The 117706-nt window shown below is 36.7% G+C and overlaps 1 protein-coding gene across 1 annotated transcript; it reads right to left on the bottom strand.

Moving 5' to 3' along the window:
• Positions 1 to 14852: 14852 nt before the first annotated feature.
• Positions 14853 to 62358, bottom strand: LOC129283342 (proline-rich protein 5-like). The gene is made up of 8 exons (XM_064114041.1): positions 62048 to 62358; positions 29124 to 29204; positions 27964 to 28012; positions 25446 to 25503; positions 24526 to 24617; positions 23591 to 23666; positions 22518 to 22808; positions 14853 to 17766 (listed from the first exon to the last, which is right to left on the bottom strand). The coding sequence occupies exons 1-8, from the start codon at positions 62356 to 62358 to the stop codon at positions 17483 to 17485; spliced, it is 1242 nt and encodes a 413-aa protein (XP_063970111.1). The 3' UTR covers positions 14853 to 17482.
• Positions 62359 to 117706: the final 55348 nt, after the last annotated feature.

Below are 117706 nucleotides of genomic sequence, written 5' to 3'. Positions count from 1 at the left end.
AGGATATCCTCTTATGCGGTTTTCGCAGCGGGCACATCTTTTATTCTGGTATTTTACTGTTTTTCAATTTTCCCCCATTTTTCACATTTCCCAGCCACCATAACATGTTAATCCAGCGAAGATGAATCAATCATCTAATTATAAAACATTTAAAGTGAATGAAATCAGTGGATCAAAGTTGAAAGATACAAAGAAATCAATGAAATGACAGAAATGCCATCTGGAAAGGAAAAATGCTTATTTTATTCTCGAGGGCAGATTATATTCATCTTGCTCATAAAGGAATTTAGTACTTGATTTACCTTCCAGAAAAAAATGCGTCCCATCATGTGATTAATTTAAATGTTCCTATACATTTCCAGGGGCGGCGCCATAATATTTCGCGAGGGGGCGATAGAACCTAAATGTGACGTCACTTCATTCCTAATTATTGAGCCTTAGGAGTATTACAAAAACGATTCAGACTTCTCGTTTTAAGCTTTTCTTCCATTTACCTCTTGTTTTTTCCCCTTTTCAGTTTGAAAATCACGTGAGCGATCGTCTTCCCCCCCCCCCCCCCATGTGTAGCCACCTTTGCTTGAAAAAATGTCTGCATCAATAATGTTATAAAATATAGATACTCCGATTCATGCAATTCATTTTCGCTCTACTTTTCTCGAACTCGTACTGACCTCGCCAAAAAGGTATGAAATGACCACATGTTCTGCGCCATACATTACGTCGAAAGCATATAAAGAAACATTTTCACTTATCTCTAATAACCATTTGAAATGTTTGAATTGAAGCATAAAGTTGTTTTTCATGATCTTTATTTCCTTCAATAAACCTGAAAGTGCGTCATCCGAACCATTACATGAGCACTGAAATCTACAAACAACCAACAAATGACACCTGAAAACCTGTATGTAACAGTATATTTCTAAAAGCTTATTTTATATACATGACTTATGCATTTTTTTTTATCTATATCAACAATTTTTTTACAAAGTTCTGTTCTTGACAGAAATTCGTGGAAAATCGAGTTGCGATACAAATTGATGGAAGGTTCGTGTTATATTATAATTAAACTTGTTCCTACGTAATTATCGTTGTTTATGGAGCCGTATTTATGAGCAAATCGCCATTACCATTGCCATCATTTTACCCAATATCAGGTAGAAAGGGAACATGCATGTTTGCTGGATATATTTTTTTACCCCATATTGGGCTATTTCAATGCAACATTGCGTTAAATTTACCAAATATCTTTTTACCCAACCAACATGCATCTTCCCATTTGACCCAGTATTGGGTAAAGCTTTTTTTTTCTTAGAGTGAACCATTTATCATGATGGATTATACATTTAATCATTACTTCTTTAATTATAACTATATCGTAATAACAATAATAACTTTTGATGGAATTCTGGTATTAGAGAATTTTAGGGAATTTTCATTCACCTATGATATTCCTTTCATTCATCTAACAAACCCCCTCCTCTTATTAAAAAAAATGCTTAAAATAAATCGTACCACAGGGGTCTGGGTTGTGGGCGTGGGATATTCTGGAGATTACGAAAATAGATTTAAGAAACAATATACGTTTGTCAAAAATGTCACAAAGCACATCTCTGATTAGGGGTGGAAGGGGGGGGGGCGTGGTGTCGACAACCGCCAAATATGCGATCACTGGTTGCAAAATGTGGGTATTATCAATTCATGTTTGACAATAATTCGCTTCTCGTTTCAAATGTTCTGCCCAGAGTTTAAGCCGAATACTTTTGTATTGGTACATTTATACATGCATATTTCGTCCCCTCTCCCCCTATCTCACTCTATCTCTCTCTTTCTGTCTATCTATTTCCCTCACACTCTCCCTCCTCCCCTCCCTCCCTCCCTCCCTACCTCCTACTCTGGCTATGCACCCAACATGCCCAATACTTCCAATACTCGGCTGGACTAAAACCCCTTGCCCTATGGCTACGCCTCTGTCGGTCAGTAAATAGCTGGTGCATAATGTCAGTTCTAATTTCGTCAAATCACCGTCACGAAGTGGATCAAGATGGGCATATCTAACAAAAATATTGCATCGTTTGAAGACCCGCCGAGAAACAGTTGGGCCAATCATTTAACATCTCTTTCATCTCTTTGCATTTTCATTGTAATTTCTCGTTTTTTCTTCTTTCAACCGATTTTCAATCGCGTTTGGATGTCGTGTCAACATGTTTTTCTTGTCAACAAAGAAAAGAGGTCTACGTAGTTTGATTGACAGTTTTTTTCTTTTTAATCACTTTCTAAGTTTCATGGTATATCGCGCTCTTTTCGAAAGACAACGTGACGTTTCAATGTACACAAAGGCAGAAGACATTAAAATCAAAGGGAAATTAGGGAAGAATTGATTTGATTTATTCGGTTGTAAAAGTTCACTGCTAATTCAGTATCGCCATTTAGATCATGTAGATGTCGAGGATATTTAAGATGCCATGAGTTTAAAAAAGACTAGTACAAGAAATTAATTTCTCCATATCATGAGAGAAATGATTGTTCCAAGAATGCAAGAAAATGAAAGTCCAAGTTATCCTCAATATATATATGAAATACCAGTTTGGATAGGATATTTACCTATTCAATTCAAGCGTTGTTTTACACGTTTTAGCGAATTAAACTGTGCGACCTTTTACGAGTCTTTTATTGTATGCATTAACGCATCCTTCGCAAGCTCGGGGCGGATATTTCCAAAAGTAATCAGAAGCAATTTAAATAATAAGCAATGATCGAGGCGTGGTGCTATGTCAGTAGATTTAGTATATTTCATTGGGTATACTTGAATTCCAATTTATAAATTGCTCTAAAACAGTATGCGCCTAAATCGAATGGTCTATCAAGTTACGAGGTGTTACCGTTCCCGTAATGCAATGAGGCACTATAATGTTCAAAGGCAAAAACGCTGAAAGGAAACATAGCTATTTTATTCATCAACATGATCGATATGGCATGTATGGAGACCTTACCAGCACGTGATCAAACGGAGACACACGATGACAGCATTCCTGGCTTCCTTCCACAGATCATCGTCATCATGGCCGTTGACGACCACCGGGACATAATCGACAAGACATCCTCTTCAACGGCTTCTGTTCCCGTTGATCACCCTCTCACGGCATGTCATAGACATGGGGCCGATTGCACGAAAGGATTTTTCCAAGGACCGTTTTTCGTGCCGCCCATCTTTTATGATGCGCTGTATTCGGGATAATTTATTTTGATAAATAAAATTCATTAGCTAGCTTTTGAATATTTTTTTAATACAATTTCATGAGATATCGCATCATTTTATAAAGAAAGATTTTGTTTACTTTAACGGACAAATAAAATATTTTTGCAGTTAATTTATTAAGAATGCGTTTCACATGGCGCAACAGCGACACGAAAGGCGGTTCTTGCAAAGATCCTTTGGTGCAATCGGCCCCTGTGGGTGATAAGTCTATTGTTGATATGGGTCCTCTTGGCAATTAAAATCCATCGGATTTTTTTACGTCTTAGCAACACTTCATTAGATTTCACTGATACAGGCTGTAGTGTAGGGATACCATTATACGGTCAGATAAGAGGATGACTGATCCCAAGTTAGACACCCAATTAAATCTTATTATATGAACTTGTTTAATCACACCAGTGTTGAATTGTTAAATGTTGCTTTTTAGAGAATCCAGTACCATGTTATTATCTAAGACTTACGTTAGCAATGAATAGAATAATCGGAGTCCAGTTTGTTTACATCGCTTTTTGCGAAGTCTAATAAGCCTTTGCGGCGTTTGATTTTCTCAAGAACAACCTTAGTTCAAAGGGTCTATTGGACGTATTTATTCGGAAGCTCCATTCTGTTTATCTAATAACGAGCCACTCCGTCAATATCATTGAATACTTTTCTTATGAACTGAAAATACAATACTAGGTATGCGTGGCATCCAATCTGCGTACATCGTCCTTTATTTTTTTTTTTAGACCAGGGGAGCATTTCATGAAACAAGTAGTCAGTGATTTTCAGGGATTATATGTTATAGGATACTAATATCCTTGCATCTGATTGGCTGCAAGCAATTTTATCAGTGGACATCAATAGCAAGAAGCCTCATGAGACACTCCCCATAAGTCAAGATGAAAGGTATCCACACGAATTTCATATGTTGGTATAGATTGGTCAACTTCTTTATGAATGCTTGACAATAGGAGGTTTCTGCAACTACAACAGGGACAGATTCAAGAAAACATTAAATGTATTGAGAAAGCCCATCAAATGACAAAGAACAGCTAGAGGTTTTATCGTAAATTGGTGAACCGGAACAGCAGTTAATACCTCAATCACATTTACTCTACGGCAGCCGGATGCGACGAGTCGAAAACGGCCGTTCTATTCATTTTTATTCAAACCACCTACATTTAGCTATTAAAAAAAACTCGACTCGCCGTACGGCCATCGTAGACCAAATGTGACTGAGGTATTGGTCCTAAGTTTCGGAGCTGACGAAAAATTGCTAATAATAATGTCGTTTATCCAGGCTCCAGGACGAAACTGCTCTTTGATTCACCAATTTTTGACAAAAGACTATTTGGTTGTTCTTTGGCATGAAGGGCACTTTTCAATACATTTGATGTGTTCTTGAATCCGACATGCGTCGTGAAAGCGATCGAAAACTCCCTATTGTCTGACATGGTTATAAACGGCTTTAGACATGTTCAATGTATCCAGACAAATGGAGCGCGTCGTGGTCACGTGGTTCTGACTCTCGCCTTTCAAACAGAAGGTCGTGGATTCGAATCCTAGCCATGGTGTGTTTTCCTTCAGCAAGAAACTTATCCATGTGCGGCATTCGAGCCAGTTTAGGTGAATTGGTACCTGGCAGGATTAATTCCTTGCATGCACTGAGCGCCGGTGATGGTAGCTCGAGCTAAAGCCGGGTTAAAACTAGCAAGCGCTATGTATCAGGCAAAAAGCGCTACACAAATCCAGCTATTATTATTATCATTATTATTATCAAATGGATGTAGACCTGAATGCATCTGTATAGAAAAGGGTTTTGAAGAGAAAAATCCACTGAGTAATGTTGTTTTGTCAGGCAAGCCTCTTCCATATAACCAAAATGCGAATGTAATACCGCATCCCTTGGTCCCAAAGAGCGAAACTATTGATATAAAGTATTTGTAAGAATTACTTATCGTTTGGGCATTTTGGGAAAAAATGATCGTATTTCTATTATTATTTCAATCACAATGAACGGTTTGCAGTGCTTTAAAACAGCTAAACCGTAGGTGTTAGAATGCTCTCATTTGCAAATCTTATTTTTCACTTTTAAGCAGACATTCACATGACTTAAGTACACCATCAAAATATTTCTGTTGACAAAAATCCGTTTTGTAGAGTAGGCGCTAGAAAAGGTTATGCGGGCATTAAAGTCTTTTTCATATTCAAATCTGTAAGTTTCTAGCAGATGAGGGGAAAACAAAATAAAAGGTTTTGAGTATCATTTTTCTTGATTTTCTTTTGAATGCAAAGGTGAAGGCTAGAGGCGATTGAAGATTTACATGGCATTGGTAACACGATGACATATCTGAACAAACGCCTACTATCATGGAGCATTGTGGCCCATCGGATTAGTCTTCTGACTTTGAAACAGAGGGTCATGTATTCGAATCCCAGCCATGGCGTGTTTTCCTTCAGCAAGAAATTTATCCACATTGTGCTGCACTCATCCCAGGTGAGGTGAATGGGTACCCGGCAGGATTAATTCCTTGAGTGCATGAGCGCTGAAAGGCAGCTCGAGCTAAGGGACTAAAGCCGGGGTAATAATAATAATAACATCGCGCCTCGGAATAGAATATTTCTAGACAGATGGCGCTATATAGATACTTATTATTATTATCATTATTATGAAATACAATTCGGAAAGGAACAAAAAATCTTGAAACATAGATTTTATAAAGAAACTAATAAACATATTGAATACTTTTTTATCGATTAACACGTTTTAATGTTGCAATAATTTGCATTTGAAGAAAAATATTCAACGTATTTCATATTATCGTAACGTGTTGGAAGATACCCAATCTTAACCACACACACACACACACACACTGACACACGCACCCGCTCACTTCTTCACAAACACCCTCCAAATCGCCCACAAGCTCAGCTTCATTTTCTATATTTAGTGTCTCTTTGTTTTTCTACCCGGAGCGCAATACACTGCATGCCAACTAAAAACCAAACTCTAATTTTCCCCGTTCGGGGAATATTCCGATTCGTCATGTAAATCCTATGTTGTATTTTGAATATATGATTTCGAAGCCATTATCATTAAGTGAATAGAATTCAACTACTCGATTCTATTATGAAAAATATCTTGGGGGTTAATAAAAATGTTTGATACCCATGACTCATCAATGACCGGAATTGTAAAAAAAAAATAGTTTTCAATCTGTCTTCGTAAAAACTGAAATTGATATATGAAGATTTTGATTGCCTTTCCTACTCCTAACCTTCCAAAATTTAAACGAAATCAATTGACATTATTTTTTTTCTTATGTGATATCTCGGAAAATAATTCGGGGCACTCGCTATAATGACCCATTATTGTAAGCGTTTTGTTCACGCCATATACTAGAGCATGGTACACAAGGCTAAATTAAGAAACAAGCAAAACATATGAGCTTTTTTTTAAACATGTTTTTACATCTTTTATTTTAACCTTCTTTTTGTCATCGCATTTTTACTTCATAAATTTATATTTTTTTATCAATCGTAAAACTTTGCCTGGGGTGGAAAACACTGATGTGCCCCCCCCCCCAGACGTACCCTACCTCAACATATAGGCCAGTGATTGAGATAAATGCTTGGACATTGCCAGTTGAAATCTATTACATGCTTCTGGGCAAGCATCAGATGTTTCATTTTTAAGGTATTGATGATTTCACCATCCCTTTTAACATTAATGATGACATCCCGCGCCTTATAGATCGTGACGTCACCTGGCTTCTCAATGCCCGGTTTATAAAGGAGAAATTGTGGTAAGAATAACTTATTGTGTGCGGGGTGTGTGTGCGTAGGTTTAGGTGGGCATGTGATTGTATGACAGAGGGATACAGAAAGGAGGGCTGGTGTGTGAGAAAGAGTGGAGAGGGTGAGTATCTATGTAAAAGTAGGTATGTGAGTTGTGTGGTGTGATGTGCATTGTGGATGTGAAGCGGGAGTGAGTGGTGGGTGGGGATGTGGGTGTGTGTTTTTGAAAATGAAATCAAGCAATATCGTGCAATCGCGATTCTTTCTGTGCAACGTGGGTTAACAACTCACAGTTTATCACGTAGTGATTCTTTTGGCGTCACAAATTTCCAAATCACAAACCTTCTTCTACCTTTCTTGCGTTAAAGTCGCCCTTGCACACACTCTCACTTATATTATCACGCACATTCATGCCCACTCTCATTCTATCGTTATATCGCATATATCCTCGCGCTCACCTATTCACTCAAATCCCTCGTTTACAATCGCAACTCTCACACACACTCTCTGACTTCTATCCCCCACTTACCCACACGCATACATTCTAACTTATATCGCACATTTACCCTCACACACACACACACCCTAATTTCTTTCCCTCAAGTACCCAAACTTATACACTCTCACCTATATCGCACGTTTACCTTCATACACACTCTCACTTCTATCCCTCATTTAACCGCACACACACTGTCACTTATATCGCACATTTATTCTGACAAACACTCTGCCTTCTTTTTACCGTTCACCCTCACAAACTTCTTTCCATCGTTTACCCCCTTACACACTCTCACTTATACTGTACATTTACTCTCACACACACACACTCTCACGTTTACCTTCATTTACCCACTCACACACTCTCACTTATACTGTACAATTTACTCTCTCACACACACACACTCTCTCACTTTTACCTTCATTTACCGTGACACACACTCCCCTTACATTGCACATTGGCCCTCATCCACACTCTCGAACCCTAACACGAACACCCACGCACAATACCCATTTACACATCAACCTATAATCCGCCGCGACCTTTGATAAAAGCGCCACACAGATCACTCTACACACTGGAACTGGAATCTATTGACAGAGCAATGCTTCATCATCAAACCCTCTCTCAACTCTCCAACACGAATTTTATGAATGAAAATATCAATAATATCCGGAGGTGAACGACTCCATTTGGTAAGAAAATGACAAAAATAGATCAGTCACGTTGAAACTGGGTCATGTTTAACCAATAATGATTGGTTAATCAATCGGCTTGACGTTTGAAAGTGTTTACTACGCGCTTTTTAAATAGATTCCGACTGTCCTCTCATTATAATATTTGATAATCATTTTTATTATAATGAGATTGTTTTTATTTTAAATTAATAAACATATATAATATATATATATATATATATATATATATATATATATATATATATATATATATATATATACGAATTCACGAATTCACGAATCTTCCCTGAAGAAGGTAGATGTCTACCGAAAATTTGGAAAATGAATAAAAGAACTTGTTGGCATTGCAAAAATTGCATTACTCGTGAATTTGTTTCGCATTTCTGATATATATATATATATATATATATATATATATATATATATATATATATATATATATATATATATATATATATATTGTATTTAAAATGATTAGATTAGATTTTTGTCAAATTTAACAGATATTTCGAACTTAACAAAAGGATATAGTGCATGCAAGACTGTCTTGTGAATATCGAAACAATGAATGAATGAATTGAATTAAATAGTATTGAAGTTCTTCACCGAATGATCCTCCCCAAGATACGATGCAAGAGGGAAACGAATTGAATACCAATAGCATATATAAATGATGGTATCCCTTGTAAATATTTAGGATGCTCAATCTGATAGGAAAACTCAAACTAAACAAGAAATTGTGGCAACACTTCCATGAAATGCTGGGTTTTATCTTATCCTCCTCTCTCTTTCTCTCTCATACACATTATTCAAAATGCAAAGATAATCCACTCAGGTATTAATTAAAGTTCAAATTTCAATCAAAATCCCGCTCTTTTTTATTTTTTTTTTGCAGATTTGATTTTTGACACTTTCTAGCGTCAAGTTAAAAACCCTTATATTTGGTGAATCACTTAGTTCCTTTGAATCCCGTAAAATTTTCATCAAAGTTAAGCTCAATCAAAGCTATGGGCATGATATGAATACCAAGAGATGATTCCAACATTCTTTAACGTTTTACACTGCTTGACAAGTTTAGAATAGAACAGCTTTGAGCAGGAAAAAATAAAATCTATCATCCCAACGTTCTACTTTCTGGCGAACATGGCGCGGAACAGCTTGAATCAAGAGAGCAGGAGTCAGGAAAGCATATTAATATGTCTACCTCTCTACCTAGTCCAAACGATCCTGAGTCTATCAGCGTATCGTGTACTTCTCAAATACAGACAGCAAAAGGCATCATTCTGATGAAGTATTTGACACTACAATCAAACGGGAGTGCTCCAGACGCCACCAACCCATACTATATACAAGCAACCGACTAACAAGACGCAACAATTGGCAGACATACGATTGCAAAGTCACAAATTTCGAAGACATTCCTCTCCGAAACTGTTACATTTGATTAAATCATTTTCTCTAAAGAGAAATGTTCCAACTGCTTTTTGGGGTCAATGTGTCGCCGACCAGCACATCATTCTATCCTTGGAAAATGTTACCAAAGGAGGTTTGCATCAGTTGGGATGTAATCTCGGGAATACGTCATTAAATATACTAAATCAAAAGCACTTCTTAAACAGACTTTCATTAACACTATACGATGGTTGATTCCTGTGGAAGGTTCGGGCATTTACCATCCGATATTTTAAACTTTCGAGGGGATTCGAAAAACGTATCTCTTATATGTCACCATGGTTATCTTTATAGTTTTCTTGGATAGTTGTATCAAAAAATGTGCCAGTGTCTTATGTAGCATAGGATCGTGTAATAACTGAGAAACAGAGCTTAACTGAGAATAATCAAGACAAATGGACATTTGATAGTTCAAATGAATGAAATTTGAATTATATACATGCATATATAAATTATACATGTATGTATATTATTTTCATATCAGCCTTAATTCTACAGCCTGGGTAAATGTGCGGCATTGTGGAAGCACCCTGGGACTTTATTGGCGAAAATACCGGTAATAGAAAACAATCACGATTAATTTCAGAATAAGTGTATCACGCATTGGAAATATTTCGGCTAAGAATATTTCAAATTTTATAATATTGGAAGCATTTTAAATGAATGGCAACAAAAGAGTAATCAATATTTAAAAAATAATTCTTATGAGATTAATTAAAGTCTATACGATTTTGATTTAAAATTGAAGATTTCCCCTTTCTGCAATACACGAAAATTAGAAAGAAACGTTTTGTAAAGTTGAAGTGCCTATGTTCAGGATCTTGGAGGATTTGACCATATTTCATCGTCCCTGCCTCGTATCCGTCTAGTTTGTACGTCATTTTCATTCTCAAAAAAGCGGGTCGAGGCATTGTCACACAAAACTCAGTGATGCCTCGTTCAATTGATTCGTAGGATTGATCGCGTGTAATGATCAATGTAATTGATCGTAAGGATCAGCGCTATGATCAATCGTTGAGTTTTGTGATATAAAGCCCATGAACGATGACGCAGAGAGCGTTATGCCCCCTTGACCAGATGTGTTCACATCAAACCCAGTTCGAAGTGTCTAGCATTTATAATTACGACTGTGAAAGTTTTAACTTCATTCGTGTGGGTTTTACAGTGTTTTAAGGTTAAGTGGATTTCAATGTCTTTATTTGGTTAATTTTTAAATAATATTTTACTATTTTTTCCATTTTTAAAAGCCTATAATTTCAAAGAGATATTTTGACAAAAGGACAGAAAGAGATTTTTTTATATACTTGAAATCGTAAATACGGTTGGAATTAATGTATGCTACTAAGACGGTATGACGTCATCAGTATTCAAATATTTAAGATGGTAATAAACGAAATAAAACATAATCACATTTATAAGTTTAAACAAAATCATCGTCTTGTTTTCTTTCTCAAATTAAGAGCAATAATGTCGGAAACGTCACCAGAATATTGTAACAAATAAAAAAAAAATATTTAGCAACTTTAGAAAATTGATATTTTGAACGATGTTAAGGAAGAGAAATGATAACCGGTTTCTAGTGTAGGCAAACCTCATAAAGTTCGCTAAAGTGGGGTTGTAGACAAACGTTTTTTAATACTAACTTTAAGCAAACATCTCCAAGCTTTTGACTTTCCAAGAGCCGTCCTTAACGACTCGATCGTGGGAATACTGAACGGTGTTAGAATCCTTTTACCTCAAGAAGGCGCTCGTTTTAAAGGTAATGTGAAGATTCTTAGACTGAAAGGCTGATTCCTACAGTACCACTTTACGAACTCTTTAACTACTCAATTAAGAGTCTTGATGATAAAATCTTTGTATATATTTCCGGAGAAATACTTTCTATTTGGAACTGATCTTTTCAAGTCTTAGGTTTCCGGCTCAAGTCCTCCTTTAACAGATCGAGTTTTGAATATATAGAAACGAAAGAAGGGAAAGAATGGAATGTTTTACAAGATTATCATGATTATTTTAGAGTTAAAATGGGGAATATAAAAAGTTTGAAATCTTAGATAAACATACTAATATGTGACAAAATATGAGGAATAATCATGTTATAATAAATAATAATTGAGAAGGTGAGGGATAGTTTACAAGCGTCTTCATGAAAAAATGTTTCACATTAATTTCTTTTCTATTCATTTAAACATTTTGTTGTATAGAATTTTAATAAAAAATGGATGCTACGAGGCATGTCAATGAGAAATCCCCCTCACACGTGGTACTATACACTCTAAAAACAGAGAGCAAAAATTTACCCAATATTGGGTAAAAGAGGAACATGCATGTTTGCTGGGTAACTTTTTTCCTTCAATATTGGGCAAAATGCATGTTTGAAGGGTAGATTTCAACGCATCATTGCGTAAAATTGACAAAATATTTGGTATCTTTTTACCCAACAAACAGGCATATTTCCATTTTACCCAATATTTGGTAAACTTTATCAGTGTAGCAATCTCCCATTTAATATCTACACCCCATTTCTTCATTATCTTCATCTACCCATCTCTCCAACACGCCATCCAGACCTCTCACTCTCTATCTTAATTGCCCCAAATACACCTGATACACATTTAGAAAATCGTCAAATTAAAAGGTCGGGTTTACTTTCATCTTAATCAAGTCTTTGTTTAGGTGGAGATAGATATTTCTTTTACAATTATCCCTTAATTAGCGTTTATTAAACTGTTTTATTCGTGGCTATAAATGTCATGACTGTGTCTAATGCATTCCTTCTTTTTCGTTTATACTTTGACTTTAACTACCCCCTTTGTCAGGTAAAATGTTGGTCAATCGTGTTATTGTCTGGTAGAATTAACCCACCCCTGCTTCAAAATGTCACCCTTTATTGGTGGCAGCATTAATCATCTGTACATTAATGAAACAGTGTTGGGTATTAAACAAAAAAAGGTATTCTGTGACTACCTTGCACTGCACTATCATACGTACACGACGGACGGTTGGGGAGTCTTCGTCTGCAGGCACAGACCCTGATTGATCAACAAATGGGTATCCACGCAAAGACTAGCACATAGTACAAAATCTGCTGTTTCCTGAGCGAGAGGGCCTTCAGTGTACAAGACATTATAGGCTGCACATTCAGACCCTGAACTCGAGTGAAGGGTTTGCATGGCAGACGAGGGGAGTCTTTCCCTGGGGCATTTGTGTGCAGTATTATCGTAATAAACTTTCATTTCACCTTGCAAATCGTCGCGCAAGACTCATTGTAATACTCATAATTTGATTAAATGTATTTTTAGCGTCAACCTTGTCAATATCATCACCATCATCATCATAATCATCACCATCATCATCATAATCGCCATCATCATCATCATCACCACCACCACCACCATCATCATCATCATAATAATCGCCATCATCATCATCACCATCATCATCACCATCATCATCATAATCGCCATCATCATCATCACCATCAATATCATCACCATCATTATCGCCATCATCTTCATCGTCATCATCATCATCACCATCATCATCATCCCATCATCGTCATCACCATCATCATCATCATCACCATCATCATCGTCAATCACCATCATCACCATCATCATCAACATTAGTATGGTCGACGTCTTCGTCCTCATCTATCTTATCCTTATCATTTACGTCACCACCAGTGCCACCACAACCATTGACATACCATCCCAGGACGCATTATGAATAACCATATCTTACCTTCCCTCTACCTCACCGATTTACAACAATACTTTTGCATTCGAAATAAATAAACGATTTATAAAATGATAATTGATAACCTTTATTTTCAACCTAAAACATGTGGGTATTCTGACAGGATTGATTCTACACTCTTAAACAAATGTCGGGCAACATACTGTCCACACAGCACTTGGTTAAAAATTCATCCAACTCTGGGTAGTTTTCAACCAATACTGTGTAGTTATCAGCCAAAGCACACATTATTGGTTTAAATCTACACAGAATTGGATAAAGTTTTAACCAATTGCTGTGTGGACAGTATGTTGCCCAACATTTTTAAGAGTCAGTGTAGAATCAACCCTGTCAGAATACCCACATGTTTTAGCACCTTATTTACATATAGTTGAATGTTTAACTGACCTTGTATTTTTCTTTTCTTAGGAAACTATTTGATATTCATGTGTATTAATTTTTATCAAATAGTGAAATTGAAAGTGTGAAATTGTCCTTTTAATTTTCAAGTAAAATTTTCTGGGAATGTATGTGATATCTATGTCTATTTATCAAGTAAAATTGTCTGGGAATGTATGTGATATCTATTTTGTCAAATTTACCACTTTGAAGAATAAGGCAAGATAGGTTTGTCAACGATGGCCAAAGCACGGAGGAAAGTTGATATTTGTGAGTTCAAACTAATGCCAGTGTTTTACACCATAGCCTTATTTGGATTTGAGTTCACTTTCACAGTTTCATATGCTTTAAACATGAACCCCGGGAATATCAAATTAACCAAAAAAAATCACGACTATCTCTTTGTATCGATACATTAAAGCCAGCATGTTTTAGAGGATGTTAATTATTTGACTGAGTTAATCAACTATTTGATAAAGTGTTTTATCACTTATTAGACATGTTACAACAGATGATATCATATTTATCATACTAGCGAAGCTTATTGAGTAACGCTTTCATTTCACTTTATCTACTAGGATATTAGCCTTTGGTGTTTATAACAATTAACTGTAATATAGAATACCCTATTATAATGTAATGATGTATGAATATAAACATATTGTGATGGAGTCACTATTTTTTGTATTGCATATAAGGGAATTTATTTTACAGAGCCATTTGGCCTAATTATAGTTTCCCTTTGTTTCATTTTCAACTGCTAAATGTTGTATGTTTTACCCTTTCTCTTTGAATGACATGCTTTGTAATGACAATAATTTCTTTAAATGTATTTTTATTTGTATCAATTTGTATATAATTGCATTATATTATATTGTAATGACCTGTTTTTTATGTGAATGTGAAATAAATGATCAAACAAACAAACAAACTTTTTTTCATGAATTAATTTGAAAAAAAAAATACAATTATCACATCAGACCCAACCACACGCTAGACCACCATAAAAATACAAGTAGATGATAAAATTAAATATGTTTTATGTCATTTTCTTTCAAGAGCATTTTATTTTCTTGGAATACTTTCATATATTTTCGATGTCGTAGACATAATCAGATAAAAGCGAAATACATCATAAATATATACACATATATCTTTCTTTGCTATAGTTAATAGGTCATCTCTGTACATAGATCATCAAGCATTTCATACATAGCAATAATAATTATCTAAAAACTGCATTTTGTTACATCATCAAGATGTTCAGCTCATAAAAATGCAAGACACCTTGCAAAAACACCGGTGCTGATTTTAACATCAGTCAGATATCCATCATGACCACACTGAAAAAGTGGGCAAACACCACATATCCGTAACTTTAAACAATACCAAGGACTGTTTTTATAACACCAGCTTGATTCTTAAAAGGTGTTGTGGCAACAACTTCTCGATTGATCTAGTGTTTAATCAACACCGGTGCTTTTGCAGTGTAATCACGACATACAGTAAGTATATTCAATGCAATAGATATACGCTTTGTATCATTTAAGAATTTGGCATCATAAAATCGAAGAGTTGCATAATTTTTTTTGCAGGTAAATTAAATAATATTTTGGGCGATTATAATTTAACATGTAAATCCACGATTAATAAAACTCGCACAAGTTGTAATTAATTTAGGGAAAATGATAGATGTTACTATAACCAGTATTGAGTGGGAGATTTGGAACATGACACAAATCAAAAGCCCATTATTATTAATTAAAAATGTCAAATGCATGATACTCTGCTTTCAGTAAGAGATACCTCAACCCCCATGTTAAACTTTTAATGGACTTATTTTATAATAATGTAGACATAAAATGGAACCTAGATACAGGGACACTCTATCCGACATGGCCCGTACAGCATTGAATAATAATAAATAGGACGTGTCTGCCAAACCGATTTAAATACAAAGAGGAGGACCAAAGAGCAGACTTAAATACCATTTGGAATTCAAAAATTGTCGAGAACATCCAGTATATAGAAGAAAGAAAATATATTAATTAGCCAACTGATTACTGTATTATCTATTTTTTAATGAAAATTATACATGGATTATCCAGCCCTGCAGTGGGGTAAAGGAAAATTCACTGGTGTAAATCTGGGCGGTGAACTTGTTCGGGGGGGGGGTGATCTATTGTTTTACTCCTACTTGAATAGCATGACGTCACGGATTTACGCCAATTGGTAAATTACTGTATTATCCCGATAATTTTTCATTCCATGATCAGGTGTAGGTTTCGCTACCTCATAATGTTTTCTTTGTGTAATTACTCAATTATTGTTGTTACTTCTTTACAAACTATTAATTACAACAAAATTTGAATGAAAAACAAGTACATGTATATCTGAGATTAAAACATCTGGATTGTTTTAAAGCTTTTAAAAGTCACGTATACTATAAAATCACGTCTTTATCAACACGACTTTCATTAGACCCAGGTGGAATAAATTAAATTGTACATGTAATAATCATGAATAGAAAAAAAAAAATTATACAATATTACTCGTGTTGGCCCTTTTGTTCGATCAATGATAATGTTCGCTTTGTAATAATATACAATTGAGAAACGATAACTTAGGAAAGACATAAAGCAAAAAAAAAGTGGATGTATCAGCTCTAAAAGGACAAAGGAATGGATAATTTATTTCTTTAGGTTTCAGAAAAACGTCAATCAAAAAGAAATATCTTTATTTCATTCATTATCATGAACGTCAACAAGCTCATTAACAAAACAGTTCATATCAAATCAAATCGCATTTTGAATTATTGGATTATGGTCAGAAGACGTTTTGCTTCCCGTGTTCAGTTTATTAAACGACTTTATTGCATGATAAAACTGCTTTAATTGTCTTTACAAGGATTATTTTACGGCTTAAACATTTAGAAACTCAGCAATACTGCATTCCCCATGCCAATGTGGAACCAAGCAGAAATTACTTATTAATATGTTTAGAACGACATTTCATAAAAAATAGCCATGATAGAAACACTACTATAAAAACATAACGACAGAGGGCGCTATTATAGCTAACATTGAGTAGCATCTAATGAATCGGCTTGAATAAAGAAGCACTTACAAGAATGGTGTAAATGTCCAGTAATGAAAAATAAAACAAGTGGTAAAGCAGCGAGATAGTACGCCTAATGAAACTAGCGGGTCCTAAATCTGAAATATGTGACGTCATTATAGGAACGTGAGCCAAACAGAAAAAAAGCCTCTCCACCATGATTAAAATGATATTGTTATAAAAGTCAGAACCAATGTATCCAACCAATACAAATGAATTACCAGGTATGGAAAAATGTGATCGCAATACTCCGCAAACAGTTTGTTAGTATAAGAATCACAATTAGTACAGGGCCGGTGTGGTTTAATGAGTTATAGAAAGGTTAACTGAAGAGGGGAAAGGGGAATAAATTTTATTTCATGATTACCCTTGAATTTGGTCCGTTTTTTACAATATGTATATAGTAATGCTTACTTCAATGCATTTGTTTTATCCATGGTTAAGGTATACCAATTATAATCTACCTTCCATTAGAAGCGTTAAAGCACAGCTTCTATCATCAATAAGTGGTACATGGAAGCAAATATGTTTAAAGGTACACTGTCGTTATCTCCTCCCGTCGAATTCAATTTCCGATTTGGATCGTCTTCTCTCCCGAAACGATCCGACAAAACCCGAACGCTCGACTTCCTCCAGCGTCTCCAACGAGCTCAGCACGAGGGCGCTGCTTCTCCTCTGGACGTGGCCAAGTTGTAGTTTCCGCACAGCCCCATGCTCACGTGCGTAGGCCGACGGCGAGGACGGCGTTGATCCACCCGACGTGTTTGCGAGGTAATCCATGCTGGACGGCTGTATTTGGAGGCTAAGCCTTTGCAAAGATCGTTGCCGGTCTGAATTTGTATGTATATATGTATATATGCATATATGCGTTTCGGGAAGGGGTTTTCAATAGTTTGTTATGGTGCATGGAGTTGGGATGGGTGTGGATTTTATTTTCGAAAAGAATGAATCGAATAAAGAAATGCGTTTTTGACGGTAGGTGTGGGTTAATTTGAATTCCAATGGAGAACCGGAAGTGGAAGTGCATGGGCATGATGGGAATGGAATGGTGCTTAGGAGTGATAATGAGTAGTTATATGGAATAATGCCATGCACGCAGGCAAGTATATGCGAAATATTTAGAAAGCACAAAAGCAGAAAAATCATGAGATCATGTGAGTGCATTGATCATGTGCAAATAAAAAACAGGAATATAATAGATATATATATAACAATAAAATGTACACATAGAGAAAGAAAATTACAATACAGGAGAGGACGTATTCACTTGAAAAAAATCACAATTTTACGTCAATGACGAAGTTGAAAAGGAAAGGGGAAACATGTTGATTTTTTTTATGTATAGTGATTAGACGAACGAAATTAAGACAGGATATTTTACAGCTAAGCAAAATTGGCACAAAAAAGGGAAAATAAATAACCAAAATGGTAAGTAGTTTTCAAAAAAATTATCAGAAAATACAATTTTTTGTTGTTTCCATTGAAGAATACAAATGATATAAAGGATGATCGTTTATTAATATTTTATATTGAATGCATTTTAGAGTTATTACAGAAAATTTGTAACAAAGAGAATGCAAATAGAAATGAAAAGTTAAAAGTTCACAAATCGATAAGAACCATTTCGTGGAAAATGAGAAATTCTTGACACATTTTTGAGTCAACAGAAATTACCATAATATTTCAATGGAATCGATATTGGTCATTTATGCGCAAAAGACAATGAAATTTATTTTTTAGATGTATATGCACAGGTTTTGAAAGCGAACATAAGTGTTACAAAAATATTGCATAGCAGTGTCAAATTGCAAACAAAACATTAATTTTACACAGTGAGTAAATAGATTACAGTATTGCGGAAGCAAATGGATATTTTTCCCAGATGAATTTGAATATTCAACATGGCGTATGAACAATGGGAAATTGACCGATAATGAATGAAAAAAATATTTCAGTTTGGGAGGGGTGAATAAAAGGGAAGAAATAAGAATATTAATTAAGTGAGTTTATGTTGATAACCTCCAGGCAAATTCTGGACTTTTGGTACATATCTATACACAATCATGCATTTTTGTTGTTAGTTATTATAATGGTGTGGGGGAAACAAAAATAAATACAAAAGAAAGCATAATTAAAAACGTGGTAAATCAATCAAACAAAAAATACGACTGTGATATTGCAAATTAAAGAATGGTGTAGAATCTTCGGCTTTGGGGTAATGGGATCGACGTTTAACATTGTGACAAGTGATGATACGTGCAATGAGAAATGACGGTGAACCAGTCTCGTGGAATGCGCGTCGTTCTCGGTTTTTAAAATTTAAAACTTATTAGTCAAAGGTATCGCTTAGACCAAAGTATAGCGATTAAGGTTTTGGGCGAACGGTTACCTGCACAACCAAAAAGCTAAGCATAGTTATAAACAATCTTTGTAATAGAGTTACTCTGGAATATAAAGACTTTAAAGTGAAGTCGCGCCTTGGCTATAAAATACTTTTTGTAAAAAAATACTTTGGTTATGGAATACAAATGCACCACATTCATTCCAGGCAACGTAATTGTCCTTTTTTTTTTGCAACTTTTCACGTTTTCCTCCACCAATAAGCAGATAAGAAAAGCAAGCAAAAGAATAAAGCTTCTGATTGTAATACTAATCTAATTTCAGCCATTGCTATTTGCCTTTGCAGATTTGATCATTTCGTTATCTAATTCAGGCATCGATTCAGATGGGTGATCGGGAGTATCGTCCGAAAAGCGCATGCGCATGAACTTTCGTCTGACGTTGTTAATCCGAAAGCTGAATCTGGACCTGCGCAGAAAGGCTAAGCTCGGCGACGCGAATGCGCGCGGGACATACCCTGGAGCTACTGCGCAGAAATGGTGACGACATCGAACACAATGGATCACCACGTGACAACATTGGACCAATGAAATGGGACATGCAAATCGGTAAGTAATGACGTCACATGGTGGTGACAGGAAGGAATGAGAGTTTGTGTCACGGATGTGTGGATTTGGGAGAGGAATGGAACGAAAAGACAAAATCGGGAAACGTGTTAAAATTTTGGGATCGAAATGAAAAACAAATTCTCAGCAAATCAAACGCGTTTTGACTATAGCGGAATGTGAGACGGTTATTTTTATCAACCACTACCGTAAACTAAGTAACATAAGACACGGGGTGTCTAAATAAAGAAAAAGCTTGACACTCGGCTTTACGATATATATATCTAGTGAGGAGACGGTCCTTATAAACAGTGCTTCAAGGTAGAAAATCAGGTACTACGTTATAAAATCTACTTGACAAGAACGGTGAGGTCTGCTAAATCTACAATGGATTTTAAGCAAACGGGTTTGGAAGATTTTACAATACAATTATGGAAGGAAATAATGGGAATATAATACAGATGATATGACAACATAGCAATATATTCATCAAAAGACTCATCGGGCCTGGAACAACGAGGAAAATATTCGTTTTATATAGCCATTATTTTGTACGATTTCTCCATTAATAACCGTAACAAAAATGGCATCTATTGTCATCATGTTATTTAATTTTCGTGATGATAGTTTTTAGAAGCCATTAATTGCTGATTTAACATCAATTATAATGTTCTTAAAGCGGTGGCAATGGCGTGCTCAATATATAATTTGTTTACATGATTCATCATGACGACGGAAATCTTTTAATTTGAAAATTAATGTTGGACCTTCATGGTTGCTTATTGAATAGTATTGGCATCACAATAGACACTGCATTCCAACTAGCAACCGTAAATACGGCAAAGGACATTTTCGTGAATTTCGTCTGTTTGCCAGAATGAATTGTGGCTGTTCCAGACCCGTAAAACTATGTTTTAAAACAATGCAAGATAAAATTTCAATTTAAAACTTATATAATCAACTAAACCACTAAAACGCCAACCAACAAACTTCTTATATTTATTTATCATAATGTTCATAAAATCAGTTCTAATATTAAAAAAAAATGCAACGGAAATATTACCACGGAGGTCTGCAGGCATGTTGTAATACTAACTATTTAACCCCGTTCAAAGGAAAATAGAAAAAAATACCCCCACAGCATTGATTGCTCTAACCCGAGGTTGATTTGAAAATAATTATATTTCAAAAATACATATAGGCCTTTAAACCGGAAAGGATGATATGAGTATATGATTTACCGAATCACCGTTTGGACATTAAGATTATAGTTCTCATGAGAAATGAGAAAAGAAGACTAATATAACAACTAGGATTAATCTGGAGTTTAATATAATAAATTATAATCACTAACTTTCATTTTTACACATGACCATGCATGATTTCTCCCTCTACCCCTACAGTCATGAAACCTATAATATTTTGGCACTGGTCTTAATGATTTAATAAAGTTTCAAATAATATGGTCATCCATTGCACATCTTATAAATCGTCTTTGAGATAGACAGAAAGTGAAAACAGTTTCGAATATAGTCGTTTTTTGCACATCCTACATGAATATTCTTCATTGAAAGAATGAAAGGGAAATAATTTATCATATAAATGAACACAGGCACGGGTTTTACCCAAAGCAACAAGGCACTTTGTTCAAGCTCGTTGTTTTTTTTTTTTGAAAAAAAAAATCGAATACGGTTGTCTTATGTACATCCTTCGTTAATCTTATTTTTAGAAAGACTGAAAAGTGAAAATAATTCATCCTAGAAAACACCCAAATACACACTTTGCTTCAACCACTTGTTTTAGTCTGACCTTTGAGTAAAATTGAATGACGGTTGTTTAGCTTCTGTAAACGCGTGACTATATAGAATGATAATTTACTAGCATATTTTGCAACTTTTTCAAGACAAAAAGCGGTGTATAGACGAAAAGTTGTTCCCACGAACATTATCGTTTGATATAAAGGTCTTCGATTCAAATAACCATTTCTTTCCAAATACAACATAAACGTTCTATCACACAGAAACAGGGTTGATAAACAAAATTGTTCTCCCACTTTCTAGATATTAAGCCAACCTACTACAAACGTCAAATTTATAAGTTCTTTGCAAAATGTTTCCAGCCCTATCATCAAAGTGACGGTCTTTACCAAACCAAGTTTGTTTTAATAAGAGGGTGGCGTCTTTAGATGGAATATTCTGAAAAGTTGAATGATCATATCTTAAATGGAAAAAGTAGTGTTTGGATGGTACATTCCGCAAATTTGAAAATGGAAGACTTGTCTGACGATGGTATTCTATAAATTCAAAATGGAAGACGTGTAGTCAGCTACTGATCATGCTGATTGAAATTCTTTCTCCATTATTTTGGTCGCTCCAGGGAGGGGCACGAGACGGCCCTCGTCCATAGGATGCTTAACATATTCTAATTCGATTGGGGTCATATCCGCCCCCTCCCCCGGGATATCCGCCCATGCATCTGATAGAGTCTCTATTATCTTTCGGTTATTTGAAAGGCCTTTGGTCATAACCCACTATCAACATGATCAACTTGAATCAACAGTGCCTGTAACGTTATCCCTCCTGTTCGGAGAAGTCCTAGACTGTCTTTGTGCTTCAACTTCCGGGGAACATACTGACCGTATTTACGTCCTTGGGCGCCGCTACTTCCGGTCCCTGAGGTGCTCTGACTGTCATCTTTGGCATTGGGGTCACGGGCAGGGACGGCCGGATCGTCTTCACCCATCCGTAGGAACAGCCCCTTGGAACCGAGGAACGGGCACACCACCTTGGCGAGGAGAACTTCGAGTTGGACGTACTCTTCGGATGGCGTGGTGGCGTAGGAGCCTCCGTCATGGACCGCGTGTAGGTTCAGCAACATCTGGGTGATCTCTGGAGGGATCTCACTCTCGTTGCACGATGATAGCGCCTCTGCCAATGGCAACAAATATCAAAAATGAAAATAGTTAACCTACTTGTTTCCTTATTTCTTGTAACTAGTTATTCGTAAGAAGGAAATACTGTCATCCTTTTGGCCAGAGTTCTCAATCTAACACTTCAAATTGATATGTCTCCACTATTTCTGAAGGTGAACCTTACGGGTCACTATTCTTCTACGAAGATGACGTCTCTGCCAATGTCAATATTCCCTACAAATATCAAAAACTTAGAAAAAGTGAAGATATACAGATGGCTTAATCCCTCGATTTCTTTTTTGCAACTGTAATTGTTCCAGAAAAGGAATATGGTCATTCTTTTAAAACAGGTTCTATAGGCAAATCATAAATGTGGTAAGTCATCAGTGTTTGCGAATTTTCATATCGGGACACTGTCAGGATGTAAACAGAATAAGAAGTGCATGTCAATGTGGATCATCCAAGCATATCCGTATTCTTCATTCGGTAACTGGAATCCATCATTTCGAGTGAATAATCAAAACAACTTTTTTTTGTCTAATGAAGTACATTTCACTTTCGCGAAACGGGTAAGAAAATGATTTCTTTTTAATGGAAATTAAAAACGGTGACGACACCTAAGGCCCATTTCATAAAGAGTTCCAACTGTTGTAACTTTGCCATTATGGCAACTACCATCATGACCATGGTAACCTTGATGTTGATTGGCTGCTGAGCCATGTTGCCATGGTAGTTGCCATAATGTCAAAGTTACAACAGTAAGTACTTCATGAAATGGGCCCCAGGTCTTGAACTTACTCGCTAACGGCAGCTGAAGAACTACATGATCACGAAACCCTAGTAAAGACAACTGGTACATCGTCAGTCCTTTGGTCTGAAAGTATAGGAAAACATGACAATCAGATGGAAACAGTTTTAAAAATCAGTCAGTCGTGTAGAAAGTACTTGAAATACATCCAGCTTTATGTTCGGTCGCCATATTCCTTAAATACTCCTCAAATTACAGTTCTATTTCACTTACTAATCTATGTGTCTACTTATTCACCCATATATTTTGGAAAGTATTTCGTTGTTATTACACTGCAAAAACTCCGGTGTTGATTTAACACCAGCCCGGAATCTATATCTGTCCACACCAGAGCAGTATTGAATTAACACCAGTTTGGAATCAAACCGATGCTGTTTTAATACTAATTGGTGTTGTATAAACACATATCTGGTGTTAGACCAAAACCAAACTGGTGTTGTTTAACACTTCTCTGGTGTGGACATATATAGATTCCGGGCTGGTGTTAAATCAACACCGGAGTTTTTTCAGTGTTTTGTTGTTAATTGGGGGTGTTTGGCATTCATTCAGCACAAAGAATATTTACCCAATCTACGTTCATTTCGTTTGCTGTATTGAGTCTGTTTATTAACACATATACATTTTAACAGAAGACATTATAGGTTTGGCACCGATGAACGACCTTCCACTTTGAATTAAATTATCTTCTCTGCCTATCTTTTATTCAAATTTACCATAGAAACGATTCTACAAGAACATTATCAAAATACGGGATAAAAGGAAGAAGTCCATAGCTTGTTACATCAATCTTCACTTACCCTATCCAATAATTAACCTACAAATGATATTAAATGTATTATTTTTCACAACCATAAGACCCCCCCATCCAATAAAAATTCACTTTGTTAACACGTTTATAGCAGGGCATGACTGCATTTTCGAATACCTGGACTGGATAAAATATCGCCCTCAGCGTTGGGAGTATCTCAGTGAAGAAATAGTTCCAGAGCTCAGCGAGACTGGTAAGTAGTCCCCGCCCTAAATGCAATACAATAGAAATATTCATTAACATTTACACAAAAATATGTCAATTTTGACAGATGTTTTATAAGCTTCATCACATATATTCTTACTTTTTAGCTCGAGCATATAATTAAAACAAGTTGACAACAAATAGCAAAATTAGATACCTAGACTTTCTTTGCTCAGAAAAAAAATGGCAGCTGATCTTATTCATTTAAATCCACCAGTGATAGAGCGCCATAATTGAACATCAGAAAGGGGTCTGGACAAGGCAAGCAGCCATTTTGTTTCTATAGGGTTAGAGACACATGACATGATTGTAGTTGACTGTACAATAGTTGTAATGAAGCTTGCTGGGTTTTTTCGAATTCGAAAAAACATACTTCAAGCAATTAACATAAAAATTATATTTATGTTCGTCTCCGATTTGTTTTAATCACGGAAAGGTGCTTATTATAAAACTGATATGCATACTAATGCGTATAAGTATAAAATATTATATTTTGACATCCAGAAGGTTTAGACTTTTTCAAATCTATATTTATGCTAATTGTTTTTATTCATTAAATAAATTCCTGAGATGTATATTGAAATAGATTGTGATCAGGGACCAATCTAAAGTTGCATTGGAGTTTACAATCTAATAGATTTAGCATTCCGTCGTATTCGATTAGAAATTTTGGATTGTTCCCTGACCACAATCTATTTAGATTGACTTTCAATCTACGGCGTTTAGACAGAATTCATTCACCACATATGGGTAGGATAGACATTCTTCATTGGTCCAGACTGCCTTTAAATAACTAATTTGACAGAAATAATGGAATTACTGTATGCCCTTACCTTCATCATTGTCAAGCGAGTCATAAAGGCTTTTCATTCCTCTTTGTAACAGATTTTTCTGTGGAAGAAAGAATATGAAGATAATTATATACAAATCTATCAACAAGTCGAAAGGCATTTTTATCGGCAACACGGATGGCATTTATCGCGACTGTTAAATGATAGTTATGTATCAATTATCATATCAATTTTTATTCCATTTTCGTATGTAGCTATATGAAAGAGGTCATTCCACGTATTTTGCATTCCTTTTTTATACGAATATAATATAGTAATCTTTAAAGGTCAAGTCCACCCTAGAAAATTGTTGATTTGAATCAATAGAGAAAATTCAAACAAACATAACGCTGCAAATTTCATCAAAATCGGATGTAAAATAAGAAAGTTATGACATTTTTAAGTTTCGCTTATTTTTCACAAAACAGTTCAATGCACAACTCAGCGATATGCAATTAGAGAGTCGATGATGTCCATCACTCACTATTTCTTTAGTTTGTTATTGTTTGAATAATATAATATTTCAATTTTTACAGATTTGACAATAATGACCAACTTAACTTAACCATAAACTGTTAAAATAATGGTAATTCCACATGTTCAGGGAGAAATAAAACTTTGTTTCACTTGACAAGGAGGAGAAAATTAGAATATTTCATATTTCATATAATAAAATACAAAAGAAATAGTAAGTCGGTGACGTCATCAGTCTGCCAATTTGCATACCGACCAGGATGTGCATATAACTGTTTTGTGAAATTAAGCGAAACTTAAACTTGAAATGTCATAACTTTCTTATTTCAAATCGAATTTTAATGAAATTTTGAGTGTTTTGCTGGTTGGATTTTTCTCCTTTTTTTCAAATCAACTTTTTGTTGGGGTGGACTTGTCCTTTAAAAAGGGATAGAAATTTGTTAACTCTTTGCATGCTGAATTAGTTTTGGGGGAATAATAATAACAATTGTTATTTCAATCCAATATCTCCATATTACATAATTGATAATTATGATGATTATATTGATGATATACAAGAATTATTGCCTTTTATTAGCTTTTCTAATTTGAAGGTAAGAGAGAAAACTAAGTATTACGATTGTCGAATTTAATTGTACGAATGTACAAGATTGCAACATCAGCGCGCAAAGGGTTCAAATTGAGCATGACTCGTGTTTTATTATCGAAATATTATGTAGAAGCGTTAGTAGGTAAATGTCTTCTGGTAAGACTAATAAATGTCATAGATTTTTCAACAAGCCTTCTGAATAGTTTTAACGGATTTATAAAGTATCAAAATACTCATATCATATTCAAATATCAAGAACCCCAAAAAATAATTGATATATATCTATGTCACAAATTACTTTCAACTCCATTAATGCGATATATAATTCACTTACACTCAGAACTCCTTTATGTAAATTGATCCGTTATAATGAAAATCATTGTGTAATTTGATCTATTATAATGAATATATTTGCGTAACCTATGTATTGGATGCTCATCATTAAAGGAGAATGAAACTCTTGCAGCAAGTTAGCTTTTGTGAAAGCAGAAAAATCAAAGAATAAGATCAACAAAAGTTTGAGTAAAATAGGACTAGCAATAGAAGAGTTATGAGCATTTGAATGTCGAGATCACTAATGCTATGGAGATCCTCCCATTGGCAATGCGACCAAGATCTATGATGTCACAGATGAACAACTCTCCCCTTTTGGACACTGAAAATATACCCCAAAACATCTCTTTTTGCTCATTCTAATCATATGACAAACGATTTATCAATGATATAATGTTGTGAAACCTCTGTACTTGTCCTCTCATAAAGAGAACACCTCACTTTGTGATAGACTCTATAAAAGTGAGAATATAAGTGAAATAAGTACTAAAGTAATGAGGGAGTTGTACGTGTGTGACATCATAGATCTTGGTCACATTGCCAACGAGAGGATCTACATGGCATTAGTGATCTCAATATTAAAATGCTCATAACTTTCTTATTATTCATTCAATCTTCCTCAAACTTTCAACAATATGTTTCTTTGATTTTTCTCTTTGATATGGATTCAGCTGGTTTCAAGGGTTTCATTCTCCTTTAAAAGAAAAATCTATGTACTCTTTGTATGTCTTCGTATTTTCTTTTACTACGTAAACATGTACATTTCAGCCACTGGCTGCCAATCATGTATTGCAAATAAACCATCACTATTGTATTATATTCTGTTCTATGCTATTTTATATTCTAATTCCACAGTCCTTTTCGACATCATTGTCAGTTTGTTCATTTTTAATCAAAATGGAAAATATTAGGTTCCTATTGCTTTAATGGGAGGATTAATTTTATCTATTTCCAAGTCTGATTAATTTCAAAACGAATAAAAACCAGCACTAATACCCGTAGAAACATGATAAAGGGAATTCCTCTAGAAACCCTGCACAAAAACTGATTTTGATGAACCTATCGTCCGGAAGGTTAAGCAAAAGACGGTGTATAATTGAAACTCATGGCATCCGATTTACTTACCTTGTAATATTCTGATATGAATGACCCGATTTCTGATTTGATTGCAACTCTGGAATGGAAGGAATATATGCATACACAAAAAAGAAACAATTCCATAACTTCACGTCAGGGAAAACTATTTGCTTTATTATTAGCTTATTCGTGAGGGAATGATGACACAATCTAACACATATATTTTGCCTTTTTTAAAGACTCCAATACTAACAGAAATGAACTTTACTCTTACAACTGATATTTTGTATATGAAATCGAGTTGAATAGTAATTTTGTTATTTTGTACTCTCTATACTATACTCTGGAAAAAAAACAACAGATAAATAGGTCAGCTTGGTGCAATATTTGTCTAAGTCATATCTTTTATAGTCACATTGGACGAGAACGGATTCATTTCTTACTAGAATAAACCTAAAAATTAAAAAAATCAGTTGATCCCAACTTACTGCTGATCTATTCATCTCAACTACAATAAACTAGTTTAGTTTTAAAGAAAACCTAGAAATAAAACGTCCTTGCCATTTGGCACTTTATTACTAAATGAGCATCATCTTCGAAGTATTATTGCAATTAGAAATGCAAAGGAACGTTTGCAAGCAAAAGCCTAGAATCTGGTGGCCGTTTCATAAAGCTGTTCGTAAGTTAAAAACGACTTTACGAACGACTGGTGATCCTTTCTTGTGGCAAATTCATTGGCGATGGATTAGCGCATAAGAAAGGATCACCAGTCGTTCTTAAAGTCGCTCTTAACTTACGAACAGCTTTATGAAACGACCCCAGGTCCCTAATAACACTCTTCTCAGATTGAGATGAGGGATTAGTCCTGATGGAGTGAGATTTCAATCTATCAAGAGTTATTTTGTTTAACCTTTTTTGGAGTGATATTGCGCATCCTTTTACACTTTCATTCAAAATCGGATTTAAAAAAATTACTCGTGAAAGAACGAAATCGTGAATTTCTATCTTTCTTGGAGTGAAAGTGTGCACCTTTTTCACAATTTCACTCCAAAAAAGGTAAAAATTCATTCTTGAAATCTCACTCAATCAGGACTGGTCCCTAATTTCACTCTGAGAGGAGTATGATTCGGGACCAGAATAGCTCCTTTGCATTTAGAGAGGAGAACAAAAAAAGTTTAAGTTGAATTAAAAAATTCAAAAATTCTTACTTGACCATCTTGTTCAGTTCATATAGTTCACCGGGTTGCAATCTTCGTTTGTTGAATACTGATAATACTTTACTCTGGACTCTGTAAAACAAAGAAAACAATAAAAACAACAACATGATGTACGTATGACATTACATGAGGATCGGACATACAGCACCGTGTGAACACAAATATAGTAAATTATATTGTACTAGTGGGGGACTCTGGTTTCCTATTCACAGAATGGCGTGAGAATTCTTTACATTTTCATAATTGCAGAGAAGCTGTTGATTATTTAGCATAGTAGATGCATTTCCATAATAATAGACTCTAAATCATGATTTGATGCTACTCATGTATGGGATTGAACTGTATTGTATTTATTTAACAACGGTATAACTCACATTCAGTCAGAACAGACTGCTTCCCAGCGAGTCCATGACATTAAATAAAATAGGTAAATATGGTAAAAGTTGGACAACACGAACATCATTGCATATAAACACATACAATAAATCATACATTTTAAAAAATTAAATAAACAAATATAAATAAGAAAAACTACAAAAAACCACATTGCAAAGAGAAATCGTAAAAAAATTATATTTGTTTGGGGGTTTTCAAGACTTATTACATTGATAATTACGAAGAAAACAATTACGTTTGTATACTCTTCTGTATATAGGTATAAAGGACAACCTGCGTCATGTTGGAGAGTGTGGCGCCATGTTGGCAATGGTAGTTTTGGTACCCAATAATATAGGCCATGATCTGGTGACAACTATCATGATTATTGGATAGCGCCATCTCGAGAAAACCGGTTTTTTTTTTAAGAAAGTGCCACCAAATTTTTTTTCTCTCTTTAACGCAGACTATTAATGTTTTTTCACTGTAAAAGATCCGTAAAATTCTACACGCGTAAACAGTATGTAAGTGCATAGACAGTGTGTTTGCCTTGTCGTTTTTCTCTCAGGACAGTCTGTACATTCCCAATGTTAATTTTGGAAGACGGCTGCCCTCTCTTGTCAGACTTTGTATAGTGATAGAGTTGATGCATTCTCTCGAACGGGGATAGACGCTGGTTTTGACAACTTTCTAAATTTATTTAGGCCTCACAGTCACACCAAAATATGGCACATAACCGTCATATTTCGGCTACCATGGCCGTTATAATTTATGTAACCATGGTAACATCTTCCTGTGTGTGGTCCGTATAGAAATCTGTAAAATTTATGTTTTCAACTCACTTCGCGGATACCGTAGGGGAAATGTGACTGCAGCATAAACTGCACCGGACCGATCAGCATAATAAAGTTATTTTCAATAACATATCATCGGTCGGTTTGGAGTTGATATCGTTGGTTGTGACTGTAGCTCCTGATTGACCCTTTTCTATTGCATGGCTAACTCAGCTGGATACAAGACGGACTAACTACATCAAAATTGGCCAGGAATTGCAGGCATGCTGTAGACAACTATGATACAAGTTTCGGGGTCTAGCTGATGGTGTTGTGTTGTTTCATGAACAGAAACTGTAAAGGCGGATCTAATTTCACAACGAATTGCAAATTAGTTGTCATTCAACTGATGCAATCATTGCAAAACAGCTCAAACAACTGTTGCTATATATAAATATCACGAGAAGATGTAGTTATGAATGCCCTTGAACATGTTTTCAATGTCAAACAATTTGCACCGTTTTGAAACAGAACATTTCTAGCCCACTGCTAAATTAATGCAATCTGTCAAGACTTAATCCCGATTATTTAATGGAGTGATCATTATAAACATAGAAATATGCTTACGTGAACATTATTATAAAAATCAAAGGATTTGGGCTTAATTAAATAAAATCAGCAATGCTGAACCAGTGCAATTCACAAACACGTGAGTGTCACAGAACGCCAGAGGATGAAACGAGGGCATACACACACACACACACCCTCCTTCACCCACCCACACACATATCCCCTAGAAAAATACGTCAATTTTATGTTTCGATTATCTTCATACAATATCTCCATAGAAAATGCAAAATCATCATGTCTGTGCAATGAAAATATTCTCTCCTTTTTTTACCTTTTAGAGGCGTAATGTTGTTTGTTTATTATTTAGTTATGTGTTTGTTTATTTATCTATCAGTCTACTTATTCATTTATTATTTTTATTCTTTACCTTATTTTCGAGGATTGGGGTAACACAAGGAAGCCATATCAAATATAAAACAAGCAAGTAACCATGGAAAATGGATCGTGCAATGTCATTTCAAGTCCAATCGTTCATTTTCTTTTCTGTCGAGGTCAGGTGTTCATGATGAGAATATGAATAAAATATGCAATCATGACTAACATTCACAAACACCTAACACAGCAAGATGAATGATTGATAGATTCTCATCAAGTTCTCCCTGTGTGAAAGAAAAGAACTCATTACCAAAAAAGTTGGCAAATGGTAAATACAAGGGTATACAAATAAATAATTATACCCCTTTCATAAACCCAATAAAACACAATTATGCGGCTAATAGCAGCATAATTTGGTCGTAAAATCAGAGGAGGACAAGAGTTATCCGCATTATTCTGATGCTGCTATTATCCGCATAATAGCGGCATCGGGACAAGATTTTGAGTTTATGAACGTATTTCCAAATAATGCGGATAATTGCCATGGTGCGGTCACAAGGTCACCCTTTTCCAACACAACCGCATTGGAGGGGGCGTGTCCAGTTGTCATGACGATTATCCGCCTTTTTCAGGACGGGCGCTCGTAAAAATAATTTATGGAGTTTGTGAACGCAATTTTTATTGAATTATCCGCATTACTCTTAGGCGGCTAATTGGAGGATATGTTTTATTGGGTTTATGAAAGGGGTATTAGTTGCATAGCATATTTACCGCAATACAAGTATAATAAATATATTTGATGCCATCTCTATTTCTTTTACATCATTTCAACCGACAATTATTTAAAAAGTTATCACCTGAACACAAATATCATTTTAAATATTTAAACCCTTTTTGAAAAACCATATTTTAGCCTGCATGTTTTTCGTTTATTCTAGTTCATATCTATCCCTCTTCTTCAAATCCTATTGGGTGATTTTTTTTAAATACATTGCGTCGACATTCTACTACACAAATTAATATTTTAGCTCTCGCCTCGGTTTGTAATGCTTAGAAAATTGTCATGATGGATCCCTGGATATTGATAGGGATTACTGGTAATGGTTTATAGCTTTTCAGTATCTACTTTCCATTACACAAGGTCGTCGCCACTCGAGAAGAAGGGGTCGACAGCCCCTTATTGTATCCCAAGTAATAAGAGTAATATATAAAACAGAAAGAGAGAGATAGAAAGGAAGAAAAATTGAAGAAGTTGTATCAAAAGGAAAAGGTCTGACCATCTAAGTCTAAAATTCTACTATTATTTGATTGGAATATAAAGAAACATGGCGTTACCTTCCGGATACTATTGTCACCCCATCCCCTTGCGTTTCCATAGGCCTGGTTATACATTTCGTCACGGTTAATGTCTGCTTTCAGATATCTTGTTCACTTCCTATTTTCCATTGATAATGTGTATTTTCCTTGTCTTTCTCTCCAGTCAAGTGCTATATTTTATCTAGACAAACGCCTGTCTGTTCAGATATCTAAATTTTTGTATGTTTAAACTACACACATACACACACACACAAACAAAAAATTGAAGCGCGAGTGTCGTGTCTAAGACAAGAAAAAAAAAAACAATAATTTTTAAACTTTTTTAAAATTATTATTCTGGTCCAAAGTGCGTACAAATACAAATGCAAAAATAAATACAAATACAAATGTATTAGTGCACTTTGTTTTATCTTGATCTATTACCCCATCACGTTTTTTTTTTCCTTTTTTAATCTTATCTATTCCCCCGTCATTCTTCAATCCATCATCCTCTCTCTTTCCTCCTCCTTTATCAGTTTATCAACTCACATTTTCCAAAAGTGTAACCATGGTAACCCCTCTCCTATCAACCAATCACCTTCTCCTCCTGTTCATCCTTCTTCTGTTCCTCCTCCTCCCCTTCCCCTTCTCCTCCTCCTCCTCCCCTCCTCCTCGTTCCCTTCTTCTCCTCCTCCTCCTCCCCTCCTCCTCCTCACCACCCTCCTCCTGCCAATTCTTTCACCGTGTATACCTTACACACTTCTCACTGCATAAGGTAACTCTAGGCAATGGTTAGTGCTTTGATACGGCCTGGTTGTCTCGGTGAATTGTGCATAATTCATGCTGGGAAAACATCCCTTTCCACCATCGACCCTTTAGCTTACACGATCTCACGTCACCGGGGAATAGCCGTTGTATACCACGGATATTAGACATCACTATCGCACCAAGGCAGTTGAATTAAATCTGTAGCCGCGATCTGTTTTTATCGTAACCATCTCCCAGCAAGAAGGTTTGATTTGAAATGGATTTCCCAAATGCACCAAAGCATTTAATTTGATTTTTAAGAAAAAATTGAAGAAAATACGTACGATTACAATCACTCTGGGAGATTAATAGTGCATAATACGAGACCAGTGGGCATATTCATAAAAAAAATCGCCAAACATATATAGCTACAATTGTACTTTTAAAATGCAATCTAACTAATTAAAACAACACAAAACAAAACAACAACAAAACTGGTTTGAACCCAGAACAGACCGTATTTGTTCTCAATCATGTCATGAAAAACCTATACGCGGCGTGTCATTAAAACAAAACAAAACAAAACAACAACAAAAACTGGTTTGAGCCCAGAACATACCGTATTTGTTCTCAATCATGTCATGAAAAACCTATACGCGGCGTGCGTTCTTTCACGCGCTTCTTAAGAATATTGTCACCTCCTCCCGTTGGCTTCGTTTCTACCAACATATTTCTACCCTTTCTGTCCACCCCCCCCCCCCTCTTTGTTTCCCATATTCTCCTTGTTTTCCCCACTGCAATATCCATTAAAGGACGGGGTATGTCATCCCACTGTATATACACCAGTTTATTGGAGCAACTTTAAACACAGTCGATGACTTTCCATAAATCTCTTCATCCAGAGCGCATCTAAGCAGAGCGCGACTTCGCTTCTTATCCATCATGTCCATCAATTAGAATTTTCCTACTTAAACTTGATATGATATGGTATAGTCATGTGATATAATCTGCGGCCGACTGCACGAAAGGATCTTTGCAAGAACCGTCTTTCGTGTCGCCCATTTATTATGATGCGCCATGTGAAACGCATTTTAACTTAATTACCTGCAAACATACTTTATTCATCCGTTAAACATGTTAAAGTAAACAAAATCTTTGTTTATAAAATGATGTGATATATCATAAATTTTAAACAAATTGATTTAAATGCTAGCTAACAAATTATATTTGTTTATCATACATTTCAGATATATCCCGCATACAGCGCATCATAAAAGATGGGCGACACGAAAAACGGTCCTTGGAAAGACCCTATCGTGCAATCGGCCCCATGGTCCCGTCTCGCAAAGAGTTGTGATTGATCCAATCAACCTCATCCACATGGAAATCCATCAGTGTCATCATTTTCCTACCAAAAAATTGCACTATGTACTTTGTAAACAAAGAGAAAACACACTGCATAATGTGTAAGTATACATCATAATTATCTTTAAAAAAATGATTTTTAACAAAATGAAAAACATGCATTTCAGATGTTGGCGTTGCTGGCTTTCCATAGCCGTGAGAGTTGTGGTTCATCAAATCAATCGTAACTCTTTTTAAGACGGAGCTCTGGTATTACTAGGGTCATGTTTCAATAATCGCAACTGTTTTTACGCTACTGAAATCTGAACATTCACTGTATCTGATAGGCTAATACCTATTTGTCATAATTGTATGTATATATCTTTTTAGCTTTTGGAAAGCCTTTCATCGGTATCAGATTTATCTAAACATATTGAATTTATTTTTATTAAACTTTGTACATGACATAACTCATAATAAGCTTGGGGTTCTTTTTTTCATGCCATTTTTCAAAATTGTCTACAGGACAAATTATAACTAATTCTAAAATCGAGGGAACAACTTTCCACGAAATCGTGTTGAAGAGTCAATTATTTCTACATTAATGTACGTTGGGAAAGCGAGGTAATACTCTTCACACCTACGCTTCACACACGCCCACACACACGCACACACCCCCCACACTCAACCCCTCTGCCACCCATACACGCACACACCCCAAACCTCGACTCCTCGACAGCGCACACACACAAGCACACCAATCCCCACCCTCAACTCCTACCGCTATTTAATACACACGCAAAAACACCCCAAACTTCACCTCCTCGACAGCCCACACACACAAGCACACCAATCCCAACTTAACTCCTACCGCTATTTAATACACACGCAAAAACACCCCAAACCTCACCTCCTCGACAGCGCACACACACAAGCACACCAATCCCCACCCTCAACTCATACCGCTATTTAATACACACGCACACACCCCCAAACCTTACCTCCTCGACAGCGCACACACACAAGCACACCAATCCCCACCCTCAACTCCTACCGCTATTTAATACACACGCAAAAACACCCCAAACTTCACCTCCTCGACAGCCCACACACACAAGCACACCAATCCCAACTTAACTCCTACCGCTATAAAATACACACGCAAAAACACCCCAAACCTCACCTCCTCGACAGCCCACACACACAAGCACACCAATCCCCACCCTCAACTCCTACCGCTATTTAATACACACGCACACACACCCCAGACCTCACCTCCTCGACAGCCCCCCCCCCCCACACACACACACCTATTCCAACCCTCACCTACGCACGCACGTGCGCACACACTCTCACACGCAAACACACACACACACACACCCTACCCTCGATTATTCACATACACACACACGCGAACCCTCACCCACTCACACGTATCCTATCGCTACGTTCGAGCTCAAATAATATACAGATTGTCAGAGGATATGGCAGACATATTTTAATGTTTGACAGCACAGTATATTACCGCTGATCCATCAGAAGGAGATTTATTATTGCTAGCATGGATTCAGGAGTTTCAAGGGCTGGCTTCTATCACGCAATCATTTCCTAAGCAAAACGACCTAGGAAATCCACGCATAGCATATGTCATAGAAATAATATTATTGCATGTTTGGAAAAGGGTGACTTTGAAATCGTATGTTAAGAAGATTTGTTATTAGATTATTTTTTAATTTGTTACATAAATGGTCTATTCATTCCACTCAATGTAACATCTTCTCCCAGTCAATAATCTGAAATAGTTTATGTTATTTTAGTGTAATTCGTCTAGTGTTTGTATGGATTATACAGATTATTCAACATGCCTTTTGAGAAAATGCTTGAGCTCAAGGCTAGCAAAAAAATAAATAGAAAGCTTTTATTATTTTAATTCGATTGTCCCTGTATATAGATAATCCCCATGTATTGTCGTTTATTTGTTTGGTTTGGGGTTTAAACATTTATTGAAAATCTATGTTAAGCTATAGACCTCATTATACTGCAAGAAATTAATAAATACGAAACCATTGGAGATAATGAATTACTATGCGAAATCCACATATTAATGATTTTACATCAGTTTATGAAAAAAATCAATTTATCCATAGATTACAAGAGGTAACAATGACCTAGAAAGTATCTGTCCCCGATCAATTCCCTCCTGGACTTTTAAAAGCAGAGCACTTTAAGGAAACAATGTAATTGCATGTCGCACAACCGGGACTTTGCTTCAATTGTATCCATCCCTTTAAAAGTAAAGTAAAATTGCCAAAGGCTATGCTTTCACTAAAGTGCTATCTCTGTTTCGGCAGGGAAGATGGACACTATCAAGTAATTCGCGGACCTTGGGGGAATCGGTTGGGAAAAAAGACTTTCTTATTAAGACGGTTTTCACCATGGCGGCTTGTTCAATGTTAACCAGTAGTAGATGTAAACGTGTTAGAGGAGCACCACATTATCTTAGAAGTTTTGTTCTAACAATTTCCAGTGTTTTACCTATCTATCTGTATTTCATCTATCTATTTATCTATCTATCTTTCTATCTATCTATCTATCTTTCTATCTTTCTTTCTTTCTTTATATCTATCTATCTATCTATCTATCTATTTATCTACATGTCTATCTATTAATTTATATACAGGTATCTATCTATACGTAGGCCTAAATATATTAATCAATCTATCCACCTATCTATCTATCTATCCACCTGCCTATCTATCTATCTATCTATCTATATATCTATTCACCCATCCTTCAATCTATCTATCTATCCATCCATCCATCCATCCATCCATCTATCTGTCTATCTTCCTTTTTTTTCTATCTATCTACATGTCATCTATCAATTTATATACAGGTACACTGTAAGAAATGAAGTGCTAATTTAGCACTTACAGTGCTTGTATAGTGACTGTACAAGCACTATACAAGAACTGTAAGTGCTACATTAGCACTTCATTTTTTTACAGTGTATCTATCTATATGTAGGCCTAAATCTATCTATCCATCTATCCACCTATCTATCTATCCACCTGCCTATCTATCTATCTATCCACCCATCCTTCTATCTAAATATGTATCTATCTATGCCAGCTGCCGCACATCCTGCCGCACGCGACCCAGGTGAAGTGAATGCAGGAATAGCTTACTGAATGCACTTATCTCCTTCCATCTTGAACAATATGTTGGTTGATATTGCCCAATAATCTTCTCATTGTGTATATAACTTCATGGTTTATGAAGAACTAGACAAAACATTTTCAATACACATTCTCTGACTCAATGAAAGCTCCTCAAAAGGGGGCATTTTGAAATGTATTCGCAGTATCTAGTTTCCGACATGTTCTAACGTAACCCCCAAATAAAAAATAGAATAAATAAATAAATAAATGAATAGATAAATAAATAAATAAATATATATATAAAAATTAACAAATAATAATAAAAAAAATTAATAAAAATATCATGTCCAACCTGCGAGTACCAAAATGTATGAAACACGGAGCTTAAGCCTATGAAAACATGACTGGTAACTCCGATTCTACTCCACAAACGAATGAAGATTAATATATGCGGTGCAAGACATTACCCAGCCGGATGTAAGTAGTCGGAATTGCAAAACAGTTTATAGAAAACCTTGGGGGAAACATCTGCCATGCCAAGTCTTGCGTGATGCGATGCCAAACATATCCAGGTAATTACCTGTTTCGAGAAATCCCCTTCATATTAAATCCAACGAACGTTTTTTCTGGTTCTTTTCTTGTAAATTAATCCCCCCCCCCCTTGATCTAGATTAGATGTGAACCAAGTATTACAGCATTCCGACTGCAGGCGAGGATAAAAGCCTACTATAAATACCACAATGTGAATAACAGCATATAAGTTGTCAATTCGTGTTAAATACCCCCTACATAATTTAATTAAGTATTCCAATTTCGTAACGCCCCCCCCCCAATAGACCGTATTTGTTTTCAATAATCTCATGAAAAACTATACACGGCGTGTGCCAATTAATGTTTTTTTTCAGAAGACGATAACAAAAAATTAGCAGACTTTGGGTCAGAACATCAAACGACAAATAAAATATGCATGGGTATGAAAACAATTGGTTGGAAAATATCAACTAAATTTGAAAGCATAAAACAACTAATCGTATCATATCAAATTCTATATATCACTATATTCATAGATTTTTGTCGTGATATTAAATGCGCTGCACCGTAAAAAAAATACAAGCAAAAGACATGATAAAGGCTCAAAGTTATCTCACAGTATTTCATTTCTACGGGTTCGAAGCAAGTGCGCGGAAATAGGATTAGCAGAAAATGTTCAGTGTATATCTGCCTACCCCCTCCCCCTCCCCCATTCTAAATTGCAATACTTTCAGGCCAAAAATAATGGTCGACAATACTCGATATTCTCACATATCAAATGCGCAACAACTATTAGTATGAAATCACGTCAATGACCTACATGCCTTCACTATAAAACTAAGCCAAATGCAGAAGGTCACTTCATGACTTTATAATATTCAGACGCAGAGGACGAAGCAGCTTTCAGATGACAGGCTTGGCATTTCGATATCTATCGATCATAACTCCTCGCATAAACTCAAATATTTACTCGGTCATCACTCCTCGCCGTCCTTTGAATTTTGATCGTTCCGCGTTGTCTGCATAAGTTTTGCTAACCTGTGAATATTCTTCCCATACGTGATTAAGTTAAGCTCTGCAGTGATTTGGAATTGTAGACGAATTTAAAAGATAAAAATTTATTTCATTGGGTTATCTAAAGATACATCTTTCACAAATATCATTGAGGACACCCCCCCCCCCCCAACAAAAAAAGGCTTTCACTACAAAATGAAGAAGGTGAATCTGGCTTAAATTCTGCTATTTAGCATACCTAACAGATTTCCAGGGGGCTGCCTTTGGTGAATAATAAAAACAGCACTCCAAGGCAACTCTTTGGGTACTTCAGCCTCCCCAGCACCCCCGCTTCCCAGGGCCATGGTGAGGATGTATGGTATACACGTAAATTGGTGCCCTATTGTTCAGCCGTTACTTTTAAAACTCCAGATGGGAAAAGACAGTTCGATACATGTATATACAGGACCAGATGCATTCGGCAAAACAATTCGGATTTTTTTTTTTCATTTAATCACAATCAACGCTGAAATGTGGGTTCCACATCCTTCTCCCCCTCTTTTTCTGAATTCCATATCTGCATTTGATGTGCATGAATGTCTGCAAATCATAATATCGGAGCTTGCAGACGCTACATATCGATATAGACTATGCCGCCGTGACGTACATGATTATACGAGCGACAATTACCTCCAATTAAAAAGCATATACAGTCTATCATCAATCATCATTATCTGTCCGATCGGAAACATGACAGAAAAATAGAGGCAATCGTTGATGAGTTTGAAGAAATTATGACCGTGCTTGTAGACATCAAGTTATTGTTATGACGAGGCCTTATTTATACATGTGTAAGTTGTGCGATATATTCATTTCTCATTATAGGTCTACTAGTTGGAGGATAATGATTATCATATTGAGATTATCATGATGATAGCAGCAAAAATCTAAATATTGACGATAATGACACGACGACGATGATGATGATGATAATAATAATAATAATGATGATGATTGATGATGACGATGATTGGTGATCGTGATGATGAGGAGTATTAGAAAAAGTATGGTGATGATGAGGAGTATTAGAAAAAGTATGGTGATGACGATGATGATGATGATAATGATGATTATGATGATGATGATGATATTTTTATTAACCGTTTTTGGTCTATATATTTTGCTTAACAAAACAATATTCAAAGTATTATTCTTATTATTAAAATAAACGCACAACGATATCCTTGCCGTCGACAGATTATTAAACCAGGGAGTTCTTACGAATTATGTACTACATTGGTTGTTAGCATCCTTGTCTCTCCCGTTGATCCCTCATCGTTCGTCTTCTAGCAATCCTTGTCTCCCCCTCTCCATTCTCTATGGCAATGTGCATCTACTAACAGCTTTTATCAGCGTCTCTTATCTTGGTAACCTCGGTTGCCCCCTTTAAGATTTATATTCCCTGAATTTCAGACGTCGTGCAATCGTTACGGCCATGGGCGGAAATCCCAGGGGGGACAGGGGGGACGTGTCCCCCCTACTCAAAATAGTAGGGGGGACACAATATCAAATGTCCCCCCTACTATTTTTGGTCTTTTATGATGGTAAGAAATACATCATTCTAAATCGAAATAAAACATGTATTTGGGGACGAGATGACCTTACTTTTGGGATGATATCCTTTTTTTTTGCTTGTCAAATTTTCCCGCCCCTTGTCCCCTTAGGCGGACCAGGGGGGCGAGGGGCCCGCCCCCCCCCCCTCTTCTTGGCGGAGCAAAAAAAGAAAAAGGGAAAGAAGGAAGGAATAAAGGAGGGAAAAGAGAGGAGAAAAAGAAGAGAAGGACGACGAGTGCATAAAATAAGATTAGGGGAAGACTTGGAAAATAAAAAGAATCTTTCGTGCCACTATATAAAATTTCCGCTCGCGCTTCGCGCTCGCATTGCCTGTTAGTTGATTTACATATCTTGTTCAATATGGAGCTCGAATGTCAAGTTTGGAAGTCAATATACAAAACGTATTCCACCTCGGAAATCGAACTTTCATTATTTTGTGTGATTTACAAATTGATTTTTTTAAAGTGCTCTGTAAAAATGTCAGTTTTATGGTCTGAATATTAACATTTGCTGCTTGCGCTGCGCGCTCGCAAATTTTGATTTATCAGGTACCTATTATTTCGTATATTTCATAAAGTTTTCAAAATAGCCCTTTGCAGGTCTGATTGTGAAGACGTATCAGCTAGCGCGCTGCACGCTCGCATTTTGATTGGCGAGTTATATATGTTTCAATATTGATTATACAACAAACTACTTAAAATCCCCTTTTCATGACAGTTTATTAAAAATTTTCGCTCGCGATTTGCGCTCGCATTAATGGTTGAAAATATATTAACTGATGCATCTTATTCATAATTACAAAAGTGAAATGTTCAGTTTTTATGCCATAATATCATCACATTTTGCGCCCTCATTAGGCATTAATAAATATGATATTAATTTAATAATCCAATTGTCCCTTTTGTTTCATCTCGCTTAGCAAGAGGAATAGGAAGATAGTCATCATTTTCATATGATGACATGTCGTATGGATGTCCCGGTCCTATGTCAAAACTCAGAGTAATAATTAAAAATATCAACTCTTTTTTAAGTGCAATCCATATCCACCTTACAATTTTTCTACAAAGTGCTTGAAATATAAAGCTGAAATTTACTCTTTTTTCAGATCAGAATATCAAAGTTTCCTGATTTTCATGATTAAAGATGTATTTAGAATGCCTATGTTTATTCAGATACTCAACTTGTTCTCTATTTAAATCATTATCCAGTTTCAGATCACAATATCAAAATTTTTCTGCTCGCGCTTTGTGCTCGCATTATTAATGTAGGAAGACCGCATATTACTCATCCTTTTCATGATTTACAAAACATGAACAGAGTGGCCCATTTTTAGGTCTAAATCTCGATTTTTTTTTCTGCTTGCGCTTCGCGCTCGCATCAATTATTAAATTATATAGCTATCCTGTTCACGATTACAAAAACTGATTTAAATTTTCCATTCTTTTTTTAGAAAGTTCAAAATTTTTCAGCTCGCGCTTCGCGCTCTCATTTTTTGATTGTTGAAATATGTAACGCCTTCATGGCTAAGTGCAAGCAGTCCTTAACATTTACCTTTTCAACAGGTACCAGTTCAAAATGTATATAAAAATTTTCTGCTCGCGTTTTGAGCTCGCATTATTAATACTCATCCTTTTCATGATTTACAAAACATGAATAGAGTGTCTCGTTCAGTAAATATTATAGGACTAAATCTCGAAATTTTCCGCTCGCGCTTCGCGCTCGCATCAATTGTTTACTTGTATACCTATTCTGCTTTAGTTACAAAAAGTGCTTAGAATTTCCATTCTTTAGGTCAAAATGTCAAAAAAATTAGCTCGCACTTCGTGCTCGCATTATTTGATTGTTAAATGCTACTTTAACAGGTATCTTTTCCATCAGTTCATTTCTGCTCGCGCTTTGCGTTCGTAGTAATTATTAAGTTGCATACACATCTTTTTCAGAATAACAAACATTGCCCAGAATGTTCAAATTTTAGGAAAAAATACATAAAATTTCTAAAAAATTAGCTCGCGCTTCGCGCTCGCATCATATAAATAAGGATTATGATATTATATATCAATTTATGAGAATAAAGCTAAGAAGTGACTAATGAGGACTACCCCTTCAAAGAAACAAAAACAAATCATCTTCGAGCTGCCGATCGGGGAAAATATGGCTGAAACAAATTTCCGCCCCCCCCCCCTATTGGCGAAGGCTTGATCCGCACCTGTGTCCCCCCTACCTTTTGGGAGAGATTTCCGCCCCTGGTTACGGCAGTCTGGGTGACAGTCAAATATTCATATCGTTTAATTGACTATGTTTGGGACAAACTGACTCCCTTTCATACTTAGGATCTTGATAACTGTTCGCTTTATTTAATGACAAATCTGCCCGCAGCCATTTAACAGCATTATAGTGGATATCTCATTCGATCACTAGGATTGAATGGATTAACTCGCAAAATAGACACCTATCATTTGTATTTAATATAATTATTATTTATGTCTTGGCATGAAACTAAAACCACTTGTAAAGGATGGATGCTGGAAGGGCCTCCGGACTGTTGATGCCCTTTCACGCTCTTCGATGCGATTATTGATCTGTGCGCATGTCTTCTAAGTGTTGGCGGGAACTGCACGTCGAGCCGCGGGAAAATGCTATTCCTTGCGTCGAAGAGAGCGCATTATTACGACTCTGGATGAGCATCTCATATGAATCAGGCCCTCGCAAAAAAAAAAAATCATCTCAATACCCATCCCCCACACATAAAAACACACACACAAACCCACTCACGGGCATACACGCTGATTGGCAGATTTATTGATATATAAGAGGATGACGAAAATTTCCCTATGAATCGAAGTGGTATGAAATCCCCCCCCCCCAAAAAAAAAAAAATCAAATTAATAGCAAAAAAAAACATGCCAAGAATTATTCATATAAAAATCTGATTGTTCTCTCTCGACGGATCCTCTCACTAATAATTGTCAACACTTTACAAATGATAATGTACCTGTTATTATGAATACTATCGTCAAATTGTGCTTCATTGTCTTTATGGTCATGATGGTGCGCCCTTCTTTACAAAAGCCATTTTTAAACAACATTGAAATGATCTTTCTAGGGATTTACAATGCAAGTATGATATTTGTACGTGCAAAGGTTGGAAGCCCGACAAGCGATTGTCTTCTATATAACAAGGAATAAGCTAAATAGCAATAAGCGCAATCAAGACTCCAATTTGCCTGTCTTATTTTATTTATAGCACCTAATGATATCACTGATCAATCGAGCAGCTTTAATATGCACTATCTAAATCCGATCACAAGTATAACGACAATGTTGGATTCATTTATCTCAGACTGAGAACATGTTGAATGTTGCACTAAAAAAATGCGGATCCAGGGGATCGAGGCCCCCATGCAGGCCTCCCAATATTCCATGTTTCGGTCCTCTCCTTTTTATTTGTTTGCCAATTTCTTTACTTAGCTTTTTGTCCCTGTCTGTTCCTCCGTCACACACACACACACACACACACACAATTACCCACACTGTGTCTGTCTACCCCCTCCCTCTCTCTCTCTCTCTCTCACTCTCTTTCTCTCTGTTCTCTCTTTCCCTCTCCTCTTTTATATCATCACCGATGCATAATGGGTTAACAATCTCATGGGTGTCGGCTGGGACACGTTGTCGGCCGGGTGCCTTTCTTTTTTTTTACGGGTGATTCGAGCAGACGATTATGGGGTGGCTAGAGATAGGCCTCGGCATCGAGTGAGCGTACGAGACGAGAAATTTAATTACAAACCAACATCTTCATATCGCTCTTCCTCGGAAAAACGCTGCGTCCACACGACAGAGTATTAAAGGTCCTACAGCATGTACAACAGTACTTATAAAGAGGGAGTTTCCGCTCCGCCACGCAGGACGGATTCGAGAAAACATTTAACGTATTGAAAATGCCAGTCAAATTACAAAGAATATCAGGGAGGTCTTTGTCGAAAGATTAGTGAACCGGAACAGCAGTTTCGTCCTCAGTTTCGAAGCTGACGAAAAATTGCAAATATGTCGTTATCCAGAGTCAATCTTCGACAAAGACTTCTTGGATGTTCATTGTCATGAAGGGCCTTTGATACTTTGCTATGTTCTTGAATCCGTCGTGCGACCTGGGGAGAAAACATTATATTACCCCTGTAGCATATACATGATATACAGACTCGATGACACGGCCGCCTTGAAGATTCCATTCTCTTTAAGCATTATGTTAAAATATTAAAATATGGATACGACAACACTTGAATTGCAAAAAAAGTATACCAAGATATATGAGATTTTTGTAATGAACAAAATCAAATATTGATGCATCTGTTTTTGAATGCCATTTGTTTCGAACTTTTGGAACGATTTGTGTACTTGGTTGACTTTAAATCATACCCGTTCATATAAGTTATCTAATTTCAAAATTTGTTTTGGAACATTGGAAAGAGAACATTCATATTTGGTAAATACCATAGAACTATACGGCAAATATTTCATTTTTTCATGTAAATACAGCAAAACAATTCCTCTTTTTAAATCGTTTGTATGCACTCTAACACTGTTAGAAAAAACAGAACGCTACATTTCATTTAAACATAATCGTTCGGAATTTCACAGAAAAAAATGGAATATGATTACTATGAAAGAGTAGAGTGTATAGATCTATCTTTTTTTTTTTATTATATAAGCAAAAGAATCATGCATTTGTTTCTGAGAAATCTGTGTTAAAATGTGAATTGCAAATAAAACCCATTAAAAAAAAGAATACCAAGTCGTACGTATAGTGGTGTAGACTCGCCATGCTAATACTAATATCGGTTTAAGAACTCATTAGCTAAAACAGACGATGATTGTTAATGAATAACTATAAATAAATAATCAGAGATAATGCATATATACGCTGGGCCCATTAATCACCTCTGACGATGGTTGATGTTTACGTGTATTTACCAGGGCAGTTCGGACATTGTAGATTTCCTGATATATTACATCGTGTTGCTTATAGTATTTTGCGCTTGTTTAATTCCTGGAATTGACCTGATCAGGGTCGTTGGTTTTTAATACAATTAAAAGCACTAGGCCTATACAATAGTTGATGACAGAGTGATTAAACAACGTGTGTACTTACGCCGTGTGAGTGAAAAAAAATGACATCTCACAAATCCCCAATTTCAGTAAAATTTTTGTCATGAACACCTAATTATCATATATGGCCTGAAAGATCTGGATTCATTCATTGCAGCCATGCCTTCCTTTGGCGCAAATCGACCTTACATTACAGTATTTAAAAAAACCACCTACTGACTATCCAAGCGTTAACACATACCACATGAATATAATATCAAATTATTTGGGAGACGATGTTCTTTTTTTAGGCTAAATAATCATAATACTTATGGATTCATTTTCCTTAAAATTGGGGATATGTGTGGTGTCAATTATTTTTGTTTACTCACACGTCATAACAATCGTCGTTTCTTTCTAACATCCATGGACAATGCAGGGGCGTCACAAATGTTGTCTGGATATATTGTTACAACATTATATTAATCAAAAGGTGTCACTGAAAACATGTAAACTAAACCAAAGACACTGCAATGCTGCAGAATGATGGCATAAAAGCAGTTCGCGAATATGGGAATAATAATAATAATATCCAATTACACCCTATCATTATTTTCCTTCCCCCTCCGCCCCCCTCCCCCTCTCTCTCTGTTTCTCATCCAGTCTTTTCTCTTTTTCTTCATAGCGCCTTTTGTCTTTCTCTTTAACAGACACACGATCCAAACAGCGACTCTCTCATTCCTTATACCCTTTTCAGCAAACTGCCAAAATGGATGCGATGTCAGCATCGCCAGCGGCATAAATTTAAAGTGACGCCAATTTCAAGCGTTGTGCATGCAGCGTAAATTGTGGCATGAAGCAAGCATACAATATTGCCGTGTCAAAGCCATAGTAGGATCGATGCTTTAGAAAGAAGATGGTATTTTGTGATCGGAGCACGCTCCATCATGTTTTATTAAAATCTAAATTCAATCTTCAGGGGTAAAATGCCATTACATGTATACGTAGATCGTCCTCCGTGATCGTTCTACCTAATTGTGTGTTAGCACCCCCCCCCCATCTCCCCTTCGCCCATCTCACTCTCTATCATTGTCCTTATAATTCCAACCCTCCCCCTCTCTCTCGCCTCTCCACCCCCTCCCCCTCTCTCTATCTATCGTTCAGTTATTGTTTCATAATTATCTTCAACCTTGTTCTCATATTTCAAATCTTTCTCTTCGTCTATACAAACATTATGTTGCTGATCCTGTCATCCGCGTGAAATGTTTTATAAAGGATACAATTAATAAAAAATACCCTCACTCGATCTTTACATCTCTCCCGTAAACAATTTCAAATAATCAATAAATAAAATCCTTTTTTACCAGGTACAATTAGTTGACATCTAAAATTATATGAGAGCAAATGGAGGAGAGATGGCTGGGGGCTTAGGGATAATGGTCCCCCCCCAAAAAAAAAAATCAAAATAAATAATAATAATAATAATATGTCGAAATTTATCACAATTTTTTTTTTTTTTTTTTTACAAAGGTAAAAAGAATTCTTGTTCGTAGCTTTTTTAAAATTTCGCTCCATATGCCATGTCTAGCCCCCTCAATGTTTTGTTGGCCCATTACGCCACTGATGAGGACTCTGCACTATCATATCCCCGGTATACCAACTTATTACGAGATGATGATCAAATTGAAAAAGATGCGGATGCATCATTCTTGCGACAGGTGCAAGATAGCCGACCAAGGAAATAAGGTCACTCCAGGTCTTGAAGAAATATCATCATCAAAGTGCTTTGGGAAGCGATACTATTCAGATGCTCGTCTAGAAACGGGTGATGTCTTTTTAATGAGGCCGGGTTACACCAGAACCGAATCCTCCCGAATGAATTCGGCAGAATTTTCTCGCATTCGCGGTGGGAGAATAGAATACTCCCAAAACCACCCAAATATTCGGATGGATTCGCAGCTGATTCGGTTCCGGTGGAACCCAGGCTTTACCCAGGGTAGAATGAAGCCTTATGACAGATAATAAAGCACTGATATATAGTTATATTCTAACGCCTATTTCAAGGTATCATTATTCTTACTCCCTCAGACCGACAAATCTGAGTCGGAGAATTGATGTGACAGCGAATTGACTGAGTCCACTTTTATAAATTTATTGTAGTTGTTTGGTCCATTTTCCAACGATTCTGGACTCCTCAATCCTGTGGGGGAAGCTTTAGATCGAACTGACAGCCCCCCCCCCCAAAAAAAGAACATGACGAGGTCTGTAGTTAGATGGGTGCAACGAATAATGTCGAATCATATTTTTCGCTTTGCATGTATATTCTACATGTCCTACTGTCCTAGTCAAATTTGACTAGAAAGGTGCATCCATTTGAACCCTTCATTTCGTAAAATTTAAGTATATATTTTCTTGTAAGAGTGTATACTAGCCCTCCCCCCTCATCAACCCACACACATATCCTCCAATCAACTTCATCCGTGAGTCTCTACGGATGATACCCCTATAACCCCTATATTGTTGCTCGCATCATCCAACAAACATGACAAAATGGGATCTACAATGTTCAAGCCATTATCGCTAAATGTCAAAGAGTTATCAAGATATTCGCTAAGTGGGAATCCACATCGAAGAGACAGGCATCACAATATCTTCCGAAGGGAATTCCTTCATGTTGTTAAGAAGGTAGATCTTGATAGATGTGCACTTTAAGCAGCGCAAGGGAACAGTCAAGCACTTCGGATGGAAAAGTGAGATCGTTTTTAATAATGGCTTAACAGAAATGGAAATTATTGAGAACACCTGCGTTTATGTGTTTCACCTTCGGCCACAGGCGGTGGAAGCGGGGGGACGTGTCCCCCCCTAAATTTTAGGTGGGGGACGACCCCCCCCCTAATTTTTTTGTTGATAACCTTTTTTTTTTTTTTGCTTGTCAAAAAAATGTTGAGGTCCCCCCTCCTAAAATTTTTGGCTTCCACCGCCAATGCCTTCGGCTACAAATGTGACTAAAATGATCGAGAAACTCATTTGGGCACCAATATTTCAATGGTAAAGGAAAACATAATCAGCGTATTAACATGATTAAATTCCTGTACAACCAGATGGTTGATGATCAACTGATCAATGCCACTTAGGAGGTGCCGTGGCGTCTGGCTATACATAGAAAGTCCGGGGTTCGATCCCCGGCCGCGGCACCTATGCCCGTGAGCAAAGCATTTAATGTACAATGCTCTTTTATCTTGATTTCAAATAAATGGAAATGCTATATGCATTATTGGTAACTTGGTGTGCACTTGTTAAAAAAATAATTAGTTCAATTATTAACTGGTCTACTATCATTTCGTCTAACATCAGGTCGTCCACTATCTACATTGTATAAATGCTATTTCGTCCATTCATCATTTCGTCTAATAACCATTTGGTCCAATAGCCATTTAATCCAGACCCCACTTGGTCTAATTGGACTAAGCATTAATTGGGCGAAATGAATGAAAATAAAATGGATACTAGACCAACTGGTTATGAGACGAAAATGTCATAGACGAACTGGTGATTTAGACGAAGTGATGATTGGACGAAATGGCTGCTAGACGAAATGTTGATGGACGGAATGGCATAAGACTAAATGAAGGTAGACCATGTGATCAGTGGACGAACTAGCAATTACCCTACCAGAGGTGTGAAATAAATTGCTTATCATCCAACCATTAACAATCCCCTACATCACCTATGATCCAACACATAGCAAGGATGCCCCCCCCCCCCACTCCTAAATACCAAAATAATGGGTATAATCAAAACCTATCTACATAATAATCATATACTGTCTTCCTTTTTTTCCCAGAAATTTCTAATCGACGTCAACATCATTCTGAATACTTAAATCCGAAATGAATACTCATTAAAACACGTTTTGTGAAATCTCACTCAGATCATGTTTTAAAAGTTACCCATTATGGTTATGACTGTATAGATTCGTTCTGTTCATTCACTAAAAATCATTAGGAAATCCTGATAGTTTCAGGAACATTGAGTTAATTATGATAGGTGAGGAGTATCAATGGAGCGTGGTATTATCAACAGGGTAACACCACGCCCATCTCCAACACCTTATACCAGCTGATCCAGGGACGCCATCTGTATCGATATACTGGTCGTGCTAGTGTAGACCAAGGATGTTCGATCACGTGCTAAGTGTGGTAAATAAAATGTTCACTCCTTAATGAGTCACTTCCGAGAAGGATTGTGTATTTCACCATGTTTCACGCAATTTCACATCAAATCTTTTTTGATTGAGGGATGAAAAAGGGTGGTATAGGTGGTTCTGTTTTTTTTTTACCGGAATGCTAGGTAAAGTAGGAAACACAGGAACCGACTGCTTAATGTCCTCTCCGAGGAACCTGCTAATTAAATGCCTAGCGTGACTTGGTTTCGAACCCGGGAGTCACTGAGATTTCGAGACTACCTAGCGGTGCACCAACTGAGCCAACGCGCCTCCGTTGCATGCACTTTCATCCAGAAATCACTCCAAATTCACTCCGATTTTTCTAAATATTTACTCCTAAAAGAGTAAACACGTTCCCCCTTTTTTAGAGAGAGGGTGTAGGGGAGGGGTAGGTTGGGGAGGATGTCCTTCGATGTTTAGTCTGACGTATGGCATGTCCTTCTTTTGATCTGCCTTGGTGAATCTCCTAGCTGTATCTGCACTCAGTCGAACCGTGTTCGCATTTACCTTTCAATATTGGATTCAATTATCTTCACCATACATGCTCGTGGAGTAGACGTTGTCACGAACGATGTAAAATAGTCTCGCAGTACAGACATTTCGAGATAGAAATTAGTAGTTTTACCCCTCCCTCCAACCTCTAACGTTTAGACTTTTTCTTGAAGAATCAAATAGAATGAACATCAAATTGAAAGACCTTATTTCTATTAAAATAAGTAATATCTTACTGACATAATTTGCTCATTTATAATACTTTCTACAAGACTTGCAAGGGTTTGCTCTTACACAAGCTGGTAAGATAAAGGGGGGGGGGGCGTAGAGTTCTGGGTGATCCCTTTTATCTAAATTTATCATGCACGAGGGAAGATAAAGCATTAATTGGTGACTTTGAAAATGGACTCTTTATGATAATTAGAGTGATAAATGCCTGGTGCCGGAGACTAAGACCCTATTTAGCTACCTGCTGTGTTTTTTTTTCTTTTCAATCTAATTTTGTCCATGTATGTTAGATTCGATGGTGTGCGTTCCCCGAGCAAAATGTCAGATTAATTTCAGCATAATCAGAGTGAAATTTGATTACTTTGGGCTGGCAAAGCAGCTCGAGTGGATGTCGAAAGAAGGTCATTTATAAATCGAGGATATTATCAGAACGTAATAAAGAAATGTGTTACAATTACTTGCTTTACTAAACTGCATATATCAATACGATTGACTGCGATCGATCAAACGATCATAAAATTGCCCGCTTGACCTACTAAAGCAGCAATTGAGTTCTATGTGATTTTTGCGTTGATATTATCATGGCATTTTCCTAATCTACTTAGATTTATATCTGATTTATCTAACGAATTTATTAAACCTGAACACTTAACTGTCTCGACTTAGCTCGATAAACAGGATAAAGGGCGGCGTGTGCATTTCTCTCTCTCTCTCTGTCATTCTCGAGTAGTTCCTAGAGCAAAACCTTTTTAAATATTCTCCTTACGACTCCCCCCTCGTGTCGCGCCCCTGTTTTTTTTTCTTTTTTTATCTTAAGCACTTGAAGAAAAATAAAAGGACAATTGCCCCTTCCGAATGTCGAAGTATATTCTGAAATTATAGTATAGTATAGTAATATAGTATTTATTTATTCATTAAAAAAACACAACCAAAAAATGTAAAACGGATGGATAGCCCATATTCAGTTTAGTCGACATGGCTATACTGTTCTGCCATGGGGTCCAAACTGTTAAACAGTAAAGCCACAAACCGATCCAGAATACACGACAGCATTGGCATAAATAAGTCTTCGTTAAGTTGAAGTTGATGTGCTCAAAATTGCAATTGGAAATGTAAAGTATACTATACATGCAGATAATGTATTTCTTAACTTGCTTCACACTACTGTTCTACACACAAAGAACACAAAGAAGCTATGATAGTGAAATAGAAGGCTATCTATATTCCGACGGAAAACAAACATATCAAACCCAAAGTTCAACTTATGTATTCATTGAGCCTTGGAATTTGTCAACAAACCTGTTATTACTTAAGCAATGAAAAGATAGTTTATTGCATCATGTGTGTGTGTGTGTCTCGCTCTCTTTGTTTCTCTTTCCCCCTCTTCTGAATTCATGAATATAACTGTAATTTTTCATAAAATGATTTGATTTAAGGACACAACACATTGTTCGCATTACTCGTTTCACCGTAAAAGGACTGGGGGCCATGATGTCCCCTCGACGCTTCGCGCGATATTTCAAAAATGCAAAAAGAAAGCGCCGCAAAATGTTATGACTTTTTTTTTTAAAGTCTCGCGCAACTTTTGAGACCAAATTCGCGACATACGGGTATAGCATCGCGACGCCACGTGACTTCTTACGAGACAATGTCATGATGCCGAAAATGGCTCATATTCATACTTTGTGTACAGTCTATGGGTGATGAAATTCATAAAAGGGTTATCATTTTTTGTTTTAATTGGTCTGCTTAATTAATTTTGGGTTTAATTTAGTTGTTTAATGATCTGTAAAAATTTTCCATTGAAGAAGAAAAACAGTGAAAAACAAAAGGAAAAAAAATTCCTTTATGGAAACCTTTAAATTAGATTACAAAGATGACATCTGAAATAAAGAGAATATTTGATTTGAAATTGGGTGTTAAATTTTCAAATAATGTTTTTCACGAATAAATTTGCATATTTTATTCATAATAAATAAAAAAAATGTTTTTTTTTCAGATTTTTTTATACTGGATCATAGTTTATGTGGTAAAGAATGTGCGTGCTAAATTTTGGCGCGATCGTGCGAACGGCGGCCGAGATCAGAAGGGGGGCCATCATGCCCCCCCCCCCCAGTCCTCAATACAATTCAAATAGCCCAGTCCAATCAAGGAGTGATATCTCCTTGGTCCAATTCGGCTCGCAATATGTTAAATAATATCTAATCGGAATCTCTAATGATACACAATCAGTTATCGGGTTAAAACAAACATAATTTATTAGGTTAGCCAAACCTAATGAATAATAACATTGTTGGTAGTTCACCGAGGGTCATCAGTAGGCAAACAAAAAGTACAATACAACCCAGGGCCCAATGAGAAAACAATAATGATGATATACAGAGGTTTGTTTCGATGTTTATTCCTACGGTCATTATGTGCGTGTTTTGTTTCAGGTTGACATGGTTAAAGTAGGTTTAATAAATACTTTGTAAAAAAATGTAGGCGGTTCCTATATTTTCCGACAAAATATTAGTACACAACAAAAACTGTGGTGTTAACCGGTGTACACAGAGGACCACACCAGTTATTTTACACCGGTGTTAATTTGACAGTGTTATTTTAACACCTATATGTGTTATTGCAACATCATTGGTTGTTAAATTTACACTATTTGGTGTTTTGGTAAATCTCGAGGGTGTAATTTTAATAACTCAGGGTGTTGTCGCCTATTAACACCAACTGGTGTCAGTTTTAACACCACAGTTTTTACAGTGTACTACACCGATTTAAATCGCACATTTACTTCTACGAGATTCTATACGAGAACTGGGGTCTGTTGCAGAAAGAGTTGCGTTTAAACGCAAGTCAAGAAATCAATCTTAAGTCCCAAATGCGCGCTGTTGATTGGTTGAAAATCAAGTTGCGCATGATTTTTAGAGTTGCGATTGATTGCAACTCTTTCTGCGACGGGCCCCTGATAGGTAAATACTGGGGGTAAGTCATAAAGCTGTTAAGTGCGACTTTAAAAACGACTGGTGAACCTTTCTTGCGCGCTAAACCATCGCGAATGAACATTTTGGTGCATAACATTTACCACAAGAAAGGACAACCAGTCGCTCTTAACTTAAATGAACAGCTTTATGAAACACCCAGCAGGGCCCAATAACACAAAGGTTTGCGATGAATTGCAAATGTTAAAGAACCACGCTGATTGGTTCCCGGTCAGTATTTTAAACAGAGTGCGCCTGCAACGATGATCTTGATTGGTCATTGGTATTTAGCGATTGCTTGCAAACCTTTGTGTAATACCTCGGTCACATTTGCTCTACGGCGGCCGTACGGCGAGTCGAAAACAGCCGTTTTATTCATTTTTATTCAAACCACCTATATTTAGTTGGTACAAAAAAATGTTAAAACGGCTGTTTTGAGACTCGCTGTACGGTCACCGTAGAACAAATGTGACCAAGGTATTACGGAGCCCTGGTCAGAATAAAAAATCTTGCACTCAGTTCAAATGAATGCGTGACTATTAGATCGTTGCAAGATTTTTCCTTGTATTCATTAACGGCCTTGATTTTTTTAGTCTTTTGTTCTGTTTCTATGATTCACTAAACACTACTCATAATTTTCTAGCAAATGGTTACACGTACGATCCCTAATACTACGTCACACTGGTGAAGCCTAGACCGATCAAATCTATTACGATATTACCAATGGAATACCATCGGTCGGTTTGGAGGTTTATTTTCATTAGGTCCAATGCCAATTCGTCCAATTTCCAACTCGTCAACTATCATTTGGTCTATCATCAGTTCCTCCAAGACATGGTCTAACTGCCATTTCGTCCACTCATCATGTTGCCTAATAACCATTTGGTCCAACTTTTAGCCATTTAGTCCATATACCATTTGGTCTAATTTGAATTAGTGTTAATTGGGCGAGATGGATGAAAAGGGAAATAGTATTGGACCAACTGATTATGAGACGAAATGGTAACAGGCGAACAGGTGATTAGACGGAAGTGACTATTGGACCAAATGCTTATTGGACCAAATGGTTGTCTGACGAAATGTTGATGGACGGAATGGCATCAGACTAAATGAAGGTAGACCATACTGATGAGTGGACGAGTTGGCAATAGACGAATTGGCAGTTTACCAGATCTCCTCAGACATAACCAAATATGCGGAAATAATCATGAAAACTTCAAAGTAGATTACACCATGATCACGAAGTCTTTTGTGTAAAATACAAGGCGCATGTCACGTTGTTAAGATCCAATAATGGCCAGAATGACAGTTACGTAATTCACAGTCTGTAATTAAATTCCTATTACCAGTCGTTCTACTTCCAATATCAACTGAATCAATGTACGATGTTGATATCAGTTATAATCATTTAAAATTCAAATGCGAAAGAATCGAACCCTACTCATTTGTTTTCTTCTAACCTTTTTCTCCCTCTCTATATATTTTCTCCGCTTTTCGCCCATTTTTCCCACCACCACAACGTAACCACCATGTAGCGCTTCTTTTGCCAAGGGACCGATGAGGTATAATTCCTTGAATTATAACTTCGAGTTAACTGGCCACAGTGGCGTAATGAACCCACAATTTTGAGGAGGCCAGACATGAAGTATGGGGAATTTCTTTTGAAAAGCTTGAGGGAGTGAAGCGAGAGAGCAAAAATTCTGATCTTATTACTCCATTTTTCCTTTCCCTTTTCTCTCATTTTCACTTTTGTTCTTGGTCGTGATTTTTTTTGCCTCATGCCCCCCCCCCCCACCTATATGCCAGTGACTGGTCATCTTCGTGGTCTCAACTTTTTTCAAAAGATTTTTTTCATGAAAAAAGGGAAAGCATTAAGACTACCAGTAAGGCAAATCGGTCTATGGAAGGACACTTACTATGATTTTGTCTCCCTTTAAGCCCGATACACAGATACGCCGCTGCCTTGTCTCTGGGAAGCATTATGAGATGCCAGCCAACGGGGAATTGATGGCGGTTACATTTCAGAAAGGTCGCTCATTTCATCAATTTATTGTATCGGATTGCATTATAATGTCAAATGAATTTATAACTCTCTTTTGTCAATGTCGTCAAAGAGATAAAAAAAAAAACCGCCACTGCACTATTGATGGGATATATACATAGACAAAATTTTCATTATTTCCATTCTCTATTAAATTCACGGCAAGGAAAATTCACCTCCCCGCCATTTCTTTCCCCATTGAAGACAATTGTTGCCTAAGATAGCATGATAATGTCAAATGAATTAAAATTCTCGTCCATGTGGATATGAGAATTAATGCACCATGCATGATGCATCAAAAAGAATGCCCAGTTTTATTTCCCATTGCAACGTAATATATTCATCCTTGAGGTTTTTATTGTTGATTCGATTTGAATTATATCATCATGATCAAATAGGCCTTCCTTACTGGAAAAAACACAGAATCCCACAGTGTGTTCACCACAGTGTTGGACACACTGTGAAATCACATTCGCACTGTTATATTTGAGCATTTCAACAGTGTGGATCGCATATTCGCATAGCCGACCATGTGAACACGCTGTGACCAGTCACTCCGTCGAGGTCTCCACAGTGTGAAAATATCTTCACACTGTTGAGTTTGAGTATTTTAACAGTGTGAATAATATTTTCCCATAGTCCACACTGTGAACACACTGTGATAACACTGTGTGACACTGCGTTCTTTCCACCAGGGTTATGCCACACTCAAGGATTAAAACCTTGTTGATTTAAACATAAATCTAATAGACTTGAATTTAAATCTTTTGAGATCTAAAAGTTAATCCTTAAGATTTAAAATAAATCCAAAATTCGGCTGGTCTCTGTTCACAGCCAATCTGGATTTATTTTAAATACTTGGAATTTAGAGTGCAAATGCATACAAAAAAATCAGGATGGCGACATGGGGTAATCAAGCCATAGCGATATAAATTTATATACATACCATGCATGTACAATTACCATAAAATTTGGTACTAATAAAATTATCATATTCCATTTTATGGCATCATTATGAAATACTACATCATAGAGATAAAACCAGCATGTCTCAACAATTTTCCGTTGGAAGCAGACCATTTTTTTCAATACCATATTTTACCAATCATGCAAATGCCGACCTTGTACGTCGATATAACATTTTTCGACAAAAAAATCGACACACCTTTTTTTGGGGGGTGGAGTTCACTGTCGAACTTTCACAACCCTAAGAATTAAATTTTTTAATGTCGATGCAAGTTTCTATGAAATTAAAAAAGGCAGACAATCCTGACTGAAGTCAAGTTGGTTTCTTATGAAAAAGAAAAAAAAAAGTCAGAGAAACATTATTACAAGAGAAAGTTTGGCTAAAATTTTGAAAAACTGATAAAAGAGTTATGGATTATCAAAGTTGCCGTTTTGTAACGTCACGTGTAATCAGCCACTCCGTGTAGCTACAAAGTCTTGTTTTTTTCGGATGATAACAAAATGAAAAATTACTGGTGTAAATCTAAAAAATATTCAATTATGACGAACAGTTAACTGAAATTTAAGGAGGGACCTTGACTTGACTTGACTGGTAGCTGTTTGCATATGCTGGCACATTTTTTTTTTACAAATATAACTCTTATTATTTCATGGAATTACTCCATAAATTATCATTATTTTCTTTCTTTTCCTTTTGCTTTTAGCATGTTTAGTAAAAGGAATTTGACGTCATCTTAAATTTTCCCCTTTAAAATAACAGGCCGATTTTTAATGAATATATTAATACAAATGGTCCTAGCCATAAGCTATAATGATCCTAGTTGACTTTGTAATCATAATAACCACGTCTACGAGTAATTATTATCGGCGCTTCTTTGACTATGCTACCGTTTACAATATACTTAATTACTTTATTGTAAAACCAAATATTGCTTATAGGTGTTTGTGTGTGTGTACGTATGTTTCTTCCCCATTCAGGGTGAACTTCCCAATTAAAATAAAAGACCATTTTCAAAAATTGATAAATAAATATATAAATACAAATAATTCCGGGTGGCATAATCCTAACCAGAGATAGAGCTATGATTATATGATCCTATTTGACTTTGTAATCATAATAACCACGTCTATGAGTAATTATTATAGGCGCTACTTTGACTATTCTACCGTGTACAATATACTTAATTACCTTTATTATCGTTAAAACCAAATATTGCTCATAGGTGTGTATGTGTGTGTGGGTGGGTGTGCGTGTGTTTTTCTCCCATTCTCTCCCTCTCTCTCTCTTCCTCACTGTATCTTTACTACACACAAAATACCAACCATTTTTTAAATTCAAGTTTACGATGTGCTCGCGTATGTACCCAGCCTGCGATTGATCATTGGCGGACAGATGGAGGTGGGGGCGCCTTGGGAGCCATGGACCCTGAAAATGTTCACGACTAAGAAAAGGGGGGAAAAGAAACGGAAAATTGTGAAATATGATAGCACTTTCTGAATGAAATTGTATCATAAAATTGGATTATCTAATAAAAAATTGGATTTTTTTTTTTGCTTGCTCGCAGGTTTTTTTATAAGAGAAATTGTGTCTCATTCGCCACGGACTCCTCATAATTATGGGCTCGTTATACTCCACCGCGTGTGATAGCTTTTTTCAGCCTCTCTCTTTTCCCACACTCACCATTCTTCAACAGTTTCAAAACTACAATCATGTACCCTATAGAGTCCCTGTTTATCGTGTCCATTGTAAATTAAAATGCAGTGGGTTATTCGATCCCGGATTTTTCAAAACCTCTTGCCCAACACCTTTTCCAACAATTTTCATGCCACTTTCACCCTGCTCTGTGAACCTATGTTCCCAACTACCCCCGGCCCCCATATTCTCTCCCCCCCCCCCCCATCTTAAATGGTCCTAATTCCACATCTCCTCTCTGCAAAGTCAGCATCGCACCTTGAGAACACGATCGCCCTCTTCTGATCTCTGTTTTCACAAGAGCTTTCTACCTCATTTTATAGCATCAAATTTCCCTACCAAAGCACATTTCCATTTCAGTTATTTCCGGGGATCTTATTGAATATCTCACTTTTTCTGTTTCTCTGCCCCCCCCCCCCCCCCCTCCGGACTCCCCACCCACTTCTCTCTCTAGCTCCCCTTTTGATTTTTCATCTCTCCTCTTTTCAAGGTCACGATCGCACCCCAAGAACTCACCCTCTTCTGACCTCAATATTTTCACAAGAGCTTTAAAACTAGTTTTACCTCATTTTCAAGCATCAAAATTTCCCGGTCGAACCAAATGCATTTTCATTCAGTTATTTTCTACCTGTTTCATTGAATACCGTTCCCCATTTTTTTCGCTTGTTACTAACTTCTCTCTGTCCCCATCTTGTAGTGGGTAGAAGTTGACCCTTGACCGCGACCTATTGTTACGATATGGATCAAGTGCATTTGGCCTCGCTGTCAGTTTAACACCACAAAAAAAAATCTTCCAAAGTCTGCTTTAATAACATGGTATAAAGGCATCTATAAAAGTAACTTGGCTGCGCATTGACAATTGCACATCGTGCACATTGCTGATATGAAATGTCGTTGCGAGTATTTATACAACTTTTAAAGTCAACAATGACAAGGAGACACGTCTATCAACCTGTTATAAACCGCATGCACATGACCGATAATTGCCTTTTTTGTCAACACTACGGGAAACCCTACAACCATTTGCTCCTAAATATACACAATGAAAAAGTATTGGGAAATATATATTCTGTAGATAGTAATGGTATTGTAATATTCCAATATAAAGGTCTCAAAATCCAAATCTATAAAAAGACAGACAAAAAGAAGCACGTCTGTATAGTATATCCATAGCGCAGCATGAAAGAGAACTGCCAATAATTGTATGCCCTCGCCTATTCGGGATGCATTTTCAGAAAATCGCTTTGATTTCCTTCACTAATTTCACAATTTGCAAATGAACCCATAATTTGTCACAAAAAATCCCTGACGTTATTTGAATTATCATGTGCCATTTGTCATGAGCACGACCTTGGCAGTTTGCGCATACTTTTGGGAGAAATATGAAGAAATATTCGCCGCTCTGTTATAAAAACGTGATATAATATATTCTTCCTACGTGAGGGTATTCAACACGGACCAACAACAATCTCTCGTCATATTGTACATTGGGAATTCCTCAACCATTCATAATTGTTGTCAGAGAATTCGTGATTTGCCTCTGACTTTGTAGCTTCACGCTTTGTGCACAAATCGATCTTTAAGCTATTTTAGGAATAATATTAACACAGTGGAGTGATGACAATGGAATGTAAGATTCATGACAACAGGAGCAGACAGATTGTACACTTGACATAAAAAGAACTACATTAAACTTTTCAAGGAAATGATAGAGGGGGGGGCAAGGGGTAAGTTAGGGGGTACTGTTTAGTTTGAAAGAGGCAGAGTCATTTAATATTACTTTATTTTTTTCTCATTGAAAATATAAAAACAATACAACAGTAGCTTTGCTTATTTTTATTTTTCCCCGCATATTTTACTCTTCTCATTCATTTTCGTCATACTTAAAAAAAAATCATTGGTTGCCCCCTCCCCGCATATGAAAGAGCCCCTGATAATTATGCTCCATAACACACTGCAAACCTAAGGTACATGTTTTGCTTCTTACTTGTCTTTTTTTAATTAGTTTGTATAACAATGATCAAGATTCATGTGGATTATATTGCTACACAGGCCTCCAATCGTAAACACATTGGCCTATATACTGTAGATTAGGAAATCACACGCCTAATAGAAGTATAGAGTGTGCTGATTTCTTTACTAGTTTGTTCTCTTTTTTAAAGAAATATTCACTATGCGACGGATCGTGCACTAACATTATATTTGGAAAATGTTTGGATTACTCCTTGCTCTTGTACTTACTTAAATCTGATATAGGGCTGATATAGGCCAGTGGCTTTATAACAATGGATGCCCTTTGTATAGCCTTACAAATCGCAAACTTCACTATACAACAAATAAACTAGAAAATATACGGATATTAATTGTAACAAGGTTGTTTCTTGTAAATCCATTATGATGATTTTTTTAAAACAATTATTGGTGTACTGACATGAAACACAATAAGCTAGATTGAACAATAACCGAGAGGTCAAAGTGATACACTTTTTAGAGAGAGAGGAAGACAATACCCTATGAAAACAGGTTCTTTGTTTATCTTTTACTTGGGAGAATATGATTAAGATATATTTTACAGGGATCTACATTTAATTTATACAAGAACGATATGATGATGTGTATATTATATATATTTTTAACTTTGTATCTTGCATTAATATCTCTTATTTATTGAAGGAAACCTTCATTAACAAGCTTTGCTTTCCAGAAGGTTTCTATTTCATTTCATTACGTTATATTATAATTCGCTTTACTTTGAACTTTGTTAAAATTTTGAAATGAAATAAATCCGTTATCAATCAATCAATCAAATCAATCAATCAATCAATCAAATCAATCAATCAATCTTACATTACCCAAAAGAGAACTTACAGAGATAGAATAAATTAAACATTGACCAAATGGGGGAGAGGAGGGACACGCATGTTTGGTGGTTAAAGTTTTATAAAAATACATGTTCATGGAATTTTTTTTAATAATATTGTGTTCATTCTAATAAAAAAAATGTGTACTGGTATCACTTTATACCCAATAATTTGTATAATGTTCCCTTGCCAATCAAAAATGGCAAACATGAGACTCGATTACCAATCAATAATTCGATACTTCAACATGTTCAATGATAACTGAATAAACAAAGAGATAAATCAAGGAAATATAATTTGTCATTTTTAAATGCGACCAATAACATAGTCTAATCGTCCTATTGGGAATTGTTTTTGAGGGTCAACGGCAATATGAAACGATCAACAGGTCGGCACAGGCACCCATTCGAGCATGCAAGCTATACGTGAATATTGTGTACACCAACATTGCAGACGACATCGAAGCGAATAAGTGCGCGCGTTATACACGGTATGCATCGCAGTGATAAGATGTGAACTTTTGAGTCTGGCAATAGAACCAGGCGGGGTTTGAAAAAAAGGGAAATATTCAATATTTACCTGTTCCATTCCTCGTTTCGTAGTCCCAGAACCTGCTGTGACTTTGTAGAGGCCTCGAACTCTGGTTCATGTTGGAGAACAGGCATAGCGGACCCTCTACGAGCCGCTAGCCCGATGTTTGTACCGACGAACGCCGAGAAACGACGTGCTGTCCGGCCGGGGCTTCGGCGAGGTTTGTTCGCTCCGTCGGCTACGCTGATCCATTGCTGGACGGCTCCGCCACTGGCGCCGTTCGCACTGCTGCTGCTCGCATGCTGGTGTGCGAACAGACCCAGACTGGAGTGGGGTTCAGCGAAAGACCTCCGTTTCATGGTAGATGAGGTAGGCTTGCCGTAGGCTATGCTTGATGGATGAGGAGCAGCTAAATCAACAAAGTTCTATGTGCTGAGGAGTGGCATGATGATTTTGATATCTGCATAGGAAATTGATGGGAAAAGGTAAATAAAAATATTACAACTAGCATCATAAAGTCCAGGTTTATTATTTGTCAGGTAACTGCAAAAAAAATATATAAATACAATGGTGTGTTGAAATACGAGTTCTTTTTTTTTATTTCACAACAGCAAACAATGGTTTAAAGTATGATTTAGTTTTGCTATTCAATATTCAAGAATTAATTTCAACCGTAACATAATATAAAATGAAACAAATAATACACATGCACAACACAGCATTTTATTCATACAATAATACAACTCAATAATGGTTTACTGTATATTGTCATTTCAAACTCAAATCTATAATTATTCTTCTTGCTCTCTTAGACAAAGTTATCTCAATTTGCAATGTTATAGGAATATTGAAATTGAAATCTTTAATTTTCTATTGTGGACCTGTATTTCTAACGTGTAAAAGTTATCTTGGCATTTTATCAAATGAATATTCATTGCAAGAAAAGATGTGAGAAACATACATGTACCATAATTCAGTGGCGTAATGAGCCCCAAAATTGAGGGAACGCGATATGGTGTGTTGGGCAAAATCTAGAAAAAGTTGCGAGCGAGCAAAAACTTTATTACCAAAATCCAGTTTTGTCATAAATTTTTAGTTAATATTCACTCTTTTTCCTTTTTTTTCTTGGTCGTGAAAAACATGGGGGGCAAGCGCCCCTAACCCCCCCCCCCCCCACCTGTACGCCACTGCTATAGCTGATCAATCATACGGTTCAAAGTCACTGGCAACATGAAAAGGGGGGGGTACTAAAATTCGGGGTTTGGTGGCAATGAACAGGCCTACATCAATGAAAACGCTCAGCTTTTTCGAGAAACGTTCGCCGTCAACTATCAATAGATGGCAGCAAACATAATCGACAAAAAGACTTGATCAAATTATGGCTATCACGTCGACCTTGTACAAAATCAGTTCACTCCGGGGTTATTGAAAAACTGTATAATAGAACAAGAAGTTGGACATTTAGGAAGACCTTCCAGTTATTCGTATTTTTTATGTCAAGTTATCCTTTAATATTCTTAAAGGGATGGTCCGGGCTAAAACAAATTATATCAAAATAAATAGAGTAAAATTCACAAAGCAAAATGCAGAAAATTTCTTCAAAATCGGATAACAAATAACGAAGTTATTGAAATTTAAAGTTTATCAATATTTTGTGAAAACAGTCACATGCACATCGTCATGATTATTGATTAGGTGGGCTGATGTCACATCCCATGAAATCATAAATGTTTCAGTTTTTCATACATGTGTAAATGATATGTCTCCATTATGATGAAATAAGTTGCAGCAATAAATAACCAATGCACTTAATCAGTTGTAAATCCAACTGTTTTAGTTCTTGGTAGAAAAATGTTGAATAAACCCGATTTCATAAAATAAAATACAAAAGAACAAGTGGAAATACGACATCATCAGCCCACCTAATGAATATTCATGAAGACATGCCTAGAACTGTTTCACCGGAATAATGCACATCTTTAAAATTCAATAAGTTCGTTATTTGTTATCCAATTTTGATAAAATCTTCAGTATTTTGCGTTACTCTATTGATTGAGATATAATTATCTCCAGCCTGGACCATCCCGTTGATGGGATTGCCTTTTTTAATTTGGAAGAATGTAAGTTCTGTTTAGAGGGGAGACGACTCACTTTTTTCCTATCTGTAAAAGCTCATCCTTTATAGGCATCGCATTCACATTATTTTGTTGTTGTCGTTGTTGTCATTTTCTCTGTTTTCTGAATATCTCTCTGTGAGCGATTCCGAGGAAAAGTCTGATACACGAGTGCAGAATTTGGGATGCAATGAAAGTTTGTTTGAAGGCAATGTGCCCCCGACCAGTAATTGTGAAGAGCCCCCTCTTTCGACGTCTTTTTATTCTTTGTCTGAAAGGGTTTTTTTTTTTTCTCTCTCTCCTGAAGCTCTCCTGAACAGAAATAAGAAAAGATTTACATATATTTTTTTTCTACTTGTTACCAAAAATCAGCTTTTCGTGACTTTCTTCACGTCAATTAGACAATAAATTTCATTTGCCAGTGTTTATTGATTTAATTCCTCGAACGGTTTCAGTTATTGTGACTTCATTTTCTTATTTGCATACGGAGACGTATTATCCCTTTTCTAAGTTTTTTTTTCATTTTGTTTCTTCTATTCTTTCCAGTCTTCTTTGCTTTTGCTTCGTCATCCCCTTCTTACATTCTCTTCCTTTGTCTTCTTGTTCCTCTTCTTTTCTTCTTCTTCTCCCCTTCTCCTCCTTCTTCATCTTCTTCTTCTTCTAATTTTCTTCTTCCAATCTTCTTCTATTCCTCCTCCTCCTTATTCTTCTTCTCCTCCTCATCCACTCCTTCTTTTCTCTTCTTCTTCTTCTTCTTCGTCTTCTTTTTCTTCTTCTTCCTTTTCCACTTCTTCTCACCCTCCTTCATCTTCTTTTTATTTTCTTATTGTTCTTTCCTTTCCATGTAATTCCAATATTGTTTTGTGATGGAAATGCATATTACTGATCTGACCAATCATTCATCGTCAATCGTTTGCATTGTTTTTCAATTCTAAACACATGCACCCTAAACCCTACTAATGACAAAATGTTAATTCTTAAATATTAGTGAACATGATTTGCTCTTTTGTATGTTCTTTGTGTAGTTAACGATCATTGATTGTAATGAAGAAGGTTAAATGGAGAAAATAGATAATCCATATCTAAATCTAATAAAAAGAGAACATATGATACTCATACACGATATTACAGACTTCTAAAGCAATATTGTATGTTTTTTCTATAATATTCCTTACGTCCGTCTCAACACGAGTCTCTCATCCACCAGCTCCCAAAGCACACATTGTCTGTTTGCTCTTCCTACAAGCGTGGGGGAACTCGCTGCTCCAAAAATAGCCCATATATTCGAGGAAGAGAGACTTGATTCAATGTAGAAGGAAACGGTCCATCAATAACCTATGATTAATTTCCTTTTTAGGTAATTACTGACCGATCTCCGATTCTATTTTCCCTTTCCCCCTCTGCTTCTGTGACAGTATTTGTCATGCACCCGTGCTATCCCGTACACTGATCGTGACTACATGAGCGATCCGCAGATCCTCGATACAACTGTATTAAAACTTAAAGTCAAAATTGATTTATACAGAATTCTTACCATAGATCACAACTTGGGGCGTAAGGGGACTGTTCAATTGTAATTTTTTTTTTCGGGGATGTCATGTCATAGGCATTTTAGGAGAAAAGAAGAATGAGAAAGAAGGGAGGATTGAGCAAAATATGCAGGGAAAAGGGTAGGACTTTACAACTAAACACCCCAGTTATTTTGTTGTTTGTTTAAATCACTCACCCTACAAACTCAGGACCTGCATGGCCGAACTCTCTAACGCCTCCCCGGTAACAAAATATACAAGACTTTAAAAAGAACTTTGCAGTCGTAATAGTGGTGATGCAGGTGGTGGTAGAAGTAGAAGAAGCAGTAGTAGTAGTAGTAGTAGTAGTAGTAGTAGTAGTAGTAGTAGTAGTAGTAATAGTAATAGTAGTAGTAGTAGTAGTAGTAATAGTAATAATAGTAGTAGTAGTAGTAGTAGTAGTAGTAGTAGTAGTAGTAGTAGTAATAGTAATAGTAATAGTAATAGTAGTAGTAGTAGTAGTAGTAGTAATAGTAATAATAATAGTAGTAGTAGTAGTAGTAGTAGTAATAGTAGTAGTAGTAGTAGTAGTAGTAATAGTAATAGTAGTAGTAGTAGTAGTAGTTTTAATAGTAGTAGTAGTAGTAGTAATAGTAATAGTAGAAGTAGTAGTAGTAGTAGTAATAGTAGTAGTAGTAATAGTAGTAGTAATAGTAGTAGTAGTAGTAGTAGTAGTAGTAGTAGTAGTAGTAGTAGTAGTAATAGTAGTAGTAGTAGTTTTAATAGTAGTAGTAGTAGTAGTTATAGTAGTAGTAGAAGTAGTAGTAGTAGTAGTAGTAGTAGTAGTAGTAGTAGTAGTAGTAATAGTAGTAGTAGTAGTAGTAGTAGTAGTAGTAGTAGTAGTAGTAATAGTAATAGTAATAGTAATAGTAATAGTAGTAGTAGTAGTAGTAGAAGTAGTAGTAGTAGTAGTAGTAGTAGTAGTAGTAGTAGTAGTAGTAGTAGTAGTAATAGTAGTAGTAGTAGTAGTAGTAGTAGTAGTAGTAGTAGTAGTAGTAGTAGTAGTAGTAGTAGTAGAAATAGTAGTAGTAGTAGTAGTAGTAGTAATAGTAGTAGTAGTAGTAGTAGTAGTAGTAGTAGTAGTATGAGAAGTAGAAATTGTATAGAAGTGATGTTTCTTTCGTTCACGTTTACTGCTTTTTGTTTCGGTTCTCGCTGTGGTGATGATATCCTGTGGTTTACACTGTCTGTGTAGTCAGAAGGGACCAGCGAAAACTAATAAGGGGGAAATGAAGCTGAATAACATAGACACATTTCCTTTACGTCGAATATCTATTCATCCAGATGACAAAAGTGATCATTCCAAGAAATCTGCAATGAAAATCAATTTCGTCATAAGGGAGAACCGCGTAATAAAATTATAATCAATTATGATAAAGATATTAATCGGGCGAGTCCTAAAATAAAAGGACTACCACCATGACCACTGAGAGAGAGTAAGGGGGAGTGAGCCTGTAGACTAAAATTGAATAAATCCTTACCTTCGTCACTTTAAAAGATAATTATGTTGCAACCTGGACGAGTTACATAAATATCAACAATTTGACGAGGTATGTCATGCATTTTGTCATTATGATATTAGCATGTTAGTCACTCTAAAAAAATAATCGGTCAACATGACCATTCTCTCGGTTGATATGTGTCCAAAATCAATCAAATTATTGGTTAAAATCTTCCAGGATTGTGGTTGATATTGACTAATTCTATCGGTAGACATGGTCGATCACAAAGTCATATTAACCAAGGGAATGATCTTTTTGACCAATCATACAACTTGCATACGCAAGGCCCCTTACAAAAATTCATATTACAAACAATTTCACGGAAGAGTTGGTTTCCGTAAGCTTAAAGTAGTTCTTTACCTGATGAAATTTAAATAAGAATCATTATTTATTCAATGATTGAATATTATTTTCAAATGATTTACCACAAAAATGTATATCTATCAAGACTCACACTCCAGTACATGATCATGATAAAATTCACCTACTTACAGAATGGGTGACACGACATTTGCTCCTATGACATTTTCTCCTGTCTTGATATCTCAGAAGGCATAGGGTTACAGTTGGAATTGTAATAGAGTTTTTGGTTCATAATAATGTAAAGATAATGATTAGGGTTTATTTAGTTATCATGGATATGGAGGTTAGATTTTATGTTTGGGTTAATGTGCAGATTTTCAATCGGAGCAATTGTCGCCGGAGCAAAAAGTGGAACCGTCTGAATAGAGGGCAGTGTTCCGTCCATCTTCTCCACCTCCTCGCTCTCCCTCCCCTCTTTTTTTCTCTATCTCTCCCTTTCTTTCTCCCTCTCAGCCCCACCCCTCCCTTTATCACGCTCTTTCTCCACGCTTTTCAATTTTCTCAATAATTTCCAGGGAGAGAATTTTGACGTTGAGAAGAGCATCTAAAGGGACAGGTGACGCTAATACTTTTCGACATGTTATTCATCATCGCATTCATCAATATTCCTGGAGATATACTCGAACTTAATATAAGGGATCTGCTGTTCATGGTATATATATTCTGGGTTTATATATATGTTATATATCATAATTTAGCTGTTCATTAGAACACTGGATGATTTCCAACGTTCTGAAGATAAAAATGATGAATGAAAGAAGTATTAATGAAAAAATATCAAATAACATAATAAGTCTGTCAACTTCAAGAGAGAGTATTTGCCGACGTCGCAGTTTTCCCTGTTTTTTTCTGAAATAGTTTTCTCTATCGACATTACCAGTAAGAAGATTATCTAAATGGACATATAATGCTAATACTATTATACATCTTATTCATTCCTACCCGAGTGTAAAGTGTTCAGTTCCAAAAGGTGCTAAGTACATTTTGATGACATACCACTTTAGGTATTCTCCATCTTTGTAACTTTATTTGAACATACCAATCAATAATTATGTTGAGAATATAACATCTTTTGTAGAGATTTTATCATGTTTATCAAATCAAATCATATCATGTATATTGGAGTTTTCATTGTTCATGTTATTATACCCATTTAGGCATGCTTTAAGTTTTTAAGGATGCTCTTGTATAATTTAGCTCCCTCTTTCAGTATTTTTTTTAATTGATAACATACATAAGCCCCTTAAACCACATTTACAAAATTGCTGTTTATTATAGAAAAAACATCCTGAGGCCGTATTCTGAAAATTGTCTTAAGAGAAATATTCTTGTATCTTTAGAGTTACAATAAAATCCGTATTCCGAAAATTCTTGTATCTTTTCTTGTAAATTTTCTTGTAACTTTCGCTGAGCGCATATGATGTCAGAGCTAGAATTAAGCGTAAAATAAAAACAGCGCATAAATATCCCATAGGATTCAATGACGCATATTATGCATCAAAGGTGAGTAAATTAGTGGGAATCTTTTTCAGTTTTAGAGTTTTTTTTAATAAGGTTAACCATTATTGACCCTTTGAAAATTTTTGTTTCTTGCGTAACTTTAATCCAGGATAATTTCGTTGTATCATTTGAATACTCAGTTTCTGACCATGAATAAAACTTGGGTTTTAGCATCACTTTTCCCAAAAGAGGCCTTGCAACACGAACTCGCTCAACAAATTCATTTCTCTGAGAAGTAGTTATCGTGGATTTAGTACCTTTAGGTAATGAACCCCGGTATTATGGTAATATGTCGAATGATATTTTGCAGGAATATTCAAATATAAAAGGGGAAAAAGAATAAAGCAAGACGGCTGAGGGGACCTTGTCGTTGAGAATTGAAATTGAATAGATTGCTATGATAAGACATGACCCGAATACGGAGGGAATATAATCTGGTTTCTATGATTAGGAAAACGGCAAAGAAAAGGCAAAGTAATCTTCCATATATTATAGAAGAAGTTGATGATATAATTCTTTGCAGATGAGGAAAAGAGATCGGGGTAGTTAGAGAGAGGGAGAGACGAAGATAAAGAGTCAAGAGATACACGAGGATACGGCCTTATGCTCATTCTCCAATCACAATGAGAAAAAAAATAACTTGCGAATAAAATGTATGAAATTTATTAGTGTTATTACAGTGTGTTCACATAATTATTCACACTATTGAAATGCTCAATTTCAACAGTGTGAAGATTTTTTCAAACTGGACATCTCGACAGTGTGACTCTTCACAGCGTGTTCACATGGTCGACTATGTGTATATGTGATCCACACTGTTGAAATGCTCAAATTCAACAGTGTGGAGATATTTTCACACTGTGGATACCTCGACAGTGTGACACTTCACAGCGTGTTCACATGGTCGACTATGTGAATGATGCGATTCTCACTGTTGAAATGCTCAAATTCAACAGTGTGGAGATATGTTCACACTGTGGATTCCTCGACAGTGTGATACTTCACAGCGTGTTCACATGGTCGACTATGTGAATGATGCGATTCTCACTGTTGAAATGCTCAAATTCAAAAGTGTAGAGATATTTTCACACTGTGGATATCTCAACAGTGTGACTGTTCGCAGCGTGTTCATTTGGTCGCCTATGTGGATATGTGATTCACACTGCTGAAATGCTCAAATTCAAAACTGTAAAGATATTTTCACACTGTGGACATCTCAACAGTGTGACTGTTCGCAGCGTGTTCACATGGTCGCCTATGTGGATATGTGATTCACACTGCTGAAATGCTCAAATTCAACAGTGTGGAAATATTTTCACATTGTGGACATCTCGGCAGTGTGACTGTTCACAGCGTGTTCACATGGTCGACTATGTGTGATTCACACTGTTGAAATGCTCAAATTTAACTGAGTGTGGAGGTGATTCCACATTGTGTTCCACACTGTGGACACACTGTGGCACACACTGCCATGACTTTGTGGCACTGCGTTCTTTCCAGTAGAGATGAACTTCATCATGTCTTTATTTTTCTTTTAATTGCATTATAAAGAACTGCTTGCAAATAAAAAAATTAAGTCATTTCTCTCAAAACAAATCAGTCAAAAATTACTAGTTAATTGAGTCAGCTGGATGTAACTTTTTTCTAGTCATATTTGACTATTTCTAGTGGTATTTTACTAGAACAGAGTTATTTCTGACAAGAACGTACGTTAGAAATGTGACTAGACATATCAGTTGCACCCAGCTGACTACTGATCTAGTCAATTTGACTGATTTGTTTTTACTGCAGTCACAGAATCACAAAATAAATTGCGTAAAATATGCGATCTGCTAAACTACGGAGTATATTCTTATCACGCTTGTAATCCTATAAAAAATATATAAATGTGTGTTAGGTGGATTATTTTCATTAAATAATATACTGTATATAGCCTAAGTATATGACCGATGCCATGACGCACCGTGAATAAAAAAAATCCAAGTAAATTTTATATGAAGACTAGCCGACAGACAATGTCAAACATGTCAAAAATGTTGGTGAAAATTTCAAGACCCCATTAAGCAATTAGCCTAATTTCACAAAAAGGACAAGAGTAACATCTTGATTAAGCTAATGCACGATTGTTGGATATATATACTTAAATTCAAATTTCATTAAAACCACGAGTCGGTACACAGGAATGCATACAAGAGTGTTTATAAAGGCGCATGATGTTGGGGTTTTGCAGTTGACATTGTTGTTTCGTGTTCTTTTTCTGTTTTTGGAGACGGTTTTCAGAGGCTGGAGGTGCACAAACCCCTTGCATGTTATGAATATACTAAGAGTAGTATTATGTGGTAAAGTAGGCCTAAATCATAATTCGAACAACATGAATGAGACATTATCGTAGTGGCTATCTGGCCATGCTAGTTGCCTCGTGTATAACTCGTAATCTACTCGTGCGTAACTTATGGTTACTAGTACCTCGGTTTAATAGTGGTTAACCTCGTGCTTGAAGAAAAAAAAGGACAAAGCCTACTATTTTTTTATCTCCTTTCTCAATTCTTCTTCATTCCTTCCTTGTGTTTGTATTAGGGTTTTTTCATTCTCTTTCTTCCTTATCATCTCGTCTCTCTTTTTTTCCTTCTGATACTTCTTATTTTTATTATTTTTTCTTAAATTATTATGATAATACATATCATGATAGGAATCAGAGTCTTCTCCACATCACATTTTGTTCTTGCCATATACGTCAGTCCCTTGAGGTCTTGTCTTGTCTCACCCCTATCCCCACATAGACGTGCACACAATGGCGGACCCAGGGGCGCATCCGGCCCGTGCCCCCACCCCCCCCCCTCCCCCCTTTGAGAGGCATAATCAAAATTTAGTGTAAAAAGTGTGCCCCCCCCCCCCCTTTGAAAGCGAGAACCTTTTTTTTTTTGCTTGTCAAATTTTCCTCGGGAAAATGTGCCCCCCTTTTGGTAAATCCTGGATCCGCCCCTGCGCACACATCCTCACATACACGTGACAAATATACCAGTCCATGAACTGAACCTACATGCCCGCTCTTCATGTTTACTCCCCCTCCCTTATATCAAGAGCCCCCTCATCAAAGAAATGCAAAGATGGATAAAAGAACAAAAATAATGAAAAACCTCAAAAGAAATATATTCACAAGATTAAGAAGAAAGATAGCATTACATTTTTACGGCGACAGGAATATGTTACCATAGTAACCGATATATCTGGATTCCCGAGGAGTAAGGTGAGATTTGATGAGAAATTTGATAATGTATATATATTCATAATTGTGTTGAAAAGTTGCAATGATAATTAAAATGGCGGTTCGGTCGTGGAGCTTGAAGCACTTTGGTCAGAGTGGTTAGCTAATTCTCGTGAAGTGCGAATGGTGTCATTTTCATCTTCGTAATATTCAAAGAGTTTGTTAGAATGTATGAAGTGCGTGACGAGTGGGCTACCTATATCAAATGACATAAGATATATATTTCTTCCTTCTCAGAATTAAATTCAACGATTCGATACCATGCGAGATACTACTTTTCAGTTACAATGATTACTATAGAATGTTGACTAGACATGTTTTTATCCACTAGTCAAAATGTCATATAGACGGGATAGATTTAAAGAAAACTAGGTATGCTCTATAAGTTTTAACTTTACTGATATATACTATTCAATGATTAAAGTTCCTCAGTACAGATATTTCTACAAACATGCCAAAAACAGTTAGATTCATCTCCTTCCATTCAGTGTCGCAAAGAGTCTAATATTTTAGGGGCAAAATATAGTTTTGGGGTCTATTTAATTAATAATTATTTCCTCCCTTTTTTTAATTAAAACATTTTTTTAAGATTCCAAAGTGATGCTAGGAAACTGATTTTATATTAATTTCTACTCTTTTCCCCTTTTAATTTTTTTCTGTTTTTTTTTTCGGCCGTAGAACTTCTGTGGGGGCAACTGCCCTAAAGCCACCCCAGACTGTACGCCAGTGCTTCCATCAACAGCTCCTTTTTTACTTTAAAGGGGAATGAAACCTTTGGAACAAGTGGGCTTGTGTGGAAACAGAAAAATCAAAGAATATATAAGATCAAAGAAAGTTTGACAAATAATGAGAAAGTTATGAGCATTTTAATATTGCGATCACTAATGCTATGGAGATCCTTTTATAGGCAATTCGGCCAAGCTGTGTGATGTCACATGTGAACAACTGTCCCTCTATAATGGGCTATGAAATACCCCCAAAATATCTCTTTTTGCTCTTTCTTATGGTGATACAAACTCGTTATCCATAATGTATTCCTTAAAAATCTGTATCTACATGCCTTCCTATAGAGAGATTACATAATCAAATGATGGAAGTGATAAAAAAAGCAGTTTAAGTGAAATATATACAAAACTAATGGGAAAGTTATTCACATGTGACATCACACATCTTTGTCGCATCGCCAAATAGAGGATCTGCATTACAATAATGATCTAAACTTCAAATGCTCATAACTTCTAACTCATAACTTTCGCTGATCTGTTTTATTTTTTATTTTTCTGTTTTCACACAAGCTAACTTGTTTCTAAGGTTTCATTTTCCTTTAACATTGGAAAGGGAAAGGAAAGGTGACAATACCATTCTGTGGCTGTGATTCGTTTAAGGATAAATATCATCATGACCATAATGATTAAAAAAATGAATCGGGGAAATTTTTCGTGAGATTTTTGGAAAAATTAATCCACGTTTACAGGCAGTTTCCTCTACCAAATACATTAGCAGGCATGGTATATTTCTTATACACACCTATTAAAATCACATTATTGATTACCATGCATAAATACTAATTGATAGACCATTTAAAATGGAATCAGATTCACCATGTTTGCGTGCAGCCATATTGCGCCCGTCCCATGAACTTACTTAGATGTCGCCCTATATGGTAAATCGTCCTTAATTATAAATCGTTGCTGAAGTCACACCGGTTAAAACGACTCCAGACCGATCAAAGCTATTACGTTATACCCAATGACATACCATCGGCCGGTTAGGAGTGAGTTTCGGTTACAGTCACACCAACCAAACCGACTCCAGACCGATCAGAGCTATTACGTTATTCCCAATGACATACCATCGGCCGGTTAGGAGTGAGTTTCGGTTACAGTCACACCAACCAAACCGACTCCAGACCGATCAGAGGTATTACGTTATTCCCAATGACATACCATCGACCGGTTTTGAGTCGGTTTCGTTGGTGTAAATGTAGCATAAATTGAAAGCATGAAGGATGAATAATACTACCGGGGTAACGAAAATCGTTTGAACGTGGGGTAGGTGAGTAGAGGCGTGATACAAATTAGGGCACGCGTGTTACCTATCTTGTCTATACTACCCGTTTGACAAAAGTAGGGTATCTTTCATCTTGCCGACATGCAATAAACCTTGGAGGTGAATTCGACGAAGAGCACAATGACAATGGAGAGAAACAAAATTAAATCAACTTATCACAGCGCCCTCCTTTCACACACACGCACACACCCTCATCCACCCACACCCCAAAACATACGCACACATTTTTACAATACAGTACACACACACATGTACACACAATGTTACATAGAATGTCTATATAGGATTAAACAGCACAGTATTGCTCAACTGAGGTTATATGATCGAACCCGTGCACGACTTTTATACCACTCGACCACCACACACGCGCGCACAGACACGCATCCTCTCACCCCCTATCTCGATAAGTGATTATATCTTACCCACATTATTTTGCCCTCGTTTGCTCTTTTGGATACCCGATGATACACTCTAAAAAATAAAGAGCTAATTTAGCTCTTAAGGAGCGTGTATAGTGACTGCACTTCGGAATGCTGATTTGTCTAGTTTAAATTTGAACGAGAAAAATATCAGCACTCTGAAGTGCAGTCACTAAACACGCTCCTTAAGAGCTAACTTAGCTCTTCCCTTTTTAGAGTGTACATCTATCATATCTATCGTGTCTATGGTCATCGTCATCTCATGTTGCGATTTCGGTCACGACAAATCCATTGCAATAATTCATTTTTATTATCAGTATTGTCTCTAAAAAAGTAGATTAAAATATATATAGGGCGCTACTCGCACTGCGTTTTGTTAAAAGAAAACTTTGGTAAGGCTATCCATTTTACATCCACTTATGATACCTAATCCCTCATAAAAGAAAAATCTTTTTAGCCTTAGAAGAATTTATTTGAGCTGAAGCAAAGCCCATAAACCCATGCATCAGAGGCAAAGTTTACTCTTGATTTTTTTTGTTTTTTTTTATATCAATATAATTTTCATTACACAATGCTTTGGGCGATTTTTCGTCTACTTTTCATATTAATCTGCATGCTTTGGATAGTGGCAGAATTTAATCGAATTATAAAGTGTGAGGTTTGTAAGGAAATCGTGTCAGAAATTTGAGAAACACTCGATATTATGAGATTAATTCCTAAGATGGCTCAAAATAAAATGTTCATATTGCCTACTTTTCCCCGGGCGAATCCGATCCCCACCATTTCAATAACAAAACCTCTGAAAATCAATCAGAAATTTGAGTGCAAGTTACTAGAATTATGTGAATCTGTAAATAACTGGGTGATACTCAACGAATGTGATGATTGTACATCAATCTTTATCTGATTTAAAGTTATCTATTCACCGATATATAAATACTGAAAATAAATAGAAATATTAAAAATGAGGTTATATCTTTTTCTTGGTACAATCTATTCTCCAAGAAACCCTGATAAAAGTCAAGACTGAACTCACAATTTGATGCTATAGGTCGAAGCTTTTACTCTTCGCGCGAAAGAAGAATGCACATTTTAGCCTCTAGGGAGCATGGGTTGCCGAAAATCTGTTATTAAATATTTTTGCCAATAGAAATAATGAAATGATAGGATAAATTGATTAGGTATCCAAATATTTCATTCAAATAATGTTTTGAAGAAAAAAAAACAGACAAACAAATTTTAAGTAATTCAGAGAAACAGTTTCTAAGGAATAGGCTATACTCCAAAACATGCGTTCATCATCTACTAAATTTTACAATATTGTTGTATGTCATTAAATATTCAACACTTAGTGTCCCTCGAGCATTGGATATCAAGTGGTCTCGCGACTTAACAAATGTCTTTTTTCGTATTCATTAGTGAGCGATGGACATCAATTTTCAAAGCATATACCTTCAAGTTGCTTACTGGAAAAGCCAACGCTCGAATATCCCATTTTCTACTCATTTTCAAGGGCGACAACATTAACTCCGAGGCGATTCTGTAGCTAAAAACCATCGTGATTGTGTCCACCGTGAAACAGACTGTTGGGTAATTATCTTCACGCTTTTTAAGTAAACTATTGGTGTTTGTACAAGAACCTTGGAGAATTTTCATTTTTATGTAGATTGGTCATATTTGCAGACTACCGTCACCGTGGCAACATGATCGCAAGAGGAGCTTAAGTTACCCGGGAGCAATAATCCAGTCTACTGGAGAGATAAAAGTGTGTTTATTGGGTTTGGGGCATGTTCTATATTACTTTATTTCAGGACTAACGGCAGAAAAGAGGGAGATATATTCCTTTTATCGCTATCTTGGGATCTAAATTATAGACTCAGTAATATCATATCGGATATGCATGGGTGCCTATAGTACTGCATTTTTGCTACACGTATAATTGAGAGTGACTTGGACTTTGTTTCTTTAAAGGGGAAGTTAAAATAATAAAATATATTCTTGAAGGTTTAAGGAAAATCCATTGAAGTTGAAGAAAGTTATTAAAATTTTTATTTTTTGATTTGTGACGTCATAAACGAGCAGCTGCCCTATATGCAATGTAATGTAAAATGTATTTTTTAATGGTTCGTGATGACTTATTTTTATTTTATTTTTAAAAGCTGGTGTGAGTTCCTTTGTGTATTAATATACTGTAGTTACAATAAAAACCATTTTCAATTTCCTGAGAAAATGTCAAATTTCGTTTATTTTTTACCATACGATGTGCAGGAAAGTTGCTCGCATATAACTTTATTTTACTCTTTGATGGGTTTCCTCAAACATTTTCCAATATTCATCATTATTTTTCTACTATGTTTACAATAAACTTTTTGTCAGTGTAAACTTCCCCATTAACTTGCGCTAGGCAGTTATGTAACAACGTATAGGCCTTTCGGTGCCTCATTGTGCTTAACTGTTTTGTCATTATGTTAATTTTTGAGTCCTATATCATAATGTTGATGATGATGATTATATGATAACGACAAGAATTATTTTTCCTGTTGTTTTCTTTCTTTTCATAATTTTAGGCTTAAATTATTGCTTCATTGCGTTGTTGCTGATTATTTTTCATGATGTTCGTTGTGTATATCTTTATCATGAAAAATGATTAATTTATTAAGGCATACGTCTTCATTAATTTCAATCAAAACTATATTTCCGGTGCTATTTTGAGTGAAGAATTGATATTTTCTTGATTATTGCTGTTCACGGTAAAGACATATGGCAATATGTTTCGAATAGGAGGCATCTATTATTTAAAGAGCTGAGCAACTCCACAGAGATCTAAATTTAACTCCTGAATCGATAACGCGTTTCCTCCCTTTTCCTTTTATATTTTCATCTATTTCCAGCCCAGGTAACGGGATTTGTTTCTCTCTTTCTTCTTTTTTTTTCAGAGATTTATCATGAGGTAGTGGTTATGATCATCTGACATTTTGACGGATTATATCCCACCTGCGTAAAGTTTGCCCCACAATTCTGCTACCTTACTGGTGCAAAAGAAGGAATCCCGTTGGGATTATTATTTCCTTTTTCTTCCAGACGAGTGCATGGTACACTTTATCAACCTATACACATCCCCAAGATTTTTTTTTTCGATTCAGTGCATTGCCGTGGCTTTGTTCTTTACGGTTGACATATTTCCGAGTGTTATCTTCATCATTATCACGGCTGTTGTCACCATGGTCGCCGTCGTCATCGTCGTTATCATCATCTCCTGCTGCTGCTGCTTTTGCTTCTTCTTCTCCCCTCTCCCTCCTCCTCATCCTCGCCCCTCCTCCTCCCTCCTTTTTCTTCTTCTGCTTCTCCTCCTTATTACCCTTCTACTTCTTCGTCTTCTACTACTACTTCTTCTCCTCCGCCTCCTTCTTCTTATCTTCTTCTTCTGCTTCTCCTCATTATCCTGCTTCTTTCTTTCGTTTTCTTCTTCTCCTTCTTCTCCTTCTTCTCCTTCTTCTCCTTCTTCTCTTCCTCTTCTTCTTCTGCTTCTCCTTATCCTGCTGATGCTTCTTCTCCTTCTTCTTTTCTTTTCTTTCTTCTTCCCCTTCTCATCTGTTGTTTTCATCTCCTTTTCCCCGTTCTCCAACATCTTAATCCTCATTCCCTCCCCCTTCTGTCCATCATCTTCATGCCCCTCTTCTCTACCTTAATTCTTCTTCTTCTGCTGCTCTCGATGATTTTGTTTAACGCCTTTGCACCGCCTGCTGAATCTTTAACTAACTACTACGAATCTTGATCCGACCTGACCTCGCTAAACATCTCACAACAATAATTCCCCCCTTGGAGATATGAATAATTTTTCTGCTTTGATAATTTGGTACTTTGGTTGTATCCACGCACCTGCGACTAGATCGTAGTGCCGTCTTCGACGCATCGACCCAGTCACACCAACGAAACCGACTCCAGACCGATCAAAGCTATTACGATATTATCAATGATATACCATCGATCGGTTTGGAGTCGGTTTCGGTTACAGTCACACCAATGAAACCGACTCCAGACCGATCAAAGCTATTACGTTATTACCAAGACATACCATCGGTCGGTTTGGAGTCGGATTCGGTTACAGTGACACCAACGAAACCGACTCCAGACCGATCAAAGCTATTACGTTATTACCAAGACATACCATCGGTCGGTTTGGAGTCGGATTCGGTTACAGTGACACCAACGAAACCGACTCCAGACCGATCAAAGCTATTACGTTATTACCAAGACATACCATCGGTCGGTTTGGAGTCGGATTCGGTTACAGTGACACCAACGAAACCGACTCCAGACCGATCAAAGCTATTACGTTATTACCAAGACATACCATCGGTCGGTTTGGAGTCGGTTTCGGTTACAGTCACACCAACGAAACCGACTCCAGACCGATCAAAGCTATTACGTTATTACCAAGACATACCATCGGTCGGTTTGGAGTCGGATTCGGTTACAGTCACACCAACGAAACCGACTGCAGGCCGATCAAAGCTATTACGTTATTACCGATGACATACCATCGGTCGGTTTGGAGTCGGATTCGGTTACAGTCACACCAACGAAACCGACTGCAGGCCGATCAAAGCTATTACGTTATTACCAAGACATACCATCGGTCGGTTTGGAGTCGGATTCGGTTACAGTGACACCAACGAAACCGACTCCAGACCGATCAAAGCTATTACGTTATTACCAAGACATACCATCGGTCGGTTTGGAGTCGGATTCGGTTACAGTCACACCAACGAAACCGACTGCAGGCCGATCAAAGCTATTACGTTATTACCGATGACATACCATCGGTCGGTTTGGAATCGGTTTCGTTCGTGTGTCTGTGGCATAACGTGGAAACTATTAATACATCATAGATTGACCCAGAACAGTTCTGAATAATATTGGTAGTTCTTGACTATACAGTGCGTCCCAAAAAAAACTATACACTTTTGAAATGGCTGCCAAATAAAAAGTATATCACTTTGGGGGGAAAGACTTATACATATGGAAAGCCGATAAAGTCATCTTTCAAATTACACCAAAATGTTGGAAAACTATTCATGCTTGAGTGAGCACTACCCGCTTAAACAAAGGGTATGAAAATTAGGGTGGGCAGGAATTAGCCTTTCGGTTTCTTTCAGTTTTTGAGAGGCGAGTCGCTTGGAACTTGCAAACTTGAGGGTGTTCTGATGAATTGATGGTCATTCATTATCAATTTAAACTGTTAGAGCAAATTTCATGAATTATCAAATCGAAATTCCATGCATGAGTAAGCATGAATTGCAATCTTTAGTGAAGCATTTTAACTTACAATGTGGGTCTCAGCAGTGTGTTCATTGGAGTCAGGAGAATAGGAGTAAGAAATGACTTCAGTGTGTGAAGTAAGCTGATGGGAAAAGGGTCAACAGAACGTTTAGCCTCCCTCCTACAGGTCCGTCCCTCCCCCCTCCTGTTGAGATTGAGACTGATTGCTATTACATGTACGCATTAAGTGCAAAGCGGACTGTCAATTTGATAATAAATTCTGAAAATTAGATCATCAACTTTTATCTATCAATCATTCAATCAACAATCTGTTAGTAAATAAACTCAATCAATGTCATCAATCAAATATTCACCTTTTTCAATACATTATCAATCAAACATTCAGCTTTTTCAATAAATGATTTCATAAATTATCATAATTAGTCAAGTTCTTAATAAATCATTCAATGGAAAAGAAAGACCCATCAACCATCAGTCACTTGGCATTTTAAGCTTTAAATACCAACCAAGAGAAAGAAAGGGGTGGAGGGCGGGGTGAGTACATGACATGTAATTTGTAAGAGAACACAAAGAAGAATGCCCCTTTAACCCAGTCTTACCCTATCTCATCCCCTTGCATGTAACAGGTACCATCACATTACTCTGACTCTCACAAGCACACTTGCTAAGATCCACATAATAAACGAAAAATGCTACACTAACATTACAATTCCTGTTTACTCATGCATTACATTTCAATTTAGTAACTCGTGAAATTTGCTTAAGAAACCAAAACGGATCTCCATTTATCAGTAATTTAGCATAACACCCTTAACTTTGCAAGTTCCAAAGGACTCACCTCAAAAAAAAAATGGAATTAAGGCTAATTCCTGCTCACCCTAGCAAAGGCTAGTCTCTCAGGAGGGGTGAAAGGGGTAGAGAGAGAGAGAGGGGGGGGGTTAAGTGTTCTGTTGACCCATATCCCGTCAACCTACTTCCCCCACCTAAGTCCTATCCATATTCTGACTTCCATGAACACATTGCTGAGATCCACTTAAAAAGTGAAAAATTGTATTTCATGTTCACTCATACATTAAATTTCAATTTAATAATTCTTAAAATTTGCTCTAAAAGCCTAAATTGATAATGCTTGATCATTGATTTATCAAAACATCCTCAACTTTGCAAGTTCCAAGGGACTCGCATCTCAAAAACTGAAAGAAATTGGAAGGCTAATTCCTGCCCACCCTAATTTCCATACCCTTTGTTTTATTGGGCAGTGCTCGCTCAAGCATGAAAAGTTTTCCAACTTTTTGGTGTCATTTTAAAGTTGACTTTATAGGCTTCCATGTATGTAAGTCTTTCCCCCCAAAGTGATATACTTTTTATTTGGCAGCCATTTCAAAAGTGTATAGTTTTTTTTGGGACGCACTGTAGAGCAAAGCTAACAATAATCGTGAAAGATAGTAATTGTTCGGGTGATTTCTACATACACTCTTAAAACAAATCAGTCAAATTGACTAGATCAGTAGTCAGCTGGGTGCAACTGATAATGTCTAGTCACATTTCTGACGTATATTCTAGTCAGAAATGAATTTGTTATAGTAAAATACGAATAAAAAGACTAGAATAACAGTTGCACTCAGCTGACTATACTGATTTGTTTTACGAGTGTAGAGGTTGGGTGATAATGAGATTATCTGATTAACCGAAACTGATCAATCTGATTACGATTGTTTAGTAGCTTATAATCAATTTTAATGTCTAACACAGCGCCTCTCATAATCATGAAGAGAGTGTGACGTTTGCATTGTAACGTTGATTAGCTACTAGGTCAGGTTTCAATATTCACGACTGTTTCCAAAAAAAATCATTTCCAATTGTAATACGATCGCAAAAACACTAGAAACTCATCAATCGAGAAGTGCGGTGAATATACGATTACTCAAAATATACGATTACTCAAATTTTGTGCGGAGTCTCTAATTCAGATCCATTTTATATTTTCACTTTCACTCTCTCCTTCTTTTACTCGGGCTTGTAATTGAGAATAATAGATTTCCTATGCATCTCTTTGAATATTATTTTGTGCGTTTTGATTATAAAAATTTGCTTATTTTTCAACCCATTTCCATTTTCATATGCGTGATACTAATCAACAACAATAATACTATACAAGGGAAAAAAATTACCACCGACCAGTGCCTGAGGATGACTAACAGAAAAACTAGTTTCTGTTATGAAGCTCTCCTCACAAGTCGGGGTTTACAAATATACAAAAAGGAAATCGGCATGAAATGGCAATAAATGTTTAGATGCATAGCTCATTAAAAACAAAGAACTTATTGTTTGGTAAATCGAGTGTCTAACAATAAGTGCGCCTCCCCTCCCCCCCTCCCCCTTTCTCTCTCTCTGTCTGTCTCTCTCTCTCTCTCCACCTCTCTACTATATTCACTCTGCGTCCCTCTCGACCCCCCCCCCCCTAACTCATGCACCACTCCTCCTCTCTATTCCCTTCTCTTCCCCTACTCTTGTCACTACAGTTCTCATTTTCACTTATCTTCGACGGTAATCTGTTCAACTCGTACTTCCCAATTAGTTTGTGATTACCATCAAAAGCATGTGTCATTTTATCAGATTGTAAAGGAGCGAGATTGCTGACATCTTTAATCCTTTCTCGCTCTGTCTAAAAATATGTAATCCCACTGACTGTCAATATTCATGTTTCATTCCTAATATGGATGTGACTCTGCACACTGTTAGAAAATATCTACTGAGAAAAACAAAAATTCCTGCAGCAGAGTCTCGAGAACACCTGTAATCTTACTGCACTGTGTAATCTTACATGCATTTGTGTAAAATTACAGGAAATTGGTATTTGGTCTATGCAGCCTTACAAATTTATTGTAATAAAACTGTTCAAACCCTTTTTTAAAACAGACCTGTTCCGTAAAAATTGTAGAAAAAATTGTAAAAAAATCTTTCCTGTTATAACAATTTACAGGATGATTTGTTTATTTCTTTCTGTAAAATCTGTTTCTTAATTTTCCTTCTGTAAAATCTTCTGGTTTTTTTTCTAACAGTGTATATCACGATGAAAAAAAAATGCAAATTGGAAGGATATGAAGGGGAAGATTGTTTTTATGGAACTTTGCTTGGTGAAACACGATGACAGTGTCTGTGATATAGATCCTTATTCTGAACTCGGGTTGAATTCAAACTCTCTTCTGAAGTTGTGTTTAATTATAGCCAATTGTGACAGATATATCTAGCAGTACACGTTCAGCGTTTTGCTTCGCATAATGTTAACTCTGAGTTATGGCCTGAGTTAGACTGAACTTCAGAATGCGGGCCATTGTGCCATAGTGAAGTAGTTAAAATAGTGTCACACCGTTGAAAATAATTTAAACAACGCTGTTTACTATGAGAATCGCACATTAGGTGTTTAAACAAGTGTTTAAAATCTTAAACAACCATGCTTACATTATTGATAATTAGATATTTGAATTTAAGCTTTGTTGTTTAAGATTTTAAACACTTGTTTAAACTATTTAAACAACTACTGTGCGATGCACATAGCAAACAGCGTTGTTTAAATTATTGTTAACAGTGCAGACGCTTCATGAATAAGCCCATTTACTTGCCAGGTTTCACAGAGCTTGCTGTCGATAACAAAATAACTTGACGTGACAAACCTCCTGTTAACCAGTCAAAAGATTTCAGTAGCTTGTAACAGTAGCTTGCAACTTGAAATCGATAACCCAAACTGTATTATGAGAATCAGGTTATATGCGGTCACCGGGAAGTCCACATCTACGTTAGATAACACTCTAATGATTTAAAAGAGAGAGACAGACTCCATAACTTATTACGTATGCATATTATGGTATACTATTACGGGTTTGGATGATTTTGTATTTGTGATATTTTAAGGGAAAACTTCAATGGATTCCATGCGTATAAAGTAACGGTACTATTTTTTTAATGTTCATGATTTCCAATTGCAATATTTCAAGATAATCTACAGCATAGCATACCCATGAATACTGCCTTGCTCCTAACTTTCCTGTTGTGGTTCATTAATGATCTTAGTATAGTGCTGTTTAGTATTTCCCCTACTTGCATGTGAAAGGATTCTTAGGCCCGTATTCTGAAGTCGGGTTTAACTTAAACTCAGGTTTAAAGTTGTGGTTTAAGTATGGACAGCAAATTGTTACATAATCACTAACAGTAGAGATATCATACTTTCAGCTCATTCGGCTCTCAAATCATTCATAATTGCGTAGGAAATATAAATAAATGATTATCTTCACCATCGATGAATCAGGAAAGAGCACAGTAAACATAAGAAACATACAACTTAATAAAAAAAAATGATACTTTTGGCTTCCCATACTAGTTAAACCACAACTTTAAACCCGAGTTTAAGTTAAACCCGACTTCAGAATACGGGCCTTAGTGTATTAAATACCTTGATCGGGGTGTGTTAGATATGATCGTAATCCATGTCGCGTGCATGTGTATGAACTAGCTTACTGATACCATAAGTTAGGATTAACGCTGTTCTTCGATCGTGGCTATCCAGTCTAGCCCACATAATGAGAGATAAACCGAAACATGTTTACTGCCACCGATCGCGTGGCAAAGGCTGTTATTAAATTTCGAAACATGATCCCGTTCGATTAGTCATTAATCAAATCATGACCACGCCCCGTACGGCCTACTAAGGTATCAATATCATCAATGAACCAGTTATAGCCTAAAAGCACAGGTTCATGTGAGGTGAGAACGTGTAGGTCACATGATGAGTCACGTGAGAAATCTGATTTCAAATTTGACTAAATTAGCACGATGTGTTTGCATTAAGACACTGTCACATAATGTGTTTTGTATGATATTTTGGAATATATTTTTTGAGAGAACTGTAACATCATCTTTCGACCACGTGCACCACACACTACACATACAGTACACTCTAAAAAGGTCCAAATAACTATTCTCTTGGCTCTATCCGACCGATGAAATTGGTCAAAATCAACCAAATTCCTGATAGATTTCAACCAATTTAACCAATGATTTGGTTGATTTTGATAATTTTTCTCGATTGAAAAAATATTGACAAAGAGAAATGTCATCCTTTTTTTAGAGTGCATCCAAACATTCCGTCGCCACCCCCCCCCCCTCTCCCCTCCACCCTTCCACCCAAAATATCGCGAACCCCGCCTGATTTATGGCATACAAAAGTATTTTAGATAGTTTCTTTTCGTCCTGTTTATAAAATAAATGCCCTTTTATCAGTGCACTAATTTTGTATCAGAAGACCCCTTCCCCGTTTCGGCAAAATTCTTTTTACGATATACATTGTCTTAGAAAGACAAGTAGTGAACCACAATAAAGGTTTCACTAATCAGCCAACAAACACTGAGCAATTAAAATAATCTTTTTTTGTAAGCACCCCTCTGGCTTGGAACCATCTCCCACATGACACAGTAAACAGCACATCACTAGAGGTGTTCAAGTCGAAGAGCGAAAAGAACTACCTACGATACGATTAGATATTACCGCGCCCTCTCTCACCCGCTGCATTCATACCAATTGGTCCAGCAGTGTACACATCCAGATCCAGAGATACATCCGAGTTCAGTTATATACATCCCCAACCTCACCCCACCCCCAACGCCACAAGCGCCGCCACCACCATCACCATTTCTTCAACTTGGTAACTGAACCTAGATCAAATTTTACGGCAGCTGTAGCAATCGATAACGAGATTCCCAACGCTCAGGGTCCAAAATCAAACACAATTCAATTTCTATTGGATTCTTACCCAAACATTGCATCTGACCAGGCCCCTGTTTCATAAACGCGTGCTCGGATATAAACACTAACGCACGAATGAGGGGTGTTGTAATTAGAATGTAGACCCGGTCTCATTTACGGAATTTTGATAAAATATGACGGGGTCATATTCCCATGGCAATGCAATTTGCTTCATGAATCTATCTTAACAGTATGTATCAACACATGGGTATGTAAATTTTACTTAAGCTGATTTCACTAGCGTACAGATGGGGGGGGGGTGCTTGGGGCCATGGATCCCCAAAAATTTTCACGACCCCCCCCCCCATAAAAAAAAAGAGAGAGAGAACAAGAAATGAAAGGAAATGGAAAGGGTAAAATATTATATCATTCTCGGAATATTATTTTAAAATCTAACAAAAATAGACTTGAGTATAAAAATTGTTCAAATGTTTGCTCCTTGTTCATTTCAAGGAAATTGTGCCCCATTCGCTACATTAGGGACGTTATGACATAATGTGATATGCGGTATACAAGAACTGCGTTGTTATATTAGTAATCTGGCTTCACCGAAAGTTATGGCTCATTACGCTATTGGCTGATTTAGTAAAATTGTTTAAAGGACAGTCAACCTCCACCCCCCCTCCCGAAACAAACAGTTGATTTGAATAAAAGGAGATAAATTCAACAAGCATGAAAATCAGATGTAAAATGAGAAAGTTAAGACATTTTGAAGTTTTGCTTAATTTCACACAACAGTTATATTTACATCCTGGTCAGTATGCAAATGAGGTGACTGATGACGTCACCCACTCACTATATATTTTGTATTTGATTATATAAAATATTAGATATTCTAATGTTATCTTCGTTATCCTGTGAAACAAAGTTTTGTTCATCCCTGAACATGTAGAATTACCATTGTTCAACATTTATGGTTCAGTCAAGTTGGTCCTTATTGTCACATCGGTAAAAAGTGAAATATTATATAATTCAAACAATTAAAAGATATAGTGAGTGATGAACATCATCGGCTCTCTCATTTGCATATCACTGAGTTGTGCATATAACTGTTTTGTGAAAAATAAGCGAAACTTTAAAATGCCATAACTTTCTTATTTTACTTCCGCTTTTGATGAATTTTCAGTGTTGTGCTTGTTTGATTTTTTTCCATTTCTTTTCAAATCAACATTTTTCTGGGGTGGACTTGACCTTTAAGAAACCCAACACGGAGCTTTCAAAAATGCAGCCTTGTTCTTATAGTCGTGCGTATCTTTACAAGAAGTTTATGTTTGGGTATCGTTCCCAGGCCAAAAGCTTACCTCTATACATACTCTCTCTCAGGTAAAACTCGGCTATGAAATGCGAAACGAAATCAATGAGAAAGCGACGTATATTTACTTTACTCTGGCAGGCGATAGAATTATATATCTTCTTCTGCCTTCAATTGAAGCAAAGAAAAAAAAATAATCACATTACTTTCAAACAAGGGCGGAAATCTCTTCCCAAAGGGAAGGGGGACCAGGGGCTGGAAAATTTGACAAGCAAAAAAAAAAGGTTACACCCCAAATGTAAGATTATTTCGACCACAATAAATTTGACCAAAAAAATAAAATAAATAACACCCCAAATGTAAGGTCATTTCGACCAAATTAAATTTGACAAACAAAAAAAAGAAGGTTTTTCACCCCCAAAAGAAGGTCATTTCGACCAAAACACATGTTTTATTTCGATTTGGAATGATGTCTTTGACTTTCCATCATAAAATACCACAAATAGTAGGGGACACTTGATATTGTGTCCCCCTATACTATTTTGAGTAGGGGGCGCGTACCCCCCACCCCGCCTGTCCCCCCTACCCCCCCCCCCCCGGATTTCCGCCCATGCTTTCAAAGGAGTTTAGGGTTCTAGTTTAGAGAAGATTCGAAATTCAATGACAGTGTAAAATGTGCTTACTCTTGATCAGAGGAATGGGTGATGCCCTCGCATTTAAATCTAATGTAAACATGGTAGAGATAGAGAGAGATTGATGCGATAGATTCTGATTTGCTTCGAATCCTGAAATGCTCTATTTGAAGTCGGTGTGCTGGACGAGGAGGAATGCAAATAAACTGACTAAAAGCTGTTAGAAGAAATCACCCTCGCTTGAATCACAGATCGCATTATGCATGTTACTCGACATTTTGTATGCACATCGATCAAAATAATAAATAATACCAAATTTTTCTATTTTTTCCTTTGCTTCTTTATACTATTTATATATCTTCTGATTCCTATACAACTTTTCTGTTTATTGAAATCGTATGGAATAGTCTTCAACCTGAACCTCAAAACATAAACTCCCTCTCAATTTTTAATAAATATTTAAAAGATAACCTTTAAGTCCAATTGCAGCTTTATTTTCCAATAGTAAATATCTCCGATGTCAATTTCAATTATTATGTTCTACATGTTCTATGTATGTAAATTCCCTTCTTTCTAATGATGTGCGTAGTTAATAGTTATTTATAGTTTTGTTTATATCTGACTTCAACTATTATGTTTTATCATATGTATGTATATTTTCTCATGTTAAGGGAGAGCAATTTTTATATCGATTGGGCATCCTGTTGAAATATTGTTGATTAATAAATATTTATTGAAATCATGTTTTGTTACGGTTGACTTGACCTTTACGACTTTGAAGGGAGAGAGGGGCAAAGAGGCTGCACGGGGTACCTCCAAATACTTTATTACTAAGGGGGGGTCCATCAGCATTTGCTGTTTAAAAAAAGAAACTGAAACGATTTTTACCTACACCCTTAAGTCTTGTCTCGTCAGGATAAACGTGATATAAACCACGATCATTTCATGCGCTCAGTGCGTTTATCCGCCACTTTTACCCTAGAATCATGATCTGAATCATGATTCAAATCATGATTCTGCAGAATCCTAAGGCCTAAAGCTTCATCAAGCCCAAACATCAATTTCAAATGTTCATGCATATAATCATGATTAAAATCACAAACATGAAACACGAAAAAAGGGGCGTTTGGAAAGACGTTTCTGCAGAATCACGTACGAAAATGTTCGAATAAACGATATCGTGATTTGAATCATGATTATATGACCTCACTGTTGTGTCGGGCTACTTTCGGTTTGACTCTTGCCTAGCTCAAGGCGCTGTATGTACATGAATATGTACTACGCATGCATTTCTTGTCATGTTCAAGCTCTGTGTTGGTCATCGCATCGTCCACTACTTTTCATTTTTTGGTCATGTCTTCAACTTCAAGTTCTAGTAAATGAATTAACTGGACAGACAATGATCTCAGTTGTTGAGTATACAGTATCAATACTAAATTGGATCTACGCTGAAATTCACTTCCGAACACCATTTTGGATAAACTAACAAGATGAATAGAAGCATATGGACCCTATATGATAGAAGTAAACAAAATGAGGTATAGACTGAATTCTGGAAGCAAAAGATTTTTCGAGAGCCGAAACACGTGCGAAAAACTTCCTCTGTCAAACTGCGCACTAGTGATGCGCACTGGATTGGCCCGAATCTGAGGAGAAACAGCATTGGAATGAAGGTCGTCTAAACGCTGATTCTGTGATATTGTGATTCATGTTTGTGTTTTGAATCATGATTCAAATCATGATTCTGGCTTAAAGTTCAATTAGGTTACATACTAAACACGCTAAACACAGGTAACATCAAATCGATCTGTGGCAGTTAGTTTTAAAAAGAAATTGCTCTCAATCGTAAGATCGGAACAAAAGGGTTTATTTTCATTTGGTCTACCATCAGTTGGTCCACTCTCCACATGGTCTAATTGCCAATTCGTCCACTCACCATTTCGTCTAATAACCAGTTGATCCAATAGCCATTTTGAAGTGACTGGCTTATGGTATCAATGATGTATATTTCCATATAAATCCGCAATGTTTTATTCATGATTTCCTCGAGCACTGCTGGGTTTGACACTATATCTGGGTTAAAAAAGCCTCGGTATTTCTATATTAATAGGGAATAGGGTCTACCTGTATCATTATTTTGACTTTTATCGAGCTCGGGGTACATGTTTTCAAGAGATATAGGAGGTAGAGGGGGAAATTGGTTTTATTTATTTCCAAGAAGCATCACTTTCGTTACCTTTTGATAGTTTAGTTTATTGCAACTTGCTTGTCATGAAAGGATCACTGTGATTAATGGTGTACACTCGCTTCGGTCAATTTAGCATTAGTTGGTTTACATAGGTACAGGCGTGATTGACACCATGGATTACTGGCGTACAGAGGAGGGGGGCTAAGGGGGCCATGGACCCTCTAAAAAAATCATGATCAAGAAAAAAAAGGAGAAGAATGATAGCTAAAGGCCGAAATGTGAAATTAATTTCTGAATATTATATCAAAATCCTTCAGAAAATTACATTTTTGTATTAACAAGGTCAGAATTTTGGTCGCACGCTTCGCTCGCTCGCATCTTTTAAAAATTTTGTTTGATAAATCATTTTTCCGGCCCCCTCAAACAAAAATGGGGTCATTACGCTACCTATGTCCCTTGGCTGTTAACCCGTGGACAAAACTATTATTTCGCCCCTTTCTTTTGAGGGGGGTCACAATATGACAATACTGCTTTTGTATTGGTACTATTAAACAAATAGCCAAAAAAAAAATCTAAGCAACCCATTCCTGAAGGATTACCACAAATGGTATTTGGCTTGAACATATATATTTTCTTTTAATGCGATATTTTCACGTCAATATTCACGTGTTGATATAACTAGAGAATCTCTAGTTATAAATCTTTCATCTGATGAGCTTTGAAGGAAAGCTTATCTTGGAAGGATCAAAATACCGCCCCTAGTTTGCGATTCATGCTCTACACTAACAAGAATCTGGAGTATTCCAAGAGCACGATCTTGATTTAGTTTATAATGATGTGATGATTATCATGTATCTGGTTATCGGCAGGATCTAACATCTGTCAGCGGAGAAGTGTTGAAACGAGAAGATTGACCATGTTGGCGGTGAAGTATATAGGAAAGGGGAGATGGGACACTGCATTCTAGTACTAGTTAGTAAATAAAATAATAGCCGTCTTCAAGACGCTTTGACAATCAGTGGAGTTCAAAGGGGGGGGGGGGGGCTTGCGAGGCGCCCACCCCCATTTTCACAACCAAAAAAGAAAGAGAGAAGGGTGAAATATGATATTACATTCTGAACATTGTGTCAAAACCTGTCACATTATTGGATTTTTGTAATAAAATGCCGAAATTTTCGCTCGCTCGCGACTTTTTACTAATCTGCCCGATACACCATATCTGGCCCCCTCCAAATTTTGGGCTCATGACGCCACTATTGACAATGCTTAAGAAATCGTCAATATGAATTCTTATATTGCATAATAAAAAATAATATTTCACATACCAGTCTTAACAACCACGATGCCATTGATATATTCTTTATAATTACTTTTTGAAGGGGACCTATGAGTCCCTTGCGGCGTGCCCCGTACCTCCCAGTACCTCTCAGGGCCGCGAAACGGTTTTAAGAGTGGGGGGGGGGGGCTGAGCCAAAAGTGGGGGGAGGGGGGCTGACCATGCAAAAAATCACAATCATATGGTCATTTTTACGTTTTTGTACACGGTTTTGGAAAAAAGTGGGTGGCTGAAGCCCCCCCCCCCCACCGCTTCCGCGGCCCCTGCCTCTTACCTTGATAGAATAACGTCCACATTATTCACAAGCTTGCCAATTATAGTATTAAGGTTGATTGGATACGTGTGACAGTGATTACAGTTATCGCTGAAGGGTCCTGTCTAACTTTCTACCTCCATGTTCACACTAAGGGCTATCGATACCGCTCTACCTCTTCCAACCATTTTTTAAAGGCGGTTACACTAAACATTTTGGCCGCCGTACGTTGACGAATGTATGGCAAGCTGTTAACGAAATAAAAGCCCCGCAGCAGCCCCCCCCCCCCCCGGAGTTCAGCACCCGTGTGAAAGAAAGAAAAAAATAAAGCCTTTTTTTTATTGAAGGCACTGACGCCCCCACCTCTCCCCCTCCCAGAGACGGAACAATTTTTGGGGGGAGGGGCGTTTTACCTATGCAAAGAACGGGAACAAAGCAATGGAGGGGAGACGTTCCAAAACGGAGAGAAGAAAAACGGGGAAATAAATGAATAGCGAAACTGATTGGCAAATTCAGCTACGGGTGTATTAAATTGACATAAATGTTTTTTGAAGCAAAATTATTCGTTCCACCTTTTTGTCGCTCATCTTTTTATTAATTCCCTACTTAATCTTCTACTTTTTTTTCAGATTTTTGAAGATGCAATCAGGAGTGAGCCCTTTCGGTGGCAGATTGTCTAAAAAAAACGAGAGATATTGGCGCCCTTTCCAATAATTAACCATAATCCACTTTTATATAGCGCTTGATACATCGGAAACGACATCTCTGAGTGCTTTACAGATATTCCCCGGTCATCGGATCCTTGCATGCCCGCATGCAACGTATGTACATTATCCACTCCCTGGGGAGCAATAAAAAAAAGAGTTCTACTCGGCATACTACATTGGCTTTCACATTCTACCGGGTACCCATTTAACACCTGGGTAGAGAGTGGCAAAGTGGGGACTGACATCTTGCCAAAGGACGCTAGATCATGGTGGGATTCGAACACACGACCCTCAGATTACAAGGCGAGAGTCAGAACCACTACACCACATCCCCCCTCTCGATCATAGCATGGACCTATCTATGATCATAGTTACACATTTTCACGTTGACTCGTCAGACATTGGTCAGGCAATCAGCGAAACTTCTCACTTCTTCGTTCACCTCATCTTCACCACATTAACAATGATCGATAAGGTTTGTTTGTTTTTCGGAACAGTTTTTCCCAAGTTGGTTTTTCCTCCAAACTGGAAAACATTGATCGATAAGTGGTACGAAATGTATCGAGAGCGACCATCGCCGAAACGATAAAAGAGCAGATGAAATACACATGCATCAATAAATATGCCCTTTGCAGACAGCCTATGACCAAGTTGAATAACCGGTTGCTCCTTTGTCATTTTGATATTCAAGTAGGCACAAGTGTATCCTACATTTTAAGAGGGGTAACATACAGAAAGGATTTAGGGAGGATGAAGGGGTCTGATCGTAGAATCTGGTCCGGGGGTGAGGGGGCAGTCAAATGTATTGCTGTACACATGCGTGACCAAATTATTTCCAAACACCCCCTAAAGGAGTTATTCTATGTGTGCAAAATTTATTTACACATTTTGGCCCCTAAACAAGTTGTCGCCAGAATATGACCCCGGGGAAAGAGCTTTGGAAAAATAAAAAATACCCTAAACACGTTTGGCTAGTCTTGAAGAAAAAAAAGCTTTGGAAAAAAATCATACCCTAAATACGTTTGACCCCGCGATTGACCATTGACCAGTCTTTCAAAAAAAATTTCTTAAAAATCGTTGTTTTTGATACCCTTAACGAGTGCACGCGCGGCCCGCGTCCAAAACTGAAAAAACACCCCTTCAAACGCGTTTTTTTGGTCACGCACGTGTACAGCAATATATTTGACTGCCCCCCCCCCCGGAATATGGTAAGGACAAGGGAAAGGAGGGTCACTTGTGAGCTTACAGAAGTAGTCGGGGGCGGATCCATGATTGACAAATTCTTGGCAACCCCCTCCCTCAATAAATATATCGAAAAATTACCACCACATAAATAATTACTCTTAACTCCCCCCAATGAAAATAAAAGAGAGAGAGGTCCCTTGCACACCCCCTCAAATCCTGATACCCCCTGATTGTAGTAGTCATCTTGCATCCCTTGTGAGAACAATAAAAATAAAAGGGAGATGAATAGAAAGAGCGTGCATCAAAGAGGGAGAAGAGAGGAGAGAGAAAGAGATATTCAGGAGGGGGGGGGGTTAAGTTTGAGACAATAAGAGCGACCATACCACTTCCCTTTTTAAACTTAATCCATAATTTCAAAAACTGTACCCCCTACTATATAAAATCCATGATCCGCCCTTGTATTGTGACTTGAAGTTCAATGGCAGTTATGGGCGCTCTCTTCGATCGCCCTTCAAAATGGGTTTGAAATGTATCGACGAGTTTACCTGATTGTAGTTGTTGTTGTTTTTATCAATGTAACTCCGAGAAATGCTTGCAGCAATATTTCGTGATTTAATTGCTCTGCATGCGACTATGCCTTGAAAATTAGTTACAGACCCGCTGGATATTTCATGTGTTGGGATAAATGTCAGCAGTGTTTTTTTTTTTTTTCTATGAAAATAGACAGGACGTGTCATTACACAAGCATGACGAGTAATGATTCAGTCATACTCCCGAATTCGACACAGCAGAAGAGGGGGGGGGGGGGTGGCATAGGCCAGACGTGTTTCAGACATCTTGAAATGTACCCCTTTAAAGGGATGCTCGGGGCTGAAAATAGTTATATCTAAATGAATAAAGTAAAATTCACAGAGCAAAATGGTGAAAATATCATCAAAATCGGATAACAAATAACAAAGTTATTGAATTTTAAAGTTTATCAATATTTTAGGTTATGCACATCGTCATGAATATTCATAAGGTTGGCTGATGATGTTACACCCCAAATTTCCCTTTTCTTATGTTATTACATGAAATCATAAATGTTTCATTTTTTCATACCTGTGTTAATGATGTGTCTCCATTATGATGACGTAAGTTGCGGCAATAAAGAACTAATGCACTTAATCAGTTGTCAATCCAATTGTTTTATAGTTCTTGGTAGAACAATTTTGAATAAACCTAATTTCATATAATAAAATACAAAAGAACAAGTGGGGATATGACATCTCAGCCCACCTAATGAATATTCATGAAGACATGCCTAGAACTGTTTCACCGGAAGAATGAAAATCTTTAAGATTCAATAACTTTGTTATTTGTTATCCGATTTTGATCAAATTTTCAGCATTTTGCATTGTGAATTTTACTCTATTTATTGAGATATAAATATCTCCAGCCTGGACCATCCCTTTAATTATAATTTTTACAGAAATGTATGTAAAATTGTGTACAAAATATGTATTTTCATTATTAAAATGCGAACGACTATAATGGAGGTCTCTCTTTACATCCATTTATTATTTTATTAAACATATTAATTGTTTCTGCCCCCTCCCGGAAAAAATCGTTCAAATCAATTATGCCAACCAATATTTTTTTTAACTTTTATTTATTCTGCTTCTTTATACTTGAACCCTATATCTTCTGCTTCTTATACAACGTTTCTATTTATTGAAATCATGTTTTGTGAGGGTGGACTTGACCTTTACGAGTTTGAAGGGAGAGAGGGGCAAAGAGGCTGCATGGGGTACATCCAAAGGAGGCCTTATTACGAAGGGGGATCAAGCAGCAATTGCAAACTGTTTAAAAAAGACACTGAAATGGTTTTGATCTACACCCTTAATCACAGTCTTCCTTAAGCCTCGTCTCGTCAGGATAAACGTGATTTAAACCACGAGCATATCTCTATTTAGATGTCGCTTTGTTAGGCGTGGCTAATTTTATACTCTGTTATCAAACGGTTTTCCGATTGGACGAGTAGGAAGTGTTCGATATCTAATCAAAAGTTCAATTGGGTTACAGACTAAACACGCTAAACAAAGGTAACATTAAATCGATCTGTGGCAGTTAATTTTACAAAGAAATTGCTCTCAATCCTAAGATAGGAACAAAAGAGTTTATTTTCATTTGGTCTACCATCAGTTCCTCCAATATCCACATGGTCTAATCGCCATTTCGTCCATTCACCATTTCGTCTAATAACCAGTTGGTCCAATAGCCATGTAATGTAGTCCATATACCATTTGGTCTAATTAGACTAAGTGTTAATTGAGCAAAATGAATGAAAATAAAAATGGATATTAGACCAACTGGTTATGAGACGAAATGGTCATAGACGAAGTGATGATTGGACCAAATTGTCATTGGACCGAATGGTTGTTAGACGAAATGTTGATGGACGTAATGGCATTAGACTAAATAAAAGTAGACCATGTGGTGAGTGGGCGAGTTGGCAGTGGACGAATCGGCAACTCACCGATTAAAGATACAATCAGGGGCTGCACCATAGTATCTGAATGGGGGTGGCAAGATGGCATATAAAGAGGACGTCATTTATTATCTCAATAGACAATAGGGATAACACTCATGGTGACACGACGTTTACTCCTGCGACATTTGCTCCGGCCTTAATATCTCAGAGGGAATAGGGTTAGAGTTAGGATTGTAATAGAGGTTTTGGTTCAGAATAATGTAGAGTTATGGATTAGGGCTTATTGAATGTTGTATGTTACTGTTAGGTTTGGTTAAACGTATAGATTTTCAGTCGGAGCAATATTGTCGCCGGAGCAGATGTCATGAAACCCTTATGACTTACAACACGGATCCTACTTGGATCAGTAGCTTCTAAACTCAGCCCGTCTTTCCAACTCTCTGCTTACATATGTTGATTTCGATATAGGGAGCGAGCAAAGCGATCGATTAAAATGCGTGTTATTCATCAAGCAAAAATAATTGTTAGAAACAATTGTGCATCTTATTTTTCTTTCTATTGTTTACAACTAGCTGTTCAAGTATGAATTTAAATCGCCACTAGTTGCCTGTGCACTGATCAAAATAATAACAGACATGTGATATCTTCTTACCTTATAGAAAACTATGATTAAACAAATTACTGAGCTATAGAAAACAATTCCTCACTCCATTCGTTATAATACAGTTTTTTTCTTGCATGGGCTCAAACCGGTGAAATAAACATGAAAATAAATAAACATACCGGTATATAATACTCCATTAAGTTTGTATTTCTTATTTTCAAGCTACCAGTAGATTTGCTAGAAAGGATACGATGACAACATTGCACTGTTACACAACTGGAACTGTTATATTACAAACAGTTAGAACTTATGTTGCCCGATATGTAAAATACGTATATTTTGTAAACTGACACTTGACAGTGTGGCATGACACGTGATGACACATTGGGAATTATGGACTAAATCAATTATGAAATTCACGTAGATGATCACATGTTGCAATTATTTAAGCCATTTTGCTTGAATAATTTTCAGTTTCGCTCCAAAACATGCATATAACATTAAAGAATATTAACATTCACGCTAAAAGAATGTAATGTTTACAAGTACTCAATTAAATGAACTTCAGTACTTGACCTCGATCATAAGTAATCAACAAACATAATCGGTTCAGAAAAGGGACTAAGTCGTTGAAGACATATCACTTGAATAATTTATAGCACTAAGCGATCAAAACTTGACATATACACGATTTTGTAAAATTACCAGTATAAACGTGTTCACAGTAAGAGGAGGCATATCTAGTGGTTGCCGCGTATCTATGGTTACACTAAAAACTACATATGCAACCTGTCACTAAATAACAAAATAAAGTGATTATCGACCACGTAGGCTTAGGGGGTTGAACATAGGGGAAATGCCTTAAGAAGATAGATTCTGTAGGGGCTATAATTTGTAGAACGAAGCAATTGAAGCTTTACAGAATTTAAGATTTGTATAATTGTCAATGATATACATGTAAACTTTTTCAAATTAAGTATAGGCCTAAGGTTTGTGTCACTTGTCACACTATAAACCCTATACAAGTAACCTGCCAGTCACGAAGGACCTTTCTTTCTTTTCTCCCACCATCGAAAAAAATCCAGGCAACTCTACAACAAAAGCCTAACCCTCTTGAGATCTGGTCTAAGACGACTGCATCGAAGGTGAAATCAAAACACTCTTGAATAGAAGCCTGGATTCGGTGAAAGTGGTAAGCCCAAAAGCAAATTTATTTTACGAAACCCGTCGAATGCAAGACAGGTATGATTATAATGCTGAGTACGGGTATGCTGTGTTTTGATTGAAAATATTTAGACGTTTTCATGTATTATTTGATGAGGGAGGTCCAATAGATTTGGAGTGAATATTGTAGGTTTGTGATTTTGCGATAGGCGTCAATGATTCTCCTCGAAAAAAGCACAAGTCGTGTTAAAGGGAAAATCTACTACACGACCGTCACGTCAGATGTTATGAAATCTAAACCAATAATAGGGTAATAGTTTGTCGAATTTTATACATGTATATCTTGTAACTGTAGCTACGCACATCTGCCCAAAATCCATGAAATATAAATTTCACATTTTTCCATTTTTTATGACTGTTACATTTACACAAATAATACTGCATAATAAATTCATTAGGATTTACCAAATCTTTGGTACTTATTATCTTTCAAGGAGAAGGAGATATGCATAGGTCTATTTCAAAAAGTGAATGACAGAAGTTAATTTGATTTAGAATCCACATTCGGCGTACACGATGTATGGCACTATGGCTACACCTCTGGCAAACTGTGAGGGAATCAATAATCAAAGGTTTAACAATTTTAGGATCTAGAAAACAGGACTATTGTCATATGTTTGACAAGTTTTATTTATTAAGGAGCAATATGTAAGTAGAGCATGCACCCGATTCGTACCCCGATACCACGCACTCAATTTATCTAATTATTCTGTAAGAATACCGAAGGATTGTGAAACGGAAATTATCATAACTTATCGAATACAAAACATAAGGCGTCTCCTTTGGGGATCCGATACATTTTGGCTTGGCTTGGCTTTCTACTGGTAGAGATTCTGAGTGTCTTTCTTTTCTTGTATGTATTATTATTATTGTTTATTTATTATTATTTTTTTTGGGGGGGGTCTTTTTATATTCAATAAGGTACCTACGGTATATCAAGCAAAACAACCACGTTGTTGCCTGATTATCTTTTAGATTTTAGTTCACTGATCATTCTTGTGTATTTCCTTTTTGTATACAAACCTACACTGATAACAGGGTGAGAATGGGTGCGACGGCGTGCTGTGGAGAGGCAAATGGACCTTAAGTTGGCCTCACCATTACATAGTTACATCATGGACCTACTATGGTTACATAGAACACGGTAGGCCCCCTTTTCATCGGTCTTTCTCCTCCCTATTCTTTTATTAGTTTTTCTTCAATTTTTCATAATTTGGAAATCCGTAGGGGGTAGGCGCCTCTGCCCCGCCGCTTGCCCCTGCTCCCTCTCACTGGCTCCAGCAGAAAAACTGCATAGCAACAAATCCTTTCTTTCATTAGTTTTTTACCTCTCCCATCGAGTCCCCCACCCCTTCCCATTCTCACCCTCCCCCATTAAAACTCACACCCTCACACTAACACTTCCACAAATCGACAATCAAACTCCAATACGATCTACCCTTGGTTACGCATCATAAGCCTCCTTTACCAAAGAGCATATTCAACAGAAATTTGATCTACCCTTTTCACACCCTCTTGCTTATCCAATCAAGCAAGAATTCCAGAAAAGAAGACCATAAATTAAACGGTATATCGCTTTGCTCTTTTTGAGAGTCGGATTCAACAAGGGTAAGATGCAAATTGTGGTTATACAGATGCCCATATGCATGCAAAGACAGTCCACACCACCCCCCCCCCCCCCCCTCCGCGGCATTTCTTTATTTCTTCGTAGCCTCTCTCTCCAAATATTTTGCTATGAAATATTAATGTGAGTCACGTATAAATGCACTGCACAGCAGTCCATGTAATTTTAATGGACAAGGTTGTTCGGAAGGGTTTCATAAAGAGAACTTGATGCCTGGTCCTAAGCACGCGCGGATATCGTATAACCAGTGGGGTAATGATTAAAATCGATGTGATTATATTTAGGGGCCGGGTTCTTTTGCTGCGAGCAAAGCGAGCGAGCAATAAATGTCAATAGTCATCGAAGAACAGGAATTTGGCGTGTCCAAAGGTCAGATCAATTCAATGTCAAATAAAAATCGATGACAATTATGACGTTTGATAATACAAAAGAACAATTTTGGAATATTCTGAGGGCAGTATATACCCCGACCTCTACCAATATGTATGTGCGTATACACTGGCACTGGGACATGACATTGATCTTGCCGTTATTCATCCGACCCTAGACCCATAATACTGGGCATGATGGACGCCCTAGAGACTCATGTTTCCTCGTACCACCCCCCCCCCATCATCATCATCATCACGCCGATCGCAATCCATATCAGTTACCATGGTTACTTTGTAAAGACATAATCATTGGCATGGTGGACCTTTTTTAACAACATCTTTGAATATGACATTACATCGTGTATTGTACAAAGTTCATGTAATGTGTTACTAGCATGACCACGGTTGTCCCGTACCACACTTCACAACATGTTCATGACAAAAATATCCCCAATTAACGTGATTTAGGCGAAAATCAACGAGTTTAGACCTATACTGTCTTTAAAGTAAAGACCTACATAGGCAGGACGATATAGTTAGAAATACACACATTCATGACATTGTAGTCAGGCGATATGATTTTAGTAGCAAGCTATGACAATCGTGTGGGCCAGATGCTAACTTTGCTCACACACAAAATGCCTGTGGATAAAAAGTAGCTCTTTAAAATATTAATTAAATCACTTTATTGTATTGTAAAAATAGAGTTCGGAAGATTTATAACTTACCTCGATCCTGCCTGCCGAGTACGGAGCTCTGTGACTCAGAAGCCGGTGTTTTTGCCTTTGCTTGAATTCCCCGATGCTGTTCAGATGAAAGAAAAAACAGGGACGAGTCACTAATCACTTCAATAAAAACATCCGCCTAGTGTTTCCTCCAGAAAATGGGGGCAGCGGGGCCGCCCTCAAAATAGCTTTATGGGCATTCTTACAGAGGAAGATCATTTACGGCCTTTTCACACGTGAATCTTGAATCATCATTGTAATGATGATTGCTATTGTTATCGTGACTGTGATTAGCGTTCGTGATTCTAATCATGTTCTAGTTTGGTTTCACATGTGCTAAATATTCGTCATTAGCCCTATTTTTCACTGGAATCATCATTCTAATTACGATTTTTTTTACCGTGTGAAAGGGCGGTTAAAGACTTGTGTGATGTGCCGTGCGACATGACTTGAGGACTATGTATAGATCAGGGAATTATTCGTGAATAATCGTGCAATGAATCAAATGAATAGACTCGAAAAGTTACAAGCGACCGTGTTTATGATATAGCTCGTGTTTAAAACCCCTAACATTGTTTTTTTTTTAAAGAAGAACATGCGTGTTGTTTGGTTTAAAGAATGCTTGATCTTACACAATGTTGTGTAAACAAATTCCCATAAGCTCCCTTTTAACCCATATCGGGAAACTTTTTTAAACTCATTCTAATTGTTTAATAGTACCCTGCTCCGGAACCCTGTTGGCAACAAAATCTGTAGAGTCGATTTTAAAGTGGTCTATTACAGGGAAGAGGTGACACAATTATATGTCCATGATTATACTATATAATTAGTCTATCAGCATACACTCTCAAAAACAAAACAAAACAAAACAAAAACACTGTCCAAGTTTAAGTGTGTATGATATATAAAAATCATGAAATTGCTGTGGTTTTATATTAATCATGAAAGGAAGGAACCTTGACAATTAAATTTTCATGCTTTCGGTGTACTGTATATTGCGCATGGCTTTCTGCAAACTCAAATTTATTTCCTACATACCCCGATAAGACAAAAATTGATGTGAAATGAATGGTGCGATTTCCCGTTCCTCTAAACTTATCTAAGGCACTTGTTGAACTTAGATCATTTATATCCTATAAAATTTATATAAGAATGGTTAATAAATTGATATTGATATTATGCGATTGTATTACCAATGAACTTCATCTGAACCAGACTGGTATTTACCCAGCGTCCCAGCCTGATTCACCCCTCCCCCATTCTACCTATATTATAGAGACTATCAGACTAATAACCCTTTCTGCAATGAATGGTAAGCATGAATCCCTACCCCGCCCCCTTCTCACACCCTTCCCCCACTCTCTCGTTCTCTCTCCCTCACCCCACCGCTCCATAACGGGGGGGGGGGGGTAGGGGGGCACTCCAATTGTTATTAATTACAAAAACTTTCAAGTGGTGGGAAGGAAAAGTGAAGAATATAAAGGTAAAATAACAATATATATAAAGAGTGGGCTATAGGCACGATAGGTCAATGAAAAAAGTCACGTTTTGAGAATTTGCCCATATATCTATCTACCAATCTTTCTTTCTATCTGTCTATCTATATCTATCTCTCTCTATATCTATCTATCAATCAATCAGTCTATAAATCAATTAATCATCTGTCTATCTAGCTATCTATCTATCTATTCAGTGTTCTTTTCACTTACCATGTACATAAAACATACATCTTTTACACGTAGAAAAAAGGGTTTGTTGACTTATTCAACTTTGTGCCATGCATTCAATAATCGGAACAGTTCTATCAATAACCAAACAATACCATACAATACGAAACACAGTGTCATTTTGAAATTCCAAAGAACCGTGCCACAACCGAAGTGAATATTGGGGTATTCCAAAGGATGTGCGTCGTAAGCATTTTCATTTTAAAATTTTGAAATGCAACTTAAACAAGATATCCACGATATACCAGCAGTCAGTCACAGTAACGTGATGTGACGACTATCCTTGCATGAATCTACAAATTCTGGCTTTGTTATCAACTGATATTATGCATTATTAGTAAGCAATTATTGTTTATCTTCATGCTTTTTTTCAAGATCCTTCTGGTAAAGTGTTGATAGTGTAATCGTGCTTGATATACATAACAGTCACCTCTTTTAAACTGAGTCAATCTCATTATTGGACATAATCCACAAACAAATAAAAACGGTCATTGGAAGACAAGGGTAGTCGACTAACCAATTAACCTTTATAAAGTAGATCTCAATGCAAGGCATGTCACCAATCATTGCCAATTGGAAATTGGGTTAATATTAGTAAGAAGACAAATAATAAGAAAAGAAGGAATGGGAAAAAGGGTATATAGATAGACAGATATAATGAAAAAAGGATAGTGAAATTAAGAGATTAAACAGAAATCAGGGATCTTATTGACACAATTTCATCATGCATCAAGAGGAACCCACAACATACAAGCTTTGTCTTCGAATGGGATCCACCATTTTTACAAATTAAAAATCATATAATCCTTAACATATTAATTATCTCTAATTTTCTGATAATGTGTCTGTTTTAAGTCGATTTAATGGCCTTTGTATATTGTTTGTGACATTGACTTGTTATGATTGTATTTACTTGGTTTATATTTTGTTCAAACAAATGAAATAAATGACAATGAAGTTAAATAAAACGCATCGAGATTGAATAAAGAAAGGAAAACAAGAAAGAATAATAAAGAATGAGAGTTTTTAAAGGAGAGACGAAAAAGAGATTAAAAAAAAGAAACAAGAAAAGGTGGCAGAAAATAAATTCAAGAGCATGAGGGAGAGAAAAGAATGACAAAGAAAGAAAGAATATTAAAATAAGAAAAATTGAAAAAGAAATAGAAGAACGTTATTGCACTTGCATCAGTTTGATACGAAATATAAAGGACTGACAATCATTGTAGCTAAATGCAGACTCAATTCTGATTGTGTTTTTATTCAAAGCTCCCTTAATTACTCATCCTACATGATTAACTATAGTTATCAGCACCCCTAGAGATATTTTATCTCAGAACACCCGATTAGAACATATCTCAGTAATATCTGTTAGCATCTCATACTTGGTCATTGAACTTTCATCACATATTACACGCTTGAACTATGGACCTGCGTGTCTCTACATGTATATCATTATTGTCTCTACTTTTAGATATTCTCCTCTGATAAAACTCATCAAAGTAACTACATATGTATTATTTAGTTACTAAGCTGCTAAATAATAAGCCATGCTGTCTGCTTTGTATTGATAATTATCAGTAGAAGATTATTTAGGTGATTGCGCTTCCTTGTTCCTTGGGACCATGATATCTGCATGGGTAATCGTTATGAATACACAATTTATGAAAAATGAAATATTGACAAACCATTTCAATTGCGATTTATATGATTTACATGATTAATGGGAAATGAATTAAATTGGTCATTTGCAATGTATCTGAAGTCATTGGATTATTTGCATTTGGAATCATGAATTTGATTTTGAGTGATTCTGATTGATTGATTGACTGATTGATTGATTGATTGATTGATTGATTCATTCATTCATTCATTCATTCATTCATTCATTCATTCATTCATTCATTCATTCATTCATTCATTCATTCATTTATTCATTCATTCATTCATTCATTCATTTATTCATTCATTCATTACAAAGATGAAAATTAACGAAAAAGGAGAAGTGGAACTTTTTCAATATTTCAATCAGTAGGAGAATTAACATCGCATGGATTCAAACATGGTATAAAACAATCAATATTCATTTTTTTTTGCAAACAAGGATCTATCAGGAGCTAAGATGGTAATAGCTCTAGGAACCGAGTAGCATATACTCCTGGTGAAAGTTCATGTTAACTGATTAATCTTAATTGATGAGTCTGATCCTTATGTGAATCCGTTCAATCACTTAAGTCAGCATAGTGTGCCCGACACATATGGGACTAATATTCTTATTGCTTTTCACTCTCAGTATTCAACAAAAGTACGGAGCAGACTAAAATTGCAATAATCAGAATTGAAGTTTAAAGTTTAAGGTTTTTTCAGTGTTACATGATATTATAATGATCAAGGGTATTTCGTGAATGATGTATTTCTAAAAAAAAAAGAGTTTTGTCTGACTTTATTCAGAAGATTCATCTTGTAGAGAGAGTTGGACCTCATGTCTGAATTCTGATAAACCTTGTTTGTAAGTCAAGGAAAGTGCAGTATACTTGAGTTCGGTATCTTACTTGCTTACTATCAAGTGCGATATGGTTGCCATAGTAACGTGTTCTCCCCGGGGTCGTCTTTTGACATTGATCAATCTGGACACATTCTATAAATCTTTTATAGACATATTGCAAAATTATCTTTTAATATTTTTCGCTTTTTTTTACACCTGTTATTCTGCTTCTTCCTCTTTTTTATTTTCCTTCTCCTTCTCCTCTTCCCCTTCCCCTCAATCTTCTTCTTCTTCTTCTTATTTTTCTTCTTCAACTCACACCGAAAATATGTCAATTGACTTTTAAAAGAATTTTTTTCCGAATTATTCCTACACTTTCCTTTACATCGATGGCGATGAATAATCTTTGAATTTACTGTTGATATAGCTCTATTTAACTCTGTCTGATCTTTCCTGTTCTCGCTTTTAACTATGTTAGAAAACTAGAGTTTAAGGGGAAAATCTCCTTTTCTTTTACAAATGTTTGTGTCGAGGAAAGTGTTAGCAACGGTAACTAACAAATGAACTCGCACAAATAGTAATCTTCAAGGATGTAAGAGCACCACACAAGAACATTTGCAGGTCAATTGGTAGCTAAAAACCAGCAATGACGGTTTAGCATTGCCAGAGGCACAGTCGATGCCCCTTTGGAAATTCCCCGGGCACCTTGCTCGCAACGTTAGTAGGTAACAGAGACAGAGAAAGAAGACGCAGGTGAAAAACAAGAAGAACCACTACATAGATTGGGGAAAAGGTCGCCCCCCCCCCCATGGATTTTCAAGTGATGACAAAAATATATAAGAGCGAATGATTAGCAGGAAGAAGTTGAAAATATGACCTGTTACTTTCCCCTAACTGAAAAGACCCCCCCCCCCACACACACACACGCACACCACGATCACCGCCTATACTCTCTGTTATAAGATTCTAATTTCACAAGGCCTTTTTTAGCATCAAATAATTCTCAATTCTGCTCCACTGCTCAACGCGGTTCTCAATGTTTGCAATATATTTCTCTCTACGTCTTAGTGTCCAGATTTACAACTATATTGCTTCTGCTCTACAATTACATCACGACCTTTGCCCTGTTTACACAAAACGTAGCAATTGACGGTAAGTCTAATTTCTACGACTGATTGCATGGGTTATGATGTATAATCAATCGTAAAAATACTCCTAATGTTTAATCGCTTGGTTTTGTGTCACCGGGGTCCTGGTGGGACAAACAGTGGGGTGATTCCATACCAACAGGTAGAGCAGAGATAAGAATATTGTCTTCCGATAATGACAAAGGGGAGAGCAACAGGGCACATTTATTTGTTTTCCTCGTCGTCAGTGTCGTAATTTCGGAGGGGTTCATCTGTGCAGATAACCTTTATGCCTCTCTGCATGGCAACGACCAGTTATGGCTGGAATTGCCTTGTTTCGGGCTCAAAAGGTGGTAGCATGACATTTGCTCCTGCGACAATTGCTCCTGGCTTAATTTCGTCTAAGATAGGGTTAGGGTTACAATAGGGTTTTACGTTAGGTTTAGGGTAGGGTATAGTGTTAAACCCAGGGTTGAAGTTTATCATTCGATTAGTGTGTGGAATTGAAAGCTGAGTTATTATCGCCGGAGCAAAAGTCACGGAACCCAAAAGGTATATCGTCGGTATTCATATTCTATGTTTGGTAGGGAATTTTTTACCTGATTTCTAAGAAAGCATGAATGCTTGTAAGCAAGCAACCAGAGGACCAATGGCTTAAGTTCCTCTCCGAGGGACCTGGTATTGAGGATTAATGCCTTACCAAAGGGCACTAGCGCACCAAGTTAACTAATAAAAGTTAACCAAATATACCTAATAATATTCCCTTCCCTATTCAGTATTTATTTATTTAAATGATTGGGGATGCTAAGGGCAGCAATCTCTACAATCCTTCTCAGAATCCCAAGCTATTCTCCTAATTTCTCCTGGGATTTGCAGCAATTAAAGATGTATAATTGATTTGTTATTCAGATCTGTCTTAGGGATATACCATAGGTGTTATATCGACTTACCATCCGGTCATTAGTGAAAATTATTCCCCTCTCTATCCCCTCTCAATAAATCATGGATCCAGGGATATTTGGAGATGTAAATTAAACAGAAGTAATTATTTGAGCAGGAGGGGGATCCCTTTTCCATTTTAGTTGATAATTGTTAGTCTGCGAGCACAAACCTCAATTGGCACTTAAATCAATATACATGTCGTGGAAGAAGTCTATAGATGAAGAAAAAGTATATGTATAGGCTTGCAATTCAGACCACTTTGACATTTTTTACAAACTGAGGGTTGAGCTTGTAAGTTCATTTCGATTCTTTCCATCTCCAAGTTACGATTGCATTATGTCGTTTGATCTCGTAAATGTTGATATAAACATGATAAGGTTATGATAACCCGATCTGGTAATTCGATAAATTAACATTTTTAAGAAGATATCGATTTTGTTAACACACCCTTTTTTGCCGCATGTGTATTTTGTACATTATGTGTATTTTGTCGAAGGAATATGCACATCATACATCATTCTGTATCTTAAATATTTCACCGCATTCTCCGAATCCACACAGTTGACACATAAAATGTTTTACTCTATACATTCGTCTTTAGTGCATTGTGTTGTCGCCTGGAATCTCTATGTATTATTTATGATAATTGCAAACACGAAAACATTATAACAAGGTTTCTTTCTCCTTGGTGTGCATCTTATGAATTCTGCGAACAATATATTAATCTGGGTCGACTTCATTCTGAATGAAGACTTGTGCAAGAAAAAATTCTCTGACCAACTTTTTCTGCTTCAACAAACGTCCTTCGATATAATTTACTTTGTTTATAACAAAATTTAATTTCACTTTCTATGTAGGCCTACGACTACGTTCTGAAACTAGCAAATATCAAGAAAAATGGAACATGCATTTTGCCAGGTAAAATTAGCCACTGCTCCAGAGGGCAAGGGGGGTAGGGCTTCGAGCTTATGCCTCTTTCAAACGTGAGGAAGGTACGACTGTTATCTGGTTTTCTACCGGATTATTTATTGACATGGTATTCATAGATTAAATAATAATTTAGTAGAATATATTATAATGTTTACTACAAAATACGTAAATGAAGGAAGGAAGGAATGGATGTAAATGGATGGATGGATGGATGGATGAATGAATGAATGGATGGATGGATGGATGAATTAATGAATGAATGTGTTGGGGCCGATGTCGGCCGCAACCATTCACTCATCAAGGGCGACAAGAGAAGAACAGATGAGAGCGAAGGGACATGCATATAATGTGTTGTGTAGTGTTTATTAATCATAGACAGAACAGAAGAAAAAACGGAAACCCCCTAGTATAATATGGTCCCAGGAATATATGTCTCCTGGTCAGCTGCGACCATGGTCAGCAGCCATGAACACTCAACAGCCTGTATATCAGCGGCTGGTAAATAACAACTGCAAACATACAGTCAGAAGCTAATGTGCAGCTTCCAAAAGAGTAAACAAGCCGCGACGACTTCGTTTTGTGTTGTGCGCGGGATACTGTCACTGCCCAGCTAAATTAATTAATTAATTAATTGATCGATGGATGGATGAATGAATGGATGGATGGATGGTTGATTGATTGATTGATTGATTGATTGATTGATTGATTGATTGATTGATTGATTGATTGATTGATTGATTGATTGATTGATTGATTGGTTGATTGAGTGATTGATTGATTGATTGATTGATTGATTGATTGATTGATTGATTGATTGATTGATGAATGATTAATTAGGGGAATGACAAAGTTAACCAATAAAGGAATCAAATGCAGGTGAATATAAATGCAATCCTAATAATGAGATTTCGCTATAGATGACTTTTATCTGACCTCACGCACTATCTTGCCACCCGATTAAATTTAATTAATACGATCAATCATATCTCACATAACTCAGTCGACTCCACTCGTATCCATGTGTGTCACAGTGCATTAGTTCGTTGTCATCCACGATTGATTTTGTGTGACACTGTGATAAGCGTATTGATTTCGCTGTCAGTTCATCGATACGGTGGCAAGAAAGTGGCGACAATCGTGACACGTGATTAGAGTGCATTCGCCAATCAGCGATCAGGATCATTCGATTCGGCTACATGCATGCAGTAATATATAGACGCGCGATATACCAACGCACCCAGTAATGAGTTATTTTTGTGAATGGCAATTACGCTCGAGACAGGTTTGATTGCTGACATGATGGTTTTCAAATTATAATTTAATACGAATGGCAAATCATCAGTTGTATTGGAAAGGATTTCGTCATTTTGCATATTGATTTCTCAGTTAATCAAGTTGGTTCGCATCAAAATCATAAGAGATTATTAGAAAAGGGCATCCCCCCCCCCTCTCTCTCTCTATCTCTCTCTCTCTCTCTCTTTCTTCTTCTTGATTAGATTAGAATGATAGAAATGTATCTGTCATCAGTTGGAAATGAATCTAATTTTCCAATAAAAACAAGTTGCCATTTTAATAAAATGCATATTTTCTATTGTCTTATCAAGACGAATATTCCAGCTAAGGTGCCCAATGCAAAATCCTCTTCAGAGGGCAGTGAACCCTCTAGAGCATAAACATAGGCCTAAATACATGTAGATTGGCTATATTTGAATAAATCGCACGATCCCCACAGGCACCCAAATCGATCATTAAACTGGCAATAAGACAATCTGCCCACATAAACATCATTAGGATGTGTATATGTATTTTGCTCATAAAGACAATCTACCCTCGGAAAACCCATCACGCTGCAATCGAGCCAGCAGATAGGGTATAATCATTCTCCCGAGATTCAGAATATTGCTTTATCATCTGTATTTTATATGATTCATGAAAATGCATCCAAGTCTAATTACAGCCATAATAACAGTACAACGAGGATATATAGTTGGAATCCTTTATGGCCATAAAAGCCCCGGATAAAGGCTAACCCAATACCATACCAGCTTAGATCGCTACGTCGAAGCTCGGAAACCATGGTAGTGAAATTTGATATATATTTTTTTTAGATGAAAGCACATGAACATGACTACAATTTGACTGTAACCATGAAGACCCGAAGCTGTAGTATAGCCGTGTCCTCATTAAAGGAGAATGAAACTCTTGGAGCAAGTTAGCTTTTGTGAAAGCAGAAAAATCAAAGAATAAGATCAACAAAAGTTTGAGTAAAATAGGACTAGCAATAGAAGAGTTATGAGCATTTGAATGTCGAGATCACTAATGCTATGGAGATCCTCTCACTGGCAATGCGACCAAGATCTATGATGTCACAGATGAACAACTCTCCCCTTTTGGACACTGAAGATATACCCAAAAACATCTCTTTTTGCTAATTCTAATCATATAAAAACGATTCATCAATTAATGATGTAATGTTGTGAAACCTCTGTACTTGTCCTCTCATAAAGAGAACACCTCACCTTGTGATAGACTCTATAAAAGTGAGAATATAAGTGAAATAAGTACTAAAGTAATGAGGGAGTTGTACGTGTGTGACATCACGGATCTTGGTCGCATTGCCAATGGGAGGATCTACATGGCATTAGTGATCTCAATATTCAAATGCTCATAACTTTCTTATTATTCATTCAATCTTCCTCAAACTTTCAACAATATGTTTCTTTGATTTTTCTCTTTGATATGGATTCAGCTGGTTTCAAGGGTTTCATTCTCCTTTAAGAAGCCGATTGATTCAACAAAATGCATAATCTTTTAAATAAACAGAAACTTGGTGATAAAAGATACGATTGTCTGTGATATTGACAACTAATTGTGTTTTTGGAGATGGACGGGATCATGAGAGCTAGAGAGGGGGAAGGGGGGCGGGGTCTTCCCTGTCCGGATAAAGTCAGGGTAAAATTTTCGGAGAAATAAATGAACACTAAATGCTAGCTCTATATCGCTCTATATTTAGTATAATTCTTCAAGATGGTGGAGTTAACATGGTCGTCTTTGTCGGCTACAAAAATGAAGTATTGGTACATTCTTTATTAATTTCCATTTCCCGCTTTAGACTGCGGCTCAAAGCTTACGGAAGCCCTTGCACGTAGCGAGAGAATTAATGGGGAAACGCACTCTGAATCATTGCATTAATCGTTTTAAGAAGAGAGGAAGAGTGTAAGAAAGATCGGTTTCGGTAACCTTGATTATAAATTATACAATTTCACATCTTAACAAAGATTTATAATTGTGTTTATCTTTTACAACATTTGTGTGAAAGGATGGGAGTACTAGTTAACAACTCAGAATAAAATGAAGTCACGCTTTCCCGATAAAAGTTTAACTAAATCTAGTAGCCTACATGATTACTGGTTAGACCCTGGTGATTCTATAGTGTATCACCTAAGGAAACAAATAATAATTTGCTCGTTATCCCCCCCCCCCCTCCCTCTTTATAAATCTCTTCAGCATATCTTCATCAGCGTCTTCTCCTCCTTTTCCTTCCATCTCGTTCTTCTTATATTTTATTTCCTAACTCTCTCTCTCTTCCTTCGCCCTCTTCTTATCAATTAAATATCTTCGCCCCTTGGTGTATGGACGCACTGTAAAAACTGTGGTGTTAAAATTAACACCAGTTGGTGTTAATAGCGGACCATATCTTGAGATGTTAAAATTAAACCCTAGAGATTGAACATAACACCAAATAGTGTAAATGTAACAACCAAAGGTGTTGTAACAACACCTATAGGTGTTAAACTAACACTGTCAATTTAAAACCGGTGTAAAATAACTGGTGTGGTCCTTTATGTACACCGGTTAACACCATAGTTTTTGCTGTGCGCAACTAACTTTCTAACAGATCTATTTATACCCCCTTGTGTTTGATTTGCCTGAATTTGGAGATTACAGGTAGAAATACGATCACTTGCGGATTTACAGTGGTTTTGCTCAGTGGTGATTATTATTCGATATTCAAAACCTCAATCAGCTATCCGAAACAACCTTACTACTTTATAACAGGATATCATGTGCGATATTTGACACCGAATAACAGCACTGCGGTGTTTAACTGGAGCAAGCAAGCTGATGGAATACCCCCACCCCCCACACACACACACATATAGAAACGAATCCGGAAACAAACATAGCCACCTATACTGTAACCGTTTCTCATTAATCATTATATACATCCATTCGTGTCTACCCTGTAAATTTACTTTCACACAGCGTAATAAATCAAAAAAAAAAAGGGGCCAGACATGGCATATTGGCAAAATTTCTATAAAAAAATCTGCAACGAACCAAGCGAGCGACCAAAAATGCCTTTTAATATGAAAATCTAATTTGTGCCTAGATTTTGACATATTGTTTAAAAATGATTTTATATTTCACACATTTTCCTTTCCTTTTCATTCTTGTTCTCCCTTTTTTGTTTTGCCTTGGTCGTGAAAATCTGGGGGTCTTTTTCCGCAAGCCGCCCCTCCCCCATCTATATGTCAGTGCTTTCACATTGCTAAATTTAAGAATACTAACATTATGAATGACAGAAATCTTCACATTTTCCATTGTGTGAATACACTGTCTAAAACTTTTTTTTTGGGGGGGACACTTATTCTTGCTTTAAGAGCACACCCCCCCCCCCCTCCACACCCTCTCAGACACCCTAGCTCATGCCCTGGATAACGTATAATACACGTGCTATTTCATACAGCTCTTTGAACTGGATATGCCAAACAGGACTTTCCCTTGGCAGACTTTGGCTGATAATTGTCTTCATTTGCGATCCGGGTTTACGATATGTCAACGAGGACATCAGCGACCACGTAAAAGTCCAACTATACGATGATTACATCAATTAATATTTCATTCACTCTCGATCAGGCCATCCACCGCTTCATACGAAATAAAGTGAATTAATATTCCTTTCACTCTCTGACCACCCACCGCTTCGTAAAAGCAAAGTTCATACAAAATAAATCAACCTTCATTAATAATTCAAACTTGATTATGGATCACAAAAATCCGTGTACAACTGCAGAATACTTAATGCATGCGTCCTCAGTTTGGGACCTTGTAGTAATTCATTCATAACATGACATGTTGAAGAAAAAGTAAATGTAGGAATTAAAAATATTCACTCACCCGTGTGTGATTTGAAGTATGTGTGATTATCCAAATTTATATTCCGTTTTTTTGGCAGGTTCAACTCCGAACATCTACAACATCCTACCGGCTAAACTAATGAACTAAAAGATACACTTGTGAAGCCTAAACTACGAAAGCATGCACGCATGCACTACGTTCTTGAGCAAACAACGGAGCGATACTGCGCTGAGCGTTTCAACAACTCGGTAGCAGACGACACATTTCGTGCGTGCGTAGTGTCAAATTTTGAACGCACCAAAAAAAAGTGCGGGCGCTATGCTCCAAAGTTTCACGGTTAATGATCGAAGGGCGTTGTACTTTTTATTCAATAATACTCTTTTATCTGACATTGTTGAAATGCCAGGAATCTTAAGTTTTCTGAATGTCCAAGCAACAATGTTATACACACCGCCATGTAAGAAACGTGAATTCGAGAGCAATAGATGATTACAAGCATGGGCAGCGATTTCGTTATTGGTCCTTCTCTCGAATGGAAAGAGGGGGGGGGGGGGGGGCGACATGACCCTGTCCCATAGGATATTGTACAAATTCGAATTTCGAAAGACACCCCCCCCCCCCCGGATCATCGCCCATCATTGCAAGTATGTGGACGAAAAAATATATAGGGCCTTATCAAAGCCATTTCGCATATAATTTATGCGCAATATTATATGTTTATCTTTTATACTTCGACGATATCTGAACGACTCGTAAAACTTAGTAAAAAAAAATATGGCAAGCCCATTGTTATAATCTGATACGAATTGAGTACATTCAACAATCAACTTGACTCTACAAGCATTAGTGTTGTATACTCGCAGTAGTCATACGGATATCCTATGTAGTATACGGGAAGAGATAAATTGCATACCCATGTGCACTGTCTATTGTTGCGATAATCATAATTTGACCCTTTGACCTAAAACAGTAAAACAAGTGAATGGAAAGGGATAGATAAATTTCATTGTGTAATTGTTTATCGAGTGACTGTTTTCAATTAGGTTCAAGAGTTTGGAAGTGAGAGTGAATAGAATAGTTAAATTCTTTTAATTCATGACGATTTTAATACATAGAAGGTGGGTTTCTTCAGAAAAAAAAATCATTTTGACGATCGAAAACGTTTCTCATCACCCAAAGGACGCAATTATGCAATAATCCAGTTCGTAGTTCCATTCTGCGCATGATCAGAAGAAGGTCATTTGTTCTAAAGTGACGTGGTCATGGTGGTGGTTTAATATTTTAATGAGATAAGCACCACCTTTGATGTCTTGATTATTCATATATTCTTTTAAAGAGGGAGCGAACTGTGTGTGGTTTTTTAATTCACTGTGTGTTATATAAATAGTCTTAAAATATAGTATATTTTGAGATAACTATTAATAATAGAGAGAAATACAGAAAATAAATTAGCATACAATTTAAAAATTCAGATAATCTAAACTGCTTTTAGAGGAAAAGTACCTGTTTACATTGTAGCTACATGTACTTGGTAAACAAGTAATGATATATAGATGTATTGAGAAGTGAATCAGTGTGATATCATTCCAATGGGCCTAAATGAAAAGACTACACTGCTCAAAATGTTGCATTATGGGTTAGCAACCTGGCCAGATTTGGGTAGTTAAGGACTTGAGGTGGCTACTGGTTCGTGTCTGCTTTAAATTGTGTTTTTCCCAAAATTCCCCCAAAACAACAATGCATCTACTACATTGTTATAACAATATGCTAATGCATTCAAAGAAGAAATGTAACAAAAACTTTCATAGTGTTCATTGATGTGCTATTCTACATGTAGTCATCTGGTCTATGCAATTTCTGCATCCTGCTATGTGAGGCATGCTTACATAATACTTTGAAATCTGCTTATCATAGTGAAAGAAATAAAATGTAATTTGACCAAAATTGTCCATGAGGTAACTCCGAAATGGTCTACTACCTGGGCAAAACCAATCTGGCGAACAAGTACACAAATATAATAACAAAATAGAATAGAATAGTTTGTAACTTATGAAAAAATGCACTTGCATAATAAAAACAATGTGCCCCCCCCCCCTCCCTTCTGATAACTGAGGGGGCTTTCTCAATAATTCAGAAAGCGGAAGGTTTGTATAAACTAACAATTTTGAGGATAGAATCTTTCAAACAATGCCTATTGTGAAATTAAACAAAGCATTTACCAGCTCGTATAAATACAAAATACACACATGTACGTTCGCTCGGAATCGTCAATATCTTAATTAGCCTGTTTCTGTATGCATTTCAAATTAATAGCCGCTTTTATATCGCCCATTATTTTGTTGCTAATCGCAACTGAATCTCCCACGACGCCCATAGACAGATTTGCAGCAGACCAAATATTTTTACAGGGGGGGGGGTGAGGGGCTCAAATGAGATGCTCTATTCTCCATTTACTTAGGAGAAATCTGTTTGCTAAAGGATGCTTACCGTACAGTGTATACCAAGGGAAATCTAGAAAATGCTTTATAAATAATTATGGGCGTCGATCGTGGATGGGAAAGCAAACTAGAGAAGCCGGAATGGTTTGTATATGAGGTGAAAAAGATGGACTGCTAAGTGATAGATGGATAGCTAGGTAGGTAGGTTGGTAGGTAGGTAGGTAGATATATATATAGATAGATAGATAGATATATAGATGGATGGATGGATGGAAAGATAGATGGATAGATAAATATATAGATAGATAGATATGTACGTAGATAGATAGATATGTAGGTAGATAGATAGATAGATAGATATGTAGGTAGATAGATAGATAGATAGATAGATAGATAGATATGTAGGTAGATAGACAGACAGAGAGACAGATCTATCTAATCTTTCTATCTATCTATCTATCTATCTATCTATCTAGCTAGCTATATATCTATCTATCTAGCTAGCTAGCTATCTATCTATCTAGCTGTCTATCTATCTATCTATCTATCTAGCTAGCTAGCTATCTATCTATCTATCTATCTATCTATCTAGCTAGCTAGCTAGCTAGCTAGCTATCTATCTATCTATCTGTCTGTCTGTCTGTCTGTCTGTCTGTCTGTCTATCTATCTATCTATATGTCTGTCTGTCTGTCTGTCTGTCTGTCTGTCTATCTATCTATATATCTGTCTGTCTGTCTGTCTGTCTGTCTATCTATCTATATCTATCTATCTGTCTATCTATCTGTCTATCTATCTATCTATCTATATCTATCTATCTATCTATATAGCTAGCTATCTATTTAGCTATCTCTATCTATCTATCTATTTATCTATATATATCTATCTATCTACCTATCTAGCTATCTACTTAGCTATCTCTATCTATCTATCTAGCTATCTATCTATCTAACTCTATCTATCTATCTAGCTAGCTATCTATCTATCTTTCTATCTATCTAGCTAGCTAGCTATCTATCTATCTAGCTATCTATCTATCTATCTGCCTATCTAGCTAGCTATCTATCTATCTGTCTATCTATCTATCTATCTATCTGTCTGTCTGTCTATCTATTTATAGCTAGCTAGCTAGCTAGATAGATAGATAGATAGATAGATCGATAGATAGATGGATAGATAGATGGATAGATAGATAGATAGAGAGGAGGTTAGTGGCATAATGAGCGAACATTACTATGAGGGGGCGAAAAAGGCAGATTTTGATGTATTTTTTTACAAAATGTACCTTTTCACGTTTTCCCCTTTATTTCCTTCTTATCCCCTTTTTTCAACACACTCGGATTGTCTCTGGAGCTCTGCTACCTGTCTGAACATCGCTTCTGTCATGGCGGCAGCGGATAACAGATCGGGAGTCAAGAACAAAAGATATACACAAGATAATCTCACATTCATGCCATAAGCTTTGGCTATTGACATATCAGCTCGCTCCCCGAAGGATTGTAAAGAAATGCAGTGTCAACGAAATATTCATGAAGAATATAGAACTGCCCATAAACCGCCCCTGGGAAATCATATCCCAGCCATTGTCAGAGGATATGTAAAGTCGTTCCTTTGCCATTTCTTAAGTTAGTGAAGAACGTATTCACCTGTCCTTCTGGCTGGTATTCTTACCTTTCGTCAATGACCCTCCTATAGGGACGGTGTCAGGGTATTTTCTTAGGAGAGGACCTAAATGTTACGCCAATCGAATTGTATAGGGGCATAAGTAGTTACACAACCTAAACATCTAATTTTCAGACTCTTGTTCCTTCTTTCTTTCTTCCCCCTCCCCTATAATCTTATTTTCCCCTCCTCTGTCCATTTATCATTACTTGAAATGACATGAAGGCGGTCACCTCCTTGCCACCCCCCCCCCCCTCTCTCTCTCTTTCTTTGACGCCGCATCTGCCCTCCTACTCTTCAGTGGATCAGGGGACTGACTTTCGCACAGGATTTGAGACAAGGAGCGATATTTCTCTAATATTGCGAGTGAGCGGAGCGAGCCAGCCCCTGAACCACAGGGGACGCGGAACAGGAAATTGGGACTGGGCCTGGGTTTCTCAGCACCCCATTTTCTTTTCAATAGACGTTAGAAACACGTAAAACAGACCAACCGGGAAGGTCCAGCGCCCCCCCCCCCACCCCCACCCCCTCTTCCCCGCCACTTTCAAAACCGTTCCGTGGTTCATGAAACAGACCATCGGCATCCCATTTCAACGAAAATTTTGCAAAAAGGATTGACGTGTATAAAAGGACAAATCGGAATGATAAGCAATGATAATGTTGATATATGGAGGTGCCGTGGTGTAGTGGTTCAATCACTTGACTCTTAAACCAAGGGTCGAGTGTTCGAATCCTACCGGCGCTAATGTCCTTTGGCAAGGCACTAATCCACGTTTGCCATTCTCCACCCAGGTGTTAAATG

The sequence above is a fragment of the Lytechinus pictus genome, chromosome 19 (assembly GCF_037042905.1).
Source record: "Lytechinus pictus isolate F3 Inbred chromosome 19, Lp3.0, whole genome shotgun sequence".
Taxonomy (NCBI): domain Eukaryota; kingdom Metazoa; phylum Echinodermata; class Echinoidea; order Temnopleuroida; family Toxopneustidae; genus Lytechinus; species Lytechinus pictus.
The sequence above is the reverse complement of the archived record's forward strand: the minus strand, read 5'-3'. Positions and strand labels throughout refer to the sequence as shown.

Coding starts and splice junctions, on each gene's coding strand:
- LOC129283342 (XM_064114041.1), bottom strand. CDS start 62,358: ATGAAACGGAGGTCTTTCGCTGAACCCCACTCCAGTCTGGGTCTGTTC. Junction 24,618..25,445: donor CTCGCTTGACAATGATGAAG/GTAAGGGCATAC, acceptor TATTGCATTTAG/GGCGGGGACTACTTACCAGT. Junction 22,809..23,590: donor TCTTCAGCTGCCGTTAGCGA/GTAAGTTCAAGA, acceptor TGCCATTGGCAG/AGGCGCTATCATCGTGCAAC.